The sequence below is a fragment of the Crassostrea angulata genome, unplaced genomic scaffold, assembly GCF_025612915.1.
Source record: "Crassostrea angulata isolate pt1a10 unplaced genomic scaffold, ASM2561291v2 HiC_scaffold_141, whole genome shotgun sequence".
Classification (NCBI taxonomy): Eukaryota; Metazoa; Mollusca; class Bivalvia; order Ostreida; family Ostreidae; genus Magallana; species Magallana angulata.
Genome location: NW_026441696.1, coordinates 1 through 121,000, shown reverse-complemented (window position 1 = coordinate 121,000; position 121,000 = coordinate 1). Strand labels below are relative to the sequence as shown.

The window sequence follows — 121,000 nt, the reverse complement described above, 5'->3', positions numbered from 1 at the left end:
TACTCACACGCATATACAAAATCACATCTAATTTTTGTTACTTTAATTTGGTGCATTCATTTCAACTACATAAACATTTTTAGTAAAAGTCATTCAAAACAAAATTTACGCAAAAAAAAAATTCAAAACAAAAACTAAAACATAAAACAAATATATAAGTACATTTTACTCACACAATGATAATTTTTTCCTTCAAAAAAAAAAATGTTTTCAAGTGATACAGTTCAATACAAGTCATTTGACAAAGTGCAATTCTTAAAAAGTTACAATCCGTAATAAGCCACGGCAAACCCTTCGTCGCCCGGGGGGGCTGTGCGCGCGCGGGAACTTCGGTCTCCGGGATCTAAGTCTCCGGGATATAAGTCTCCGGGGTCCATGTCTCCGGGGTCCAAGTCACAAGGGGTTTTTTTTATCAGATTATAATTTAAAGGACAATGAATAGTTGATTTTTTTTTTGTGTTGTTTTTTTTTTGTTTGGTAATGATTTAAATTTTCGACAAAACAAATTTGCGTACAAAGTCGTCTGATTCAATACGATTTAAGTGTTCAAGAGTGTTTTGCATTGAAAACCCTTGTGCTCGGCGAAACAAATAGTATAAAACATAAAAACCCCAAGTAGAAGTCGAATCTGGTTGTACTTGTACATTATTATACATACACACAAAGCTATTTCTATCAATAAAGTCTCTCCTAGACGAATGTCATAGTATTCCGGCAATCTACCGAGGCTGTCGTAAAATTCACATTCCGTTCCGTTTCTGAACCAAAAAGCAATCCAGTGAGAACCTTTTTCTTCCAAGGGGTCTGTGTTGCACACGACAGCAGAGGGAAATCGAGTCACGCGAAATGGTAGAGAGTTGGAGGCAAATATTCCTCGAAAAAACGGCTTAAGGTCCGTTAGCAAATCGACGATGTGTAGCATTTCGTTAGTGTTCATTTTTTTCCCCTTCTCTTTACAATTGCCTCACTTCTCTTGTGTTGTCGACGAGAAGAAGAGCGGGAGATTCACAGTATGCAATGGCGCTGATGGTCGCTGTTGTGGGTTTAGAAAAACGAGCGTAAACACCGACGTTTCCTTGATGTACCAGGTTTATATACCCGTCTCCGAGATCAGTGGGGACGAGATAAAAGGCATAGATGGCATATCCGACTGGAAACTTCTCTCGATCGATGACGAGGCTCTCGTCTTTGAGCCACTTTTCAGAAGACTGATACAGATTGCAGAGAGGCGTGACAAAATTCTTATTGTCTCCATAGTCTAACTTAATGGGGCGAACGGGCGTCGGTTCTCCGTTGACGTACAAGACAATCTCGGAGAGGTCAAAATGTGCAAAGTTGAAAGGGTTGTCTAAGTAACTTCCGTTCACGGTTGACGAAAGTCACGTATACTTTCGAGGGTCTTTTCCCGTTCCAGACGTCGTCCCAGTAAAACTCACTAGTTTTGTCGGAAATTGTGGTCATCTTGACGTCTGATTTGAGGTAATTATACCTCGCCGGTGACTTGAGAATGGCATTGGTGTTATTCACCAGAATGGCGCTGTCGACTTTGACTTTACAGGCCTTAAACACGGCGTCAGTAGTAAGGTATATAGTCTGCGGTCAGTGTGGGGTTAGTGACGTCACGACCCATCCCATCAGTGTGGGTCAATGACCTTACAACCATGAACCTGTCTGGGGTCAAAAATCGTCTAGGGTCACCCATCCCATAAAGCAGTCTGGGGTCACCCTCCCATAAATCCGTCTGGGGTCACCCATCCCATAAAGCAGTCTGGGGTCACCCATCAGCGTCTGGGGCCACCCATCCTATAAATTCTGGGATCAGAATCCGTCTATATAAGAGAGTTGTATTATTAAACATCTAAAATAAACAATAATGGAAGAATACATGACAAATGAAAACGATTTAACACAAACAGAACAAAATCTTAGAAATTTCTTGCAAAATGGAGCTGCTGTTAAAAAACTGATTGATGAATATATAGCGAATAATGAGAACTCTATAACTTGTGATTTTTGTAAAAAACAGTACTATTTAAGAACAAAAGTGGTACATGAGAAACATTGTCTCGTGAGATTGGCCCTGGAATCCAGAAAGGATCCCACAAAAATGTCTACATTTTGTTTGCGTGCAGATGGTTTTGAAAAAGAGTCTTTGAAAGAAATGATCGACTTTGCAGAGGTCCTTAAAATCACCATGGCTGACCGTGTACCTAAAGAAATAATGGAACATGCTCTTTCAAAGTCAATTGATGAAAGTTATAACAATGGTACGATGGAGTTCTTATGTCCAGATGGAATATGGCGATCACGAGATCAGGTTGAGAAAAAAGAATGGTACTTGTATGAACTGAGATCTCTCTTTCAAAGTCGTTGGGAAGTCAAGTGCTGTAAATATTGTTGAATATAATTGAACTAAGTATAATATTAACGATGGAAAAGAAAATCAAATTTGATGATAATGTGTGCACATATTTGATTCTATTAGAAGACAGAAAAGGAATATGGATGCAATATGCAATAGACAGAGCCCATTTTAAGAGAAGAATTGAAAAGGCCGAAGAATCTCTAGCACCAGTACTACGTAAAAAACTAATCGAATATAAGTTGAATACGACCAATATAGTCTAGCATCGGGGTTTTTGTATTAACAAAAGTCTGGGGTCATTTTAATTAAAGATGTATACTGTTGATTAAGTCTAGAATCAGGACTTTACTATTAAAAATCTCTGCAGTCAAAAAATGTCTAGGGTCATTTTTTATCACGCAAAATTTATGTCTGCGGTCAATTAAATCACGTGTTATTTTTGGTATAAAAACGTCGCATTTTTATGTGACTTTCATCAGATCTAAGCTACACTTAGAAGAACCAACATCTCTCTCTCTCTCTCTCTCTTTATAAAACAAAATATGGAGAAAAGACACCAAGACATTATCAAGGCGAACTACTCTACTTTAGTGCAAAACATAACGACCTCATCGGTTGCCGGACATCTATTTGCTTCCAACATTATTACCGATGAAATGCGGCAGCAGATTGAAGCTGAAAAAACCAGCTATGATCGAAATAGAAAACTATTAAGCATCATTCTACGGAGAGGTCCGAGAGCTTTTACAGGTCTCAGGATGGCACTCCTGAAAGCCAATCAAAGAGACTTGTTTAAGCTTCTTTTACCTGAAGATAATACTGTATCTGAATACGACAAAAAGTTAGCCATGGCCAGATCACTAGTTCACGATACGACAGAAACATCTGTTGGTGTCAACCAGCCAAAGACCTACCGTACAGAACGACAAAAATCTCAAGAGGAACGATGCAGAATCAGCCTGGATGACTTCAGTGACATTTTCCTGACAGCCGTTCCTTTCAAAAATAAGATCAATATTCACATTCGTCACTTCACAGAGTCCAACGGTCGCTATATCGCAACAAAGAAAGGGGTTACGTTTTCACTTCCTCGATGGGTGATGTTTAAATCTCTGCTCCCGGATATAGAAAGATGTATGCAGAACAAAGAGAACAATTGTGAAATGAAGTGGCACATTGGAGGTGGAGTGTACGTCTCCATTAACCCTGGATATTCAACAGTGGACATCAGACACTTTTGGAAGCCAGAAGATGCTGTCAAACCGGTACCAACAAGAAAGGGTGTGACCCTAAACAGACAAAAACTGAGTAGATTGCTTCAAGCTACCCAGGAATTAAGAGAATGTGTCCCAGAGCTAAATGATACAGATCTGTGCGCATTCAGTGAATCACATCAAAACCAGCTTGGGATGTTAAATTGCCCAGAATGCACTCCCTTCGGATACGAACCTCAGGAAGTTAATACGTCCATGGAATGCAATGACGGTGACTCACAAGAAACATTGATAATCGAATGTGACACTGACTAAACCAATGATATTGTATGATGTGTATCTATGAAAATATTGTTTTAATAACATATTCGCGAGTACAATCGTATTTGTGCAAACAATTATTGACCCTCTGAATAAAATCATATATATTGTATATTTATAAATGACTCCTGTTTTCATTTTATTATTAAATACTAGCTAAAAACAAGAATTAATCAGTATGAGTCAGGATGGCAAAGAACACAGACTATCTAAAAAAAATATATTATACTCCTGGAAATCCCGGGGCATTTGCAGGACCAGAAAAACTTTACCAAGCTGTAAAAAAGGAGGGAAAATATAAAGTTGGAAGAGTGAGGATAAGACAGTTTTTAAACAATGAAGACCCTTACAGTTTAATGAAACCTATCCGACGCACATTTCCTCGTTCAAGGGTCGTGGTGGACACCATTGACTCGATGTGGGACGGAGATTTAGCTGACGTTAGCAACATTTCTTCCCATAATGACGGATATAAATTTTTGCTAGTGTTAATCGATATATTTAGTCGCTTTCTGTTCTTAATACCACTGAAAAATAAACAACATCAAAGTATAACTGATGGTTTTAAATTGGTTTTTCAAAGTGGACGCAAACCAAATACGATTAGAACAGACAAAGGAAGCGAATTTAAAAATCGCTGGGTGAAAGCGTTTTTTAAAAAAGAGGGAATTCACACCATATACACTCAAAACGAAACTAAAGCAAATTATGCGGAGAGAGTTATCAGGACAATGAAAAACCTGATGTACCGTTATTTTCTTAAAAACAGAACTTATCGATATGTTGATGTTTTACAAGATTTAGTGAGTAGTTATAACCAAAGACCTCACAGATCGTTAGGAGAACGAGCACCTTCAACTGTCAATAAGGAAAATGCGGATGAAATAAGACTAGTTACTTATCTCACAACCAGAAAACAAAGACCTAAGGCGAAAGTCAGTATGAAAACCCCGTTGAAGTCAATGGATACAAAATTAAGAAACAAGCCTACGTTTAAATACAAAATTGGAGACAATGTACGCATCTCACAACTGAAACATCCTTTCCAAAGAGATTATCAACAAAAATGGACAGAGGAGTATTTTAAAGTGACCCACAGATACAAAAGAGACGGAATCCCTGTGTATAAGGTGAAGGATTTAACTGATGAACAAATTGAGGGTACATTTTATCAATCAGAACTTCAAAAAGTCGTAAAGTCAAGTGATGTTTTGTACAGAGTTGAAAGGGTACTGAAAAGAAGAAAGCGTGGCAATAAAAAGGAAGTGCTTGTAAAATGGGACGGATGGCCTACTAAATTCATTTCCTGGATTCCGGAAAGTTCCCTGGAAAAAACTTAAAAGCAGTTGACTTTCAATATTTGGTATCAGTCAGGATGAGTCTACGAATGGTGTTGACGTCCACAGACAGCTCCGAATATTTTGACAATAAACCCAATTGTTTTCGAGTTCACTTGAATAAACAAATTCAATTGGATGGATACTGGACAGTTGCTTTAACAGAATTTACTACAGAGAGCTGGGATCCATCTAAGAAAACTTCCGATGTGTACATATGCTGTGACATATGTGAGGAAACCATTGTTGGTGGCAAGGACGTACCCCTCTTACGACGAGTTTTTCTTGGTGAAAAATAGGAAAACAACATCATCTACACGTTACCTTATTACCTTCCCGTAAAGATTGGTCAATTACAACAAATCTGTATATATATAACGGACAGAGCAGGCAACTTAGTGTCATTCTTAGACGGACCGGTGAGCGCTACACTTCACTTTAAGAAATTCCCTTACGTTTTATAATGAATAGTCAGACGTACATTAGTGACCCTAAAATCTGGGAAGCTTTTTATAAAAACATGGCAGAGAAAAAGTTCAACCCGTACAAATATAAACCCAAACAGATTGGGAGGGGTATGAGAAAACAAAAATCTTACGTAATTCCCATTAGACCTCATTCACTGTTAGAACCCGTTAACCCTATTCCTCAAGTGACACCTATGGCTGCGGTGGAAGAGAGAGCCAAATCAGAACATGTTAAAGACGTACAAGAAGGCGTTCCCTTTATCAAGGTCACCAATGGTATAAAAAGACCACCGCAGCACTCCTCTGTCATTCCTACTAAAAAATTGAAGACGTCAACATCGCACAAGAGGCGGAAGGACAAGAAAATCAATCTTGTGAAGAAAAAACCAGTCTCGAAAAAGAAAACAAACGGAAGATCTAAAAAGCGACATACATCTGGAGGAAAAAAGGCATCACAAAAGCCAAAAAAACTCTTTAAGATCGATAGATACAAGAACGTTTTTAAAGCTGAACACCGCTCGTAAATAGGCACCGTCACACAGATACCTGGTATATAAACCCTTTGATTTCGTTACACCCGATTGCACACCTGAACCTCGTGGCCGACATGTAGTATTCCTTTCGTGGTCTTTAGATTTTATGCATTTTTTCCTATCTTATGTTCATTTTCTGTTCGTAAATAATGCATTGACCAATTTATTTGATGTTAGTATTCTCATGGCTTCAAAAAGGTGCGTAAAATTTGATAATTTCATCGCGACCGAGTAACACGGCGAGGCAAAATGTACGTCCACACAGGTGAGACCTCTACAGCAAAGTACTTTGAACTGTTTAGAGGTCTGTCCCTTATATAAGGGTTGTAGGGACAGCAGTGATAAAAGAGAAATATGGCGGACAGTGGCTATTTACGAGCGGTGTTCAGCTTTAAGCAGTGAAGATGGCCTTCTTAAGCAGTGATAATAAAGACATAGCCCAACCAATGGAACTTTCTCTCTTTGCATCACCCACTAATCAAGTACCGTATATACTCGCCTATAAGTACGGTTCGCCTAGAAGTCGGTTGCCCTTTTCCAGCTTAAATTTGAAGATTTTGCTGTTGACTCCCTTATAAGTCGGGTCACTTTTTCAGGACAATTGATGTACAGATACTCTCAATAAATACCACATTTTATCATACATGTTTTGAGTTTAAAAAAAAATTGTCCTTTCTTCACCCCATAATTGCTTCTAGACTATTTCTATCATGGGTCTATGATGTTAATAACTTTTGATTTTAAATGCCATTATTTTTTATAACACTAATTACAAGTTGGTAAAAGTTTCAAAACTACCAGGTATTTAAATAGAGTCCTTTTGAAAATTTTATGATAGTGATTTATTTCCTTACTGACTGATTAGGTTGGTAATTAGCCCCTAAAACTGGGGTGTTGGCTTGTGTTGTTTTAGGTGACATGACCCCTATATCTATTATCACCTTAGGTGTGAAAAACTGACTGCTTGAATTTTCTTTTTATGAACACAGGTTCAATGCATTTATATGTTTATTATTTAAAAAGAAATATAACTTACTTCTCCCTTGTGAATTTTTTTTACTATGTCTCACCTATAAGTCGGACCCCCACTTTTCACTCAATTTTCTACTCCCAAAAATCCGACTTATAGGCGAGTATATACGGTAGCAGTCGAAAAAGTGTATTTTACTGAAGCCAGACCGATTTCCAGTATTGGAGTGTCAGATACCCCCATAGAAATAGTTGTATCTGGATCGGGAGCAGAATATATCGATTTAAAAAGAAGTCGATTGTATGTAAAAGCCAGAATTTTAAAAGCGGATGGCTCCTCATTAGCGACCGATGAGAAGACTAGAATTGTGAATCTACCATTGCAAAGCATGTTTTCTAAGATGGATGTCTACTTAAATAATAAGTTGGTTTCCTTTAATACGAATAATTATCCTTGGAAGGCATACCTGAAAACAGTCTTGTTTGGTGGAAAAGAGGAATTATCCTCCCAAAAGCAGTCCCAGTTGTTTTTTAAGGACGATGGAAATTTGGGTGACGCGAACGCCTACAATGGTGGCAATGCTGGACTAGTCCTGCGCTATGGCTATACACAGGAAAGTAAAGTATTTGAACTGGAGGGTAACCTGATGGAAGATATTTTTGACATCGACAAATACCTGATCAATGGTGTAGATATCTACATCAAGCTTTTTAGATCTAGTGCACCTTTTCTAATAATGTCGACACAGGACTCTCCGGCTTACAAAGTAGAATTACTAGATGTTGTATACAAAGTGGCCAAAGTGCGAGTCGATCCTGGTGTTCTATTGAATCACAGCAAGCAGATAGAATCTACCCCTGTAAAATACACCATCGCAAGAAATGAATTGAAAATGAACACCATTCCTAAAGGATCTACTGAATTTTACTGGGACAACATTTTTCCTCAGGCAGTACCCGACCGCATCGTTGTAGGATTGGTAGATCAGAAAGCTGTAAATGGGGATTACACAACCAATCCGTTCAATTTCGAGCATTTTGGTGTAACGGATGTAGGAATATACGTAAACGGAGAAAGCGTCCCAGGAAGACCCTTAAAAACAGAATTCACGACAGGGCAATATTCATCAGCATATGCTCGACTGTTTGAGGCCTCTGGAAAATGGAGTCAAGACGCCGGTCTAGTAATTACTCGAGACAACTTTGGAAGTGGATATTCTCTGTTCGTCTTTACCATAGATCCATGTGGTTTTGGTGAAGAATATTTAAACCTGATTCGAAGAGGAAACACCAGACTCGAACTCAAGTTCAAACAAGCAGCAGCAAAAGCTGCCAACGTTTTGGTGTTTGCCACCTTTTCCTCTCTACTAGAAGTGGACAAGTCCCGGGACCTCAATTACATTCAACCATGAATTCAAAACAGCTCCTCGATTTCGTGCACAATGAACCTGTCCTAAAACGATTTGTAAAAGGAGTATATGCCAGTAATACTTTACCGGAAGTCGTGACGCATTACCCTTGTGCCTTCATCATCAATACGCAACCTTTGCCATTTCCAGGAGAGCATTGGGTCGCTGTAATCATACACAGTTCCTCGGAGGCCGACTTTTTCGATAGTCTAGGGAAACCACCTGGGAATTACCAAGAGATTGAGAACTTTATTTATAAGAATAGTGAATACTGTAACTTTAAATGTAAACGACCTCAACCTTCCTATTCAGATTTGTGTGGGCTTTACGTACTTGTGTTTTTAATATCTAGATTGTGTCTTAAAATGTCTTTGCCACGTGTTTATACTTTATTTTCTAAAAGCATTCAATTAAATGATGATTTTGTACATAGTTTCATACATGAATTCTTGTTTCAATAAACATTATATACGACATGGATGAGTTCTTATAAATATTCGTTCAGTTTTACGTGTCAATTCATTAGAGAATCAGTAGAGGAAAGGGAAACATGGCAACACAGAGCGAATGGTGGAAAACAAAATCCTTACTACCATTTTCAGCACCCACCACAATTTTAATTTGTGGTAGTACACAAAGTGGAAAGACACATTTCACTAAACGACTCTTGCAAAATGCAGATGACATGTTTTCCACTTCTGTAGATAAAATCATCTATGCTTATTCTGAATATCAACCCATGTTTGACGAAATGATGGCAAACATACCGAGATTTATTCTTCATCAAGGGTTACCCTCCAAGGAAGACATAGAGCAGTATACAGAGGGTGTAAACCACACGATAGTGGTATTAGACGATCTTATGCTGCAAGTTGCGCAATCTCAAGATTGTGTACATCTATTTACTGTGACGTCTCATCACCGTAACGTTACCACCGTGATGCTATCTCAAAATTTGTACCCTCCTGGTAAATCCTTGAACTGTCTAAATGTGATTTTATTCAAGATTTACCGTGATTCTCGCCAGATCATCACCTTCGGATCACAAATATTACCAGGATGTGTACCATTTTTCAAAGCAGCATACGAAGCTGCAACACGTCCAAATTTTGGCTATTTGCATGTGTGTTTAGAACCTACCCAGAACAAAGAATATCAACTGCGATCTCATATTTTGCCTGGAGAGGACATGGTTATTTACCAACCCCTATAAATACATACACTTGATCATTTTTGCTCATATTGCAAAAATGAATCGAAGAATACGGAAGCAGAAAGCATTTATACGCTTTATGCTAAGTACAAACAGTTCTCAACAGAAAATGATTGTAAAGTCTTTGACCAGTGAACAATACGATGTTATCTGTGAAATAGCCCTTAATATCTACACGGGAACATTTCCTCTCACAAAGAACGATATAAATAAATTGAAACCTTACCAATCGTACATTCGGTCCCTTGGATCAAGAGAAGTCAGTACGAAAACGAAACGTGGGATTTTATTGAAACATCTACCATTAGTTTCGCTGTTATTGAAACCTATTGTACATCATATCGACAAATATGGCGAGAGAAATGATACTAGTACCTAAATTAAAATACGAACATCTTCTTAAAAAAATCGAGGACAAAGAAGAGCCTGTTAAACCAGACACAATGAATGACAGTAAGGATGAAAAACAAATGCCTGAAAAGACATTAACCGATACAACACCGAGTGAATCAATCAACGACACCTCACAGACAGGGAGTGGTTACGTCAGCAGAACTCAAACAATAGGAAAACCCCCTGGTTTAACCATGAAACGACGCAAGAAACAAGTTCCCTGGCTTACGTACTGAGTGTTAAATTGAAAGAAAGAAAAAGACTCCTTTTATGATAACATTTTATTGTATATACTGTAATGATGTAATCAAAAACATTGAACTGAAATGTGAATATCATAATAAATTCGGGTGAACTGTGCAGTTTTATTTTCATACTTTTTCTTTCAATGAAATCCAAATGGCAGCGTATCTAAATTGGGCAGAATTCTTCTTTTAGTGTATACCATTTGATAATGTTTGGTTTCTACCCGGTTTAACAACTTTCTTTTCCGACTGTCCCTGGATATTTTACATGGGTTAATAATTTCGATTTGTTTATCTTGCCCTGTGCAAATTAATGATTTAATAGCTTCAAAATTGATCATTTTAGAGTTGGTCCAATTTAATGTAAACCCTCGAACTTTACATTCTTCCTTGCCCGAGAGTGTGCGATAGGCATAATTTTTGGGGCCCCCAGATACGAATTCCACTATGTGACCGTCTTCTGGTTTGATCTCGTTGGTTAATTCCCCTAAATAATTTCCAATAGGCAGATAATGCAAGTCATCCGACTTTTGTGTTTTGAAAATAACACTATCTGTGTCGAAATACAAAACGTTTTCCTCTAATCTATCTAATACACTATAAAGTCGCAGCCGCGCATGTGCAGTAGTAAAACTTGCTAGAAATATGTTTGTTTTGCAATCCGGGGGCATGAACATGGGATGGTTACTCCACTCAAATTGAAGAGTGTCCCTAGAAACAATGTGAAAATTGTGAGGGACTTTTGTGGGATCTGACAGAATTTGAAAAAACTTATCATCCATTTTCTCTGTGTCAAGTAAATGTTTTGATGTTGACAGACATTTAAAACCTTGCAAAATACCCCCCCCCCCCCCCTCCCCTCCGTTAGGGAAAAGGAAGGGGCAAATTCAGAACCAACATTTTTCCACAGTAAAATGTTTTACCATAGAATTCGTAGATGGTGTCTTTCCCCTGAGGATTCTCGGCAAAACCGTCGCATCGATAATTGGTGTCTGGTACATGGTATTCTCCTCCATTCAGAGCATGACGGATGTGTACAGGTGTACCTCGTTGTCGACTTCGTTGCATGATCCATTCTAACCATTGAATAGATATTTTACTGTAATTGTCCTTGCTGACATATCCTTGGGAAGGTACGACCGCAATGGGACTCGTTAGTCGTTGTTTTCCCACTTCCGTATTCTCCTCCTTTTCTAGGTCACTGAGCGCAATCCAATCTTCATCAAGCCGAACCCCTTGTACCCCTTCAAACTTGTCCAACGCATGCCAGGTAGACGTCTGGTCTTTTGTGATTTCTACTTCGGTGTTGTGTTTCAAAAATAAAGTTTTATATATACCCATGCAAACACTTGCGATGGTTACGTAATCAAAGGGGTCTACACCATCTTTGATGGTCGTAGAAATGGTTCCATCGGGTCGAACGTTTGACGTTTCTGTCGTCGTGGCTTGAAGGACAGTATTTCGAAACGCCATACAACCCCTTCTTAAGATGTCAACGTCCGAGCGACAGTATTTTAACATCTCTTCTTGAAAGTTAAATATTTCCGAACTCTTACTTGCATGCCACGTGACCAATTTTTTCCTCTCTCCCGACGACATGAAATTGTATCCGTAGTCTTCTAGAGCAGGATAGGGACCCACGTAATTTTGATGTTCCTTCGTATTAAAAAAATGAGGAAAGTATCCCTTGCTAAGTTCCTCTAGACCAAACGCTTCCGGAATCTTTGCTAATTTCATGGGAAGGAAATTTAACGAATCCAAGAATGTGAGATTGAGTTTCTTGGCGATGTGCATGTACATTATTTTGGATCCGTTGTAAATGATTTTATCTGATCGAATCGAATGTCGGTCAATGAGTACATCTAATATCGGATACAAGTCGAAACTCTTGGCGTTGTGGGCGATTAAAATCGTGTTCTTAACGTGTGGCTGAGTAATGTAGGCACAAAACTGCTGTGCAGCGTTTTCGCCGCAAAAGATCAGTTCTCGGTGACCGCAAGTATCTGGACAGGGAGGGCGAACGAATTTTGATTTTTTCATTTGAGAGCATCTTGCGCAGCGCGCACCACAGTGGCTACATTTTGAATCATTTTTCAATTCTTTTTTTTCACACGAGGGGCAAGAAGTCTGTAATACCGTAAAATTGACTTTATGAAGGTGTAGTCCGCAAGACGGATCTTTACAATTTAGGCACAATCTGCAGCTTGCACACTGCCGATCTTTCTTGGCACATTCTCGACATCTGATGCAAGAGGGGGTATAGCCTTGATCGCATTCAAAAATGTCATCCTGACGAGTCTCAAAATCGTAAAAGATGAATTTCTTCTCCGCTTTTTCTGGATCCGTATTGTATGCCTTTTGATAACAAAGATGTGTCCCTACATGGTATTCGGAACAACTGGAACACTGCCGCTCGCCGCATACATGGAGCTGAGGGTTGCGTTTAGCCGTTGCCTGTTTAACGCGACATTTCTTACACTGATACCACAATTCACATGCAGGGGGAACCTTGTTTTTGTGCACCATTTTACCGACTTTGTGTCTCTCGAAGCAGGCTAGTGAACGACAGACTCGACCGCTGGATAGACATCCTACCTGCAATTCGGACTCGGAACAGTTATCGTATAGACATACGTCACAGGAAGTCGCACAAGAATGTGCACTTTTGGTTTTGTAAGGTTTCAAACACGTATGGCAAAAATAAGCAGCATTGAAAAAGCCCTGGATGTTTCCAATACCATGCCAATGTTTCTCGTTTTCTGTTTCCACATGATATAAATAAAGACTTATTCTCTCTGTGTCCTCTTTTGCAACCCGGACGAATTTGTTTCCTACCCGAGACGACACTACATTGATATTCACATTCAGTAGGGTTTCGAAAGGTTCGATATCATTTAACCCTAGGTATCTGTCAAAAGGTACGCCTGCTTTGTTACATAGCCAAATTGCCATATCCGTCTGGCATTTCCTGCGCGATTTTTTGAGTAGATTACCGTAATAGTGTTTTGGAACGGTTCGGTGTTCAATCACGTGTTGCATTGTGGCGCAAGAGTCGTTTCCGGTCAAACGAGACCACGTCTCGGCATTAACCTTTTTACAGGTTTTCATGAAACAGAGACCTATGGCAATGGGTAAACAGAGATTGTTGTCATTTTCAACGTACAATACGGATTTCTTCTTATGAAGGGAATTGTTGGGCCCAAACAGTGACGTAACCGGTAACTTATTTCCACTCCAGCTCCCGCCCTTGGGCAAGTCGATAGATCCTACAGTGACGAGTAAATGTTCGTCCACGGGGATCGTTTCGTTCGAATTTAGCAACTTTGTAATCTCGGACATCACGGTATCTGCATTGAGCTTTTCCCACGATTGTAATGGGACGACAATGGAGTTGTTTAAATTAGGATGACTTAACACCACTCTGCCTAAATCAGCATCGTGACCCCTAGCCTGTGACAATACGTCATCGAACATGCCATGCAATTTGTCATAAATATCAATTAACTTATCTCCTCTCCATTGGTCATTGAATTTTACCTTGAAGGTCGTGTCACGGGCCAGTTTCGTTTTATAGGTTCGAGTTTCTTTTTTCCATATAAAATAAGGTTTTTCTGCTTCATCATCATCCCCACCGCCCAACTGAACGCTAGTTGATGACTGGTCATTGTCAGGCGATTGTCTTGGTCGCTTGGATGCAGGCTCCAGATCAAGGAGGAGCTCTTCCCATAAATGATCTATATGTTCGTTCCATTCAAGTTCCTTTATTCGGTTCTCGACCTCAATGTCACCGGTTAGACCATTGGCTGCAGCAAACAGATTGATAGTGTCGACATCAGTTAAGGAGTCCAGGATTTCTTTCAAGAGACTATTGTCTGTCATATCTTTAATTTAGAAATACACAACAATTAAAATAAATATTTAGTACGAAAGCTTCTTATTCTCAGTTTACTTTGTTAAGAAATGTTACCAATCAACCATCCTTTTTTTTATTAAAAAAATAAGAAAAGGTACTTTATTTTTAGAAATAACTTTTAATCAAAACTGTTCAACAATCAAGTCTCTCTCTGGAGAAGGATGTAGTCTCATCCTACTACTAAAAATTATCTTAGTAACTTCATACTAATATAACTCACAAGTGTGGGTTTTTTTCCTGATATAACATTTATTTAGTAAAAAATATTGGTTTGTAAATAGAAAATGTTTACATATTAAATATTTACTCTATTTCTGTTTTAAAGTTTGAACCCATGATGAGTGAGTATACAGTTTCAGTTACAAGATAAGTAAGAAAAATTTGTGACATAATCATAGCCAATGATATAATATTGTCATAAAAGACTACAAAATCGTAGATCTCTATCTAAAATGGTAAGCTAACAAAATCCACAATTCAATCACAGTACTTGATATCAAATCACTCATAACTATTTAGTTAACAAGACTAGATTACACAAAAAAGTCATAAAAATATTTCACAACCAGTAAAAAAAAAAGGTGGACCCTTTGTCCAATGTTAACAATGTACACACAGTGTTTAAAAAACCACATATCGCAAAAAGCAAGCTTTTCTATTTAGGAATGTACAAAATACTAGATCACCCTGGATCACAAAACACTTTAGAAATTTAAAAAAAAATTGAGGTAAAAGTTTTCAGGTATATAATGTTGTCATAAAATTTTAATGCAACATGAAAATAAAAAAAAATCCCTACATGCAGAAGCACACCTGGTCTTTTCCGAAAAACAAAAGAAAAAAAGAAACATGACTAGTCACAGAATCCCTCCTGTTACATTTCACTTTCCCGAAATAAAGAAATGTTACCAATCAACCATCCTTTTTTTTTTAATTAAAAAAAATAAGAAAAGCTACTTTATTTTTAAAAATAACTTTTAATCAAAACTGTTCAACAATCAAGTCTCTCTCTGGAGAAGGATGTAGTCTCATCCTACTACTAAAAATTATCTTAGTAACTTCATACTCATATAACTCACAGTTGTGGGTTTTTTTCCTGATATAACATTTATTTAGTAAAAAATATTGGTTTGTAAATAGAAAATGTTTACATATTAAATATTTACTCTATTTCTGTTTTAAAGTTTGAACCCATGATGAGTGAGTATACAGTTTCAGTTACAAGATAAGTGAGAAAAATTTGTGACATAATCACAGCCAATGATATAATATTGTCATAAAAGACTACAAAATCGTAGATCTCTATCTAAAATGGTAAGCTAACAAAATCCACAATTCAATCACAGTGCTTGATATCAAATCACTCATAACTATTTAGTTAACAAGACTAGATTACACAAAAAAGTCATAAAAATATTTCACAACCAGTAAAAAAAAAAATGTGGACCCTTTGTCCAATGTTAACAATGTACACCCAGTGTTTAAAAAACCACATATCGCAAAAAGCAAACTTTCCTATTTAGGAATGTACAAAATACTAGATCACCCTGGATCACAAAACACTTTAGAAATTAAAAAAAAAATGAGGTAAAAGTTTTCAGGTATATAATGTTGTCATAAAATTTTAATGCAACATAAAAATAAAAAAAAATCCCTACATGCAGAAGCACACCTGGTCTTTTCCGAAAAACAAAAGAAAAAAAGAAACATGACTAGTCACAGAATCCCTCCTGTTACATTTCACTTTCCCGAAATAATTTACATTTGACTTTCTTGAAATAATAGCTTCTTCTTGCTCTGCAACCTGGTGTTCTTGCTGACGGGAGTGGAAGGACCAATTAAAGGTTTCAGGGTTGCAGGTGTAGAAGTATGTGGTGTTTCTGTTGGAGTGACAGGTGCAGAAGCAGTTGGTGGTGTAGTAGCTGGTGGTGCGGAAGGAGCAGCTGGTGGTGGTGTGGTAGGAGCAGGGGAGTCAATATCCGTCAATTGCATTGGTATGTCATGCATTCTTGTGTATCGAATTTTAATTGAAAGTCGAATTATGATGACCACAGACACTTTACAGCAAATCGTAACAATGATAGCCCATATCAGATAATCTACAAAACAAATGTAGTTCTCAAAAAACAAGATTTTTTCACATAATTTATGAAACACCATATACTTTACATGTGTTTTAGAAAAAAAATAATTTTACAAAATCTATTTTTTATTAGCGTACAATCTTGCATCAAAGTTTACTTCATCATAAAAATCATCATCATCAAATTCATCATTTGACTTTGTACAAGGTCTTATAATTTCCTGAAGCTCATATTTTGATGGTAATTTGTTTTCCTTAACTATCTGATTTTTTCTAAACAACCATGAACTAAACTTTTTTTTTCTTTTCACATGTTTTCTTTTTTTCTTACATTTATCTACAAACATATTTTTTATTTTCTTTGTTTTAAATAAAAAGAGTAATAACAAATTAAGTGAACAAATGACAATGATATAGATGGATGAACCAGATATACCCTCTGCAAGATCTTCTTTTTCATCACCCATCATGTCGTGTGTTTGGGTCTTGGGGCTATCTGGAGTCGTTGTTCTTGCTATAATCCCAGACCAAGTCGTTTTCTCAACTGGTTCTGAAAAATACAAAAAAGTCATTCTGAACATTTCTTCAGACAATGTTCAAGAAAATATACTTGCCACGCATTGACTATACACAAACATCACGTGTTAAATACTTTTGAAATATCTTACCTCCATTACCTTCTTTAGAGAGATTCGGTGCTTGGGTCTCTGGGCTAGCTGGAGTCGATGTTCTTGTTGTAATCCCAGGCCGAGTCGTTTTCTCAACTGGTTCTGAAAAATAAAAAAAAAGTCATTCTGAACATTTCTTTCTTCTTTTAACCTTGACAACGTCAAGAAAGTGTACTTGCCACGCATTGACTATAAACAAACATCATGTGTTAAATACTTTTGAAATATCTTACCTCCATTACCTGTTTTAGAAAGATTCAGTGTTTGGATCTCTGGGCTAGCTGGAGTCTTTGTTCTTGTTGTAATCCCAGGCCAAGTCGTTTTCTCAACTGGTTCTGAAAAATAAACAAAGTCATTCTGAACATTTCTTTCTTCGTTAAACCTTGACAATGTTCAAGAAAGTGTACCTGCCACGCATTGACTATACACAAACATCATGTGTTAAATACTTTTGAAATATCTCACCTCCGTTACCTGTTTTAGAGAGATTCAGTGTCTGGGTCTCTGGGCTAGCTGGAGTCGTTGTTCTTGTTGTAATCTCAGGCCGAGTCGTTTTCTCAACTGGTTCTGAAAAATCAACAAAGTCATTCTGAACATTTCTTTCTTCTTTTTTACCCTGACAATGTTCAAGAAAGTGTACTTGCCACGCATTGACTAATCAGACTATACACAAACATCACGTGTTAAATACTTTTGAAATATCTTACCTCCATTACCTTCTTTAGAGATATTCAGTGTTTGGATCTCTGGGCTAGCTGGAATCGTTGTTTTTGTTGTAATCCCCGGTTGAGTCGTTTTCTCAACTGGTACTGAAAAATTAACAAAGTCATTCTGAACATTTCTTTCTTCTTTTTACCTTGACAATGTTCAAGAAAGTGTACTTGCCACGCATTGACTATAAACAAACAGCATGTGTTAAATACTTTTGAAATATCTTACCTCCATTACCTGTTTTAGAGAGATTCAGTGTCTGGGTCTCTGGGCTAGCTGGAGTCGTTGTTCTTGTTGTAATCCCAGGCCGAGTCGTTTTCTCAACTGGTGCTGATAAATCAACAAAGTCATTCTGAACATTTCTTTCTTCTTTTCACCTTGACAATGTTCAAGAAAGTGTACTTGCCACGCATTGATTTATACACAAACATCACGTCTTAAATACTTTTGAAATATCTTACCTCCATTACCTGTTTTAGAGAGATTCAGTGTTTGGATCTCTGGGCTAGCTGGAATCGTTGTTCTTGTTGTAATTGGGATTTGTTTTGGCTATGAAATTTAAAAATAGAATTAATAAAACATTCGGAATGCCTCTGATTTTCGAATTTATATTATGTCGAACCCGATCTTAATTTAAATATTGAGCGTCTGTTTGCAGTTATGTGTACTTCTTTTTAATGACCGATAAAAGATTAATTTACTAGTGATCATCTCTATACCAACATGAAAAAACAGATTGATGCAAATTTAATTACTTCAGTACTACTTGTCCAAAAAAAGGGGGGTAGGGGTGAGGTTCGTTATACATGTTATACGGGATATGTGCAAGATAACTTAATTGAAACTGAAAAATATAAGACTTACCACATTGTCCGTTTTTTTGGTCTAGCGGGTGAATTCGTACCGATGACATATTTCCAATTACGAATACAGAGTTCAGTCTACATGATGTCACAAAAACGTCTCGAACTTCTGACGCGTGCACCGTGATATTAATACAAGGCGAGTAACATGTCTTTACGATTCTGTTGGTACTCCTTGGCAATACAGCACCAAAAACCACAGGACATAAAACAATAGACATAAGGAACATCATCTTTACGGGTCTCTCCCCCATCTTTTCTCATCGCCTGCATGTGTGTAGTGCGTGAAACATATCCGCGCGAAAATTTGGTCACATGATCATTTCTCTCTCTCTCTCTCTCTTTCTCTCTCGTGGAAACCCTCATACAGTGATACACACATGATGACAGATATTGAGGCATGGTTTGGGTTAAAATAATGTGAAATATAGACTATCACTTTAACGAAGGAATTCATAAATTACATGTAAATGGTATTGATGACACACACTTAATTGTTTAATTATATTTATTAGTGTGTTGGATAAGGGTATCTTTTATTGCGCAAAACTTTAGTTGAATCTTTTTGAGATTGTGATTGACATACATGTTATAACAATTTACATGGAGTGTAATGCAACATATAACGGACATTGCCCGGTCTGTATGGAACGATTCTATCCGGGTATTGACTTCTCGTGACCTACATTAAATATGACATTCGTCACATTCATAGGTCTTTGCACCTGATTTGTAAAGAACTTTGTATTCTTGGAGATAACAAATGATGATACGTGTAATTATTTACCCATTTCAAACTTTATGCTTTTATATCACATCTACTCATGGAAAAAAATCAGATCATTTAATGTCTGTTTTTTCTACTTTTTAAAATATGTACTGTAAATATTAAGTCCTAAACTCTATCTAGATATAATTCATTGTCCTCGGTATTGGATCACTGGAACACTGTGATAATTTTTTATTGTACTTGCAGTAATACTAGAGCACATTATCTTTCTAATGATATGTAACGCTTTAAAAGCAATAAGATACTAAAACTTTAATATGTCGATAATGTGTGAGAAATATTAAGTTATCATGATTATTTCGTCATACAGCTCTTATCACGTTTGATACGGAAACACTTGAAGCGCAGGTGCAATGACTCTAATTGCGCGTTTTTTAAAAACCCCGTTTTAGGTATAAACACGTAAGAAAAGAGACGCTCTAAACAAATTCTTTTGTTTTTCACTCCCATCCCTTTACCACCCACAAAAATCATGCATACCCCCAATAATCTACCCTCGGGTATAAATAGGTAGGGTGAATTTGACAAAAGTTACTGAGTTATAGACCTCAAACTTAAAAGCGTAGCAACCATGGCTGAAGAATTCTTCAAGTGTCAGTGAGTATTTAAATGAATTTTTCAAATAGGAGAAAAAACCCCGATCTCTCGGACTATATTTTGAAATGGTACAATTTAACTCTTTTTTATGAAAGTTTTAATTTTTTTTTTTTGATTTTTTAAAAATTTACTATAACGTAATACATGTACAAATTTCAGAGTTTTTTTCAATTTTATTTTCAAAATACACGTCTTGAACTTAATATGTGTATAACGAATAAAGATCTGCGTGTCTTCAATTAATTAGCATACTTAAGAGAGCTATAAACCTAACTTATTAAAAACATTTTTGACTTATTGAGAAGTATTTTATGTATAGGTGTACATACATGTAATGGTTAAACATAATTTTTATGAGAAGGTCGTATTTTTCTCCATGAATAATGTTCAAAGACAGCGAATTATTTGGGAGAAAAGCTCTGTTGTTCGGTACATTACAACTAATGTTTTCAACGTCTTGTTGGTCTTGTTGTGTTTCAGTAAAACAATGAAATTTATCTCAAGTTATGTCATGACGTATTTTTTTTTCTACATTTGACAAGAACAGCGTTTATTGCTCTCTTAGTTATGTAGAGTTATCTTTCTTGGGTCGTAAAGCATCATTCTGTCTCTCCAGGGAATCTGACATGTACCCATGTAGATCTTCCCCCTCAAGATCTTATGGCGATTTTGAGGAAGAATGGATCAAACTAGGAGAGGAGTCGTATGTAGGGATCTTTGAGTCAGGGTAAATTGATTTCTGGTTTTTTTTTATTGGAAGTTTGTATAAAAAATCATTAAGGTTTTAAAATAAATAAAATATTTTCAAAAAATCTTTATAAATACAGAAATTCTCCAGATGACCCTTACGAGCCCAAAGTTAAAACTGGAGTAAAAAGGAAAATAAGTGAGTCTGAAGACTCGCTTATTCTGACCCGGAGGTATTTTTTTTCATGCATTATTATCTTTTCTAAAGTCGTATTAAGCAAAACTTATTTTATAATTTTAAATTTTTTTTCTTAACATACTTTCACTTCTTTCTATAATCCTAATTATGTTTCCCCCCTCAGAAAAATGAGCAAAACCACAGAAGAAAATGACGATGTGTTCCCTTTTAAAAACCAAGAAATTGAGAAAGAAGACATCGTTTTAACGAAATTTAGGTAAAGGAAATTCATAAAAATATTTTAAAATTTGTGCATGTTAATGACAATGAAATCTGAAATGCTAACTATTACAAAACAAAATCCAGACATTTCTGTTTTACACGTATATTCACAAACTTTAATTACAGGAGGGACAACCCAACAAAATATAAAGCCTTGGAAGGCAGATTTTTGGGAAATAGCCCCGCATCTCCCATCTCTATTGCTTCCAGCCCCCCTGCATCGCCCAAAAACTGCAACATGCCATCCAACCCACCCTTGCCAATCTATAGCCCATCATCGCCCAGCGACGTGTCATCCAACACTGCATTGCAAATCAGCGTACCAGAATTGAACTCGATCTCTAACCTTCCAACACCTGATCACAACTTAACACCATCCAGAAATACAACAGTGCCCCAAACAACTCCCGCGCAAACCTCTGGGCAGTATCCACTCAAGGCGGAGCTAAGCGCTCTCTGCGAACTCGTGGATTCAGTTCGTGTGGACCTTTTACAAACCTCGATGATTGTTAACTACATTCAGGCTTATAATTAAAATGTTCAAAAAGTGAAGCTTCCTAGCTCTAAGTGAACTATTTTATAATTTATGTAATTTAGAACTTGCTGATTTCAGTTTTATTTGTATCCATATTAAGAAATGATATCAAATGTTTAAAATGAGAACTATTTCAAAGCCTACGTTTTAAACGTCGTTTGTAGATTAAAAAATTGTGTCTTTGGTTTTGTATTGAGATGTATGTAATGAATATTAAATATTTTTGATGATACCTATGTTTCTTTTATTCATTTAAGGAGGCTGGGGGGTTGTTAGCTTAAAATTTTAATTAACGATCAAATTTAGCTGAAAAATTTAGATATGGTCTATATATTTGTCAACAATTATTTGATGAAGAAAAATTTTAAGTTTGAAATTTTACCAATTTCTATATCTTTATATGGAGCACTTCATTTATAAAAAAATAAAAATGCTGCCACACCCCAGCCTCGTTAAAATAAGGATTATTTGTATAAAATGTATCTGGGGAAAACATATTGGGTTCGAAGGAAAAGAGTTAATTTAAGTAAAAAGAATATAATTACTTATACAGCTGTCTTGTATACCGGTATATCAAAGCGTTCTCTTCCTTTTTTGAATTGGATTATCTTGTCCTCGATTAAAACCAAAGTATTTCATTTTCGCAATATGAGAAATTGAATGAAACTTCGAGTTTATATACCAATCATATTGAATATAAAGGATTTTAGGGATGGGTGACCCTAGACAGACTTATGGGATGGGTGACCCCAGACTGCTTTATGGGATGGGTGACCCCAGACGGATTTATGGGAGGGTGACCCCAGACTGCTTTATGGGATGGGTGACCCTAGACGATTTTTGACCCCAGACAGGTTCATGGTTGTAAGGTCATTGACCCACACTGATGGGATGGGTCGTGACGTCACTGACCCCACACTGACCGCAGACTATATACCTTACTACTGGCGTCTAGAATAGTGACTTTGTAGCTGGGTGATGCTTCCTTACTCATGATCACCAATTCGTTTTTAGAACGAAACAGTCTGAGTTGAATGTCTACTCCGTTAATGAGATACTTGTCGAGATAAAAACAATCCACGTAGAGAGGTCCCTTTAGATCGAATGTTCTCGATTTCTGTGTAAACACATATCTCTTTCTCAGGGACATGTAAGCTCCGGCTGCGGCGTCCGGGTCTCCAATGCCTTCTCCGTCAGGCCAGTACAGCTGGGTCTGCATTTGAGAGGAAGAGGCCTCTATTCCTGAGGACAGAAGTACTTTGAAATATGCTTTCCAGGGATAATTGTTGGCATTTTGCGAGACGCATTTTCCGTTCATGTAGACATCAATCTGAAATAACACTGTTTCATGTAAACCAAAAGGTCTATCATTATAAGGAAATAAATAATTTAATTATTAATAAAGAAGTTAAACTATTTTTAGAGGTTGTTTAAATTTATTTGTCAAGTAAATTGATGAAGTGACCCTATTGGGCATTAATTTAAATGAAATTCAAAATTACTGATATGATTGTAGTGTTTTAGCAATTTTAAAATTGTTTGTAATATTAAATTTTCTTTTTTTTTTTTTACATATTTTTACATAGTATGGTAATTATGGTAATGTTTTGGGAGTTTATTAAATTTAACAAGTTCATCAAAGAAAATCATAGTCCTATGGGATCAATTTTCTGATATGGAGTTCCATTGTGCCATAGGAGAAAGTGAGGAAAATTTGAAACAAATAATTGCATCTGTCAAGACTCTTATTAGTAAGATATTGAAAGTTTTATCAACAGAAGAGCATTGCTTGGCTACCGGTATTTCTATTCACTGCAAAGGGAGGGGTTATTGTCATTTTGTTGGTTTTTCTTTAAATCAATTAAATTAAGAAAATATATCATCAAATCTTACATTTGTAAATGTATTACTGTTATAGATATGTATTTACAGTGAAATTCTGACAATTTTGATTAACTAATTTTTTTTTTTTTTTTTTACAATTCTAGAAAAATTTTTTTGTATGTGTTCCAAACCTTTATTATTCAATTCAATTATTTGTCCCATTTGAAATTAGCCTAGCGGGGGTATTAGTCCCATTAGGACAGTTCTAGTTCTGCTTTTTATACTCTTTTTCAACGGCATGTGCGGCTCGTCGTTACGCATGGATTCTTTCAATTCGGATACCGCTCTCTCTTGCTCGGCCGCCACTTGTGACACTTGTTGAATGTCCGGTTTTGGTGTCGAGGTAGGACGAACTGGAATCATGTATGCTCTTCTTCTGTTAAGTATTCCACCTCCTCTCTGTACCTTGCGTCGAATCATTGGAATAAAGTTATCTCCATCGTCGGTGTGTTGAAACTAACCCCATAGAGTCGGGTTCGAGATATAAGTTGGCCCAGACATGATTCTCACATCTGTCGGAACACGAGTGTAACAGTCGTTTCTCCAGCTAAAAATAACGCATCTCCGGCGTTTTGGTCCTTTATATAGATGTGTTGGTCGGTGAGGTCGTTGGTGCGCAAAGGAATGCGGTAGGGAAGAAGAAAAATCTGATTTTTAGAGTTTGTCATTAAATAAATTCTTCTCAGAAGAGGGCCTTGCCGTTCACCTATGATAGTGTCGTCACAAATCGAACAATAGACAAATATTTCTTTGGTCGCTCTTCCAATTTTGTCGTTACAAAATTCTGTTAACTCTACAGACCATTCCCCCGTGAGAGGTAAGGATCTTGGTAGATGCACTCTAAAATCCCAAGGTTTGTTATCGGAGTGCGTAGACGCACTGTCCGAAGACTTCAGAACCATTCGCAGTGACATCTGTCTGGTAAATGAAATATCACTCTTTTATTCATATGTTTTTACGTCATTCTCCGGAATCCAACTGTCGAATATTTTAGGCCAGCCTAACCATCGAACCAGTACTTCCGGTTTTCCGCGGACTTTCCGTTTTCGGACGATTTTCTCGATCCGCCATTGAGTCTGTTCGTCTTTAGATACCTTTTGAAGTTCGCTGGCATAAAAACTCCCCTGAATGGGTTCCTCCGTCATGTCCTTCAGTTTGTAGATAGGAATACCTTGTGAGACGAAACGACGACTGACTACAAAAATTTCCTCTGTAAACGTCTGATCATAGTCGCGTTGAAACTGTCGTCTCAGGTGTGATATGCGTACCTGATCACCTATCTTGAAGGTATACTCCACACGTTTTCTTTTTGAGGACATTTTCTTTTTATTCATTGGCGCCTTTTTCTGAGATTTTTGTCTTACTAGATAGGCGTCCAGTCTCACCTCGGATTCGTTCTCTGCATTGACCGACGCTGGGGCTCTTCCGTTCAGCGAGCGATTGGGTGTTTCGTTGATAGACATCACCATGTCTTGTAAAATGTCCGTATACTTGTGTTTTTGAGTATGTGTAAAATAACGATACAAACTCTTCTTTAGAGTTTGAATGTATCTTTCTGCAAAATTGGCCTTGGTCTCGTTCAGCGCATAAACAATTTTGATGCCCTTTTCTTTAAAATATCGTTTTAAAAACTGATTATAAAATTCCGAACCTTTATCAGTTCGAATGGCCTTGAGTTGACGAGGACCATTTAGTACGTCTTTAAACGCATATATGATTGACTGAGCTTTCTTGTCTCTCAGGGGTCTCACCCACAAAAATCGAGAAAATACGTCGACAATGACCAAAAGATACTTTATTCCGTTATTGCTCTCTGAGAGGTTTTGTACATCGGCCAAATCCGCTTCCCACTGATAATCTATTCCCTGTACTATCACTCGTCTTCTTTTAAATCCTCTCCGTCTCACTTTTTTCTGCAGCGAAAAGCCATCTTGATTTTGTAAGAATCTTTTGATGCGATTTAAGCCAATGTTATATTTTCCCTCTTTCTTCACTATTTCGTAGAGCTTCTGAGCTCCGGCAAATGACCCAGGGTGTCGTGGATCGTACCATATCTTTTTTAAATATTGCTCCATCTCTTCTTCGTTTCTGGTCTTAAAATGAAGAACCCATTGACACTCTAATCTTTTTATACCCCCCTCAAACAAACCTCAGGTGGGGTCATCATAATATATTTTAAATAGAAAAGCATTCATTTGATTCAATGCATATACCATAAAAAAAATAAAAAAATAAAGTGTACAAGAATTTATTCATGTATTCATTTCTTAAAATTGTAAAATTACAGATCACAACAAATACATAAATATCTTATTTAAATAGTCCATTGTTTAATTTTTCTTTTGTCTATCGTCTTGAAGACTCTCAGTCTGTTACCATTTTGGCATAGATGCAGTTTTTCGACCATCGTAAGTGCTCGTTGTAGGCACTGTCTAAAGGCTCCCAGTTTTTCAGGGTCATGCCACAGGAAAAACAGGTGACTTTATCTCCGATTCGGGTGTAGATAAAACCCGTTCGAGCCAACTCTTGTGTCGACGGTCCTTTCAAAAATCTGGGCCAGTCGCTAAAAGTTGCATATCTTTCCTTAAAGTTTACGTATTCCGGATATTTCCAAGAACAGGGATTGCTCAGCGTTGGAGGGGGGATGTTTTTTACAGGTAGGGTGACATGTTTCGTCTTAAATTTTTCTTCTTTTCGCCCTTTGTACCAGTCCGAACAATTCCACGAGAAATTCGCATTAGAATCCATTTCCCATGATGCTGAAGGTAAGCAGTCTAAGGAACTTGCATCGACAGCACTCCGGGAAAAATTAGGACAACCATCCGTTTCCACCAGGTTCACTCCAGAGTCTATGGTCGACATCGTGATTCTTCAGAGATCAAAGAATGCAATGAGCTTATTCTCAAAGTTCATCTAACTAATGGTTACCAATTAATTCATTTGAAAACATGACACAAATTGTTTGTTTTGCTTCAATGATTACCAATCAAATACTAAAACAACAAAATGATAAAACTTTAACTGACCAATCTCGTTTCACTATTTCATAAGAAGGTGTAACCTCATTATTAACGTAAAATATGATAAAACATATTCATTTTGTTTTGACTTAAGGATCACTCTGCAATAAACATTTGCAAAAATCATCATGTCGTCCTTTCCAGACCCATCCAATGAACCCCAAATGTGGTTATTAAGATTTCTGCAACGGGGAACTTGTGTCAAGAAATATTTTGACAACAACATCCTTTGTCATCCCAGCCAAAATTCGTGTCTGTTTTGTAAAACACAGTATGCTTTACGCAATACTTGCGTTCACGAAACCGATTGCCTCGTTCGACTAGCCTTGGAATCTAAACAAAATGATAGAAAATTACGTCGTTTCGTGTTAAAGGCTCAAGATTTTTTCTTTGACCAAGACATGAGAAAAGGTGAGGCACCATCTGTAGACGAAGTCTTGCAAATCACGAGATTCGGGCTCATTTCGGAAGATGATTGGACAAGTACTTATCATGACCATTTGTGGTACGAGTGGAATAGAGCCATGCATTTTGATCTCGACGAGAAGCCATACACTGAATATCCAGACACGACTGAGGGATTCATTAATCCTCTTGCCTAAGAGCTGTCTTAAGAAGAAGAACTAAAACGGCTGACATTATTTCTTATTTTTCGCGGGAAAAAATATAGTTTAATAGGTTACTTGACATGGAAATATTCTACCAGAACTTGTTTTTTAAGCTTCATTGGTTTTCAATAACTTTATTGAATTGTTCAGCAACCAATCAGCTTATTTTTTAAAAACATTTTTCTGTGACGTTGATTACGGTTCTATGCGTGAACCACATTAACAATCTCGTCACTGTAACCCTTACACTCGACGAAAGAAGAACGATGGCTGAACGTCCTTTCAAACCTCTGTCAAACGGACCATATGTTAAGGTCTCGGAATGGCAAAAGGAACCTCGAGTCGATCTTAGACAATATGAAGTCTGCAACGATAAGGAAATACCAACGAACAAGAGGCCCAGGGGCCACATCGCTCACCTGAGCAACAATTGCCTTAATTCATTACAGTATCAAAATATCAAAATATCTTGACAACTGAGTACAGTAGATCTTGCTAAAAAAAATTGAAAATCTGCCAATTTTTATCCACCTCTTATTTTTTGGTAAATACCAAGCCCCTTTTGTTGTTGTACCTCTAAGATTTTTCTCTATTCCTATATACCCCCCCCCCATTTCGTGGCCCCACTATTCTCTAGGGAATCATGGTTTCATCAAACTTAAATCTACCTTTAATCTCATAACCTGTGCTTTCACACTAAGTACTGAGTTTTGGACCAAAAACTTTCCCAGAATATTTTTAAAGATTTTCTCTATATATTCCTACGTATAAATTCAAACCGCCATCACGGTCTCGCCCTACCACTAGTGATTTTGCAAACTTGAATTTACACTACCCGAGGATGCCTCTACACAAGTTTAAGCTTTTCTGGCCAAATAGTCTTTAAAAAGAAGATTTTGAAAGATTTTCTCTATATATTACTACGTATAAATTCAAACCGTCTTCACGGTCCCGCCCTACCACTAGTGATTTTGCAAACTTGAATTTACACTACCCGAGGATGCCTCTACACAAGTTTAAGCTTTTCTGGCCAAATAGTCTTTAAAAAGAAGATTTTGAAAGATTTTCTCTATATATTACTACGTATAAATTCAAACCGCCATCACGGCCCCGCCCTACCACTAGTGATTTTGCAAACTTGAATTTACACTACCCGAGGATGCCTCTACACAAGTTTAAGCTTTTCTGGCCAAATAGTCTTTAAAAAGAAGATTTTGAAAGATTTTCTCTATATATTCCTAAGAAAGATTTCATCCCCCATTGTGGCCTCACCCTACCCCTGGACTATTATTTAAACAAACTTGAATCTATATGATCTGGGGATGCCTCCACTCAAATTTGGGCTTTCCTGGCCTAATACTTTTGAGAAGAAGACTTTTAAAGATTTTCTCTAAAAAAAAAAAATGTATCCCCCATTGTGGCCCCGCCCTACCCCCAGGAACCATGATTTGAACAAACTTGAATCTACATTATCTGAGGATGGTTACATGCCAATTTGAGATTTCTTGGCCAAATAGTTATTAAAAGAAATTTTTAAAAAGATTTTCTCTTTATACTCTTATATAAAAATTGATCCCCCAATTGTGGCCCCACCCTACACCCGGGGACTATGATTTGAAGAAACGTGAATCAACACTACCTGAGGATGCTTCCATTTTAATTTGAGCCTATCTGGCCTTATAGTTTTTGAGAATAAGATTTTTAAAGATTTTCTCTATATATATTCCTATGTAAAACCTGATCCCCCAATTGTGGCCCCATCCTACCCCCGGGGACCATGATTTGAACAAACTTAAATCTACATTTCCTGAGCATGCTTCCATTTTAATTTGAGCTTTTCTGGCCTAATAGTTTTTGAGAAGAAGATTCTTAAAGATTTTCTCCATATATTCCTATGTAAAACTTGATCCCCCAATTGTGGCCCCATCCTACCCCCGGGGACCATGATTTGAACAAACTTAAATCTACATTTCCTGAGCATGCTTCCATTTTAATTTGAGCTTTTCTGGCCTAATAGTTTTTGAGAAGAAGATTCTTAAAGATTTTCTCCATATATTCCTATGTAAAACTTGATCCCCCTATTGTGGCCCCACCCTACCCCGGGAACCATGATTTGAACAATTTTGAATCTACACTTCCTGAGGATGCTTCCATTTAAATTTGAGCTTTTCTGGCCTAATAGTTTTTGAGAAGAAGATTTTTAAAGATTTTCTCCATATATTCCTATGTACAACTTGATCCAGCAATTGTGGCCCCACCCTACCCCCGGGAACCATGATTTGAACAAACTTGAATCTACACTACCTGAGGATGCTCCCATTTTCATTTGAGCTTTTCTGGCCTGATAGTTTTTGAGAAGAAGATTTTTAAAGATTTTCTCTATATATTCCTATGTAAAATTTGATCCCCCTCTTGTGGCCCCTCCCTACCCCCGGGGACCATGATTTGAACAAACGTGAATCTACACTACCTGAGGATGCCTCCACACAAGTTTAAGCTTTTCCGGCTGAATAGTTTTTGAGAAGAAGATTTTTGAAAAATACCAACAATTTTTTTAATAATTCTCAATTATCTCCCCTTTAAAAAGGGCGTGACACTTCATTTGAACAAACTTGAATCCCCTTCACCTAGTGGTGCTTTGTGCCAAATTTGGTTGAAATCTGTCCAGTGGTTCTTGAGAAGAAGATGAAAATGTGAAAAGTTAACAACGACAACGACAACGACAGACAACGGACAAATTGTGATCAGAAAAGCTCACTTGAGCCTTTGGCTCAGGTGAGCTAAAAAAGGCATTAGTCTAAAGCTGGTACAATTCAAGACTTTGCTTGCTGCAATGGACTCCGTTCAAGACGCCATCCGACAGAATAAAGAGCAAAGTTACCACCTGGGATACAACGTCTACATCCACGTAAAAGAAAACAACCCTTGCGTGGACATTCGTCAGTACTGGAAACCAGACAAAGAATCGGACATTGTGCCTACCAGAAAAGGACTCTGTTTAAGACCGTTTGAATTCTCCGCTTTCGAAGCCTTACTAGCTGACATCGAAAATTGCATTCCGGAACTGAAGGACGTGCAGTGCTGCTCTGAGCGTGATGACCACCAGAATTAAATGGGGATGTTGCAGTGTAACATTTGCAATCCTAATGACTGTAATAACTGGTGAAAAAACAGTTCTGAACTTTAATGCTTAAATTTTTTCTCTGACTTTAAAACATTTATGTTTTGCATTTGACATTTATTTTATGTTCACTCGAGTACCATTTGTTTTCATATAACTTTATATATATATATATATAATTGTGTGATCTGCTGTGTTAATAAATTGTTGAAACTTCAAAAAATATCTTTTATTCCCTAAATATTTAGTTTTATCGAAAAAGGTAAAATATGTCAGCATAACAAGGAGCCAACTTTATACAGCAATCTTAGAGCAACTGTTTGTCAACATTTAAAAAGCTATACTTTAAACGCCAAACTTTAAACGCAAATCTTATATGACCTTTTAAAAATCCGTCGTTAAAACTAAAACTAAAAAATGTCTACAAAACAGTCAAAGCGATTTATCTAAACACAAAAGGATTAAATAGAACCACATTTTAAAATAAAAAGAATTCTAAACTAAATCGAAAAAATTTAACGTCGCTCTAGACTAGATTTCGTCTATGAGATTGTACCCTTCATTTTGTGTTTACATTTAACGTATGAGTACCTCTACACTTAATTTCGTCTACGAAATTGTACCCTTCATTTTGTATTTACATTTTACGTATGAGTAACCTCCTCGGGACACCCAGGTTACCTTTAAACTTTTCAAAACACATCTCCCCTTCCGTATTGTTACTACGCTCAGGTATAATTTTTAAACGTCAGTGATCGCTGACGTATGTCTCCATTGTATTATTTAGACGAAAGGGGGGGGGGGGGGGGGGGAGTCTTTTCTCGGTCGGGGCCCCGTCATGTTACCACACTCGTGTACTATTTTTATACATCTCTCCTTCCCCTTTAATCTTGATAAAGGCCACTGTCACATACCTCCATTCAATACACCATTGTGTTCCAGGGTAACCCCTTATCGAAGGTCATCAACCCCATTGTCCCCCCATTTCAATACCCTATTGTTTGTCTTTTGTCTTCCCCAAACAATAGGCTCCCCATTGTTTTTACCCCCCATACGTACGTATATACTACTCACGGGGCAATCAAAATAAGATCTGGTTTCAAAATGTCTTCAATGATTTCAAATCCAAAAGACTCCTTTAGAAAAAAATTTATATAATTGCGCCCATATAATATATTATTTTGTTATAATTAATAAATAATTACCATGCCCTAATTAATGTTCTATTAAAAGAAAACAAAATACACCATAAATGCAATTTATTGACACCACAGTAATTAAACAGAAATAAAACCAATAGGTACTGATGAAAGTAATTTAAAAAATGTTGAATTAAATATAAAGGTACATTAACAAGCTTCACAGTTATATCCAATGTAAGTAGCATTATAAATAAGTCAGACATGTAACATTAAAAGCAAAAACATATAGAGGTATAAATAAGGCAACAGCTGTAGAATTTTAACTTGAAGCGATTTGAAAAGTCACATTAAATAAGAACAGATAATCAATTCCTCAGGATGCGCAAACATATACATATATCTGAAGTCGGCAACATTTCAGCTTAGTCATCAGCTTGAATGAATATTAGCCAGGGACGCCAAACACGTCAACCTCACAAAGAACGAGATGCCTGGTTGTCTTGGAGATCTTAACGAATCTTCCCTTTGGTAATGTCGGACAGTCGATGACGACCAGCTGTGACGCGGTACCGGGTCCAGCAAAGTAACCACAGAGAGTGTTGACATCAGATTCTGTCAGTCCTACAGTGACGGTAACATCATGCAGCCAGTGTGACACATCTAAATAAAAGTCAAAGTACAGGTGTTAACTAGATGCTGTTATCTTTTGTCTTGTAGGCCTAATGATCATAAAAATATGCACAATATAATTATATATTAATATATCACAGGAAAAGCCTTGCCGAGGTGTTTCCCCTAACTACACTTCCCTGTACTTGTTTTAATTTTTATTGTTTTGCATGATTAACCCATACAAAAAGGCTCATATTAAGCAAAATATGATTATTTTGTTTTTAACGTAAAAAGAAAAGGTTGAAATTTTCTGTGAAAATTTTTCAAGAAAAATGTGATCAATAAGAATGATTTAAGTTTGACGAGATCTTGCTGTGGCGATTCTAATATTGTTACGGGTCATAATTACAATGAATGTACCTAATATTGACAAATACATTTGTTGAAAGTTAATATATGTTAAGCAGCTTAATTGTAGGATGTGGCAGGAATAAGTATGCTAATTCATTTTCTTTAGCGGGTTAAGTTTTTTTCTGCAATGATGGCTACCTTAAGAACCTGCATGAATCTCAAAAAAGATTTTATATTATGACACATACATATTTACATCTATCTTTTAACAAATTAATAAATTGATTGTAAAAAGTTGGTAAAATCCACTTAAAGCTGAACACCGCTCGTAAATAGGCACTGTCCGCCATATTTCTCTTTCAGCACCGCTCTTCCTACACCCCTATATAAGCCATAGACCTCTTAACAGTTCAAAGTATATCGCTGTAGAGGTCTCACCTGTGTGGACGTACATCTTGCCTCGCCATGTTACTCGGTCGCGATGAAATTGTCAAGTTTTACGCACTTTTTTCAAACCAGGAGAGTACTAACATCAAATGAACTGGTCATTGCATTATTTACAGACATAATGTGCACATAAATAACAATCAAATGCATAAAAATCCAAAGACAACGAAAGGAACACTACACGTCGGCCACGAGTTTCAGATGTGCGATCGGGTGTAACGAAATCGAAGGGTTTAAATACATTTACTAGGTACCTTTGTGACTGAGCCTAATTACGAGCGGTGTTCAGCTTTAAGTGCTGTTAATGTACATTATGTACATCAGTACGTTATCTAAAAGTAACAGCCAGATCGTATCCCATTGGAATTTGAGTCTGACATCATCTTGATTGTTTTGTGCAGTCCGTGGTACAATATATTACGTAGGTGGCTGTACATGTAGGTTTTGACCAATCGATGAACGGGGCGTGTAAATTTCAGTATTGTTGTTTCTATAGAGTTATGAATTTACTATTAGTTTTAATATAGGGAAAAATACTTGGTGGATGTAAATATATTATTATCGTTGTAAATCCTTGATATTACGTGCTACTTTCAACTATCTTGATGACTACGGAAAACTTTATAATGTCGTAGACTTTTGTTACTCTAAGCAGTCTAATTGAGGCCCCACTATGCATTTGCCCTATAGTAATCACTCTATCATTTTCTCTGCGGTGACTTTACGTCAAGTTTCTATGTGAAAGCTCACTGCATAATCCTCGTCTTGACTTATTTTCTCCTCTTTAACTTAATTCCTGTATACTACACAAATAAATAATCCATGTTTATTACAAAGAAACAAAATGCATGAACTGGATTGCTTAAGTCAAGGGTTAAGGTCAAGGCAAAGTTCTCTTAAAAGATTATTGATATTTTAGATAGTATATGTAATGTTTTCTATGACAATCGTAGGAAACAACCTAGACGTAACGCTTTTATATTTTAATAATTTACAAAAACAAAGATCTGAATAGCTCACATTATTATAACTACTTTGTAATAACAGCCTTATAACCTATAACTAATAGCATATAATTGCACTGGATTTTAAAAATTAAGATATCGTGCTAAACCTGATATTATTTCCACTTTATGTATCTAACTGTATGTTTGCTACAAACCCACCGCCATTTAAAAACTCTTATATATTATGACAATGTGTTGAAGTTCTACTTTTTTTACTTGCATTGCGTAGTAGCCAATAAATTTATTATCAGTAACTTTACACTAAACAATCGCGCAAGAGTAATTTCTGTATACAAATGTGTAAACTGTCTGCAGAACAAACAGTTATGGATAACTCCCCTCCAAATATTGCCAAATAAAAAGGCTGTGGAACTGACTTGAAATTGATTTATGTTTATAACATTTATCAAAGCTCAGGGGCTTTATCCACCCCCTCTTTATCAATTATTTACAAATTATTGAAATGTCTTGTATATGGTTTAATCCTTATCCCTTAACCATAAAATTTTTTGATATCCCTTACCCATATATATTCCCGTTGATCATGTCAAGACGCAATTCAGACATAACCCCTAAACCTGGGGTCATCACCTCACCCTTAACCCCACCCTCCAACAAACTCAAAACAACTAAGTATCTTGAAAACATGCATTCTTCATCAATTATATATTTTTTTCTGTTATGGCATATCAAATACTATGTATATCATGATCCTGTGGATGGTTTTGACCCTCATGAAACGGGAAATAGGCTGACTTTCTTGAAAACTGTTGAGATTCATCTTACCGCCTACACTGTAGCCATATATATTCATGTGTTTTTATGTCGGGGGCATCAAATGGTGTAATCCCGAGGAGTTGCCAAACAGAAAATGATAAAATATTTTAATGATTTTGAAGATCCACATCTCTATTAATCCATTTTTACTCATATTTCAATATTGATTCTTCAGATTGACAATGATAAAAATGAATCCCACCACATGACATACCTAATCAAAGACTTAAAATTTCAAGCATTAAATTACGGGAAAAGTGGAACATAAATGTGTTATAGACAGACAAAAACAAATACATTCAAACACACAGACAGACGAGTATATGACGTATACTCCCAATCTCATTTGAAACGGGGGTATGACAATACCAATCCTATTCCTAGAGATGGTTTTTGAAGAAAAAAAACCCTACAGCATTGATTATACCCAACCTAACACCAGAGTAAACACCATCTGAACCCTGGGCTTACATTTGAGGTTTTCCTTGGATTTACTATAGGTTTACTTCTTAAGAATTTGTGTCCACTTTGGGTTTACTCGGGATTTGCGATTGGGGTCAACTAAACGGGGTGTTGCTAAAACGCGGAACGGAAAACGGAACGGAGAGCGGAACGGAACAGAAAACGGAAAATCTTATCTAATGTTATTTACTTTATAGATTTGTTTATCATGCTTAAACCGATATCCTTTGTCTAATATTTAATTTTTTTGAAAGATTATCAATCCGAGATTATTTATTCAAGAATAAATATTTCCCCAAAATCAACAGTACATGCATTGACCACCATACCCTGTCCTAAAATATCCTCGATTCACATTTTGCTGAATAGCTCGATATTTTTATGTACCTCAGGGTTCAAGCGATGTTCTTTCAGAAGCATGAACATTTTTCATGATTTCTTCTTTAAAACGTCCTCTCTAGCTCATTAGGTTCAATACACAAGTCTACAGGGTTTTGCATTTCAACTGACCCGGATGATAACGTTGAAAAATTGTGCGAGGTATTCTGAGTGACCTACGAATGGAGAAAAGATGTCAACATTTCCCATTATAAATCTCCGTAAGAAATCTGTTTTCTATCCTCTGAATTTTTCCGATTAAAAAAAATGATAATGTGTCAATGAAGTTTTCTTGGATATTTCCCGTTTCATCTGAATTAATTGCATCTTTCACAGGTATGTATATTTTGTTTTTAAAAATCGTCCAAATGTGTTGTATAACTATTAATATTTTGGGATCAGCACACCATAGTCCCAATTTATAAACGGAAAATCAAACCAGGCAACGTCTAGATCTCTATATTCAGATCTTGTGTATATAGCTGCAGGAATAAACAACTGTTAAGTAATGCAAGCGTATTAAAAAATTGCACTGCTTAAAATACTAATTTCACTAAGTACCGGGTATTATTAACGGTACAAAATGTAGAAAACGAACGCCGATATTAGAGGAAAAATAAAACATAACATAAAATCCACAACGTTATTGGTCCAACTAAAAGATGACACTTTTTGGTAAAATGATATTTACAATAGCGGGACATGTTTGCAAATAGAAGATACAACAAGACTTCGTAAAGATGATCATGGATTTCGTCAGTGGTACTTGTATATATAATAAGATTTTATATTATACGAACAATTTATATATCCATGTACTCTCTTGTATTCCTACGCCAGAGTTTAAATTCGTTCACCCAAAAGCTCGGCTGTCTCCGTAAATCTTCGACAAACAGAGAGGCTCTCTTGCTTGTCGGAGATTAACGGAGACAGCTAAGCGTCTGGTTGAACGAGACTGGAGTTCAATATCAATATTGCTTTGATCCATACACTTTTTAGAATTGTTTCGATTGTTAATACATAGTTTGAAATCTATCTTTAAATATTACACAACATGATTCATATGGGGTTTCTCTTAATTCTTGTCTGAAAAGTCTAATTATAAAAAAAGTGCGTAATTTAAATAAAAACTAGAAACTAATTGCCACGCAAGATAAGTTGATTTTAAAATAAATGATAATTGATAAAATCAACTCCCGTCAGTACTTTGATTTATCTTACTATCCTACTGCCTGTAATTCCCGCCCCTTGTACATGCATATCATGAATACACATGTACCGTCTGCTTTCTGATCGGGGTTTACTTTTTGTGTCCACTATGGGTTTACTTTTGGTTTACTCTAGTAAACCCGGAGTAATCCCAGAAAGTAAACCCAGGTTTTAGTTGGGATTTACCTTCTGTTTGGTTTGGTCTGATCGATACTGTAGGATGGGAATAAAGGTGTATCATTCTAACCGTATATAGTCAATAAATATAACTTGAGTATATGTTATTAATCCCCCCTTAAAAAAATTCTGGAACTCTAACAGACACCAACGATCGTATCTGGATAAATCGTTTATAAATTCTTTAAAGTTAGAAAATTTGATATTGTTTATATTTTTTTTAAAAGAAAAATTGTCATTTATACCAGTTAATATAAAAACCACCATTTATATTTAATTAGAATTTTGACCATTATGTTAAATATGAATGTTCGGATTTTTTGTTGTTTTTTTTTCTTGTTTTTTTTGGTTTTTAGCTCACCTGAGCTGAAAGCTCAAGTGAGCTTTTCTAATCACCTTTTGTCCGTCGTTCGTCTGTCCGTCCGTCCGTCTTTTCACATTTTAAACTTCTTCTCTAAAACCACTTTGTCAATTATAACCAAAGTTGGCACAAAGCATCCCTTTAGAAAGGTGATTATAAATTGCAGAAATGAAAGACCGATCTTTTTTAAAACGGAGAAAACCTCGAAACTGTAGAAAAAGGGGGTGCATTTTAAAAAATCTTCTTATCAAGAACTATTGAAGCAAATTCAACGTAATTTTGCAAAAATAATCCTTATGGAAAGGAAATCATAAATTGCAAAAAATTATTGGCGAACTCTGTTTCAATTTTGAGTAATTAACGAAAATAAAAATAAAGAGATAATCGCTGTCAATCAGTTAATAAATTCGGGTTCGGTATTCCATATCGAAAACGAAAGTTCATTGTGTAAGGCAGCCAAGTTTGAATGTTGACGCATGGTAAACGGGTCAAACTGACAAAGATGTATTTGCTTGTTGTGCAACAGTTTACCTGCGAAGGAATACTTGAAACATGCTAAATATATTTGTGCCAATTTAGTGAAGTCAATTGAGATTCAATCTTCCGATGCGTTGACCATTTCACTCCTGACCGTAGTTAAAGTTGTTTTGAATTTCGTTTATGCTTTTTAACTTGAGAGGAAATATTGCCTGTATTTTGGGATTTTATGTATTAAATCAAATATAGACGTCGGTAAATCAGACAGTTAATATTTCACCTGCGCAAAATTAGCATAATTTGATGCACTAACAGCATATCATATTATAAATACTATACATTTTATTGGTAATTCGGTACGATCTCTACGTTATGGTTGATTATAATTCAACGTGTTTTGTTAAGATGCTCTGCATTTTCAGTCTAAACGGAGATTGTTTTTGCTGCTAGAAATATATAGGTATATATATATATTATGAAAAATAAATTGTGCTCTTTCTTTGTTTTAGTGCATGTTTCTTCTGTTTTAATTGTTTATTTACAATTTTCTCTTTACTAATCATTTTCAGCCGAGTCAAGTTTCGAATTATAAGCAAGATACAGAGCTTTGTTCCCAGAACTGAGGTCATGCTTTTGTTCATTCTGAATAGGAAATACCAAGTTTAAAAATCTTAAGTTGAATGTAATTAACTCATGTGAACAAAAGTTGACTCAAACCAAGCAGCATTTCGAGTTCTGTATCTTGCTTATAATTCTACGATTGACGCTGAAATTGTGATTTATCACTTGAAATGTTTCACTAAACGTTAAAAAATTGTACAGAAAAAATTAAAAGGATAATATGCTATAACAACTTTTTGGGGCCACCTTCTTATGCGATGAATCTACACCTACTTTTGTGGTTATTCAGACACAATTAAATTAAAACGATCTCTTTAAAACAGTTTAAAACATTTCTGTTACGGGGATAAATCTATTATCGCTATTCTTAAGAAAAAATTACAGCGGAAAATCATCTTGATTTGTAGCCATTTTTTAATGTGATCTTGAATAAAGATGAACATAAAGTGTGGGCCTTAGTAAAATAAAGCGATATGCCTGTCAATACATTGCAGTCTGAGGCTCATTGAGGGGGGGGGGGGGGGGGGTTAGACCTTATCAGAAATCTTGACAAGCATAAAAAAAAAGAATTTGAGCGTGGCTATGTCTAACTTTGCAAAAAAAGTGTGTGTGTGTGTGTGTTGGGGGGGGGGAGAACCCCTTACCCCTCCACCCACTTCCGACGCCTATGCATTGATTATACATGTAATAGCTCTTTAACATATTACATGACAGCATTTTTCATTCGAGTGTATTCATCGATCAAGTGAGTAAGGTTATAAAACATAGCACGAGTTCACGCCTTGTAAACAACAATCGTTTATAATGTGGAAGACCAATTAAATATTTGAATGTTTTTAATTGAGCACCTTGAGATACACTTTTCCTCTTTCACATATAGGAATCTTTTTTAATAAAATACAATAACTAGCAAGTACAATGTAGTTGAAGATGAATATGTACCTATGTGCATATTCTCATATATAATTTGATCTTTTTATAAAGTGAGGGGACAGAACTGAAATAAAGAGAATTGGAAGTTAAGAGTGTACCCCTACCAAAATGTTGTTTTCTATTTTGCATAGGATCTTATTTTTGGTAAAAAAAAAAAGGGGGGGGGGGTTAATGTCATATAATTAGTGTAGGAAAACTAGACACGATCTCGTTGCGAGCAACGAGGAGGTCTTCCGTCCGATTTTCAGAAGGTGATATGACGTCATGGACTTAAACTTTCGACAACAAAACATGATTTCGAAATAGGAGTTGAGTACTAATGCTTGTCTGTAATGTTTTTATAAGTTCTCTTACGTTGCTTTTTTAAATACTTGCATTTCTTCCAATAAAGATAGAAAAGATTAAACTTTTTTACCTCTGGCCCCTAAAAACCCTTGTTAGGTAATGCATGAGAAAATCAGGATATATAAACGTATTATACTTAATTTTGCTTTTATATCCTATTACAAAACATCTCTCAGTAAACGACTATATAGATAACAGACTTTAGGATCATCTTGATACTTAATTTGAAGAGTCATTCCCTTTTTCTTGATATCAAATGAAAGGTCTTTAAATTTTAAACATAGTCTTTGGAAATTCCTTACTTCTCATGAAATTTATGTGAAAAAATGTTTTAGGGGCTAATCCATTATCGTCCCTAGTTTGAGGGGCCAGCCTCTTTTTCTTGATTTAAAACAAAAGATCTTAAAATATTTTTTATTCTACATGTCTTAACAAAATATTTGCGAGAAAAGAGATAAACTAAGAAAACCAAGCAAAATTACAACGCTTTTTTATCTCAATTTTCGAACCCCATCGAGCTCCGGCGTTTTTTGTGGTAGGCTAACATGAATGCTTTTGTGCATACAAACAATTTTTTGTCTATCATCCCTAAACTTTTGAAATCGATATCGTTTGTAGTTTATGAGAACACTCTTGGACAAACCAACACCCTAAAAATCCTTAAAATGACAATATCTCAAGAACGGAAATGACGTCATCAACCAAAAAAATTCCGATAAGTTTCGTGCAAATCAGTCGAACCATTTCTGAGATATCGCGTGCACAAAAAGTGTTAAGAAAAAAAAAAGAAGAAGAAAAAGAATCCGAAGAATAACAATAAGGTCTTCCGTTGGAAACGGAAGACCTTAATAAGTGTAAAATTTGGATACAGTTTATTTATGGTATTCTTTTTTTGTTTTTCTACCGAGGGGTCATATGGCACAATATCCTTTGAACACCTATATAAAGCCATTGCCATTGTTACTCAGGTGAGCGATGTGGCCCCATGGGCCTCTTGTTTTTATTTGTGTGTTGAAAAAGAAAATTTATCTTGGGGGAACTAATGTTATTTTAACTATTATTTACTTATCAATATGACAATTTTTCAAAAGGTTTTTATGCATCTAACCGATATCCCATTTCATAATTCCAAAGAAAACTCAGTTCTAGGAGTTTTTGGAACCATTTCTTTTGTAAAAAAAAAAAAAAAACCCACCTTTTTTACCCCAAGGGTTAAAATAAAATTTCAATGACCTTATACATCAACAGGACGCCTCCAATTATATGCCAAGAGTTGGTTTGGCCTATGCATAAACTAGTTAATTTATTGAAACCACATTTTTTTGAAAACAAAATAAACGTCACTTTTCAGCATTTAATTAACCCCTTGGCCGAAAATTAAATTTCCGAAACCTTATTGCACATCTATAGGACACCCTAATCATGATTAAGATAGATACTGTGTAAAATAAAAGAGGAATTTAAAGAGTTTTGGATATAACAAAATAGTAAATCAATATTTTGGGGGCTTCATTCGATCGAAGCTATGAACCAATTAACTAGAATTTAAACAACATTTTCCTCTACATTTGCTATACTTCGATTCTGTAATGTTGTTGTTAGATACGCTTACCTGTGTTTAAATGTCTATTTCTTTGTTAACTATCCTTACAGTTGTGATGTTATACATATTTAAAGTTTGGATATAAAAAGCAAAATCAAAACTTGTAATGTTGTTACTTTTTACAATTACCTCCGTATTCATCTATCCCGCTGTTGAGTATTCTGACAGATGTGATGTTAAACACAGCCTGTAGATCCACCCTCCACCAGGGATTGGTGTCAACATAATCTGTTAATGTACACGTGTCTACATCAACGTTTGTTCCTCTGTTGCCATCCACTGCACGCGTGGCGTTATAGTCTCTATGCGTTGTTGACTGTGTGGCAGGTTTACCTAATGCGATGTTCGGCAGAACTGTCAACGACATTACAATAAATAATAATTTTTGCGTGATAAAAATATGAGGATATAATTAACTACAATAGAGAAATAGCTGTGATAGTTGTTCTTAAGTTATTAAACTGAACTGTAAATGTAATATTTAAGCAATTAACTGCCGGGGTCCATATATTAAATAATAAGATGACGACTGTTCGGCAGGTTTAACTAATGCGATGGTCGGTAGAACTATCGACACTAATACAGAGAAAAATGCCGATGTCTAGTGATAACGTAACTCAGCTATGTTAAGGAAGGTCTAAGAATTTTACCACGTGTGATTTAGAAAAATTTGCATAAGCCCCGCCCCTTATTCATGAGATTTTACGAGATATGGGTATTTCGGTAATTAACAAACATCTACCAAAATGAATATGATTAATTATTGGGTTTGAATGGTTCAAGAAAGGTGTACTGAAATAAAATCATAAACTATTCTTTATATCTCGCGAAATCATGAAATTCCTAAGTCGTCTGATGACGTGTCGAGGCTGACTACGTCACATCGGCGCTTGCAGCTGTGATAAGAATAAACATGTGGACTTCAGTGATATATCTCGGAATTTAACTCGTTTACAACCAGCGTGGACAGAAATCGGCATAGGATTCAACTGAACAAGGTAAGATTTATCTATACTTCCCCTAGATATTGTTTTATATTATTTAATATTGTTGGATGGAACGGAAACGAAGTGAAACTCCTCGGCTTCGATTTTGTTTACTTGTTTACTTGTTTACATTTGTTTTTTATGTAATATTGTGTTCAAACATCAGTTTGGTGACTCAGTCAGGCAAAGTAATTGTTCTGCGTTTCGGTAGTCTTGATCATAAAGAGCATTGAGGCTCATTGTAGCTTTTTACTGGTCTCATATCGCGATAATATATTAGATCGCATTTCCTCCAAGTTCAAAGTACACAATAAAAGGTCCATGGCCAAACACTGTATGTGCTAGCACTACAAAGATTACTGTGAGGATCTGGAATGATTATAGACAAGATTGTAATGTTGTTTAAGTAAATCGAAATGTGTTATTTTATTCAGCCTTCTTTTATGAAGATCTAATTAGGCCTAATTTTATTTAAGACAAAATTAAAGTGTCTTCAAACTGAATTTCCACACATTTTAAAGAATAAACATTTGATTATGCCTGTTGTAATATCACTGAAATTGAAACCGCCATTAATATGCCCAATTATAGAGTAATGTTTCATTTTCATGTTATCTTTAACACAATAGCTTCCTAATTATGACACATTATTCATTTTCAGGGTTACTTAGGCAGTAGATGGACCACTGAAAACACTTCTTGGGATGTTGATAAAAAGTAGGTACTATGTATAAATATTTCTTTTACTCACTAACTTCAACTTCATGTAAAGTTTGTTGTTTTTTAATATCATATTGATAATGACACTAATGTAACCTATTATAATAATTTGCATTGATATCTATTGAAATAAAATTTGAAATTGATATATATTCATCATTTCAGGTATTGGTTTTCTTATCAACTGGACTACCTCCTAATATAAAAAAGACAGAAGAGAAGAACATGTAGTGTGCAAGAAGAATTGTCAATTTCCATAAATTCCACATTATGACTGAAAAATACTAAAAATCAGAAAACACTAGTCTTGTTGAACAGTTTGTCACAGAAAAGCAATCTCTATAGTATTTGTAAAGTTGATTATTAAAAAAAATTCTTGATAATATTGATATATTGTTTCTTCTTGCTTTCTTTAATTAGTACTGAAATATCAATTATGATTACAAGTAAACCTGATTATACATTAAAAGAATTTATTCACCAGCAAAGTTACATAAATTATTATGAAACATAAATGCGTAAATTACAAACTCAACACTTACACCCCCCCCCCCCCCCCCAAATAAAGGCAACTGATGAAATTATTTTTTTCCAATTTCAACAATTTTGTAATGATGATTGGTGTGAACAGAAACAACATTTAAACATTATTTTAGTGAAATTCACAGCGTTTAATTGTTTTAAGAATGAAAATTAAAATCATGATCTTAGTCAGTGTTGCGTTTGAATTTCACGCAAATCACGCTGAAAGTGAAATGGGTCAGATAAAATGCAGTAGTGCAAGGGCATACACTTGATCAAATATATTGAAAATTTCCATGTCTTACCATTGTATCCCCATTATGTCAAAAAGTGCTGGGAGCTGTATAAAGTCGCTACGCATTTCATAAAAATAAGCGTTAAATGCGGGAAATCCCAGTAAATTGCTGTTCATACACTGTTTACATTGAATTTAATAATTGTTCTTACTTGAATATTTTAAGCTCCCAGCACTTTTCGAAATTTTGAGGGTTCATTTTACAAGTTAGAAACAGAAATAACTATATTTGTTTATGTTATGCCCTTGCACTTTGCATTTTTTCGTATTATTCCTGGTTCATCTATTTTTAGCAGTATCACGTGACAGGGTATCCCCAAGAGACTAAAAAATTGCTCATGCGATAATAAATTATTTAATTTGTATAATCGATAAAATATCACTTTGTTTAACAATTTTTTGGAGTAGAATATCAAGATTGTTCAAAGGCTAACATTTTATGTGATAAATATCGCTATTTTTTTATGGACGCCCTTAACATAGCTGAGAACGAAAATGCAATTTAAATATGGAATGAAGAAACAGTTTGTTAATCAAAAATGAAGCCGATCTGCACAATTTTGTTTCATTTCATTTCTTTGGAGATATTCAGCTATAGACTTAATATGAAGTCTTTCATAAATGACTTCATATTAAATATGATTTTAGACATTATTATTAAAATACACATACAAAATTATTTAGCATCAAAACTATGTCAACATCTATTCTACAATTTACTGGCATTATAGTGAAAACTTTATGAATCTGGGTTTTTTTAATGGAGGGTAATCGTGTTCAAATATCCAGATATGTAAACTTGTAAATCCGAATATGCAATCATGTTAGTATGAGCCTGAGTATAAATGAGTGTAATTTTGATCGTGTCACCTATAAAACACAGGAATAAATACTTTAGAGTTGACCGCGCAGGCCTTCAATCGAATGTTTCCTACAGATGCTTAATTGCAGCTGTAAAATGTTGTCTGTTATTTACATGTAACCTGCCACTATAATACACACTTTCTATCTGTAGTCTCAGCATTTGTATATCAGTTTTCCGAAATAGCATGGCTGACATGTTACAAATCAACAAATGTAAAGTCTACAAGTTTGTCGAATATTGACATGATCATATTTGGAAACAGTGACGTCAACGATAGGAGGCTAGGTGCAGGTAAAGGCATGCTGTTATCGCCGGAATGGGGACAGAATAAATAAAATAAATTATATATTACGTAGGCCTATAATTGGTATTATCTCTGGATAACATCCTTTCTTGGGAAGTATGATTTTTCGGAAAAATAAATAATGAGCTTGGTGTACATTTTGACAAGAGAATGTATAAAAAAAATGCGAGTAAAGAATTCGATCGGCTTCAGATATCTTCTAAGAACTAGAAAAAACTACATATAATGACTTTGTTTGAATATACATGTATATAGATATAAAAAACATGCAACAAATTGTTAAAGTCTAGAGCTAGGTTGAATTAAGAAAATATCTCCAAAAGCTTCTAATCGCTACCACAAAGTTCGGACAAGACCCCCCCCCCCCCCTCGAAAAATTACACGGAGTCGGCCAACTAGTCAATTAAATAACTTAGTTGCAAAGTACTCGACAAGCAAAACAAAATATTTAAAGACATTGGTTTTAAATTTTGATTACTATGAGAAATAATAAGCAAACCCCCTCTTTGAAAAATAAATAAAAATTCCAAAGTTAAGGTTAACTGTCGTGATATTAAAAATGTGTATGAATTATTTTTAAAAATGATTCATTTTGCATTGTTAGCAATACATAGGGAAAAAGCGTATTTTGCTGGTGAATATTGGCATTTTTTTTTTATTTCAAGCAATTAATACGGGAAAAGAGTATGACGTTCTGAATGTCAGTTCGATACAGACTCACTTATTGATGTTTTTTGATAAAAAATTTCCGGAGAGCTATTATAATACAACTTTACAGCCACTTGTGAACATGAACTGTTTACCATAAAGCAGCTACTTAATTTTGAAAAATATCGTCAAAACAGTATATATTTTAAAATATCTTATAATTAAAACTCTACCAGTTCATATACGCTCCAATTCATCTGACCAACCCCGTGCCATACTTTTAGAAATCCAATTTCCGAAGAAAACAAAATCATCATTACAGAAACGTAAACATGCTAGTAGTAGTATACCCTGACTTTGAGCTTTAATTAACTAATATAAAACTTTTATAAAACCCTGACTCTTTTTTTTTTTTTTTTTTTTTTTTTTTACAGTTTTAGATTCTTTTATTTTCTATCTTTCACAATAAAATCATTTTGATATTTAAAAAAGTATAAATACATATATATATATCATATGGGCATTTTCACCCTTGTAAACAATTTCTATTTTTTTTATTTCATATTTTATAATATCTGGCTCATGATTGCCGACACGATCCAAACTTTGCTGTGCATTCCATTACATGTCATTTTCTTTACCTATTGTCCGAAATATTTGCTTACTTACTATGAAGAGTATACATTCTTTTACTATAGATAGCTTTTTCTTTGAACACTTGTGAAATCAATTAGTGTCACACTAATCAAATGAAGCCGATTTATTTAGAGTAACTCGTTGAACAAACTTAATTCGCACCTATGTCATTTTCGTTTTTCTTCGGTTTAGAAGCTAAAAGCCGAAGGGTAAATTGTCCTTTTGATGTCAGCTTTCAAGCCAATTGCTTTTCACACTTTGTTTTTACAATTGTTGACAAGATTAACTCAGGGCCGGACAGGGGACGCTAGCTTGCTTTGTCCGATCACTCTTTTTTTGGACGGCAAGAAATAAACATCAAACTTATATTCAACGTCTCCTGTCCTATTTTCAGGATCAACTTGTTACGTCACATATCAAAGTTAAAAATAAAATTCAGAAAACAACATTATGGCAACTGGATTTAGTCTCCCCAAATTCAATGAATCAGAGTCACCTGTGATCTGGTTATCCAAACTTGACGCGTGGCAACAGTTCCATAACTATGCCAATCAGAAAATCCTTGCCATGCTACCCTGTGCATTAGAGGGAAGTGCTAGTACGTGGTTTCAAACAGTGCAGCCTCCCTGCAACTCACTAACAGCATTCAAGAAACAACTCACAGACAGATTCCAACCTATTTTATACGGCATGCCACTGATGGGTATCCGACAAGATACAAGTGAAACCATGGACCAGTATCTTGAGAGAGCTGAGAGAATCAGCATGATACATGATATGGCAGAACTTTACAAAGTGCAGGCCATTGCTTCAGGACTACTTCCTCCTTCGCGTGGGAAAGTTCTCTCCCAAGAACCGAAGAGCTTTCAGGAACTTAGAAACACTATCTCCAAAGTTCAAGTTGAACTTAGCGACCTTCCACAGAATTTGAACCATCCCAGTGACCATAGCCTCGCTAACCCGTGCACCACCCTCGCGCCCAGATGACAGAACTGACGAAGAGCATTAAAGCCGATATAAGTGCGCTCCGTGTAACCAGTGAACCCGACCAGTCCTCACAGCAGCGTTGGACCAACCAACATGGTGGACGACCACGGTACCACTGTCGTGTATCCGCGCCGGTAGTGACGTGTTTGGATAAAGTGAAAATGGTGGTTCCGTTTGCTTCTTGATAAGTGTTCGTGTTATTTAAGGCTTACATTGTCTACTTTTACATGAAAAAGATCGTCAGATCTATTTAAAAGTGCATAAAATCTTTAAAGTTCTACGAAGTTTATGTTAAAATTATGTAAATAAGCAGATCATGTCGATTAATTGTGAACAACGGAACAGGTTTGGATGACCTTGTTTTTCAAAATAGGAACGGTTTGGATACGCATCTGATACGGTTTGGATGTAATTAATTTGTGAGTGTTAACAGCTCCTTTAATTATCCCCTCGCGAAGGGGATATAGCATCGCTACTATGCGATATACAGGCCCTCACTGAAAAGCATGCTTTCAATATAATGGATATCGTCATGTGATAGACATATGAAGTCACATTGTTTAAAAAAATAAACATAGACATTAAAGACTTGTGCATTTAAGCCAACAAAACTTAATATACCGTAATTTAAATTTCAATTTTACACACGCTCCAAATAATTTGCAATTGGCTTATAAAAATTGCATACAGATTGCTTAACAGATATGTTAAGTATATTGTATAATCATTCCATCGATATTAATTTCGAAAGATTTAGCCTTACCAAAATCTTTACCGACACAAAAAAACATGTGTTTACGACAGTTTCAATTGTTATGCTTCTATATCGTTATCGGCTTTAAACGTGAAAACGTCAAAAAATCAAAAGAGATCAGTCAAACACAGAATTATGCCAACTTTAAGAAGCTTAAAGTCTGTAAAATCATCTAATGATACAAATATTTTTTTTTCTTTTAAAATTGAAACGATATAATATATCGATACACTGCACAGAACAAACCGTGATAACGTGGATATTTTTAATTATTGGTATCCTGATATGGGTTTGATGAAAATGAAAAAAAAAATCTCTTTTATACAGAGTAACTTATCAAACATCATACTTGTCTATTTTTTTAAATTAAAAATTGAAACGTTCCCAAACAACTTCTTAGTTTTGCAACAGCCTAACAACTGCGCTTTGGCAAATTTTTAACAATGAAATTTTAATCATTATACTTTCATGTTAAATACTAACGCGGGTTTTGTACTTTTTCTGCAGTAACGCCACCTTCATTTCCCGCATGAGTCACCAAAACCTCTTGATATACATGTACATAGATACATATTTATTGTTTTGATTTTCTGGTGAGAATTATGATTGAATAAAATTTAATGTACATATAAAATGGCGATGTTTACCTATAATCACTGGGAGTGAAATAATTGTAGAACTTTCTTTGTCTAGCGATGTACAGGCTTGGTATTGAATGTAAACGAGGCTCAATTTAATAATATTATTACCAAGCACGTTCTCCGTTCAACTTACTTCACGATTATAAATATCATTTCATAATAACTAATTAACACATCATATAGTCGCTTGCCATTAAAGTAGTAGATAGTTGTCTGTTAAGGTGTTTATATGATGTATTGCTTTTCAGGTTAAAGGTGAAAAACTTCTTCCTTCTTCTTTTTTTTTTTTTTTTTTTTTTTTTTACATTTTATTGTGTTCCCAATGTTTCAACTCATATTTCCTTTATAATCTAAAATTAAAAAGTATTCTTTTGAAATGTTAGTAAAAAAAATTGATTTGATATAACTATATTTACATTTTTCAATGTTTTTTCATTTGATAACACTAAGTATCAATTTGTTCATATTCAGTTCAATAAATTCAAATGACGTTTGCTTATTAAAATATTTAAAAGTACAATTGCTGTGAATTAAATTAATATAAGTAATAAGGAATCATTCTTTCGATATTGTGAAGTGTAATTTCGTTTCGAGCTTTATTGGGTTTGACCACGCCCCGACCAAAATAATCAACTCATGATATTCGATCAAAGAATGATTCCTTATTCGTTAAATAATCAATTTCTGATCAATTATACACTAAAAATACCATTTTATCAGAGAAAAAAACGTGCTTGTCTAAAGAAATAAACTTAGGCATCCAGATTTAGTTCCCTTCGAACATGTGGAAGTATTTTGGTTTCATAACGTTTATAAAAATGTCGGAAAGGAAAGAAAAATTCATCGTCTGCATATTAAGTTCTTTTCACCTGACTTAAAATACATCTTTGCATGCTGTGTAATTTGAATGACCCACTATTTTTTAAAAAGATGTATCTCCGGTTGCACACCGATAAAATGCAAAGTGCTCTCTTTATGTCTAAAATATCAAAAATCCTATAACTTTTAATTATTCAAACCGTACCATTTGCGCAATTTATATTTTAGCATCCAAACTGGAATAATTTATTTATCCAAACCGTACTACTTCTTTAGCAGTTGCATGAAGTTATTGCTATTTTTATACATATTAATGTATTAAAAAGACATCGGCTTGATTTTATTTGGTTAATGTAATGTTTTAAATTAATTTTGGCTGCTTCAGATTTTCAGTATGTGTTATAATATCTACGTAATCTAGAAATAGTTCTTGGTTTTAGCGTTAAAATTACACGTTAACGATTGATTTTTCTACAAATAAGTCGTTTTTATAAACGATGTACGAAAACAACGCACACTCTTCTCAACTGCAAAACCTTCAGAAAAATATGAAAGACTATTACGATATTTTAATTAATATTTACCCCGTTGTCGATAGAAAAAAGAACACAACACTCATTGTTTTTGCAATGGATACGCCATTTTCACGTTATCCAAACATGTCACTACCGGCGCGGATACACGACAGTGGGTACCACAACAATCGCAGAGACATGAACCAGAGATCCAGACAGTACGAGAGAGAGCCACAAGAGTACGAAAGCTGCAAGGGATGTGGTAAGTCATGTCCTATTCGAGAAAAGTGTCCAGCTTTTAACACCAAATGCACATACTGTTTCAAATGGCACCATTATGAATATGTTTGTTTCAAAAAACAGCGACTTTTTAAAAAAGGCACCTTCACCAACACTAACTCTCACTCTTCTAGTTAGGGGCACGCGCCTGTCCCTAGCACGGATAGGCACCCAGTTAACAGTTCTCATGCAGTAGTCTCTCTTTACAGTGCTAACTCTACCCCTTCAACTAACAAGTCTAACACTAAACCCTAAACCACTAACAAATCAAATACCCCAACTAAAACCAACCATCAATCTCATAGTGTTAGACTTATTATGCCTGTGGAGAAAAATACTGCTGCAATCTCTATCTATGGTCATTCCATTAGAGCATTAGTGGACACAGGAGCAAGCATATCCTGTGTAAGTTCTGATCTTATACCCAAACGTGGTATAAACCCAGTTGAGTCCGTCTAATGTTAGGGATGCTGTTGCTGTTGGCGGTGAAAGACACGCTAGTCTCGGTGCTATATCCTTACCCATCTCCTTTGATGGGCCTCTCATTTCTCATACCTTTCATGTCTTCCAATCATTTAATCATCCTTTGATCTTGGGTCTCGATTTTCTGAACCAAAATGACGGCATCTTCAACGCTGAAATCAGTACCTTATACCTCAGAGATCCAGATGACCACACAGCATTCTCCATCGACACCAACACCGGGTTTGCTAGAGTTCTCTATACAACTTCTATTCCACCAAATTCTGTTGTTTCTGTGCAAGTGTTCATTACTAACATACCAAAACACAAGACTGTACTATTAGAACCATGCGCACAGCTACCACAACGCAGTCTAGCAGGAGCAAAGTGTCTTGTTGAAAACACCGGAAAAGCATTCATGCAGATCATCAACCCATCCAACAAACCAATCAGACTCAATGCTACAACACCAATTGCATCTGCATCCATTGTGAATGAAAAGACAATTTATTCCTTTGACACACCACCGAAAATTTCAAAACAGAACACCAACTCACAATCCAAAGATCCAATACACTTAGACCTTCAACATACATCCCTCCCTGATGTTGAAAAAGATCTTCTTACGTCCTTTTTGTCGAAATACAGAGCTGTCTTTGCAACTGACTTACATGAATTAGTAGAAGCCAAGACTCAACCACATTGCATTGACACAGGAGACGCCCATCCTATCCGACAAAGATTCTACAGACAATCTCCACATGTCAACGCCGAAATGAATCGACAGATAGAAGAGATGTTGTCTACTGGTATCATCGAAGAATCCAGCTCCATGTGGCAGAGTCCAGTGGTAATTGTGATAAAGAAAAATGGCCAGCTGAGATTTGCTGTGGATTACAGAAAACTAAACGCAGTTACCAAGCAATTCACAGTTCCACTTCCCCGACTTGAAGATGTCTTCGATACCATAGGATCCTCCCAGGCCAAATTATTTTCAACACTTGATCTTGCGTCAGTATTCTGGCGAATTCCAGTGGACAGCGACACGAAACATAAAAGTGCCTTTGTTACTCCTTCTGGTGTTTATCAATGGAAACGCATGCCATTTGGACTAGTGAACGCTCCAGCTAGCTTCCAAGCCCTCATGACACAAGTTCTCCGTGGTCTAAATTGGAAAACCTGTCTCGTTTATGTGGACGATATTCTTGTGTTTTCCAATTCCTTCAAGGAACATCTGCAACACCTAGAACAAATTTTCATTAGACTGACAGAAGCAGGTTTAACCTTGAAACCTAGCAAATGTGCATTTGCTCTATCTTCAGTGAAGTACCTGGGACAGGTGTTGACAAAAGACGGGATTCAGGTCGATGTTTCCAAAACTGATACATTGCGATCCTTTCCAATACCTCGGAATCAAAAGGAGTTACGATCATTCCTTGGCCTCTGTAACTATTACAGAAAATTCGTCAAAGGTTACAGCAGAATCACCAACCCATTAACAGCCATTCTGTGCAAAGATACACCATTTACATGGACAGAAGAGTGCCAATCCGCCTTTGACAAACTAAGGACAGCATTAACAACATCTCCTGTGCTAGCCTACCCAGACCACAACAAGCCTTTCACCCTAACAACAGATGCTTCTGGATCAGCAATTGGCTACATCCTTGGACAGACTGATTCAACAGGGATAGAGAGAGTAATTGCTTATGGTGGACGCTCTCTGAACCAACACGAAAGGAAGTATCCAGTGTCTGAGAAAGAGAAAGAAGGACTCGCTATTGTCGAAGGCATTAAAACATATCATGTGTACTTGGCCAGTCAACCCTTCAAAATTTTCACAGACCATGCTGCACTAAAGTGGCTGAACAATGTGAAACAGTCCACAGGAAGACTTGCGAAATGGGCTGTTATCCTACAAGGGTATAAATATGAAATACACTACAAGCCTGGCACGAAAAATGAAGTGGCAGATGCGCTCTCTCGACGACCATACCCTGAAACCTCTGAATCTCTACCTGAATCAGATGTAATTCCTTCATCTGATGTTTCCAGTCTTGAGTCCAACAAAGTCTTTTATGAGACCACATCCTTTTACAAAAGATCAGAAGAATTAATTGCCTTAGAAACAACATCTCATACAGCTTGTGTCTGTGCTATTGATACAAATCCATCCATTGCAGAACTACAACAAGATTGTCCTGACTTTGGACCTATATACAAGTACTTCAAAAATGATGAATTACCTTCTGAAAAATCAAATCGTGACAAATTGCTCAGCAAATCCAACTTTTACGTGTTTCTGGACAACGTGCTGTACCACTATTACCAACCCAGATCAAAAAGAGCACGACATCCGGACAATTATGTCAAGCAGCTAGCAGTTCCACGTTGCTTAAGGGAGGATGTACTCAGGTCATACCATGACAGCTTGGCTGGAGGAGCTCACTTTGGATTCGAACGCACTTACAGAGCCATCCAACTAAAATACTACTGGCCAGGAATGTACCAGAATGTTGCAGACTATGTACGTCCACCCAAAATACTCATGCACCTCTTGTCAACATGCCTGTCACCAAACCATTCAACAGAATTCACATGGATATCCTTGGTCCTGTAACTAAAACATCTAAAGGTCATAAGTATATTCTACTAGTCGTGGACTCCTTTCCAAAATGGCTGGAAGCATTTCCTCTGAAAACCCAGGATTCTAAAGAAATAGCAACAGTACTTTTTCGTGAAATTTTTGCTCGCTATGGTGCACCTCGCACTCTCATCACTGATAGAGGACAAAATTTAATGAGCAAATTAGTCACGGCTGTATGTGAGCTTTTCCAAGTCACCCGCCATCACACAAGCTCATACCACCCGCAAACCAACGCAGCATGTGAACGCATGAATAGTACTATTGCTCAGTGTATCCGAACATACATCAATGAAGATCAGGATAACTGGACAGAGTTACTCCCTGGAATTATGATGGCCCTCAGAATGAGCCCTTCAACACAGTCCTCTGACTTTTCTCCTCATCAAATCCTCTTTGGCTCAGAAATGGAATTACCTTTCGACACATCTCTAATTCCTAAAGATGGCATGAACCAAGACGCCAAAACTCATGTGGAAAATCTCATAAAACATCTGAAGGTCGTTGAAAACATTGCCACTGACAACATCCGCAATGCACAACAAAGACAAAAGGCACAATATGACAAAACAGCAGTCAACAAAGAATTCAGAGATGGAGAATGGGTCCTACTTCACAATACAAAAGTAAGAAAAGGACTTTCTCCAAAATTTACCAAACCTTGGGATGGACCATTCTACATTGCGAGACAAGGATCAAACAACACCTACAAAATCATCCGTTGCTCAAACAACAAAGCTCTGAAATCACATATACATGCAAACAGGCTAAAACCCTACAAAACCCTGCCCATCGTCAACATTTAGACCCGCCACCAGATGCTGAAATCATTGACGACACGCATCTACCACCTGACAACTATGCCAATGAACAGCACGTTAACCAAATTCCAAACAACATTCAAGATGCCACAACAAACAACGATGCCACTCAACCTTTACAGGCTCCAGGTGATCAGCCTCCAACACCTACACAACCAAACAACTCTGGTGTACCAAATCATGTTCCTCCTGACGCACCTCAAGGAAAGAACAGCTCACAGCCTCCGTCGTCACAACCCGAGATACATTCTCCCGACGCACTTACCGGAGAGGACACTCAACCCACTCCATCTGAAACCTCAGACGACAACATAGGCTACGTTGAAAAACTTATTCGGTATAGGTATCAAAAAGGCAAAAAGTACTTTCTTGTGAAATGGATAGGCTACCGTGAGAAAACATGGGAATCTGAAGACAATATCAATCCAGCCCTTATCCAGAAGTACCTCATAGATAAGACAAAAACTGGCCAAGCCCGCAAACGCAAAAAGCGATCTTGTTTTAACTAGAAGGCAATGTTTAGTCCTATTCTTTCACTCTATCCACTTTTACTTTCTCTACCACAAACATTTCCCTTGTGCTTATATAAGATCATGTTGAAATTTTAACTTTTCATTTTTGGGTAATTTTTTTTTCAAAAATTGGGCAATATTTGAATTTGTTAATTTAGTGCTTCTCAGTTCTGATCAAACTGATACTGACATTCAATCTTATACAAGGCACAATCCTCTGATACCTCTTTTCTCTCTTCTCGTAGGTGGAAGTGGACTTAAACACCTGCTACTTCTGGTTCTTTTCTTGTGTCTTGGTACCCCTGGAATTGCCAAAAACACCGACAACACCATCCAACGGATCAATTATGGCATCATCTTTGAAAAATCAACCAACATCTTCTTGAGTCAAGAAAACTGGCTCCACACCTTCCAGATTCAACTCCCAAAGAAGATCCATCTCGACTCCCTATATTGTAACATGCCAAAATGCGAGACAGTCGGCCATATTATCAAATCCATTAACCTTCTACGTATGCAGTGTATGGCTAGTGTAAACACCACCGTCAACCAAATCCATCATTTAATTCCTTCCACAACATTACCTCCACAACAAACATACATTGATCATCTAGACAAAAGAGGACTTTTTGATTTCGTGGGTAAAATTTCAAAATCACTCTTCGGTACTGCAACATCAGACGACATTAACGCATTAAAACGACACATGCAGACTCTTAACAACAATGTAAAATTAGCTCAAGCAATGGCCCAACAAGATCATCATCTGTCATCCTTCATTTCAACAGTAGATAAGCGCTTCAACAATGTAATGTCTGCAGTCCAGAAAAACCACCAGGACGCCATCGCTTTATCCAACCTGGCCCACAAATCAATGGATGCTCTGGAACACGAATTATTATACTAAGTGAACTAATCTTCAGACAAACCAATGTCACAGCACAACTAGAAAAAGAACTCGAACATGTGAAGCTTGGAATTCATGATATCACCAAAGGAAAATTATCCCCTTTTCTTCTATCTCCTGACATCCTACAATCCTCACTTAGACAAGTACAAGATATTCTTTCAAACAAATTCACACAATTTCACATTTCCCACAAAGATCCTCTGTATTATTACTCTCAGGGAGATTTCATTTTCACTAGACTTCACTCACACCTTTATCTAACCCTTAAAATACCCATTTCACCATACGTCCGCCCAGTGTCTATCTACAAAGTATTTTCATTTCCTGTTCCTGTCAATTCTTCATCAAATCATGCCACACAACTCCTTGATACACCAGAATACTTCATTACTACAGAAGACAATCAACACTATGCAACTATGACATCAAACCAATTATCACACTGTAGTGGGACAACGACATTATTCTGCACCTTTAATATCGCCTTGACTGCCTCTGCATCTCCCAATTGCCTCTCTTCAATCTTTTTTAACCAAAAAGAAGACACAACCAGACTATGTGACTTTCGGTTCCTGCTAAACTCATTGAAACCATCCATTTCTGAGATTTCACCTTCACATGTTTTACTGTACCAAACAACAACAATTGCACTTGATTGCTCCTCGAGCCAGAAAATTCTCAAAGGCTGCACATTCTGTGTAATGAAGATTCCTTGCAGATGTTCCATATCAACACACAAGTTATACCTTCCACCTCGACTTGGCAAGTGTAACAACAACACTGATAAAATGTCTATCCTTCACCCTATCAACCTGGCTCTCCTTCAACAATTTTTCAAACAAGACTCTCATTCGGATATATTTGGTGACACCATCTTTCAAGAATTTGTAGAAATGAAACTTTCGAACTTTAATATATTTAATCATTCCTTCTCCAAGTTTGTTGCCAATGACAGAAACCAACATCTAAGTTTGAAACGTATAGCCAGTGCCGTTAAGCGTGATGGACAGGTATTCAAGACATTATCTGAATCCATGATTGCAGGCCAAGTTGAATTTGCTGTTGATAATTGGCCCGATACTAGTGGAATCATCGCCAGCAATGCAACATCCCTGGCAACCTTTGGTTTTATTTTTAGTATTTGGTCTTGTTACAAAATCAGAACAGTTCTAATGCCATTGCTTCTCCTCCATCAAACTCATTCTGTCTCTGCACTAACACCTAAACCACCATTGTCTTTTATTTGCCAATCCCCAGACTCTACTAACCCAACTACCATTGATGAGCATGTCTACTCATCCTTCACCACTCCTTGGCCATATGTCTCCCTCTCAGTTATCACAACTCTTCTTGTTATTGCATGCATAACTTACCTCTGGAGCAAATTTGTCCAGACTCACCTAACAACCATTCACTTAGAAATTACCACTGGACCAGTGTGTGAACTAATCCAGCTAACCACCTTTCCTCTCTGCCCTAACAACTGGAACATACAACCACCTCAGGATGTTTCTTCTATTAACATTACCAGAAGTTATCTTATGTTTCATTACATTGAAATACAGTGCACCCCAATTAACATTACTAATGTGCATACTAACCGCTCGATAACTGTGAAAACAACTCAACTTATCTCACCATTCAAAGCACGTCGCATTAATAACATTTTACGTCACCCCTATACTGCTTACTTCCTCCTCTCACACCATCAATATTTTAAACTCTTAAACTAAAATCTAGTTGTTCCTTTGTCTGGACCATTTCTCGGCATGACTTATAGTGAGTGTGCATGAATGAAAGATGATTATTCTTTTTCATTTGTATCCTATTGTATATATGTTAACGTTTGCATTGAATTCATGTACCTTATTTTTTTTTTCACTTGATACATCATCATGTTCTTCAATTTCTTTTATCAATGGACATGCATTATTTTTTGTTTAGTCTTCATTAGTTCCGAATATCATTCAATGTTTACATTTGTGTACATATTCCCTTTAACCCTAATGGTTCATTCATTTTTTTTATAATACATGTACTTTTCTTTTTAATCTTTGAGGACAAAGATTTTTTTCAACCAGGAGGGTATTATCATATGGGCATTTTCACCCTTGTAAACAATTTCTATTTTTAGACATTTATTTCATATTTTATAATATCTGGCTCATGATTGCCGACACGATCCAAACTTTGCTGTGCATTCTATTACATGTCATTTTCTTTACCTATAGTCCGAAATATTTGCTTACTTACTATGAAGAGTATACATTCTTTTACTATAGATAGCTTTTTCTTTGAACACTTGTGAAATCAATTAGTGTCACACTAATCAAATGAAGCCGATTTATTTAGAGTAACTCGTTGAACAAACTTAATTCGCACCTATGTCATTTTCGTTTTTCTTCGGTTTAGAAGCTAAAAGCCGAAGGGTAAATTGTCCTTTTGATGTCAGCTTTCAAGCCAATTGCTTTTCACACTTTGTTTTTACAATTCTTGACAAGATTAACTCAGGGCCGGACAGGGGACGCTAGCTTGCTTTGTCCGATCACTTTTTCCTTGGACGGCAAGAAATAAACATCAAACTTATATTCAACGTCTCCTGTCCTATTTTCAGGATCAACTTGTTACGTCACATATCAAAGTTAAAAATATCACCCGAAACTCGGTGATATATAGTTACATAACGTTTTCAGCGAAAATTTACCAAGTCTTTGCAAGTCGTTTAGTTTTAACTAATTCAGAAAAATAACAAAAAAAACAATAAAAGAAAAACTGTCAATGTAACAGCAAACCGGGTTTTAATTGTGTGTGAACAGTATCCATAATCCATTTGTCCATACTGAATTGATACAAACTACCTATCCAGAAAAATGGGGTACTCTATATGCAACGTTTTTGCCAAAAGTGACCAAGTTAAACAGCTGATATTTTTTTTATAATCCCAGCAATTTGCATACCTCTGATATATGTTTAAAAAGAACAACTTCCTATCTTAATCAAAGAACTGAAAGTACTGATAGACGGAGGAGGCATTTCGGGGAAAATTAAACTAATAAAAATTTATATGATTTTTTTATTTAAGGAAAAACAGCGCGCATACTGCTTATCATGTTGGAATATTTGCGAAGCGGTTTATTATTATGGCAGTTTAAGGTCGCGAGGATGTTTTTCAGGTTGACATCAGAGTTAGGTAGATAATATTAAAATAATTAGTGTTGTTCTCTTATTTAACCTTATAAGCTTGTTATATTACTACTTTTTGCATCAGAAAACAACATGGGTAACTGTACATGTTATTAAATGCATACAATCGAACTTAAAAAATACAATGCAAACTATTTATGTACACATTTCTTTTCTTGTGTATATTTAGTTTAAGTCGATATTATTTCCTGTGTATAGTGATTTGCAAACCCAAGGTAGAAAACGCCATAGCCTAGAGGTTTCCACACCTGTTCAAGACAAAAAATAACCTCTAAATTGCAAACTACTTTGTCTAACTGTACAACACCCCCCCCCCTCTCCTTTTTAATCTTACAGAAGGGGTTTCTTGATTAAGTGTCGTCGCTCTATATGTTCTCTTATTATGATCGTGATGAGAGAGAGAAAGAGAGCGTTTAAGGCGTAATTTTACGTACCTTCATTTGAAATATACTAATATAATATATTCATAAAATTAGTATCCACAAAAGAATATAGTATAATGTGATTTAATCCAGCATGCAGTTTCAGTCCGAGTCCACGTCTTATTCCCTGTTAATCAAATCAACACGCGAGGTGCAACACGTGTTCCTTCCAAGATAAGGGAAAACAGTTTCGTTCTAATAGTTTTCATTTCAAGTAAGGAGAACAGACGTATGCCTAACAATAAAGTATTCTACACTGTTTGTGATGTTTGATTTCTAGCAAAGAGAAAAAAAAGTATTTATAACAATGAAGTACATGTATTATACACTGTTTGTGATGTTTGATCTAAAGATTGATATAATGTGTTTGTGAAGTAAAGTTCGTATACTTCTTTTTTCTCAACAGAACTCACTCACTCTCTCTCTCTCTCTCTCTCTCTCTCTCTCTCTCTCTCTCTCTCTCTCTCTCTCTCTCTCTCTCTCTCTTTCGTTCGTTAAGACTATGGACACAATAAACATATGTACTTTATTTTGCTATTTATTTTGAATTTACAGAGAACTCAAGTTCAGTTATATGGTACCAGTTTTAATGATATATATAACCGCTATTGTTTGCATCATATAAAAGATTTTTTTGTCAATTCTATCTTTTTTTTCACGCGTGATCAGCTTGTAAAATACACTGACTTCCCAAATCACTTTCCGGGGGGGGGGGGGGGGCTGTAAAGAGAGATACGTCTCCGTGGGTGATTAATTGATAATATGCGAACGATATACGACAGAGACAAAGAAGCACACCATGTTTATTCATCGAATCTTATAATTATTCATTATTTCGTCCACCGCTAGATGGTGCTTAAGAAATCCTCATTATTTGACGTCACGGGCAAGCCAATCACAATATACGGAGGCTGTTAAGCAGCTTCCGTCTAAAAAACTGTACGAGGAGTTATCCTGTACGAGGAGTTATCCTGTACGACGAGTTATCCTGTACGAGGAGTTATCCTGTACGAGGAGTTATCCTGTACTAGGGGTTATCGATACAATAAGGATACCTTTATGGCAGCCTCTCCCCCGCCCGCCGTTTTCACTTTTTTAATAACCGGAAAACCGAGTTAAAAATTTTCTCTCAAAATTCTTAGAACACAGTAGAAGCAATCGAGCTACATGGGACCTCACGGCGGTCTCCGCACCCCATGCCGATCAAAACATTTCACCACCTTATGAAACCTATTGATCCGTCTCATCTCTAGAAAGGAGTACACATTAACATTTGTTATATAATTGATTAATTCCTAGCTTTCTGATTGGCTCATATCCAAATTTATCGAAAAAACAAAACGTTATTTCACCTGCACGTAACCAAGAAGGTCAATACAACATTTCATTTTCTCTACATTGGACTAAAAAAAGATAGCCAAATGAAACATCGCATTTCTCAATTTGTTCTGCTTTGGCTTTAAACTAAAACTTTGCTTGATGACATTCAATTAATATATATCTGTATCAATTCGTCGATGAATTATATAAAAAATAATTATTGCTCGTTTTTTTTCGATTAACACGATGATTTAGCTACCCGAGAAGTACAATATTCACCTTGCCTCCGGCTCGGTGAATATCGTACTCGGGCGCGGTGAATATTGTACTTCTCGGATAGCTAAAGAATCATATTGACCTTAAAAACAGCAAAATATAATATTCAAGTTAACATGTTAATTTTTAAAAAGAAATAGGATATTAAAGATTTCTTTTAAACCCTTATCGTACAGTACCATGATAATTATATTACAGAAATCAGCACATTCGTCATATCGAAACGAATTTTATATACATGAACCTCTTCTTGTTTGGTTAGTTTTAATTATACCTCAAATATTTTCTAAAAATAATGCCGGTATTTTCAATAGAAAAATTGTCGTTCATTAATAACTTAGTGCAAAAGTTTAGCTGAATATCATGTTTTTCGTCCATTCTGGCGATTACGGCATGCCTTTTCCCCGCAGCAAGGCAAATGCCATGTACGGTTATGTTAAAATTCGACAAACTTACAGACTTTACATTTTTCAACTTGTATCACGTCTGATGTGCTATTGCCAAGCATGAAATTTCAAATGCAGAAACTACGGATTAAATGTGTGCAGAGTTAAAGGTTTAATTAACAAATGAAAACAATTAAGCTGCGAAATGTGCATCATACGAAGGAACCGAGTTAAATCTTACATGTGTTTATGTCCGAGTTTTATAGGTTACACGATTAGAATTATACACATTCAAACTCAGGTTTACACACCAACACGATTGCATATTCGGATTTACAAGATTACATGTCTGGATTTTTGAACACGATTACCCTCCATATTATTTTAACAAAGCCCGGGTTATAATAAAATGTGTTCAGTTTAAATACATGTGTACTTATAATAAAAATTATGCATGACAGTTAATTAAGGAAACAATTGAACATAATTGATATATAGTTTGAAGTTTTAGATCAAATGATTGAAAAAATTTATAGAGCGAATAATCTCCGTAGAGGTCAAAGTGAGGGTCAAATTAGTCTCAAGTAATTAAATTCATGTGTTGACAAGATTTGTGTTAAAACAATTTAATTGCCTTTTGTGTTGTTGATTACAGTGTGTTGTTGATTACGTTCTACTTTTCCAATTTTTTGTGCGTTTAGAGTGCGCTCACCCTGCGTTCACTAGCGCTCCGCTCCGTTCGCGCTCACCGTTTACAAGACGCTCACATTGGGTTCACTGTGCGTTCACTTATCGTTTGGTCTGTTTTCATTTATTCTCAATCGGAACTCCAAAATGATAGGATCGGTCTTTGCTAGTCACAGCAAATGAGAAAAGAACCCGAGCGAAAAGGTGGAAACTTACATTAGACATAAAACATCATTTTAAAGAAGAATTTAGTCCGTAGAATTTAATTTAAAGTATACATTTCTGAGCAGGCAGTGTCCGTTTTTAGTTATTATTTTTTATGACTTCAAAAATTGGTACCGTTTTATGTTTTTTATCATTCCTATACAGAAGTCATTTAATATATGTTTGAAGAAATATGATGCGAATAATTGATAAGAAAAAAAGTAGGAATGTTTTCTTTAAGTAATACATTCCTTGACAATGGTTTTCTCGGGGTGTCAGCTTCAACTGTCACCCTCCCAAACAGGCATTATTTTCATGATTTTTGTCGATTTGAAAATGGCGTAATTATGTAAGTAGGCAGTTACTGTGAAAATTTTAAGTTACACAATACATCGATTAATTACTACACAAATATATTTATTGATTCATTTAAAGACTTCAGTCGTTTAAAACAGAAGAATTCAATCAACGAACGATTCGATACGTTTATAAAGAAAATTATAAAAAAGAAACGGGCGTCGTATTTTTGTACTTTTCACGATTCATTTAATTCCTCCGATGTCCAAACACAAACGTATCCATTCTCGACAATAAACTGAACAGATCAACTTTAAAAAATGTAAGCTTACTAAAGATCCGTGTAATTTTTTAGATTAGCAATAAATCCAAACGATTTTTCTGTAAATGCAATTTGTTTAAAGTGATTTATAAAGTAGTTATAATTTTCTCAAATCGTGTTTACATATTTCGCCGAACAACTCAGTCGATTACCGTTAAACTCATTTAATTACTATAAATTAGGGAAAAAATTATGTAAATGTGGGTTGAAAAATACAGAAAAGTTTTTTTACTGCTTTATTTGTTATAATACATATATCTAATGTAATCGGTTATCTGTTCATTCACGTAATGGTTTACACTCCGCGTACGATTTAATACTTCCGATGCACATATATTTAAGTTACCTCGTTCAAAAGAGTATTAAACATCTTTATTATTACATTACTCGATTATTTTTTGATAAAATTATTATTGTCTTAAATTTGGTTTCATTTAACTATTTTATTTCTAAACATAAATGGTATCATGGTATAAGATATTATTGTCTGACGTCAGGCATATCTAAGGTTTGAGAGTTGCATTCTCCGAAACAGTGCAGGCAATGGGAGCAAGCAAATATATCAATATTGTTCATGAAAAAAAGTAACCAATGCATGTTTAATGTGTCAACATTTACATTAGCAATCGGTGAAAATGTTATATAGGATGTAATTGGCAACAGTGAGCAAGAATTTTCAAGTAAAAGGGCTGTACACCATGAACTTGTGTATATGGTGTTATCCTGATTTAAAAATAGATTGCCATATGGCAGGGGTGTCAACGGAACAAGTTGTTACACATTACGGTATGTGCACAAAGCAAGTATAATTGATGTTGGATTAACATCACTAATAACGAATCATCAGTTTGAATTCAACAAATATGTATTCATGTAGCTGGAGTATTTACTGGAGGAACGAATTTGCCGAAGCGTGGTGTGACTCGATTTTCGATCAATCTCGCGAGTTCATTCATCTTTAAAAGGTGTACTAAATGCGCATTAAGCAATTACAACTCAAGTGTGTATAAATGTATATATTAATTCAAAACATTTCTTCTGCACATCTGATGCAAAGTATGATTTAATAATATAGTTGTAAAAAAAAAACTAGAGCAGCACTCGTGGCAAAGCCACGAGTAGGTCTTCCGTTGTTGCTGCGAGTTGAAAATATATGTGATATGGTGTCAAACGATTATAATGACTAAACTTTCAGTTCTTTTTTGTTATAAAAACGTGTTGTGATTGAATGCCTGTATTTAAAACGTGTTTTGAAAAAGAAAGGAAGAACATTTTTTAGGAAAACTATTTGTCGAACACAGTTTATGTAATCGTAACAAACACTCTTTAAAAAATTAGATGTTTATTGGCGAGTTAAATTTTCAAAGGGTAGCAAGCGTTGTTAAAAACAGTATGTACTCATGATTCATTTCAGGAATTGTGATTTTTAAAAACCGAACCCGCCTACAAAACACGTAACCTTTTCTCTTAAATAACTTCTTTATCTAAATATTTCTAAATTTTTTGAAGACTATGTGCAATTTAGAATTGTTGCGTGCTGACAAAATTTATAAACCCTGAAACGTACTACTACTGAGGTGTTTTACATTACTTAAAACTGTTTGTGATTGGTAAAACTCTTTTGTAGGTATTTTCATGAAAAAAAAACGTAGAAGAAATGATATACACTGTACTTTTTACGATTGAATTAATTTTTAACAATCAGAAGAAAGGTATATGTATTACATAAAAAAGACGACTAGTTACAAAATACATGTATATATAACGTTTTTATACGATGTTTCAGTACTGGTACAATATTAAAATTCGCTATTTATATAAAATATTAAATACAGTTAGCAAAACATGATTTCTATTGGAAAAAACCTAAATCAACTTTAACTTGCACGATCAAGTTTTGATAAGCATGTAATTGCATGGACCCTGAGGTCCACGCAGAAAATTATAAGCGAGGTCAAGCCGGATGCTATGGGGAAAATTCAACCTGCGCATGAGCTATCCTGGTTCCTGTGCGTAATGTTTAGCTAAGGGAACCAGGCTAGCACACCTTTATCTGAATCTGGATCGGGATTCCATGTCATATGCACATATAAGTTCAAAGGCGCTATCATTGTAAAGTTGTCGGTAAACAGTACACATACAAAGTAATGATCAGCATTTGATATAAACTGTCAGTATTATGAAATAAGGTAATGTTATGCCGAATCTACAACATGCATCATATAGCATAATTTACAATGTTTTGTTGTTTTCCGAATACACATGCAGCTTAATTTTACTATTATAATAGGCGAGGCTAAAGTACTTCCCGATTAAAATTTTATTGAGCATTTAGGTATGATTGAATGATTACGGGACTGTATATAATAGATGATTGAATAATTATGTCACTGTAAAAAGTTTAAATCTCAAGAAAAATGCATCAAAATATGATATTAATTTACACAAAGCTTTAAACTGTAAACTTTAAAATTAGGAAAATAATTGTTGATCAAATCATGATCATGCCCCTTTAATATGCAGTCAGTTTTTACTTAGTGTCAGCAGCAGAAGAAAAAACAGATTTTTTGAACATTCAATACATGTGTGTATAAAATCATACTATATCAGCATTTAACCCTGACTTGGATTATTAACCCTATACTCAGAGGTCATAAAATGTTAAAAATTATGTAAAAAAGTTTTGAAGTCTTTCTTAATATACAGTCAGTTTCTACTCAGTGTCGGCACGTGAAAAGAAGATTTTTTAACATTATATGCAACGATACTACACTAGCATTTTTGCATCGACCTAGAGATGAAGCCCGTAAAGTTGAACACATGGAATTTACAATTCTGGTAGAGATATGAATGCATTATTTTAAGTGGATTTTCTTGGATACGCAGAGGAAAAGTAAAATATTATAAAAAAAATGGTCAAAGTTAGCAAATTTAGTCCTGCCCGTAGGCAATCTTAGCAAAGAGTCATAAAATTTACAACTTATGTTGCATTATGCCACATTTTAATAGAAACGGTCAAAATAATTTTTTACGAAGTTATAAACGGGAAATGTTAACGCACGACGAGCGTCGCATTAACACTGACGGCGACGGTGAAATATTAATTCTAATAAATAATCAGAGTGCCTCAAGTGACCTAAAATTGAAAATACCTGATGTACTCTACAACACTTCCTTCTATTTGAATGTTTGAAAATAAGGTATAATTACAAATACGTCAAAATCAAATAAAGCTTATGAATTTGTAAACCTTTTAAAAATTAGATCCGACTTCTTCTTTACAGAGAATATAAACGTCAAGCATGCCTGTATTGATATAAAAATGAAACTATATCCAACATAAATAATCTACAAATAACAGTTTCTTTCTTTATACATATAGAAAAGATAAAGATGTAATAACATGTTGGTATTTAAAAGTACGAACACTGTAAAGATAAGTATCAATTTAGAGAGATAATGACAAACATGAGAGGGGAAGGCAGATACACAGAAATAGCAATCAGAGTTGATAAACATCAACTTAAATTAAGAGAGTCGGTAAGAAACACAGAAACAGAGGAGCAAGGCATACCTATTTATATTGATAGAGGGAAAAGAGAAATATACATTTATATTGATAGAGGGAGGAAAAATAATATACATTTACCTTCATTACAGAGTGCCCCTGTGAATCCACCAGCGCATGTACACGTGAAAGATCCATCGCTGTTGCTGCATGTTCCTCCGTTTTGACAAGGATTGTCAAGACATTCATTGATATCTAAAAGTTACGATTTTTACCTGTTATCTCATCCCTAACAGAAACTAAAAAAACAATATAACTTACATCAAAACTTACAATAAAAAAATACAACATATCAACACCAATTAATACATTAAAATGCATGTAATAGTCCTCGTATTTAAAGCTGACATGAATTTATAAATACGCATTATTTCTCTTTTATCTCCGATTACCGCCATATTAGTTGTGGCTCATCGATACACACCCCCTATATAACTGCATTCAGACATTTCATACACCCGAACCTTGGACGAAAAGACGTGTAGAAAAAGTGTTGAACAAAATTAATATGACAACTATTAAACTTGCAAGGTATATCTAAGGGAACAACGAAGTAGACAGACTGAAACCAAGGCACAGATACTTAAAAAATCCTCCATAATTGTAGACCGCCTCCTGTGTTGTTTCTGTTTAAACATCGCATATGCGCAAACCACACACTTTGGCAGATCGAGCAATGTCAATAACAGGATGGATTTTAGAAACTTACCTTTTGTAGAAACCGATGGAACGATGTTACGTGTTACTTTCATGGATTTACTATTATTTAGCTACTAAGTTGGATGTAGTTCCGCCAGAGTTTTCAAAAAGACGCAGACGTTATGCATTCGTATGAACGACACATGTGTTCGATATGCATTCGATGTAAGAGAGCACAATCTGTGCAAAATGATACCTTGATACCTTGAAAATTCTTTTGAAGAATAAATAAAACTTGCATTTTATTGATTGTTGTGTCCTTTATTCTTTATCACAAACATTTTACTACAATGTGTAGTTCATGCATTTACAAGTCCGTGCAACCTACATGCCTCGATCGGAAAGCAACCGACGATAACTTTCTCAACTACTGTAGATACCCCAGTGGCAGTAGAGGAGCGATCGAAACAAATATGGCGAACAAATGCTTTATGCATTCATGTCAGCTTTAACATATAACAATTTTGCAAAGGAGAATTTGGTTTTAAGTTGGATTTCAAATATTATCCTTATTTTAACGGAAGGAACATTTTAACATTTGCTGCCTCCACAACTATAAACAGGCTTATTTTACATTTGCTTTTAAAAAGCAAACGTAAAAATTTACGCATTTCATTCTCGTATACCTTCATCACAAGCTATCCCGGTCCATCCGGCGTCACATGTACAGTTGAATGAGGCGGATGTGTTCGTACATGTGGCTCCGTTAAGACATGGGTCATTCTGGCACTTATCAGTATCTTGAATTGTATAAATGTTAAAATTAACTGAACGTGATTCATTATAATCATTTTGTCTCTTTTAAAAGGAAAATAAACTAAATCAAGAGGCCCATGGGGCCACATCGCTCAACTGAGAAACAATTGGCGTTAAAAGATATTGTGCAATATGGCCCATCGGTAGAATAACAAAAAAAAAATAAATATTGTAATGTATTGGAATTTTACACTTATTTTTGAATACACGTAATTTTTGACATTGTGCCTTCATTGAATACCATTTTTACACAGAATAAGAAAATCCTACGCAAGAAATAAAACTTAACATTAGGGGTTCACGGTTAACTAATTATTTAATTTCAACAATGTTTACTTCCAATTCCCTATTTTTTTTTTCTGCTCCCCCTCCCCCACTTTATAAAGCGATCAAAATATACAAGAAATCAAATTGACGCAAGCGTCAAATGGGCCGCAAAAATATAATTGTTGTATGAATCATTGGTTGTTAACATAAAAACACACCACAAAGAAGGAAATAAGAGTTGGTTGTAATAATCTTTATGGTAAATTTTAATATACTTTCAGCAACTTGTTTTGAAGAGTTTAACATTTTACTATTATCATAAAGAATTGATTTCGTTACTGTAAGCATTTCTAACGGAAATTGTATGATCATTGCCATAGTATGAAGTAATGGAGAACACATTGCATGATTTGTACATTACTCTGATACAAAGTTCAACTCATCATATTTCTCTTAGAGATTATGTATTTCAAACCATTTTGGTTTTTTCGTTGTTGCATTGTATTGAATGAAAACTTAATGCATTAGTTTAACATATGATTTTAAGGGACCTCATAATAAAATAAAAATGGATTAGTTCAAATGAGTCAATTCAAATTTTCAGTTCTGTCATTTTCTTGCGTAAATAATTAATTGATATAAAATTAAATGTCATTTCATTATATTTTCTACAACATTTTACATGGAAATATAGTAAATACACACGCAAAGTTATTTTATTTGACACGGCACATAGAAATTCAAAAATATCATTTATATAAAATTTAATGACATTCAAGTCTTTAGTATTTCAGGTCTTTAGTATGTCCCGCATACCGATCCTGATGCATTGTTTTGAAAATAATGAAGAACTCCGAAATTTTCCGAATAGATTATAGTCTCGATAAAAACGCGCCAAATACGACAATCTACTAAGTATGACCTACTTTTCATTTACGAGTAAAACAAAAAATACGTGATATTTTCTAAGAGGCATGCAAATTTACTTTAAATTCATAAAAATAAGCATAGTATTAATTCTATTAAAAAAGAACTATCCCGCAGAAACGCAGTAACAATATTTAAATGTGTATCAAATAACGGACCGCCTTCCGGCGGCCCGTAATAAGAGCAAATGTGAACATTTCTTCCTCAACTACTAACTAGTTATTGCATCTCTTAAAAAAAATATAATAGTTATTGTATTTTTATTTTTAAAAAATCCTATAGATGTAAAGAAGAAATTGTACATCAATTCACTCAATTCCTCAAATTAAAAAAAAATAATTTGTCTTCTCTATTATATTTAAATGACTGTTGTTTACCTCGCATAAAATCGTGTGACTTTTATAACTTTACTCAAACGTGATTGATAAATACATTGGAATGAAAAATGTTGTCACGTGACATTAAAAGAACTATAAAAAAATCAATGTTACCGTATTGACAGGCACATCACTCTGATTTACTAAGGCCTATCTATTATTTTCATCTTATTTCATAAAAAACAAATGGTTACAAACCAGGATAATTTTCCACTGTAATATTTTCTTAAGAATAACGATAATTCCGTTATCCCCGCAACAGAAATATGTCAGAACTATGGAAACTGTTTTAATGGTGTCGTTTTTATTTACTCGTGTCTGAAAAACTTTCAAAATTAATGTAGATTTTACATTATTCATTGTATAAAGATGGGCCCCAGAAAGAAGTTATATATACAGCATATCATTCTTTAATTTTTTTTGTACAAGCATTTAATATACTATAATTCATATAAAATGTATTATGATCAACCAAAATATCAGCGTCAATCGTAGAATTATAAGCAAGATACAGAGCTAACAATTCTGCTAGGTTTGAGTCATATTTTGTTCACATGAGTTGTTTACATTCAGCTTAAGATTTTTAACTTGGTATTTCCTACTCAGCATTTAAAATGGGAAAAAAAGAATGGCGTCAGATCTGTGTACAAACATAGAATTGTGAGCAAATCTCTGTATTTTACTTATAATTTGAAGCTCTCGAATATGGTTAGTAAATAGAAATTGTAAACAATTAAACAGAAGAAACATGCACTGTAACAAATAAATAGCAAAACTAATTTTTCAAAATGGATCACATACATGTATATACCTACATATTTCTGTCAGCGATATTAAACTCTATTTAAACTGAATAAACTGGAGAAAATCTCTATTTAAACTGAATAAATTGGAGAAAATGCTAAGCATCTGAACAAAACATATTGCATTGGTCTACCATTACGCAAAAGATCACACCGAATTACCGATAGAATGAATTGTAGTTTAGTACTTTTTTAATACTTCAGATTTTGCTTTAATTTTCGCAGGTTTAACTGTCTGATTTACTGAAGTCTCTGTTTAATTTGATACGTAAAAATCACAAAATAAAGGCGATAGTTCCCAGGTTAAACATCACCGTCATATGTGAAAACTGTCAACGCATTAAAATATTTAGCCTCAATTTACTTTACAAAATCGACACTAATGTATTTTGCATGTGTCAAAGATTCCTTTCGTACGCGAACTGCTGCACAACAATATCAAACAAATTCACCATTTTCAGATCGACCATTTTATCATTATTGTCATGGCTGCTTTAAACAAAGAACCTCGTTTTAGAAGTATGGAATTCGAGTCTTGGTAAAATGGATAAGCAAACCCGGGCCGGGGCAAAAAAAAGCCGGGGTAGATCGGCAATCGTCAATTCCAAAATACGCTTTGTCTTGCAGTACTATATACAGCGAAAACAAATATACTGGTTCTTAAAATATCCTGAAAATTTAAATGAGATTGGCAGATTAATAACTGCCAAACTTTTGTTTTGCCCCGGGCCAACTGCCAATTTTTTGTTTTGCCCCGGCCCGGTTTTGCCTACCTATTTAACTAGACTTATGAATACCGAACCTGAAGCTGTAAAGTGATTGCAACACGCCCTTCCTTTATTATTATTTTCACAATAACTCAGATTTGAAACAGAACTAGCCCATAATTTTTGCAATTGATATTTTCCTTTCCATAAGGAGTATTTATGCTAAATTACATTAAATTTGAAGTTTTTTTTTAAATATACCCCCCCCCCCACCCTTTTTTTCAACAGTTTCGATGTTGTCTCCGCTTTGAATAAAGATCGGTCTTTTATTTCTGTAATTTATATTTGCCTTTCCCTAAGGATGCTTTGTTTTAAATTTAATTGAAATTGGCAAAGCAGTTTTAGAATGAAGTTCAAAATGTAAAAAGTTTACAGACGAGCGACGGACAAAATGTGATCAGAATAGCTCAGTTGAGTTTCGGCTAAGATGAGCTAAAAGTATGACTGGTAAATGTTATAAATTAAGACGTTTTGCTTAAAACTAAAAAATGCCAGAACCAGAGTAACAGCTAACACCTATGGCAATTCTGTAATATGCTTCTATAATACCGGTATATCAAAATGAAAGAGAGGTGAAATATAAATTATATATACACACACCTGACACTAATATAAACCGCTAAACCTTGTCTTACCAGAAACGGCAACACCGATAGTTTATTATTAAGCTAAGATATATCTTAACCATATGAAATAAAGACACATAGTTTTTTTACGGTTTTGTAATTTAACTATATAAAGACAAACACATCACTTTTATGATGGTGTTGTTACTTTGTGGCATCCACTTACTGATTTTGCATATTCCTTGGGCTCTTAAGAATAATCCATCCGGGCAGTCTTTGCTCTGTAAAAATAGAAACAATGTCAATACATTAAACATAGATATAAACGAATGAAATACTAATTAATTAATCAAAATTTAATGACAGGTAAACGTTTAATCACTGTTATTTGAAGAAATTGTTATCAAATATATCACTGAGATATATTAAAGTTTTTTGTCATATAATTTGAGTTTGGATATTAAAACTGATTCTTGTCAGGTAAACAGACTTTGCAGACAGCAATTATTTTAGTTACATATTGTTTGGATGTCTATTTTGAGAAAAAAAATAAAGCATATTAAAACTTCATTTTAGAGAGTTAAAGGAGAAATATTACAGCGTATAATGTAGTTGGCCTACGTATTGTATTACAATTGCACTACATTGTACAATAGTGAGAATCCGCGACAAACCCTGCTGTGGCTACAAGTTTAGACACCTTTTTATGTCAGGATGCTGTTATCATGTGTATTTTGTTCTGAAAACATAGAACGTCTCTACTACAGCAACTTACACAAAAAGTAAGATTTAATAATCAAGTATAATGATTGAGAAAGTCGTTAACATAGTATTAATGTATGCAACTACAACTTAATACTCTGTTAAATGCTTTCTAAATGTACAAAACATATATCAAACACCTCAAAACCTAATTCTATGAAAGATTTAGAGAAAAGATTTTCATTTCGAGCACCACAATAGATGTCATTTTAGCTTCAATCATTCAATTTTTTGAGGGGGCTTCAACTCCATAAGATAACACTGCTTAAGCGAAGTAGTGAATTGTATCGCGCAAATAATGAATAAATGTCATAGCTTTGCATTGATTACATTAGCTGAAACAGTGTGGTTGTACATGTGTAGGCTCTGTCTTGATTAAAACATATCACGAACAATTAATGTCAATGTTATTTTTGCGTATGACAACATCACAAATTGAATTTGTACGCCATGATTAAATAACCTTGATCCAGTCGTCGAACCTTTACAGAACTTCCGACAGAGCTCTGATACATGTAACATATTGAATTCCTTAACCTCATGATATATTAAGAAATCATACAAAATGTCGTAGCTTCATATCGTTTTAAGAACTAGTTCGACAGTCTTGAATGTTTATCATTGGTTGAGGCTCTTTGTGTGGTTGTGTGTTAGAAAGTACAAAAAAGGAAATGAGACGTTAATGATCCCGTTTTAGCTTGTATCATTGAGTTTAGTTCAAACACCTCAATAATATATTGTCCTAATTTCATATATATATATATATATATATATATATATATATATATATATATATATATATATATATATATATATATATATAATATTTTATGTAAAATTATTTACGAATAGCGGTAGTCATGAATGCCTCCACCAGAAAGGCCCGAGATTGTCCCTGATCGATTTTAACTTGAAACAAACAATGAAAATTCAGGAGCGGTTCATGAGCTTGTAATATAGAGCCACCCCCTTTTTTAAATACCAGAATCACAAGCAAAGCTCAAGTATGTTAAGCCCAGTATGGACTACATTCACTTAGCGATCGCTCTACGAACAATAATGATACATGTATACTAAATTTTAGTTTAAATATAAATTTGAGTTTAACAAACTAATAACATTTGATTGCTTTATTTTAAAAAAATAATAATAATAAAAACATTTATCGCCAATAGGATCAAACAAGATTTATGACAATTCGATATACCCTTTAGTACTTTAAAATTTTTAAAAAGTAACATTTCAAATCAGGTTACATTCTTATTTTCATTATTATGGACACAAGGCCCAACCGAAAATTCTGATTCTTTAATTTTCCACTCCCCATTCTCTATTCCCTTTCAAAAATGTTTAACACGGAAAAATAAAATACTAAAAAAAATTTCAGCACATTTTTTCTTTCTCTACCAAATAGATATAAAGATAAAAAAATAAAACATATTTAAATATGCATTGTCGCTGAAAATTCTAATTTCATTTTTTTCTATCCAACGTTTGCTTTTTTAAAAGTGTTTGAGAGAGAGGTCTGCAATAAAATGACGATTTTTATTAAGTCAGAATTTCTTTCCTCAGATTTAATTCCTCTTATGACTGAAATTATTTTATTTCTTAATTATATATTAAAATAAAAACGTTGAAATTATTTCTGAAGATTTTTATGTTGAATGATTTTTTTAAATTTAATTAATGGCTTAGACAATAAGTTTTCAGAAGATTATTAACATATAGATACAAACTACGCCAAATTCAAATAATGTGAGTAAGGTGTACTTAATCTCAAAAATTATCTATCTATGTTCTAAAACCCTTAATATAATTGTACTTACAGCTGTGTTTTCATAAGCCTCACACTGTGTAATGGTGTTTGAAAGGTTAGCATGTCCATAACGGAATCGGCAGGTGTATAAACCATCAAGAAAGCAAAAGTCCACAGCGTTACAAAGTAAATTCATGCCACAACGCAATGCACACTCTACAAGAGACTTTATTTCCAGGATGTGTACAGCAAAAACACCTTCATCCATGCTCTCGGACACATAGCCTTGCTTGATAAAGTCCGAAGTTAAAGGTAACAGTTGTCCATAACTATACATCAAGATAAAACAAAGTAAATATGATCTCGCTGCAAAGAAGTTCATTGTGCAGCTTCTTATTTCATCATAGTTTTGAACGATATTTGACATGAACATAGAATTTATACAAAAGTTTGATCAGTCATTATTCCAGATCAACCAATCCGTATACATTTGTCATTTTCATAATAATATGTTGATAAATAACTCATGATATGGAAGGGATGGTACATCGACTTAATATTGATTTGTGGTTTAAAAAATCAATTTTATTCTCTAGATTTTAAAAGCAAGAAAAACCATAGCAGTTACAATCATAAGTCTTTGATGCATGTTATAAGATAAATTTATTGATAAATTATTTCCGGAGATAACATAAATCAGTATCCTAGATCTACATTAAAATTGTTTATGTACAAGTTAATTAAAAATAGACGAATAATAAACACATTGCATGTTATATGTAAATGTACTGTAGTGAAGTTATCGAAGAAGAAAGGTTACAGATAGGCTTTTCCAGTGTTCTAGACTTTTTTTCTTTAAGCGGGGTCACAGATTCTTTGAATTACATGTATTTTGTTGAAAACTCTGATTATGAAAAAAGGATCACTGATACATGTATATTGATTTCTTCTGGTTCATAAACACATACAGCCTCGAATTTTTTCAACACATCGTTATTTTGTAATGATGATTAATTGATACACGTATACTTTAAATTCTTTTCGACTACAAGAATATTTTTTTAACAATTGAATAAAAGGTTACAGATAGGCTTTTCCAGTGTTCTAGACTTTTTTTCTTTAAGCGGGGTCACAGATTCTTTGAATTACATGTATTTTGTTGAAAACTCTGATTATGAAAAAAGCATCACTGATACATGTATATTGATTTCTTCTGGTTCATAAACACATACAGCCTCGAATTTTTTCAACACATCGTTATTTTGTAATGATGATTAATTGATACACGTATACTTTAAATTCTTTTCGACTACAAGAATATTTTTTTAACAATTGAATAAATCTAATAAAGTAAAATATAATATTAAAAGGTCTTAGACACGATTTGAGCTCAAAATTTGCAATTTTTGTTTTCCATTTTAATGTTTAGAATGGTTTAAATGGGTATTTTTAACTTGGAATTCTGTATTATGTAAACAAAACTCTAGTCTTGCTATTGTTTACATATTTGTTTTATTGGTATAAGTTTCAATCAAATGGTGCTTTCTTTTGTTGATAATATTATTTATGAACAAATTGAATCAGTTTACCTTGTTTGCCATGAGTCATTTTGTCAAAGAAATGGTAATTCAACATCTTTCATTATTTGCAATTGTTAACAAATATAAGACGCGAGCTTTGTTTATATAACAATGAATACTTACCTCTGTATACCTCTTCTAACTTGACTACGAACTTTTAAATTTTGGTCATCCATTCAAAATGTGCATGTAAACCATTTTATTAAAGTTTAAACATTAATCATGTGTTTGTCCTTTAAAACTTGTGCAGACCTTTACCTTTATAATCTTTCGTTTAAAGAAGCTTTCAAAGTTGTAAGTGAAAAAAACTGCATCGAATAACGGTCCATATTTAAACTTGTTTGGTTGATTAAACTCATTAAATGACTCATTACTATCTTCAAATAAAAGAGTGATTTTGATTATCAGGATGCTACGGCAAGTGTAAGATTTAAGACTCAAATCGTATAGTATATATTTTTTTAATATCCAGATAATTCTTTCATTGCAGTTATCTGCATCTTAATTGAGTTATTTTATTGATTAACAGTATATTTTATATCACGAAATAAATATTTTATCTTAAAAAACGTGTTGTTGAAAATAAAATTCTGAATTTTTTTTCCATTGCATTTTCCCGAATTTATTTCGATTGGTCTTCAAGGAATTGTATATTGAATTAAAAATGAATATTTGATTGTCAAACAATTTCAGAAAATTCTGCACAAAACTTGAAAGGGTCATTTTCACGTTTTTGATTAAAATTTATTATTTTGTTTTTGTTTTTACTGTTTACAAAGATTCAGTAAGGTGTTTAAAGATTTTGACTGTCCGTCGTCGAGTTATAAGCGAGTTACAGAGCTCACAGTTCTTTGTTATGTTAACAAAGCTCGGCTCATTGTTTTGTTTTGTTTTGCAATTAGAGGACCAAACATGACACAAGCCTTTTTTACTTAACACATTATTATGAGCTCTGTATATTGCTTTTGACTTTACGGCTAACTCTCAAACTTTGGTTGATCTTTATAAATACATTTCTAAAGTATATTTTAAACAAAAAAAAAAAAAGAAAAAAATTCCTAACCATGCCCCTTTAAAGCAAAACTCTAATAATTTTGATATACATGGAATGTTGCATAATAAAATCATTGCTTTATAAAGACAAACAAATACATGTTTGCAAAATGTGAGATGTATTTTGATTTATGTGCACGTAATGGTTAATAGTCAATAAAGAAACGTGATAGCTTCATTTACCATTCAGGGACATATTGACTTCCAACCATTTCCATGCCTCATCGGTTATTTAAATTAATTGATATACAGGGAATTGTGGTTTATGAAATAAATATTCTATTCAGAAAACAAACTGTTTTACTAAACATTCAGAGAAATCTTTTACTACAATTTTGTCAACCGGTTACTAAGTTTGAAATGAAGGCATTATGCAAAAAGTGGGTTTATATTAAGGTGGCTCACTACACTTGAAATATTTTCAAATCAGCAAAAATTTACTTGATTAACATCAATGTCATAATGGATAAAAAGATTTAAGTCATATAAATATGTGCAATAATTGATGAAAAATTACATCTGATTAAATTGATTGTACAGTAGGAATATTTATGAGTTTAATAAGAACCAGAAATTTGCTTCAAATTATTCTGATCGCTCGCCCATTTACTTACATTCCCCACCGCCTTTCATGTACTACTTCATCATTTCATATTGGCAGCTCTGGTTATCATATATATGAAATACAAACATTTCCTAGTCTTCATTGTCTCTTCTGTGGTTTATTTTGGCCAAATTTTAAATTTAATTCAAAACTCGAAATGCGAACATACTCCTATTTTTTATATCACTATAAGACTATCATGAATATTCTTTCTTGATTTATGAATTGGGGTGATCATAAAAAACCAGAAAGGCCTTAGAAAATGCAGTTGACCTTCATCGATTTTATTTACGTCATCCTATGAAAACTCAGGAGCGGATCTGAAACTGAATATAGTAATACCCAATTTTAAACAATTTAATTTAATGTCTTTTTACAGAGCACAATTTCATTAAGTCCAGTATGGAGTACATTCTAACAACGTTTGCCATTAGGACATGTACAAGTAAATTCGCTCTAAACAAACTAACAGTACTTGATTGTCTTTTTTCTAGAGGTAAAAAAATTCAGTTCATCGGCATTCTTCCTAACTCGGTATAATTTATCCGTGCTGTTAAAGTTAAGTCTTTAAATTGAAGTCTTTAAGGAACAGTCTACATATAATTTGATACACAATATTAGGCCAAGTTCAAATAATGAGGTGAATTGAACTCCATCTCAATAGCATCTACATGTATATTTGTTCAAAGATTAAGGTCGTAATAAGAGAATAATACTTACAGCTCTGATTTCAAAATGTTCACATTGTGTAGTGGTATTGGAAAGGTTTGTGTGTCCACTGCGGCAAGTGTACAAACCGTCAAGAAAGCAAAGGTCAAAAGCGTTACAAAGTACATTCATGGCACAATGCAATGTACATTCTACAATAGACTTGATTTCTAGGGTGTGGACAGCAAAAACACTTAGATCCTTAGTTTTCAAAACATGGCCTCGTTTAATGAAGAATTGTTCATAAGAATGTACTATCATAAAACCATGTAAAAAAAAGACCGCTGCCCAGAAATTCATTTTAGATTCTTTCCATCTACAGGTCCTTAATACATAACCACGTTTCAACAATAGTCTGACTTAAACTTTGATTATATCCCGGAGTACCTTCCTTTATCCTTCAGGACCAATCAGTCAGTAAATGTTTGCCCTATTCACATTGATATGTTTAAATATTGACAATTTCCAAGTGCCTTTTTCTGTGATAACATTACGAATCAAATTTATAACGTACACTGGACGAAAGCGGATATAATAATTATAGGAAAAATCAATAACGTAAAAATGTCAACCTTATCACTTATTCGTACATATGTTTAGAATTATACAAGTAATAGCTTTCCAAAACGCTTGCCTGATTAAACAAAATTATTCAATGGAAGCATGCATGTATCAATTAGGCTATCTTATCAGTAATGAATTTAAATTTTTGCTGCTGATCATAAATTTATAAACGGAACGTGTAAATTTAAGACGAAATGTCAGTCTTTTTTCGATCTAGAACATGTACAATTATGTACATATATACTAGTATCGCTTGAAATTCAATTGTTTTATTAATTATTTTTTTAAGGAATGTACACATATAATATAAGTGCAGCTTGAAAGCTGGAGATTAAATAGTCATTTTTTTAAAAATTGTATTTGTTATTTTAAGATGCAAAATCAACTGAAAGGCGTTTTAAAAAATGTCCAACCATATAAAATATGAAAGAGTATACAAACACGTTTTGTTTTTTAAATGTGTGTAGGGCAGCTTCATCATAATCATCTTGACAAGCAATTAAAAAAGGGTGAATTCTCAAATTCATGAAAAAAATCTAACCGTAACTTCAATTCCTTATTTGCAGTTTCATTTAATACAGTGAAAATAAAGTGAATGGGGTGGCATATCTATGCTATTTCAATTTATTATATAAAAGTTAAGAAAAGTGTCTGCTGCAAAAAAAGAGGGGAGGGGGAAAGCAGTCCCCCACTCCGAACCCAACCCCCGATGCTACGTGCCTGTGATATTTACAGAGCACGGTGTGCTCTGTGGTATTCGCATGATCCCAACGGACTGGTCATTAGTCGGCGCGCAAAACTATGAATGAGACATTATGGCGCGAAGTCCTGCTTTACCATTCACGCAACGGCTGATATCTTAATGAACTCATCCATTGGCAGAGATCCATAAGAAGGGGGTCAGATGAATTTTTGACATTTGTTTTGTAACAGCTACATACATGTATATTATACTTTGGATCGGATGTTTTGGAAGACAAATGTCGAATGATTAAACACACTTGATTAGTAGTTGTTAAATGTAGTAATGTACATTTAGTAAGACCCGCGAGTTATAACCCCTTTTCAAGATTAATGAAATCGCCCAACTGAACGAAAATCGGGTCACAACCCGCTTTTGGTGATTTAGTTCCTACAGTAAACATTCTTGCTGTATAAATATATATCTGTTTTAATCCAGACTGATGACACACTTGTAATAATGATAATCCAACACCAAGTATTACTTACATTGAATCGTAATAGGCAATATGTCACAACTTGTTACGATGACCCCCTCCCCCTTTTTCACCGTTCTAATATAGTGGAATGCTGATCTATTTTTAAATCAGGATTACACAAGTGCACTGCATGGTGAGCATCCCTTTTCCTTGAAAACTCTTGCTTGATGTTGTTATATTACATCCAATATAACGTTTTCATCAATTGTGAATGTAAATGCTGACACCTTAAATATGATATTGCTTGATCCCATTGTCTGCACTGTTTCGGAGAATTTAACTTTAAAACCTTAGATATGCCTGACGTAATGACGTCAGGCAATCAATACATTTTTGTATATGTATTTATTTAATCAAGCATCCACTATAGTTATTACCTTATGTCATTTTTTTATTAGCTCACCTGAGCTGAAAGCTCAAGTGATCTTTTGTCCGTCGTCCGTCTGTAAACTTTTTACATTTTGAACTTCTTCTCTAAAACCGCTTGTCCAATTTCAACCAAATTTGGCACAAAGCAGACTTATGGGAGGGCGAATATAAATTGCAGAAATAAAAGTCCGATCTGTATTCAAAGCGGAGAAAACCTTGAAACTGTAGAAAAAGGGGGTGCATTTTTAAAAATCTTCTCAAGAACTACTGATTCCAATTCAACGTAGTTTAGCATAAATTATCCTTATGGGAAGGAACATATCAATTGCAAAAATTAAGGTCTAATTCTGTTTCAAATCTGAGCTTCGGGCTCGGCATCCGGAAAAATGGGTAGACAAGACTTGGCCTGGGCAAAACAAAAGATTGGCAGTTATTAATCTGCCAATCTCATTAAAATATCAGGATATTTGATGGACCAGTATATTTGTATTTGCTGTAAATATTGCTGCAAAATAATGCGTATTTGGAATTGACGATTGCCGATCTGCCCCGGCTTTTATTTTGCCACGGCCCGGGTTTGCATACCCATTTTACCAAGACTCGTAGTCCATACTTCTAAAACGAGGTTCTTTGTTTAAAGCAGGCATGACATTATACGAAAAAGGGTCGATCTGACTATGATGAATTTGCTTGTTGTGCAACAGTTCGCGAATGAAGGAAAATTTTTGAAACATGCAAAATATATTGGTGCCGATTTTGTAAAGTAAATTGAGGCTAAATATTTCAATGCGTTGACAGTTTTCACACATGACGTTGGTGTTAGCTTGTTCTAATTTTCGTGTCGTTTTCATTATTTATGCTTTATAACCTGGGACCTATCGTCTGTATTTCGTGATTTTTACGTATCAAATCAAACAGAGACTTCGGTAAATCAAACAATTAACTGTTTACCTGCGCAAATTAAGCAAAATCTGATGTATCAAAAAAGTACTAAAATACAATTCATTATATCGGTAATTCGGCATTATCTTAATGCAATAGGTTCTGTTGAGATGCTCGGCATTTTCTCGAGTTTATGCAGTTTAAATAGAGTTTGATATCGCTGTCGGAAATATGTAGGTATATACATGTATATATATGATTCATTTCGAAAAAATAAGTTGTGTTCTTTATTTGTTATAGTGCATGTTTTTTGTGTTTAATTGTTTGCAATTTCTATTTACTTACCATATTTGAGTGTTATGCTTCGAATTATAAGCAAGATAAAGAGATTTGCTCACAATTCTATGTTTGTACAGAGATCTTAAAAACTAAAGATTAAACTAGTAGACTAATTGTTCACGGAACAATTAGAGGCCTTTCCACCTTCCATAATGATTCAAAAAAATTCCCGAAAATGTTGATAATTATTGAGTAATTAGAGAAAAATCAATTTACGAAGAAAAAGAAAGTAAAAAAAAAAATGGGTTCCGCACAGTGGTATCGATCCGAGTACCCTTAGATTCCTAGGCGAGAGTGTTGCCACTACGCTATTTCGCTTGTTATCTGATAGAAGGTAAAACTTGTTGAGTTGTGTAGTGAATTTGGATGATGATAGAAAGAAGAGACGAAGCGTTCTTCTGTCCATCTAAAATTGATACCCAACGCTGAGGAACCTTTAGAATAGATAGGGGCTTAGCGATTGGTTGGGAGGGCAGTATTTGTTCACCAGTTTATTCATAAAAATCAGTGCTGCTTGTAAACAATGTGGCCGGATAGCGTTGACTAAGAAATCAACAGGTCAGGTCAAACTCTGGTCGCCGGCGGGTATTTGAAGGTGTGGGAACGTCACTTTTGCTCAGCTGATGCGAATTCTCCCTGTGATTTGAAATGCACGTGCTTAGAAATCTACTAACTGTCATGCATTCGTGGATTACAAGTACGGAAAATCGGAACTGAATTAAGGCCAGTCATGTATTTCAGCCAAGTCGGGAAATAAACAAACTGAAAGAAAATGTAAATTTAATTCATCTAAAATCGGGGTCTGGGAAGGAAGAGTTATCTTTCGTTGCACTTCAACACAAGTCGTCACAGGTTGCCGATAGAAATGTAAACAAAGATTTTCAGTGAAATTTGAGCATGAATTTATTAGATACAAATATCGAAGCGTTGAAATTTCGTTTCTCGGGACGATGGTTCGATGCCGCTGAGGTGGATAACTTTCTTCAATAGGGTTCATTTCGTTTGAAATTTGGCAGGCAATTAGATTCAGGTGTGGGGAACAGTCCCATGAATTTTCGCCGAGTTCTACAGAGTTTGACTGGAGCTGGAATTTTTATTTGGAGGCGTAGTCTAAAACGCGGTCTGGAGTCAAATGGCAGGCAGTTTTTCACCTTTTTAAAAAATTCTGACAAACGGTTGTAACGCTTTTTTAGGTTTTATTTTAAAAAGGAATATTAAATTTCAAGTTCAAATATCGAGGGTCATGTTCATATAAGAATTCAATCCTTGTATAAAAGAAGGGGGGGGGGGGGGGCAAATTGTTCATAAAACTGAATCCGATATATATGTTGCATACACTTATTACTCATAAGTTCTAAGAGTTCAAAGGTCAAAGGTCAAGGTCAAAGGTCAAGGTCAAACCTAAAAATAAGGGGGGGGGGTTGGTTGTTTATTATTGCACATATAAATGAATCTGAAATGTATATGTTAAATATACTTGTAACGCATCAGTCCTTTAAGGTCAAGGTCAAAGGTCAAGGTCAGGTCAAAGGTCAAGGTCAAACCTAAAAATAAAAAGGGGGGGGGGGGTGAATTTGTGTTTGAAAGAGCTATTCGTACATATAAATGAATCTGATATGATAGATGTTGCAGATACTTATAACACACCAGTCCTAAGAGGTCAAAGGTCAAGGTCAAAGGTCAAGGTCAAAGGTCAAGGTCACTCATAAAAAAAGGGGGGGGGGGGTGTTTATTTCTATTGTGTTTGTGAAATCAATGAAATTGAAAGGGGAATTACTGCCAGAAAGGGACGTTGGACCCTTTTGGGATCAATAGATTGAAGAAACTTCTAAGTGTAATGAAGACATTGGTAAACGTTTCAAGTCTCTACCTGTTTTGGTTTCAGAGGAGTAGCGATAACAAGCATTTCGAACAAAAGGGGCAATAACTCACTAACTATTACAAGACGGGAGCTGAAGGGCTACATTTTGAAATGTCTTAAGACGTCCTACTACATCCTTGATCAAATTCTCTATATCACCCTAAACAAAAGAGATACGAAAACTCATGAATACACAGGTTTTCAGATGACCTTGACCTTTGACCTTTACGTCATTTTGATCGGCCATGGAAGACGCTTCCATCCCAAGTGGTCCGAAGTCTTTGTGACAAATAGTAAAAAAATTGGAAGTGATTTTATGGAAATTGAAATACTTTCAGGGGCAATAACTGATAGAAGGGGGTCTCGGAACCTTTCGGTATGAATAGATTGAAAGAGCGTCTAAGTGACTTACAGACGTTAATAAAAGTTTCAAGTCTCTATCTCTTATGGTTTCAGAGGAGTAGCGATAACAATCACTTCGTACACAAAGGGCAAAAACTTTGTAAGTTCAGGGAGTAATCAACCAAAGGGTCATTTGGTATCATAACTTTTAATGGCCAGTCACATAAAGAAAAAAATGCTTCAATATCTCTTGAAACAAAAAAGCTGTCCCTGGAAAAAAAGAGAAGAAAAAAAATAATAATAATAATAAAAAACATAAGAAAAACAAAAGGTCTTTCACCTGAAAGGTGGAAAGACCTAAAAAGTAAACAAATTGTCAATATTTATTAAGAAAAGTTTCAAAGTCTGTTCTTCCAGAAACCAACTTTAACAACTTATTATATTGTAAACTTAACCTTTTTTCGTCATTATTTCTCCTACTGTACATGTGATCCTTGACTGTGTTTGTGTACATTTGTATAAACTGATTTTGAACCTCAAATACCAGTGAACTGGTCTTGAGTGAATAAAAGAATTGAAAATCTTAGGCCATTCTTTTTCCCCATTTTAAATGCTGAATAGGAAATACCAAGTTAAAAATCTTAAGCTGAATGTAATAAACTCATGTGAACAGAATATGACTCAAATCAAGGCGAACTGTGAGCTCTGTATCTTGCTTATAATTCTACGATTGATGTTGAAATTTTGGTTGAACATTAGAAATTCTATATGAATTACAGTATGTTAAATACTTGTACAGACAAAATAAAGAATGATACTCTGTATATACCTACTCTCTGGGGCCCCCTCTTTATACAATAAATAATGTGAAATCTACATCAATTTTGATAGTTTTTCAGACACGGGTAAATAAAAACGACATCTTTAAAACAGTTTCCATAGTTCTCACACATTTCTGTTGCAGGGATTAAGTAATTATCACTATTCCTAAGAAAATATCACAGCGGAAAATTATCCTGGCTAGTACGCGAAGTAAATAACAGTCATTTAATTATAATGGAGAAGACAAATAAAATTTTTGAATGTTTTTAATTTGAGGAATTGAGCACATATAGGTACAATTTTCTTTTTCACATCTATACATGTGGGATTTTTAAAATAAACAAGAGGCCCATGGGCCACATCGCTCACCTGAGGAACAATGGGTATGATAAAATCAGCTTAATGAAGTCAGAATACAAACAATCTGGACAATGTACAATAATACATGTAGATCCTGTAAAAATAAAATCCATTTTCCCCCCTGGATATTCTTATGTTTATAATCATTCGTCCCTTTTCTAACAGGATGATTTTATAGTCATATCACATGTTGAGTATTGCAGTCCTCAAAAAGATCCTTTACAATTGTTTATATATGGGATATTAAGCAACATCAAACTCTTAACCTTCTTGTGAGGCCGAAGAATTGTCCTGGAGCCAAAGTCTTAACAATTATAAAGAATCATCTTGCTGATTAGTTTCTGAGAAGATTTTAAAATATTTACTCTATATATTCCTTTGTAAAACTTTAACACCCCCCCCCCCCAATGTGGCCTCACCCTACCCCCAGGGATCATGATTTTCACAACTTTGAATCTACACTGCCTGAGGATGCTTCCACACAAGTTTCAGCTTTCCTGGCTGATTATTTTCTGAGAAGAAGAATTTTAAAGATTTACTCTATATATTCCTATGTAAAACTTTGACCCTCCATTGTGCCCCACCCTACCCCCAGGGATCATGATTTTCACAACTTTGAATCTGCACTACCTGAGGATGCTTCCACATAATTTTCAGCTTTCCTGGCTGATTAGTTTCTGAGAAGAAGATTTTTAAAGATTTACTCTATATATTCCTATGTAAAACTTCGACCACCCCATTGTGGCCCCGCCCTACCCCTGGGGGGTCATGATTTTCACAACTTTGAATCTACACTACCTGAGGATACTTCCACACAAGTTTCAGCTTTCCTGGCTGATTAGTTTTTGAGAAGAGGATTTTCAAAGATTTACTCTATATATTCCTTTGTAAAACTTTAACATCCCCCCCAATGTGGCCTCACCCTACCCCTGGGGGTCATGATTTTCACAACTTTGAATTTACATTACCTAAGGATGCTTCCAAACAAGTTTCAGCTTTCCTGGCTGTTTAGTTTCTGAGAAGAAGATTTTTAAAGATTTACTCTATATATTCCTATGCACAACTTCGACCCCCCATTGTGCCCCACCCTACCCCCCGGGATCATGAATTTCACAACTTTGAATATACACTGCCTGATGATGCTTCCACACGAGTTTCAGCTTTCTTGGCTGATTAGTTTCTGAAAAGAAGATTTTCAAAGATTTACTCTTTATATTCCTATGTAAAACTTCGACCCCCCATGTGGCCCCACCCTACCCCTGGGGGTCATGATTTTCACAACTTTGAATTTACATTACCTAAGGATGCTTCCAAACAAGTTTCAGCTTTCCTCGCTGATTAGTTTCTGAGAAGACGATTTTTAAAGATTTACTCTATATATTCCTATGTACAACTTCGACCCCCCATTGTGCCCCACCCTACCCCCAGGGGTCATGATTTTCACAACTTTGAATCTACACTACCTCAGGATGCATCCACACAATTTTCAGCTTTCCTGGCTGATTAGTTTCTGAGAAGAAGATTTTTAAAGATTTACTCTATATATTCCTATGTAAAACTTCGACCCCCCATTGTGGCCCCACCCTACATCCAGGGATCATGAATTTCACAACTTTGAATTCTACACTACCTGAGGATGCTTACACACAAGTTTCAGCTTTCCTGGCTGATTGTTTTCTGAGAAGAAGATTTTTAAAGATTTACTCTATATATTCCTATGTAAAACTTCGACCCCCCATTGTGCCCCGCCCTACCCCTGGGGGGTCATAATTTTCACAACTTTGAATCTACACTACCTGAGGATGCTTCCACACGAGTTTCAGCTTTCCTGGCTGATTAGTTTCTGAGAAGATTTTTAAAGATTTACTCTATATATTCCTATGTAAAACTTCGACCCCCCCCCCCCCATTGTGGCACCACCCTACCCCCGGGGGTCATGAATTTCACAACTTTGAATCTACACTATCTGAGGATGCTTCCACACAAGTTTCAGCTTTCCTGGCTTTCTGGTTCTTGAGAAGAAGATTTTTGAAAATTTCTCGAAATTTTTCATTAATTTCTAATTATCTCCCCTTGAAAACGAGTGTGGTCCTTCATTTTCACAACTTTGAATCCCCTTTGCCTAAGGATGATTTGTGCCAAGTTTGGTTGAAATTGGCCCAGTAGTTCTTGAGAAGATGTTGAAAATGTGAAAAGTTTACGGACAGACGGACAGACGGACGACAGACAAAATGTGATCAGAATAGCTCACTTGAGCTTTCAGCTCAGGTGAGCTAAAAACAATAACTAATACATTAATTGTTTTTAAATGCAATAACTAGTAAGTAGTTGAGGAAGAAAATGTTCATATTTGCTCTTATATATTTTGATCGCTTTACAAAATTGGGGGGGGGGGGGGGGGGGCAGAACGAAAATATAGGGCATTGGAACATTGTTAACAGTGTACTCCTACCAAATGTTTAGTTCTATATCTTGCGTAGGATTTTCTTTTTCTGGTAAAAAATAATATTTCATGAAGGTACAATGTCAAAGATTACGTGTATGCAAAAATAAGTGTAAAATTCGAATACTTTACAATATTTATTTTTTGTTATTCTACCGAGGGACCATACGGCACACTATCTTTTGAACGCCCATTGTTGCTCAGGTGAGCGATGTGGCCCCATGGGCCTCTTGTATTAATTACATTGACTTCCTTTTCTCTGGAGAAGATTTTATATTATAGATATTTAAAGCAAAAAAAAAACCCTAAAACTTCAAATCACAAATTATTGCATGCATGTACTAGTAATATGTAAAACCTAGTGAAAGACAAAATATACTAGTATAGGTGAATTATTTCATGAGATATACAACATTGTTCTCTAAATTGAACTTAAATTATTTGTACGAATTAGAAAATACAACACAATAAACAGACCTTTTTTTTTTCATTTTTACCCCCTATAACAATTCCTTAAAGGGGATCACAAATTCATTGAATAATTTAGTAGAAAACTGTGATTACGAAGAAGGCATCATTTTGTTTCAGGTTATATTTATACGATATAAAATAACTTTGTTAGCTAGTTGGAAAGCGCATTACAACCAGAATCAAGTAGGTAAAGTTTCAATGATGTTAACCTTTACTATTATTATATGTAAACATTTTCATAACCGTTTTCGTAAATAATTGCATTAACAAATAATGATAAAGTTTAGAGCTAAAAAAACTAAAAAAAAAAGTACAATTCAACACCATGAAATGGTTCTAATAACGATATACCTTCCATAATTGAAAAATTTCAATTACGTATTACTACAGGTACATTTGCAAAATTCTTTTATACTAGTATGAATCAGTAAACTGGGTTGGGCAGTTTACGCATTATAAACCGCGAAGCTATTAATAATTTTTCTACCTTTATTCAGCATATAAGGAATCATCAAATTAAAAAAAAGAAAAGAAATCCAAAATATTAACCTAAAGAATTCTTTTAATTATAGGTGGTAATATTTTACAAAAAGGGAGCATATCAATTGGTTTTAAACTTTCGATATTTCTTTATTTACAGTCATTGGCACGATATGCGTTTTTTTTGGCGATTGATTTACGATTTTTATACAGAGAACACAGTATTTTACTTTAAGTCCAGCGAATTCTTTAATTGTATTCCCCTGAATATCTGATTAGATTGATTTACTGTATATTTGTTTTATACTGGAAATGGTGCAATAAAAATGAATATTTTACACATAATGATATTTGTTCAAATATCATTCAGAGAATTCTCTTAATGCAGTCCCCAGAAGACTTTATACTTTATTTAGATGCGTTTACTGTGTGTTTATTTTATACTTGGAATAATACGTCATGAAATAAATAATTTATGCAACAATAATAACTTAAAAATCCAGTGATATTTCATTGCAATCCTCTGCACCAATTTTTATATTTTTTTCCGGGAATGATGCATTATGAAATGAATATTTTACACAAATAATATTTGTTTACGTAGAATTCAGAAAACTTCACTCAATGCAACCCCATGCACTAATTTTTATTCGTTTTTGATTGATTTACACGGCCTTTTACAGCACCGAATAGACAAGACTTGCGTGCATCACCAACGCAGAACCGAAAAGCTGATCTCGGTTTTGCTTTGGTCGTAGTCTGCTTCAAAAAATATAGACATTTGATCATTTTTCAATCGCAATATGAGGGTCTGCTTCTCACACCGGGGTCTGCTTTGTATGTACGCCCTGGGTCAGCCTGAGGTCAGCTCCGGGTCCTCCAAAGCAGACCAGAGGCAGAACCTGAGCGGATAGAGAAAGCAGACCAGGGTTTGGTTTGGGTCTGCTTTCTGTAAGGTTTGATATGATCGGTAATTTATATTTTATTTTTAGATGAATATTTTGTTGTTTATGAAAATTATCTGTTTCTACCAAGTGCACAAATCAGTCAAGACTTATTGCACCACTTGAAAGCAGCAGGGTTTATACAAACATGTTCACATGCAGCTTTACAATACAACATAAGAGAGAACCGGCAGGTAAGTAAATCGCTACCGTATGCAGTTCAAATCAACAATTTAATATTTTTAGGATTTCCTAGGAGACTGTCTCTTCTGCACAACTGGCATTTCAGTTTCTGACGACTCTTTACTCGAGTCATTTGTCGACTTTTTGGTTCTAAACTGTGGCAAGAAACATTCCTTTTCATCATTTGTTCGCCATCTCACTGGGACAGCTTCTACACCCCCCTCATCCAGGAGCTGAAGTTTTTATACATATTCTGATGAATAACACCACGTAAAACAATTATTCCTGTGTATAAAAAATTGTCTGAATTCAGTAGCCTTCTACCTTTCAATTTCTTTCAAAGATATAGGTTTTCTTGCAAATTCAGATGGAATGCTGTTTTTTTAGTTATGTAGAGCAGAAGAAATTTGATCAATAACCCTTGTCCCAAGTCTACAACACAATAGGACCTTTTATCCACAAAAGAAGCAAACGTTTCATTTATTCATAAGCACACTAAATGCATATACTCTAAAGGTATTTGAGATACCATTCCTATTTGAATCTGTGTTAACGGAGAAACACCCTTGTAGTGATCTTCATCATCTCTATTTGCAAATGAAGCATCTGTACGGAGAGGTGCATTAGTCTCAAGGTATGCCATTTTACCTATCCATGTACCATTTTGTGTACACTTGTCGGACCCATGATAGCCTGAAAACGATTTAACACATTTAACATAGGCCCTAGCAGGAGTATCGCAAATCACTGAATCAATCACTACCTCAAACATCTACCTAGAGTACTGATTTCCGTTTCTTTGTATGTCTAAATACTCATTAACGAAGTCCTCAAAGTATTGGTCCACATTATCTGGTTTTGCTATCCCATGATACAGACCAATAACAAAGGGTTTTTTCAGTTCTAAATTTGCAATCATTCCTAATATTGACCAGAATTGGTCACTGGCACTTTTAAACGAAGGTAAACAATCAATATTTATTTGAATTTTTTCATAAAATTGATCACGCAAAGATTCACTCGATGAATGAGTTTCGAGCTGCTGACTCAAAGCTGAGGACATTCCAAAATGATAATATTGTCCACCACACTTGATTGACTTTTGTTTTTAATAAAGTTCGTGGGTCCTTAGGTAAATAAGGATGTTGTTTTCTCAAAATGCTAAGCAGATCAGAAATGGTGGAATTTGGAACTAGATGGGTAACAGCCCAATTCCGTAAGTCTTCTTTAAAAGATTCCTGGTCATGATGCATGATTATTTTCTGATTCAGACTCATAATCTTTATCAGAGGAATCACTAGCAATAGTACCCATGTTATTTTCAAAATCATCATGATCATTTGAATTTCTGTCTTCGTTTTCTGACAGCTCTCCCAAATCTGAATTTTCAGGGTCTTGATCCACCCTATTTACATTGTCATCAACGTGAGACAACTGTGTATTTGAGGTTTGTTGTTGAGATGAATTACTTAATGTTTCTTCAATATCGTGTCTACTTAAACTTTCTATTTCTGAAAAATGTTCCTCTAGATTTCGTCTTACACGGCGTCTGATAGACAAGTATAGGGAACCCCCGGTAGCCATAGTGGATGTGTTTTTGTGTCTTATTGAGATCCATGAATGACTTAAATTATTTCTCTATATAATTTTCATTAATACATTTTGTAATTCAGAAAGTATGCAATGGAAGCTAATGTAGGTCAGAAAGCCAGAAAGGCACAAGAAAATGCAGTTGACCTTCATCGATTTATTTACGTCATCCCATGGAAACTCAGGAGCGGATCTGGAACTGAATATAGAAATACCCTATTTTAAACACCATAATTTAATGTCTCTTTACAGTGCACAATTTGAATAAGTCCAGTATGGAGTACATTTTAACAACGTTCGCCATGCGGGCAAGTACAAGTAAATTCGCTCTAAACAAACTATTAGTACTTGATTGTCTTTTTTCTAGAGGTAACGAATTCCAGTTCATCGGCATTCATCCTAACTCGGTATAATTTATCCGTGTTGTCAAAGTTAAGTCTTTAAATTGAAGGTACGGTCTACATATAATTTGATACACAATATTAGGCCAAGTTCAAATAATGAGGTGAATTGAGCTCCATGTCAATAGCATCTATATTTGTTCCAAGATTAAGGTCTTAATAAGAGAATAATACTTACAGCTATGATTTCAAAATATTCACATTGTGTAGTGGTATTGGAAAGGTTTGTGTGTCCACTGCGGAATCGACAAGTGTACAAACCGTCAAGAAAGCAAAGGTCAGTAGCGTTACAAAGTACATTCATGGCACAATGCAATGCACATTCTACAGTAGACTTGATTTCTAGGGTGTGGACAGCACATGGCCTCGTTTAATGAAAAATTGTTCATAAGAATGTACTATCATAAAACCATGTAAATAAAAGACCGCTGCCCAGAAATTCATTTTAGATTCTTTTCATCTACAGGTCCTTAATACATAACCACGTTTGAACTATATTCTGACTTAAACTTTGATTATATCCCGGAGTATCTTCCTTTATCCTTCAGGACCAATCAGTCAGTAAATGTTTGTCCTATTCACATTGATATGTTTAAATATTGACAATTTCCAAGTGCCTTTTTCTGTGAAAACATTACAAATCAAATGTATAACGTACATACTGTTGGACGCAAGCGGATATAATAATTATAGGAAAAATCAATAACGTAAAAATGTCAACCTTATCACTTAGTCGTACATTTGTATAGAATTATACAAGTAATAGCTTTCCAAAAAGCTTGCCTGATTAAACAAAATTATTCAATGGAAGCATGCATGTATCAATTAGGCTACCTTATCAGTAATGAATTTTAATTTTCGCTGCTGATCATAAATTTATAAACGGAACGTGCAAATTAAAGACGAAATGTCAGTCTTTTTTCGATCAAGAACATGTACAATTATGTACATATACACTAGTATCGCTTGAAATTCAATTGTTTTATTCATTATTTTTTTAAGGAATGTACACATATCATATACGTGCAGCTTGAAAGCTGGAGATTAAATAGTCATTTTTATTTTAAAATTGTATTTGTTATATTAAGATGTAAAATTAACTGAAAGGCGTTTTTTGAAATTTCCAACCATATAAAATATGAAAGAGTACACAAACACGTTTTGTTTTTTGAATGTGTGTAAGGCAGCTTCATCAAAATCATCTTGACAAGCAATTAAAAAAAGGGTGAATTCTCAAATTCATGAAAAAGAAACCTAACTGTAACTTCAATTCCTTATTTGCAGTTTTATTTAATACATGCTTCTATAAAAGTGAAGGGGGGGGGGGCAAATCCATGATATTTCAATTTATTATATAAAAGTTAAGAAAAGTGCCTGCTGCAAAAAAAGAGGGGAGGGGGAAAGCAGTCCCCCACTCCCAACCCAACCCCCGATGCTACGTGCCTGTGATATTTACAAAGCACGATGTGCTCTGTGGTATTCGCATGATCCCAACGGACTGGTCCACTAATCGGCGCGCAAAAACTATGAATGAGACATTTTGGCGCGAAGTCCTGCTTTACCATTCACGCAACGGCTGAGATCTTGATGAACTCATCCATTGGCAGAGATCCATGGGGAGGGGGTCAGATGAATTTTTGACATTTGTTTTGTAACAGCTACATACATGTATATTATACTTTGGATCGGATGTTTTGGAAGATATCTGTCAAATAATTAAACACACTTGATTAGTAGTTGTTAAATGTAGTAATGTACATTAAGTAAGACCCGCGAGTTATAACCCCTTTTCAAGATTAATGAAATCGCCCAACTGAACGAAAATCGGGTCACAACCCGTTTTTTGTGATTTAGTTCCTACAGTAAACATTCCTGCTGTATAAATATATATTTGTTTTAATCCAGACTGATGACACACTTGTAATAATGATAATCCAACACCAATTATTACTTACATTGAATCGTAATAGGCAATATGTCACAACTTGTTGCGATGACCCCCTCCCCCTTTTTCACAGTTCTAATATGGTGGAATGCTGATCTATTTTTAAATCAGGATTACACACGTGCACTGCATGGTGAGCATCCCCTTTACTTGAAAACTATTGCTTGATGTTGTTATATTACATCCAATATAACGTTTTCATCAATTGTGAATGTAAATGCCGACACCTTAAACATGCATCGGTTAATCTTTTCTGTGAAATATGATATTGCTTGATCCCATTGTCTGCACTGTTTCGGAGAATTTAACTTTAAAACCTCTGACGTCAGGCAATCAATACATCTTTGTATATGTATTTATTTGATCAAGCATCCACTATAGTTATTACCTTATGTCATTTTCATTGACTTCCTTTTCTGTGAAGTAGATTTTATATTATAGATATTTAAAGCAAAAAAAAAAAACAACCTAAAACTTCAAATCACAAATTATTGCATGCATGTACTAGTAATATGTAAAACCTAGTGAAACACAAAAGATACTAGTATAGGTGAATTATTTCATGAGATATACAATATTGTTCTCTAAATTGAACTTAAATTATTTGTACGAATTTGAAAATACAACACAACAAACAGACTAAAGGTAATTATTGACCTTTTTTTTCATTTTCACCCCCTATTACAATTCCTCAAAGGGGATCACAAATTCATTGAATAATTTAGTAGAAAACTGTGATTACGAAGAAGGCATCATTTTGTTTCTGGTTATATTTATACGATATAAAATAACTTTGTTAGCTAGTTGGAAATCGCATTACAACCAGAATCAAGTAGGTAAAGTTTCAATGATGTTTAGTAAAGTTTCAATGATGTTAACCTTTATTATTATTATATGTAAACATTTTCATAACTGTTTTCATAAATAATTGCATTAACAAATAATGATAAAGTTTAGAGCTAAAAAAACTAAAAAAAAAATGTACAATTCAACACCATGAAATGGTTCTAATAACGATATACCTTCCATTATTTAAATATTTCAATTACTTACAACTGGAGGTACATTCGTATAATTCTTTTATACTAATATGAATCTGTAAAATGGGTTAGGGCAGTTTACGCATTATAAACCGCGAAGCTATTAATAATTTTTCTACCCCTATTCATTATATTAGGAACCATAGAATTAAAAAAAAATATCCAAAATGTCAACATACAGAATTCTTTTAATTATAGGTGGTAATATTTTACAAAAAAGGGAGCATATCAATTGGTTTAAAACTCCGATATTTCTTTATTGACAGTCATTTGTACGATATGCGGTTTTTTTCGATTGATTTACAGATTTTTATACAGAGAACTTTAAGTACAGCGAATTCTCTAATTGCACTCCCCTGAAGTATCTGATTAGATTGATTTACTGTATATTTATTTTATACTGGAAATGGTGCAATAAAAATGAATATTTTACACATAATGATATTTGTTCAAGTATCATTCAAAGAATTCTCTAAATGCAGTCCCCAGGTGAATTTATGATTTATTTAGATTGGTTTACTGTACATTTATTTCATACTTGGAATAATACATCGTGAAATAAATAATTTACGCAACAATATTAACTTTAAAATCCTGTGATAATATTTCATTGCAATCCTCTGCACCAATTTTTTATTTTTTTTCTAAGAATGATGCATTATAGAATGAATATTTTACACAAATAATATTTGTTTACTTAAAATTCAGAAAACTCCACTCAATGCAACCCCATGCACTAGTTTTAATTCATTTTTGATTGATTTACTAGGACTTTTACAGCACCAAACAGACAAGACTTACGTGTATCACCAACGCAGAACCGAAAAGCTGATCTCGGTTTTGCTTTGGTCGTGGTCTGCTTCAAATAATATAGACAATTGGTCATTTTTCAATTGCAATATGAGGTTCTGCTTCTCACACCGGGGTCTGCTTTGTTTGTACGCCCTGGGTCAGCCTGAGGTCAGCTCCGGGTCCTCCAAAGCAGACCAGAGGCAGAACCTGTGCGGATAGAGAAAGCAGACCAGGGTTTGGTTTGGGTCTGCTTTCTGTAAGGATTGATATGAGTAGTATAGGCGTCTGTTTAACCCCCCAAAACAATGGGCAATTGTTTAAAAAAGAACAATAGGAGAACAATGGGGGAGTATCGATTGGAGGCAGGTGGGGACCACCTGCCCCACCTGTCCCACCTCTCCCCCTAAGATTTTTAACCCCCCAAGACAATGGAGATTTATAACCCCCCAAGACAATGGAGATTTATAGCCCCCCCCCAAGAAAATGAAGATTTTTAACCCCACAACACAATGGGTATTGTAGGGGGTGGGGGGTGGTCACCCGACCCGATATATGTAGACCATCAAAACACAACGGGGTATTGTATGGAGATGACAAAAGCAAGTATTTGTCATTGACCTTAACAAAGAGGAAAGGGAAAGCAGACCTGAGTGTAGTAAAACTGAACGTGTACTTTTAAAACAGGGTTAGAGTAAGGACACGATCATATGAATGAAAATGGAGGAGATCGATTACCCGAGCGTAGTAAAAGAAAATCGATATGGAGTGAAAGGTGTCCTTTTAAATATACAGAGAGGAAACTATGAATGGAGATCGGCTAGATTTGAATATCGGTGTTGTTTGAGTAATGATACGGAGATTGGGTAGATTTAAATCTCGTTGTCGCTTGAGTAAAGATACCCGAACGTAAATGTCTGAGTAAGGATGCCTGAACGTGAATATTTTTCTATCTATCTTTTTCTTTCATTCTCTATCATGTTTTAACCTAAGGGACACGGTTGCGTGAGAACATTCCACCTTCTGGCAGTTTGAAGCAATCTCGACCAATTGTAATATTGTAGAAAATGCTGCTAGCTACAAGGAATGTTTTTTCTGTCTATCTTTTCTTTCATTCTTTAACAAGTGGTTAATCCTGAGGAACTCTACTGCGTGAGAAAACACCGCCCCCTGTCAGTTTGAAGCAATTTCGACCAATCGCAATATCGTAAAATACTGCTGACTACAAGAAATGTAACTTCGACAATTTCATTTTCTGACCAGATCGATCGCCGCTCAACATGAACACGAACTGTAGGTTGATTAACGGACGTGCTGTGTGCCCGCCAGGTAAATAGCGGTTGCATTACATGTGTTCGAAATGATAATACGGTTATATATTTTTTGATGAAATATTTATGATTCTGTTTTATTTTCAGTGCAATTTATCACTCCCAGAATGTGGGACCAAGAGTCCGATGAATGTAAGTCATTGTTTGTTGAGTTGGTTTTGTATTGACAATGTTATTTATTCGTGTTCTTGTTATTTATTCGTTTTGTTTGTTTTCTTGTTTTTTTTGTTTTTTTTTCTTGTTATTTTCATTACAAACGCCGAAGGATAGTACTTTGGTATTTTTGCTCATGTATATTGTTTCTAGTTGTTCGTTTACTTCAGATACAATCCCTCATCGTTCAACCTCGACGAGCATAACGATTGACAGTGAACGGACACGCGTGTTAACCCAACCCCTGGTTACTACCCTGTTATGCACTTGAGTATTCATCCCCTAGCATAACCACAAGCATCAATCTATTCCCAGTTTCATGAACATTGTTCCATTGTCATTTCTACTTAGGTCAGCACACACACTATTACACCCTTAAGACTACATAGTCTAGTATACACACTACCCCCCCCCCCCCCCCGCCCTCACTACTCAGGCTAGTACACATACTGCCTTCGCCCCCACCTGTATTACTACTTGTGTTAGACATCCCCCCCTCCTTTCACTTCTTAGGTAAGGAACCTACTACCCCTCACCACCCCCTCTCCCACTACTCAGACTAACAGCCAGACCTTCAGGAACACCAATCATACAGTAATCAAAGTAATTATGTTTATCTTTTTTAAAACTTATATTTATCTGATTAATAATCGGTTTTGCATGGTTTTATTCTTTCAATTTATTCCATCATGTTTTAATTATATATGTTCAAGAAATTGTCCTTTTTCACATGATGTATTAATACCTGACACTGAAAGTTTTGTGTATGTAAGAAATAAGTCAACTAATGATTAAAAAAAGTGTATTGATATTCTTATTATATTAAAATACATTACTGTATTGATTTCAACAAGAAAATAGATCAATTTTCATTGGGGTTTTTTTATTACAGCTCTAGACATTAGTATAACCGCATTGGTTCTGGCCCTCCTCCTCCTGCTCGGGTGGATAGCCAAGAGGATGATGAGACACTGCGCCCGAGTGAGGAGGAGGAGCAGAGGTTTAGAAACTGTTCCAAAGGAACGTGTATGTACTTATTTGTTTTATATTAATATTTTTGAAACTCTTAAATCATTCATTCTGAGTCATATTAAATTCAGTTTGCATGTAAAGTTTCCCAGTAAAAATTTTTGTAGCATAGATGCATACTTATGTCTTTTGTTTTATACATAGTTTGAAATAGAACCCCGGCAAGGGCTCAACCCCCAAAGACAATCTGCACCACCCCCGCCACCCCAAGCTAGGTCGCTACCAGAGCCACCCCCGCGGGCGACTCCAGCCAGGTCTCTGGCACACCCACCACCGCGGGCGCATGCGGGGGGGGGGGAAATATAATCTCCGCTCAGCAAAGAGGTAATTCAATGTTTAAAATTCTCTCTCTCTCTCACTCTCTCTCATACCAATGTATTTTTTTTTACATGAAAATACGAACAAGCTCTTAACATTTCTCTTTCAAAATATGACGAACTGTATTTGTAATTTTCATTTTTTTTCAAAACCAATTTTATATATATATATCTTTTTTTTTCTCTTTAATTTCAGACCTAGGACAGAGTAGATGGGGCCCGGCAACAGAGTAGGACAGAGTAGATCGGCGAGGTCTTCCAAGAAGAAGATTGTTTTTTTTTTAAATAATTAAATTTGTTTTTACATGATTTCAGTATTTTCTTCTTTTTTAAAATGAACAGGAAGGAATGTCATGCACGGATCCAAGAAAAAAAATCGAAAGGAGACGGGGGGGGGTGTCTGACAGTTATTTGAATTTACCAGGGGATTCGAGGTGTATTTTTTGAAATTTTATAATTTAATTAAAAAAAATGGAATTTTGAAGGGTATCTCTGACTCGTCCCCTCCTCCTCCTTTTCTAGAAACGTGCATGAATGTTGCGTAGTGATCCGTCCGCAAGTCCAAAATAATTTTCAAGGATGGGGGAATCTGATGTTTAATTATATTTTTGTCAATATTTTTAATTCAATTTTACAAAAAGAATTTTTCTGCAATTTTTACTCATTTCCACATCCTTGAAAACTTTGTTGGATCCCTGCATGAATGAAGTATCCAATCAGCAAAATCGTCAAATTATAGAAGTATATCTCTGCTAAAAAGGTTTACCAATCTTTTTCTCATGAAAAATATTTGATACAGTAGAAAGAAAAAGTCTCTTTGCAAGATAATACATTATTTATTTAATTAATTTGACATTGTCTTCTTTTGGGGTGTCTCCTTTTGGGATCTGAAATTTAAAATTGTTAGAGTTAGTGATTTCAAATAATAATGAAATGAGAGACAATAAATACATGAATAAGTGAATGAACTTACGCAGGGACGTGACTTTCGTCTTGATCGTCGTCCGATATAAAGACTGATTCGTCCAAACCTGACAGGTCGCTATTATTACAATTAAAATACACATTTTTTGATCAGAAACGAGCTACTTCTTCAAAAAAATGTATGACTATGTAAAACTTTCAGATAATTAAGGTAGTGTATTATAGATAAAAAAATGACTTACAAGGGAATAGCTAGAACCTCAGAACTGAGAAAAAAAAAGGTTAAGAAAAGACATGATTTTCTTTCGCAATGTAAAAATTGTCAGTCTATTCGAAACAAAGAAATTTAAAAAAAACCTACAAGGATCTCTTCAGCGTTGTGTTGTTGACGTCGGAGTCTACACTGTAAACACAGTATATTGATTTTAAATAATTGAAATTTCTTCATTTTATATTTGATATAAAACGACGTGTGAGTGATCCAAAAAAAATCTAACCCAATGGGGGAGAGTTCCCACTGCAGGGATCCATCTTCACCCCCCCCCCCCCCCGTCAAGAGTCGTCTCGGTAGACTAAGTAAAAGAAAGACAATTCACGCATTGTAAGATAGCTTTTGATATCGGATACCCCCCCCTCCCTTATTTATTCATTATATTGATATTTTACTTACCAATTTCTTTTTGGCGCCATTGGGGTTTCTTTTAATCTTAAAAAAGATAATGATTTTGAATTCATGATTTTTGAATTTATTGTTTAATTATCTTATTTTTATATTACTGATGTAAAAAAAAGTATGAACTTGAGAATTACTGACCCCTTGCCGCCATTCACGGGTGTAGCTCTGAATAAAACAAAAAGGATGATTTCCTTTAAAATAACCCCAAATCTAGTCATGATTGAACTTTGAAAATTTACAAAGTTAATGAGAAAGAACGATTTTTAAAAAATAACTGAAACCTACATTACAGGGGTGGAGGCGTTTGCCCATCTTCTACTGTGTCTTAAAAAAAAAGATCAAGAGAAATTTAAAAAAAAAAATGAACATTTTGTTCAAAGTTGGAAACACTTGTGAAAAAAAGGATCGATAGTTAATTAGCGAAAATTAATTGTTATTGTCAAATAAAAAATAACTTACGAGCATGGACATTCGTCCACGAGCGTTAGTGCTCTCTCCAGCAATTCAACGAGTAGAATTTTTTGGTTGCAAATGCAGTTGCTAAAATATTCGAATTAAACTAATTTTAATTATTGTAAAACAGGAAGGCTAATATTGTCGTCTTAAGTAAAAAGATAAATTACTGACCTGGCCATTGTTTTTAATGATGAAATTCCGCAAGGTACAAATCCAAAAATGATGTCAAAAATTCGGGGGAAAACAAGGTGAATATTTACAATTTTCTCCAATTTGTTATATATTCGTTTTTCTTGAATACGAAAATATTGTCGTGAAAATGATTGGTTAAAAAAATATAATGAACACGAATAATGGGGGAGGGGGGACAGTTGACAACAAATATAAAGAGTTGGAGGAAACAGCCTACTTGGAATACATGAAAGGTTCAACATTTGTTTAGTCATAATTTAATTAATTTTTTTCATTTTTAGCGTTAACACGTAACCAATGTTACCGCCCCTCACCTTTCTACGCGCCCGCCCCCCCCGCCCCCCCCCTTTTCTTTAAATTTTAACACTTAGTTCATAACGAAGTATGTACTAGAATTATGATCAGCTTTGAAAATCTCGATGTAATTTTTTTTTTAAAGAAACAATAGCATATTGTCTAATGATGTATGGGATTTCTCTCTCTGACTCTCTCTCTCTCTCTCTCTGCATTTCTCTCATCAACTGGTAGATTAACTGTCGGAGATGTATTTTTTTTCAATGCGAAAAGTCAGAGTGTCATTGGTATAGGGGTTAATATGGTCTCTATTTTAAAACAAAATTTAGGTGACTTAGGTATACAGTCAAATGGGGTATTGTTATCTAATTTAACGATATGGTATGAGAATAAATGGCATTAAATGAGATATAATATTGACATTGTGGAAAGTCAAATACCAAAGTCGAATGAGACCGGTATAAAAATTTGGTGACAAACTATTCCAAGTCTACATTTGGATTTCATTCGAAACACGAAAGTACCACTCATAATGCTTTTTGCTATCATTGTTTTATTTCTGGGGATGAGTCTATCTGAAGACCCCCCTCCCCCCCCCCCCCCGTTGTTCTTGCACGATCATCAGCTTCATGGAAACCTGTAAACATGTGTATGCATGTCCGATTTTAAGACCGGTCGTCCAGGTAGAATGCCAAATCATTAAACTTGTGTTACAGCCAGAATTTACGGTAAATCAGCTCATGGTCCATGGAGATTGCGACGACATTGAAAAGTTTAAAAAATTCTGCTCGACCCAGGTTAAAGAAATAGTGATGCAGAGAAGTGGGAGAAGTTTCATTTGTCCAGGTATTTAAATAATAAAGAAAGGATAATTAATTAACACTTCATTATAAAAAGAAACACTACGATATTTATTTTTTGCTAAATCAATACTTAATGATTAAGATCAATAAGGGAGGATGAAAATTATCATCCAATTGCGCAATGACCACAAGCTATCTTTGATTACGAGTACAGGGTTTCATGACATTCGACTCGAATATCACCTGCCTGACACGGGGTACCGAAAAGTCCTTTGTACTATTTTACGCAAGATCTTATCAGTATCCGGGTTAAACTAAATAATTGTAGACGGGCAGGTGATGTGTAAAATACATTGTTTAATTTTCATGGTAATTACCATTTCCTTGTAATTAAATTTCATTTAATTTGTGAATTATTAAAATTTATTAATATTTTCGCAACATGTATTGTATTTGGATTTGATTTTTTTTGTTAGAAATGTCCACATTGAATTCAGCACTATTTACAGAAGAACTCAACAAAAGTGAGTAATCGTTATGAATTTTTATGTTCTCTTTTTCGGACAAAATGTTCATTATCGGTTTTTTAAAAGAAGCATAAAGTCAGCTGACGAAGTGAAAGGTTATCTCACCCCTTTAGCGCAATTAATTTTTCATTTCATTTTAGATTTCACAAAGAATAAAGACTCTGGAACTTTAAATCAATTTTCAGTGACAGACGGAATTAAAGCTACAACTACTTTGACTAATTCTGCTACTACCTCTGACGAATTTACTAATATGCATTCCTCACATCATCGCACGGTACCTAGCCAACCCCAAATTGTGCATGATATGTCGTCATCGGAAATTAAAACTCAAATTTCACGTCTTTTAAAAGAAATTACTACACCCAATGTATTTACTGCCACATTTCAGAAAACTACGAGTTTGACACCTATCAGCACTGATTTGCAAGAACCCCCCCCCTAAACAATCAATTTACGTCCAGGACGCACAACTCTGCACGAATCTAACGTGTCCTTGACCTCAAATGACCTGACTACTGTATTGACGGACCTGACGACAGCTACGCTGCATCAGAGGAACGTCACAGACAGTTCGATTGACAGGAATTCCCTAGGTACGAAACAAGACCAAATGATATATGTTTACATAATTACACCCATTTTATTTATATGCACGTTTTTGTCTGTATATGCTCTCATTAAAAAAAGAAATAAAAAACGACACCGGCACACTTCCCAACAGCCTAATAATTATCACCAAATGTATCAGATCCAAAACCCTATTTATATTCACAATGACGACTCTGTTGACGATAAAGAAGAATCAGATGAAGTTGAACGTTTTAATCAATCCACTTAAAAAATAAAAATAAAAGTTAATGCATGTATGTTTTAATTTTTTTCTTTCTTTTTTTTTTGCATGAGCTGTGCATGTAAAATGAGAATTTAAAGGTAGGCTGTCATACCTTATTTAAAGTTTTCTACTCAAGAACAAAATATAATAGAAATCTAATCAAATAAATAATTGCTTTACTGTATACTTTTTAAATTATGAAATCTGTAACAGTTAAGTTAAAATATTCTGTCAATTGTAATCTCAGTTTTTTGTTTTTGTTTTTTTTAGCAAACGAGGCATTTTTAATGGCATTTACTGCAATAGTGACGAGTCTGGTACTCAGTTGTGTGTTAATTATTCGATATCTCTTGACGACATGTCGGAAGAATTACGTTCTATCACGACGCCCCGCCAATTCAGTACCGTCGAACTCTGATCAGCTTGAACTGAGGGAGATCAGAACTAATCGATCAACGACATTCCCGTGTCCCAAGCGATCCATGTCGATGCCTGTCTTGAACACACAAAAGGACATTATGTATTAAATTAAAGACGATCTGATGCATTCTTACACATGTCGTAACATTGAAATCAAAATTAAAAAAATAAAAAAATACAAAAATACAAAGAATAAATAAAGAAACTCTGTCCTGATCCCAATTTGTGTTTGTTGTTTTCTTAAGAAATTACTACTATCTGCATTTCTGTCAAGATTAAGGAAAGGGAAGATATTAATTCAGAACTGATCATGTATATATTTTTATTGTCTTGACACTGAATGTTGATGAGTACATTGGATCGAAAAAAATTTCAATCGAATTACAAGTAAATGATGGTGACATATTCAGTGAGAAAAAAAGGGGAGGGGATCGATTATGTATTGATTGTAATTGAAGTTATGCGAACTGTATTTTACGCTTCACAGAGAACGTCCAATGAGTGAATCTTAGTTTTGTAAAACATCAAAATTTACATTATTAGTTTGGTTTTTTTTTTAACTTTACTAGTAAGGATTGGAAATTTCGTGAACACACAACATCGCGGATTAATGATTGCGAATCTTTATTTCCCAAAATGTTTCAGTGTGGATTTTGTCACTTGATATTTGATACGTATGACGTATGACAAATCATGAGAAGCTGCACGAAAATGACAATGCCAGGTATTTTTTTTCTTGTAGAGTACACAATTATAGAAATTTATGCTACTCTTTTAACAGTGTGCCAGGAAAGATAAATCTCGTGTACTTCATCTATTTACATATGTTAAAAGATAACAGTGTATTTGGAAAGATAAATCTCATTTAATCTACCGACGTTTTCGCGACAAAATAAAAAAAATACTATAACCGAATGTCAAAGTACAATAATTTAATTACTATAAGGTAATTTTGATTCATATTTTTTTTTACACGCATGATTATTTTACCCATTTTTACGAGTTGATGTATATCAACTCAGTTAAGTCACTGGAAAGGGGTTTCCCATCACTGGGTTAAATCACATTTTCTAATTGATGTTCACTCCTATATATCAATTATCAAAATACGAATATATGAAAAATGGAAAAATGATTTTGTTTGTCAGAGGTAAAAAAAATGTTTTTAATTAATTTTAATCAAGAATAAATCATGTTTAATTTTGTATAAATTTATATCAATCCGCACAAGAATATAGTTTCAAGAAAAATCTTCTGACACATTTCACATAGCAAGGATACACTCCCGTTGAAATCAATTAATTGTAAACAGAGTGTCAAATATGTTTCCTTTTAAACAAGAGTGTTTTCATTGATTGTTTGAATTTTTGCTAAAGAGCCAGGTTATTTTACAGCGACAATAGATTTAATAGAATCAAATGTAGAATAACTATAATAACTATAAAATGGTATGTATATAAAACAAACTTCTGTCTATAATTTTGTAAAAATGATTTTATAGTTAATGTCAAAATGGAAGGTTTTGATAAGAAGTATAACTTGAGAAATGGCAGAAAAAGACCAGCACATATTGACAGTTTGATCAGTGAAGTTGATACAGTAAAATGTGGTAGGTTGAATGAACTTGGCATTAATGGTGTTGATCTTCACAACAATACAACACCATCTGAGAAGTGTATAGTTGCAAATATACTTCAAGGGTCAAACTGCTTTTCAGAATTGAGTAGGGGTAGACAATGTGTTGCTAATGCACTTGTTAGTATTTTGTACAAAGATTTTGCAGAAACTTTCATTGAAAACTGGAGTTCAAGTGATCTAGATTATTTGCTAAATGAGGGTGATAAACTGTATAGACATGCACGTAGAGTCTGCCAATTTCCATATCTTCATCCCACTGATTTACCAAATGGATTGCATATAAGTGACATAGTTTGCAACACCTGCTTCAAGTATCTTAAAGGAAACAAAATTACACCATGTTCATCAATGAATGGCTTACAGTTTCCCGAGAAGCCTCCTGAACTTGATTTATCACCCTTAGAGGAGCGTCTTGTTGCCCCCCGAATTCCATTCATGCAACTACATGAAAAACCCAGAGGTGGACAGCTAAGTATAACAGGTAATGTTGTGAATGTTCCAGCAGATGTCACAGGATGAATGACCATCTTTAAGTCCTCCTTAAAGATAGCTTAAAGGTGTTTAAAGGTAGCTTAAAGACGATCTTTAAGCCACCTTTAAGCTACCTTTAAGCTATATGTATAGCTTAAAGGTGGCTTAAAGAAAGCGTAAAGATGGCTTAAAGGCAGCTTAAAGACTATCTTTAAGCCACCTTTAAGCCACCTTTAAGGACAACTTATAGGTCCTTAATGTCCAAACTTCTTTAAGCCACCTTTAAGCTACCTTTAAGCCATTAAAAAAAATTTGATTCAATATTGTGCTTAATTTCCAACAAAATATATTAACTTTATGAAAGAAAAGGTATTAAAACGGTTTTTGTTCTAGAAAGAAAAATGAAAAAAAAACCCAAAAAAACCGGCCGCGGTGAGAATGGAACCCGGGACCCTTAGTTTACCAGCATCACCACACATCCTCTGCGCCACGGCAACTTACATATTTATGAGTGTTTTTATATCCTATATATCAGTGGATATTGAATCACTGTATTGAATGTGTTTACTTGAAAAGATTTTGACAAACCATTCAGTTTGTAACAATCAATTATATCTAATTTATAAATTACATGCATGCATGTATTTAGAATGAAATACGGAACTTGGTCTTCAGTGAACAAAAATATATTATACCTAAATGGAAACCGTTAGGTTCACTATAGTAGGCTTTCTTAGTTAATAAATTTAAACCGAGTAGATATACGTAATTCATCTAATTTATAGCTATAAAAATGTAAGAAAGAAAATGAAATCATTTCTTTTATTAAATGCATTGATACTATTAGGGTATTTGTTCAATTTCCCGCAATTTCCCAGTTTTCATGATCACGGCGCCGTTCCAATATGTTTAAATATTTACATGTAATTGTATGTACATGATTTTTAAACTATCAATTCTATAACAAACAAAATTACCAATTACCGGTGACGTATTTACTGCATGTGGCAATTGCAAATGACTTGTACATACAATTGTATGATGTGCCAGGCCGGGTATATTTGATATATTTACCCTTATACATATATTTGAATAATCAACCCCTATTTATGATCACCGGTACATTAATTAATTAGCCTCAATATTTTACTCTTACATACATGTATCGTTAATTTGTAGACGTAACATATTTGAAACCCAGAGCTAGGAAATAATACTTTGAAAATGAATTACAAATGTAAATTAACTTTTATTCACTAGACTTATCGTATACTCGTACATACTAAGATTCAACGCCTTTAGAAACCCTGACGTGCACCTGGGCACACGACACACCTGTTGTGTATATCTTGTATATTCTGTGTTAGTTCCAGGGGTTTTCTTAAGTTGGACAAACAATAGACTTTAATTAGATATACACGAACATGCACCTGGGCACACGACACAACTGTTGTGTATATCTTGTATATTCTGTGTTAGTTCCAGGGGTTTTCTTAAGTTGGACAAACAATAGACTCTAATTAGATATACACAAACGAACAAAACTATGTCTAAACAAACAAAGCAGTAATATCCTGCCCGATATAACAAAGGCAGTTGAGAGTCTTTTCATCTTTAACATGTATCTAGCAGATTTAGAGTTAGAAATAATGAAAATTGAAAAACAAATACAAACCTAAAACCGATTAACAAATTAAATCATGCATTTTTGGTTCATTATCTTTATTTTGTTTAATAACCAGATGAACTGAGAGAGAGAGAGAGAGAGAGAGAGATTTTATTTTTATTGCATTTAATATATGTTTTTATTGTTCCGCTTGATCAATATTGACTTAAAGGCCACTTAAAGACAGTGTGAAGGCAGTGTAAAGAGAGCGCAAATGCCACTTAAAGATGCTTAAAGGTGGCTTAAAGGTAGCTTAAAGAAGTTTGGACATTAAGGACCTATAAGCACTTGCTTAAAGGTGACTTAAAGGCGGCTTAAAGGTTGTATAGCCTTTAAGCTCCTTTAAGTCACCTTTAAGCCACCTTTAAGGACTTGCTTAAAGATGGTTTTTCGCCCTGTGTGTGACATCAACTGTGAAAAAACTTCCAAGAGTTTTAACTGAAAATGAAACTATACCTCTCAAATTCAAACGTTGTTTAAGCTTTAAACATTGTGTTGCATTTGAAAGAATTCGCCCGAGCAAAGTTATTGAAGCAACAAAGTGGTTGATACAGAATAGTCCTTTATTTAATCAAAGTACTGAAAGTACTGATAGGCGGAAGCATGATTGCAAGTTGTCAATGTCATAGTGTTATTATAACTATTTTCTTTTTAAGAATTAGTTTGATAATATAAAACACTATTCTAATATGTCAATTAAGGTATATACATGTAGTAAATGTGGAAATACTCTGTTACTGCACCAGATTAGTCTGGATCATGCCTTGAATAAAGATTCAATGAGAAGAGCAATTTAAATATCAAAACATTTGTTTTGTGAAATACATTCGTATAACAATTGATACTTATATGCAAGCTGAAATTACAGGAATACATTTTCATTTATTATGCCGATTTATTAAAAATGTTCATTTTGATATCAAAATGATGAAAGAATATTATAGAATTAGAATTTAGTAAACTGAACTTCTGAAACTGTAGTATTTTATTCTTTACAATAATGTTTCACAAAAATGCAGAAGTTACATTTGTACATCACTTGATTACAGTATTTTACAAAATCAAGTAGTATGTGTGTCACTTTGCTTACCTGAGAAGCAATAGCCATTGAGAAATCAGCTTCATAGAATAATACACAAAATATCTGGACAATGTGTTGTAAAAAAGGTATTCAATAAAGAGATTTTGATGTTTTCTTAATATATTCTCAAGTTTAACAGTAACAGGATGATTTCAAAGTCATTTTATATGTGGAGAATTGCAGACCTCTAATTGATCCTCAGATTGCATTTCATATATTTTGTTGACAAATGTTTAAAACTTAGAAAGAATGTATTTACTTACTGTACTGTATACCAAACATATTTTACAAAGATCAAACATATATATGCAAATGTTGAGAATTACAATACAATGTAAAAGCCCAGTAATTTATGGATAACTATATATTGATATTCAATAATGTACAAATTATGTGTCCTTTACAATTGCTCCATGTTGTACTGTCAAATCACAGGTCTCTAGTATTGAAGACATTTGAACTTTTAACTTTTAAGTTTTTATTTTAATACTAATGGAATCTTCCACCATTACAGAACATAGACTTTCAAAGAATCCCTTTATGGCTGCATGCCGTAATGGTGTTTTTGGAAAGCGTGTTATCATGGAGTGTGCCATTTGTGGTAACAACAATTTCAATTCACTAGTGTTGTCTTGCATCCATTATACCAATGAAAACTGTCTTTTTCAGCAGGATATTCTAAAATGTGTTGATGAAAAATGAATAATGGATATGTTATCAAGCAATATTTCATTACAATATACTTGACCTCCAATAAAGAAAACATGGATTTAAAAAAAAAAATTAATCTATAAAATATTTTGAATTTATATGTGTTTTACCTTAAATAATTTATTTTCAAAAGTATACATGTATTTTGCAAATAAAGGATGAGATATATAAGAAGATCACACAAAATGAATTATCAATAGTTGTAAGGTTATTTTGGTATATTACATACAACAAATGGAAAATATAGTGATTGAACTGTAAATGAAAGTTTAATTTTGTTTCTCCAAAATTCTTCAGTTTTTAATTGCATTTAGTACAAGAATATTTACTATATTATTAAAGATATGACAACAAGATATCTGTGAGTCAATGCTCACTAGTGATACCCCTGCTCTGATAAGTATACAAAAAAGCATAGTTAACATTACATGTAATGGGAAGTTGACATCAAATATTTTGAAAAATCAATCTTACCGAATGGCCTACCTAAACAAAGACTGAGTTAAAATTTTAAGCATCTGCGATTGTTGCTGAGATATCTTTGACAAAATTTGTGTTATAGACAAACAGACACTCAAGGGTAAAACAATATACCCCATCTCCTTCCAAGCATGGGTATAATTAGTTCATACTTAAACAAGAAAACCACGGGAAATATCGTATTTAAATTTAGTTGTATGTACTAACCTTGAAAATGGCGTTAAGGCCACTAAGATGAGGATTCCAGCATATTTCAGATGCCCTGCTTCCATTTAGAAGTTGCAAACGTGCAATGTTTGTCCCTCTTTAAAAGTGCTGAACTGGGAAGCCAACGCCGCATTTTTATAGCATCCGTCTTTTTCTTTGTTTTGCTTGAATTTAGCTGTGCACCCAAATTTAGCAACTCTCCCCTTCACCAGAGATGAAGAATGATGTTGAGCTCTCATTGTCTCCTCTTGTCAGTTAATGTTAATCAGTTTCTTGACATTCATCTGAAAGAACATATACATATAGAACAAAAAGATATATGTTAGGTTATTATCTATAATCATTGTCAGGTATATAATTGAGTCTTTTTGGAATTGCAATTAATCATGAACATGGTAGATCAAAGATATACTGGTATATAGTCCAAGTTCTCATGAATTGGAAATTTTAAAATTTAAAAACAAAAGATGCAGTCATCAAAATTATCATATAAATTATGATGTAGAGAAATTTCCATAGGAAATTTCAGTCACTTTCATTATAGAGTAATGATAAGGTAATTCTGAGATACAAGTAAATACAGTAGGTAATAGGATAAATCATATTAATTTTTTTTAAATGTTCAATTAAATAATTTGCAATCAATAGCCTATCTGGAATATTCATATTATGTATTAATATCAGTATTATATCAACCAATGAATTGTATCTTGTATGATACTTAAAAGCTATATTTGAGATATTTTAGAGAAAATTCATTTGCATTATTCATGAGTCATTTATTTGTAAGCAAAATGAATAAACCCTATATCATACAGTGCAGTTCGTAACAAATTATAAAATCACCATATGAACATATAGATCTGCAAAGATGTCACAAAATATTAAAGGTTTAAAAAAAGGAAATGTTATCTTCCTTTATATGCGATTTCATTGTGCTAAATTTTAATCTTTAAAGATACCCTGTAGGCCTCGCCTTGTACAGTATTCATAACAAAAGACCGTCATTTCAGAATTATCGATGAATGCCTAACACAAACAAAATAAATTCTTTCATAAAATTTATGTAGTTATCTGAGATTTCTCTGATTCTAACCCCCGCTTTTAAATTGTGACATGTCTCCTCCGCACGTCACATTATATAAGCGGGAATTAGAGTCAGAGGAATTTCGGATTAAGAATGTACCAGCTCCTCGATCAATATTTTTGTAACATGAAAATCTAAAATGATGAGGCAAACGTTTATACAATGAGCAATAACACATTAATTACCTAACTTACCTTACGTATGTCGAAGATGGACAGTCACCAGTTGTTCTCAACGTGGGTTTGTTGACAAAACTTTTACACTGCATAACGTAATGCAGTATTGTCTGAGATTACTACGCGAAACGTTGGTATGTTTATAAATAATTTATAGGCATTGTATCATTCAAATAATCTTTTTTAAATAGATTTATACACACCCTTGTTTTTTTTAAAAAAGCATTCATTACCTGATTCCTTATCAATTTTTCGTTCTGTACTCATAAACACGCAATTTCAAATTGAACTATTTTTTCCCTCGGAATTTCATCTACAGGCATCAGACTCCGTGCTTATCCTTCGTTTATGTCGCATACCATCGCAAGAGTTATCGTTCGTTCCTGTACTATCAAAAACGTAAATCTACCACTTGTTATCTTTGCTATAGGCATTTTCAATGGATAATTAAATACGATGAAGTAAAAATTTAGAGACATACCACAGTTCTATTATCAGAAACGATGTTTAAACGGGGATCGAACAGTGGGGGGGGGGGGGGGGGGGGTATAGAGTTGTGTGCCCTTAGTTTAAATAACATCCGATAGTTTACCATGAAAAAGGGCAGGAATTTGACCTATGACGTATAAGGTCATGAAAGCAATTGCAATAGGCGCTTCCGCCTAAAAATGAGGGGATTGAATTGAATCAAGAGTGGTATTTTGAAGCTTTTGATCAAGAAAATGATGATCAGCATCCAGAAGAGAACATCAATTTTTCAGAGGAAAAAACATTGTTGAAACATGGGCTGAGGAAACTAATATTGAAGACAGAGCAACTGGCAATACAGATACTATGCTTCAAAGTGTTGATTTTCGTGAATTTAACCAGATTTTGAGTGTTGCTCCAGGAGAAAATAACATTCCTCTGAGCATTGTCCAGGATAAATACTCTGAGTTTCTTGCTTTTCCTGCTATATACTGTGGTCAAGCAAGACCTGACAATTCTTTGAGACTTACTGTACCATTGCATTACAGCACAATTTGTAAATGGGAACTGAGAAATATTGATAAACATTGTGCTACATGCATTCCAAATTTATTTTACAAGTTGAAAAAACTTCAAATTAAACAAATACAAGACAAAGTCATGTTGGCAATAAGAAAGTGCAAGTTGAATTGCAAAAAAGTACACAGCAGCACAAGTACTTGATTCACACACTGCTGATTCGATTGTGCGTTTGAATGAAGGATTTCAGGTACTACGCAATTTACGTGGTTCACCACCATACTGGGAAAAAGCAAAAAAAGATATATTTGCCATGATAAAACAATTAGGTCTGCCAACTTGGTTCTGCTCTTTTTCAGCAGCTGAAACAAAATGGATTCCACTGTTGAAGTGTTTGGGTGAACTCATTGAAAATGTTTCTTACTCTGATGACGAAATTTTAAACATGAGCTGGGAGCATAAAAGCAAACTGATCAAAGCAGATCCAGTTACCTGTGCAAGATATTTTGACTTCAGATTTAGTAAATTTTTCACTGAAGTTTTAGGTAATGATACGCATCCAGTTGGTCAGATTAAAGATTCTTTTTACCGAATCGAATTTCAGCAGAGAGGCTCTCCTCATGTGCATATGCTGCTGTGGATTAAAGATGCTCCAAATATACTGTCACATTAATATCAAGAAGTAGCAGAATTCATAAACAAATATGTTTCTTGCAATAAAGATGGGGCTGATCCTTCTCTTGTGAATTATCAAACGCACAGACATGCAAGAACATGTATGAAGAAAAACAAACCAATATGCAGGTTCAATATTCCTATTCCTCCAATGCCTTTCACAATGATTCTCTCCCCTTTGAATGAGGAAGATGGAAATATTGCATCAGCGGTACTAACCTTCCAAGAGATTTGTGCATATCTAAATTCACAAGCGTTTAAAGGAAGTGAATTAAGCTTCCAAGAATTCCTGTCAAATCTGAATCTGGATCTGGAAACCTACATTCAAGCCATTCGATCATCATTGAAACAAAACAGAGTGTTTTTGAAGAGAAGTCCTAATGAAGTGAGAATAAATGCATACAACCCAATATTATTAAAATGCTGGCAAGCAAACATGGATATCCAGTTTATATTAGATCCTTATGCATGTGCAGTTTATATTGTTTCTTATATTTCAAAAGGACAAAGAGGTATGTCCAACTTACTTCGTCATGCTTGTGAAGAGGCAAGAACAAGTAACTCAGATATACGCCGGCAAGTTCGTCGAATAGGAAACAAGTTTTTATCGCATGTAGAAGTTGGTGCTCAGGAAGCTGTATATATTGTGCTTCAAATGCCCTTGCGCCACTCTTCAAGGGGCATAACTTTTGTAAACACTTCACCACCAGAGGAGCGTGTTGTATTAATAAAACCAAGACATGTCTTAGAAGAGTTACAAAAAGATAGCACTGACATCGAGTCTGGCAACATTGTAACATTATACCAGCAAAGACCAAAAGCATTAGAGGGATTGTGCCTAGCAGACTTTGTTTCTCAGTTCTATGTAAAATACAAACCACAAAAGAATAAAAAGTCTACATCCGAAGAATGTTTGCCAGAAAATGACGACAATGATATGTCAGAAGATCAAGAAAGTAATTTGTTAGTGGAAGAACTTTCACAAAGTTATATTTTCAGAAATGGTGTAGAGATAGTGAAAAGGAAAAAAACCGTATGTTCTTAGATGGGTTCATTTTGATAAAGAAACTGATCCTGAAAAATATTTTCGTGAACTACTTATGCTTTTTACACATTACGCAAAGAAGATATAGACCTCCTCAAATCATTTAATTCATTTGACGAAAGTTTTAAATCTGCAAAAGGTCAGATTGAGAAAAAAAACAGGAGGAGTATGAAAAAAAGGAGTAAACCTTGATGATGTAGAGGCAATTTCTCAATATATGGATGATAACACTTGCTCAGAGTATTTTGCACCTGGTTGTGAACATCAGGAACAGATGGATAGAGAAGAAGGACCAACAATGTCGGAGGCATATGGCTGTTTTGATCCTGGAAAACATGCTCCAGAGTACGACATTGGATTAGAATTGGGTATTGCACGTAAACAACTAGATGAAGATATCTCACAGCTTGGAGAATTAGATGATAATTCATACAGAGATATGGTGAGAAATTTGAATGTACAACAAAAAGAATTTTTCAACCATGTTTTGCACTGGCATAAAACTAAAACTGACCCCATGTATGTGTTCTTGACAGGAGGTGTAGGTGTTGGGAAAAGTGTTGTCACTCGAGCTTTGTATCAGGCATTGTTGAAATACTACTCGCATCAGGTAAGTCAAAATCCAGATAACCTTCATGTTCTGCTTTGTGCACCAACCGGAAAAGCTGCACATAATATAAATGGTGCTACAGTTCATTCAGCATTCTGTATTCCTGCTGGACAAGGATTTTCTTACAAACCACTGGATATGCAGCAACTCAATACACTGCGAACAAAGTATATGCATCTCAAGGTACTTGTCATCGATGAAATATCTATGGTGGGTCAAAACATGTTCAATTTTGTTAACTTAAGACTTCAAGAGATAAGAGGATGCACTTCACTCTTTGGTGGCATAAGTGTAATAACTGTAGGGGATTTATTCCAACTGAAGCCAGTTTATGATAGCTGGATTTTCTGTCAAAATTTAAGAGATTATGGACCTCTTGGAATAAATTTGTGGAAAGACAATTTCAAAATGTATGAACTTACCATAATCATGAGACAGAAAGAGGATTTTGCAGAATTGTTAAATAGACTCAGGGAAGGACATCATACTGTAGATGATATCAACATTTTGAAACAACATGTTAAGGAAGAAAATAACCAAATGTCAAGCTTTCCCCATATGTTTACAACAAGAAAAGAAGTACAAATGTACAACACAGTGGTATATAACGAAGCAGAAAGAGACAAGCATAAAAGCACTTGATTGGGTGATTGGCACTTCCAATACAAATATCCAATCCAAAGTGTTGCAACGTATTCCAGATGATAGATAAAAAACTATGGGATTATTCTCAGAGCTAAGACTGGTTGTTGATGTCACAGCTGAAATTTCAAACAATGTTGATGTGCATTGCATTGTGAAACATTTTGACTACAGAGTAGAGGGATCAAATAGATGCAGCATTATTTGGGTCAAATTTACAGATTCCAGCATAGGAAAAACATTACAAACAAAATTAGCAAGATTATACAAATCAGGCATATGTAGATCATGGACCCCAATACTAGAAATTACAAGAATGTTTAAGGTTCATATCAATGGAACTTACCAGGTTAAACGGAAACAATTTCCTCTCCAGCTAAGTGCTGCTAAAACTATTCATAAATCACAGGGATCTACCCTGACTAATGCAGGTGTGCATTTTGGCTCGAGAAATAATGATCATATGCACTATGTTGGATTGAGCCGTGTTACTTGTTTGGAAAATTTGCAAATTTTGCACTTAAATGAAAAAAAAATTGCTGTCTCAACTGCTGTCATAAATGAGATGAGAAGGCTTAGAGAACAATGTAAACTTCAGTTCTGTGTCGAAAATTTGCTTAATGATCATTCAACTGCTTCAATTGTCTCCTTTTTCAATATTCGGTCTCTTCATCGTCACATTCATGACTTGAGAAAGATGTCTCAGTTCTTGCTTCTGACATTATTTTTGTATCAGAATCTCATTTGATGGCAAGTGATGATCATGAATCTGTTTTTTTACAATGATTTACATTGCATGTAAGTGATTTTAAAACTGAGGGTATTGGGAGGCCAGTTTATGGTTTGGCAGTGTATGTAAAAAACACAATCACATGCCAAGTGGCAAATTTGAAGAAAAATCTATTTGAAAAAGTTCAAGTGTTGTCAGTTGATTATGAAGTCGGAGAACATATTATTACTATTATATTTTTGTACATCCCTCCAAAGACAAATAAAGAAACTGTGAGAAGAATAATCAGTTGTATATTAACCACGCACACAAGTAATGCCAATTCAATAGTTTTAGCTGGTGATTTCAATTTGGACAATTTAGCTGAAGATTATCTTGTTAAATACATGATTGATAAGTTTAATCTTCAATATTTGAAAACAAGTAGCACCACAGACTATATGTATACAAATGTACTGCATGACAAAATACTGACTTGGGGTACCCAATAATCATATTATTCAGACCATAAGCCTTTGTTTATTTCTTTTCGAAGGTAAAAATCAATTGCGGAAAACCCCCATAAAGATATATATATCAAAAATTCAAAAGAATATAAACATCTGCTATTCAATTCTCAGATTGTACTTTTCATTGTTACAGATGCTGACTTTGGCCAAGGTAAAGGCTAGCAAAGGGAACAAACCATACTCTCAGCCATTAAAGGTAAAAGTTTGTGGAGTAAGCAGTACTGCTCGATATCAAGTAGAGAGTGGAGAGAAAAAAGAATACTGTGTCATTGGAATTGCAGACCACAGCATGGCCATGAAGGCAACTCTGTATGACGTCAGCAAGAAAGCAAACCTTGCTGAAGGCACATCAGTGATAGTGATGAACTACATACATAAAACTGAGCCTACAGAAGGGATAATCATCCCCAAAAATACCAAGGTCATGAAGACCTTTGATGTTGATGTTCCTACTGAAATTCAAAGACAGGGGGGATTGAGTGCCAACCCCCCCCCCCCCCCCCCCCACTTGTTGAAACGTTGACCATAAAACAGGTCAAAGGGTCCCCGATTAAGTCCCTTGTGTCAGTGAAGGGAACAGTTATATCTGTAAGTATGAATTTATTTTATTTAATAAATATATCAGTTATATAAATTAGTAAAATTATCATTCTGTTTGACAAGTAGAATAATGTAATAAATTTTAACGTTCATATCTTTTTTTATGTGAAATGGAATTACAGGTTTATGCTATTTACAGGAGAACATCACAAAAACAGTTAAAGTGAAGGGCAACGATGTCAAGGTAAAATCAAGAACAAAAAAGGATGACACAGACACTGTCAAAGTCTCCCTTTGGAGGGACTTGACAAATACCTCTGCTTTACTGATGTTGTAGTAACATCCTTTAATGAGGAAACATCAGTTTCCACTACATCGAAAACATCAATCAAGGTGAGTAGTTAGTGTTATTTTTTTTCTTCAAACATATTATATAAATAGTGCCTATTTCGGAGGGTAACAGTTGAAATTGACATCCCAAGAAAAGCATTGTCATTCGACGCAAAGCGGAGGTTGACAATGGTTTTCGAGGGGTGTCAATTTCAATTGTTATCCTCTCAAACAGGCACTATTAATTTTGTTATACTGAATGTCTTATTTTTAATAAAATTTTACTGCTTTTATTTAGGAATAACGTGAACTCTACAGCTAACCGTACGCGCATAATTTTCGCGCATGTAACAATTTGTAATGTCACCCGTTGCTAAGTGCGTTGCTAACGCTGAGGGTAATAAAACGGATTAGGAACTGCGTCTAAACCAATCAGATTTCAGTATTTAACTTGAAAGTATAACAATATGTATTACTATTCTTTTTAACCTAAGTTTTTTTTACATTATTTGTATCCTTGAATAAAATGATATATGCAATGTATACTTTGTATTATTATTGCATTTATATAGACGACTATTAAATCAATTAGTAACTAAGTTATTCTAAATAAGAAGAAAATTCTGAATGTAATTATCTTATTCTTTATTTCAAGCATTGTATGCACAGAAAGTTGTATCATTTTTAGTAATTATTTTGCATTTTACAACTTGTACATTACCGGTAATTATCTTATACTACAGAAATTTTAATGATCATTCAAATATTTATTTTGCTTTAAATGTTGAAATTTTTTGATGTCACACAAGGACATTTTTGTATATTAAAACATATTGCTTAACAAAGCAAAATATTTTCTGACAGAAGTTTTTGTGTAAATTGATGCCATTTGATGAAAATGCTTGCCCAATTATACAGGTTTATTTACATGTAGAATGTCAAGTTGTAATTTTTTTAAGTATAAGTGTGTAGAGTTTCTGTGATTTTATTTCATCACAAAAACTTTAGTGATCATTTAATTTTTCTTCCAAAACTGTGTAGGTTTACATAAATTTACATAAAGCACTACTCTAGTTTATTTGGAAAGCCCTCTTGTTACAGTGCAAAAACCACTGCTTTTTTTTTTTCATTTTTTTTTTTGGAAAGTCCTACTCGTTACAATGCAAAACGCACTACTCTAGTTCATTTTAAAAGTCCTAAAGTCGTTACAGTTCAACATGCACTGCTCTAGATTTTATTTCATAAAGAACTCGCGTTGTAGTGCAACACAGTGTTACCGATTCTTTTAAAGAAATGATAATGCAGTCAATCTCAATATGAGACAGACACAAAAACAATATGACAAGAGTGGGTTTCCATGGTTTTAAATTTTAACACATCTCAAAGAACAGCTTATTCCATCGAAATCATTTCCATGAGTAAATAAACAGACATTAAAATAGTGTATCCCTAGCATGTTTGCAGATGCAATAATCAATCAATTGCTGCAAACAAAATGAACGACCAAAACAAAGACAGGCAAAACCGCGCCAAATTCTCATCGCCTCAATATGACAGTTAAAAAATCATATATGACTAGAAAACGAGTGTTATGCATTGGCCACACATCGTAATAATGAGAAGACACAAGACTTACTACATAGGTGGCTTTAAAGACGATAAAATAAGCAGAGTTCTGGAACCCACGAGGTTGGCACTGATGTCATCGATCACATCCGGAATACAGTCAATAGATGTAAAGTGAAAACCAACAAATCCGGAAAGAATAGTTTCGGGACACTACACATTTTTATATATTTATTTGTTTATTGTTATATTTTGAATTAGTACAAAGAAAAGGAAAGACAATGTGTCTAATCGTCATGTGTATCGAATCCTACGCATTACCTCTCGTTGACCAGTACATTCCTTAAACTGTTCAATATCAAATCTCTTAATCTCTCTCTCTCTCTCTCTTTCTCAATCTCTCTCTCATACTCTCTCAGGTAAACAGTAATGCTGTTTGTAAAGATCTTGAACAGTACAAATGCGTATCGACCTGTGTCATGATCTTAAATAGACTAAACGTTTTCATTCATCATTTTATATATTCATTTATTTATTGAGATATGATGAATTATTACAAAGAGAAGGAAAGACAAAGTGTCTAATCGTCATGTGTATCGAATCCTACGCATTATCTCCCGTTGACCAGTACATTTCTTTAATTGCTCTCGCTCTCTCTCTCTCTCTCTTAATAATTAATACGGTATATGTAGTTTTAAATTCAAACTGTTTCGTAATCCTATTTAATATTTTTCATTAAATATTTATTTATTTGGCGATATAACTGATCATTTCAAAGGAAAGAAAATACGGCCTATGTTTTGTTTCCGAAGTTCGATTGTCTCCCTTTAACCAGTGAATTTACCAGAGGAAAGGGGGGGGGGGGGGCAATTATTTCATTTAAATTGATCTAACAATACCTATACATATTTAATTTGCGTGTCTGTTTCATTACTAAATTTAAAAAAATATATATTATATACGTTCCTACCTTTGTTGTAAGTATTCCTTCTCATGAGTTTTTTCATGATGATATATGGTTTGATAATCCGAGAAAATCAAGTGACAATATCCACATTGAAACATTTTGAATTTTCTACGGTAATAACGTCTTTACTAGTCAAAGTTTAAGCTCGATATGACAGGTACCGGTAACACAGTGATTTTTTAAACTCATTATTCTTGATTTTTCAATAATGATTGGTGAAAGGCAATCATGTGTAAAAAAACATTGGCTCTACATTTCTTTTCCAAAACCATACATAATCTACTCATGTGTATTAAACATCGTCATTGTATTTTTCCACGTCACAAATTCACTCAAGAAATTATTGAGGCAATTACATAGAATATCGTTTATGAATAACAATAGGGGATCTGGAATACCCGAAGACGCCAATGGAAAAATCCCCCCCCCCCAGTCTTTTACTAATAATTTAAAAACTCAATAAATGTTTGTTTAAATAAAAACAAGTTTAAAAAAAAAATAAAGTTGTAAATATTTGATAGAGGTATTGTTTGTGGAAACAACGAGATAAATCAATCATTATATTTGATGAGAAAAAAATCAAAAGTACCCAAGGGCGTCATCGGAAATACCGGACACAATGATTAACGGTATTTGTACACATTGTCTTCTGTACATTTTCGGTCAAGAGATAGTTATATAAAAAAATGCCTCTTTTTTCCTAAACGCAAACTTTAATGTTACTTTCTTGAATATATTGAAAACTTTTTTTTCCAATGTGCTTGGAAATATGAGTCATCACCTCAAAGCAGAATTTTTTTTAATTAATCAATACATTGCTCAGTCTCCAGAGTTCTGGAACTATAGATACCAGTTTTTTTTTCTTTCAAGCAATTCAATTGCAATATACACAACTAACAATGCAAACACTTTTAAAAAATATTTATTAATTTTAAAACATGTCCATTTCCTCCTCCTGTCTTGGGGGAAGGGGACCTCTGTTAATCTGAAATTAAATCGAACAAAAAATTGCTAAATTCAAAGGAAAAAGAATACATTTTATTTATTTGTTTTTTTTTTCATTTATGTATTTGAAATATTTGTTTGTTTATTTAAGTTAAGAAATTTATTCAAACAAAACACTGTTAAAGTCATGACAAAAAAAATACATTATTTTTTTTTTTTAAGTTATATTTAATTTTTTGGTTTGTTAATTTTATCTAAGAAATTTAATCAAAGAGAATACTATTAAATTCATGACAATTTTTTTTTCCATTTAATTTTTTTTAAATTACATTCAAAATATTCATTTGTTAATTTTATTTCAGTGCATTCATTTTATTTTCAATCATCAACATAGACTTACTTTTCCAATTATTTCTCGGGCTCCTCGGGCTCCTCTTGCTCCATCGCCGCGGTGGAGGTGCTGGCCGAGGCCGTGCTTGTATTTCCCTCAAGAGATCTGAAATGTATTGTACACAAACCTCATCATTAAGATAGAGAAATTGTTATCTAATTCATTAACATATATATATATATATATATATATATATATATATATATATATATATATATATATATATATATATATATTCGTGACAATAATATTCCCATTATATCTATCTTATTTTCAACCCTAAATGTAAACTTACCCAAATACAGTGTCATTCCTATGTAAAAAAAAAATTAATATAAACCAAATAAAAAATAAATAAATGTAGAATTAATAAATAAATGAAAGAAAAAAAGAATAAAAATAGACTATCTATTGAAATAATGAATAAATATTTGTTAACAAAAACTGTATTTCATAGTTCTTAATTTACATACACGTAAAAATTTATCTTTAATTTTCTCTTTGTTTTTTTTTTTTAATGAAATCGTTATTATATAAAATAATAACTCACAGCAGTTGTCTCTCGAGACTAAAATAAAATGATTAAAAGACAATGTAAAGAAAAT

At 34.5% G+C, this 121,000-nt stretch overlaps 6 protein-coding genes, 3 long non-coding RNA genes and 2 pseudogenes across 11 annotated transcripts; 6 read left to right on the top strand and 5 right to left on the bottom strand.

Moving 5' to 3' along the window:
• Positions 1-2,907: 2,907 nt before the first annotated feature.
• On the top strand, positions 2,908-4,820 carry LOC128169496 (uncharacterized). Its single transcript, XM_052835627.1, has one exon. It carries the CDS (start codon positions 2,908-2,910, stop codon positions 3,892-3,894), a length of 987 nt encoding a protein of 328 aa, XP_052691587.1. The 3' UTR covers positions 3,895-4,820.
• Positions 4,821-7,607: 2,787 nt separating this feature from the next.
• LOC128169492 (uncharacterized protein F54H12.2-like) lies at positions 7,608-8,618 on the top strand. The gene has a single exon (XM_052835625.1). The coding sequence runs from the start codon at positions 7,608-7,610 to the stop codon at positions 8,616-8,618; it is 1,011 nt and encodes a 336-aa protein (XP_052691585.1).
• A 6,141-nt stretch (positions 8,619-14,759) lies between these two features.
• On the bottom strand, positions 14,760-19,461 carry LOC128169494 (mucin-2-like; annotated as a pseudogene).
• A 1,256-nt stretch (positions 19,462-20,717) lies between these two features.
• Positions 20,718-21,773, top strand: LOC128169490 (uncharacterized). The gene is made up of 4 exons (XM_052835623.1): positions 20,718-20,818; positions 20,919-21,011; positions 21,141-21,233; positions 21,365-21,773. The coding sequence occupies exons 1-4, from the start codon at positions 20,718-20,720 to the stop codon at positions 21,771-21,773; spliced, it is 696 nt and encodes a 231-aa protein (XP_052691583.1).
• Positions 21,774-31,722: 9,949 nt separating this feature from the next.
• LOC128169486 (neurogenic locus notch homolog protein 2-like) lies at positions 31,723-74,848 on the bottom strand. The gene is made up of 6 exons (XM_052835621.1): positions 74,065-74,848; positions 71,703-71,757; positions 67,640-67,753; positions 66,396-66,509; positions 41,438-41,662; positions 31,723-32,208 (listed from the first exon to the last, which is right to left on the bottom strand). Exons 1-6 carry the CDS (start codon positions 74,425-74,427, stop codon positions 31,994-31,996), a joined length of 1,086 nt encoding a protein of 361 aa, XP_052691581.1. The 5' UTR covers positions 74,428-74,848; the 3' UTR covers positions 31,723-31,993.
• Positions 41,929-43,426, top strand: LOC128169487 (uncharacterized). The gene is made up of 3 exons (XR_008241545.1): positions 41,929-42,306; positions 42,956-43,011; positions 43,180-43,426. It is a non-coding gene; the product is annotated as an uncharacterized LOC128169487 (long non-coding RNA).
• An 18,783-nt stretch (positions 74,849-93,631) lies between the features above and the next one.
• LOC128169495 (uncharacterized) lies at positions 93,632-97,803 on the top strand. Of its 2 annotated transcripts, XM_052835626.1 has the most exons (4): positions 93,632-96,313; positions 96,403-96,447; positions 97,361-97,494; positions 97,642-97,803. In XM_052835626.1, exons 1-4 carry the CDS (start codon positions 96,265-96,267, stop codon positions 97,801-97,803), a joined length of 390 nt encoding a protein of 129 aa, XP_052691586.1. In that variant the 5' UTR covers positions 93,632-96,264. The 2 variants fall into 2 exon arrangements, 1 of the variants encoding a protein (XP_052691586.1); XR_008241549.1 differs by having other exon boundaries at positions 96,250-96,313; positions 96,639-97,711.
• Positions 97,804-98,783: 980 nt separating this feature from the next.
• On the bottom strand, positions 98,784-100,268 carry LOC128169488 (uncharacterized). 2 transcript variants are annotated; one of them, XM_052835622.1, is made up of 6 exons: positions 99,553-99,632; positions 99,409-99,444; positions 99,236-99,310; positions 99,100-99,141; positions 98,981-99,004; positions 98,784-98,856 (listed from the first exon to the last, which is right to left on the bottom strand). In XM_052835622.1, exons 1-6 carry the CDS (start codon positions 99,630-99,632, stop codon positions 98,784-98,786), a joined length of 330 nt encoding a protein of 109 aa, XP_052691582.1. The 2 variants fall into 2 exon arrangements, 1 of the variants encoding a protein (XP_052691582.1); XR_008241546.1 differs by lacking the exons at positions 98,784-98,856; positions 98,981-99,004; positions 99,100-99,141 and adding exons at positions 99,700-99,738; positions 99,874-100,268 and having other exon boundaries at positions 99,284-99,310; positions 99,553-99,579.
• Positions 100,269-107,296: 7,028 nt separating this feature from the next.
• On the bottom strand, positions 107,297-110,972 carry LOC128169493 (uncharacterized). Its single transcript, XR_008241548.1, has 3 exons — positions 110,477-110,972; positions 109,196-109,479; positions 107,297-108,475 (listed from the first exon to the last, which is right to left on the bottom strand). It is a non-coding gene; the product is annotated as an uncharacterized LOC128169493 (long non-coding RNA).
• A 4,344-nt stretch (positions 110,973-115,316) lies between these two features.
• LOC128169497 (uncharacterized) lies at positions 115,317-116,830 on the top strand (annotated as a pseudogene).
• Positions 116,831-119,762: 2,932 nt separating this feature from the next.
• LOC128169489 (uncharacterized) lies at positions 119,763-120,955 on the bottom strand. Its single transcript, XR_008241547.1, has 3 exons — positions 120,946-120,955; positions 120,405-120,500; positions 119,763-120,044 (listed from the first exon to the last, which is right to left on the bottom strand). It is a non-coding gene; the product is annotated as an uncharacterized LOC128169489 (long non-coding RNA).
• Positions 120,956-121,000: the final 45 nt, after the last annotated feature.

Coding starts and splice junctions, on each gene's coding strand:
- LOC128169496 (XM_052835627.1), top strand. CDS start 2,908: ATGGAGAAAAGACACCAAGACATTATCAAGGCGAACTACTCTACTTTA.
- LOC128169492 (XM_052835625.1), top strand. CDS start 7,608: ATGGATGTCTACTTAAATAATAAGTTGGTTTCCTTTAATACGAATAAT.
- LOC128169490 (XM_052835623.1), top strand. CDS start 20,718: ATGTACCCATGTAGATCTTCCCCCTCAAGATCTTATGGCGATTTTGAG. Junction 20,819..20,918: donor GTAGGGATCTTTGAGTCAGG/GTAAATTGATTT, acceptor TTATAAATACAG/AAATTCTCCAGATGACCCTT. Junction 21,234..21,364: donor ATCGTTTTAACGAAATTTAG/GTAAAGGAAATT, acceptor CTTTAATTACAG/GAGGGACAACCCAACAAAAT.
- LOC128169486 (XM_052835621.1), bottom strand. CDS start 74,427: ATGTTCATGTCAAATATCGTTCAAAACTATGATGAAATAAGAAGCTGC. Junction 41,663..66,395: donor AGGGGCACTCTGTAATGAAG/GTAAATGTATAT, acceptor TGTCGTTGACAG/TTCTGCCGAACATCGCATTA. Junction 32,209..41,437: donor CGGGATAGATGAATACGGAG/GTAATTGTAAAA, acceptor ACTTTTATTTAG/ATGTGTCACACTGGCTGCAT.
- LOC128169495 (XM_052835626.1), top strand. CDS start 96,265: ATGAACACGAACTGTAGGTTGATTAACGGACGTGCTGTGTGCCCGCCA. Junction 96,314..96,402: donor ACGTGCTGTGTGCCCGCCAG/GTAAATAGCGGT, acceptor TTTTATTTTCAG/TGCAATTTATCACTCCCAGA. Junction 96,448..97,360: donor GGACCAAGAGTCCGATGAAT/GTAAGTCATTGT, acceptor TTTTTATTACAG/CTCTAGACATTAGTATAACC.
- LOC128169488 (XM_052835622.1), bottom strand. CDS start 99,632: ATGACTAGATTTGGGGTTATTTTAAAGGAAATCATCCTTTTTGTTTTA. Junction 99,142..99,235: donor TGGGAACTCTCCCCCATTGG/GTTAGATTTTTT, acceptor CTGTGTTTACAG/TGTAGACTCCGACGTCAACA. Junction 99,005..99,099: donor ACAACGCTGAAGAGATCCTT/GTAGGTTTTTTT, acceptor TTTTTTTCTCAG/TTCTGAGGTTCTAGCTATTC.